The sequence below is a fragment of the Spermophilus citellus genome (genome assembly GCF_964194105.1).
Source record: "Spermophilus citellus genome assembly, chromosome: 5".
Taxonomy (NCBI): domain Eukaryota; kingdom Metazoa; phylum Chordata; class Mammalia; order Rodentia; family Sciuridae; genus Spermophilus; species Spermophilus citellus.
In genome coordinates this window covers 84,227,411-84,336,575 of record NC_138186.1, presented here as the reverse complement: position 1 = coordinate 84,336,575, position 109,165 = coordinate 84,227,411, and the positions used below count along the sequence as shown (strand labels likewise).

Here is a 109,165-nt window from a genome sequence, read left to right as displayed (position 1 = left end):
AAAAAGGTAATCCCATTTCCCTGAGATTAGGGAGGGGAGAGATTAGGGAGGAGCAAGTCCATTTTAACTATAAATTGGAGTGAGTTGGTGGAAGGCCCTAGAAAAAGAGCGGCAGCCACTCTAGCAGCAGTAGCAGCAGCGAGGGTCCTGTGTGGAGGTGCTCTTCAGTGGCAGTTCTCACTCCAGCGCCAGGACGAGTCCGGTTCGTGTTTGTCTGCAGAGATCTCTCTTATCTCACTTGCCTGCGGGAAATCGGGCTGAAGCGACTGAGTCTTCGATGGAGAGAGAAAAGGTACACTTCCGTAAACTCTTTATTGGTGGCTTAAGTTTTAAAACCACAGAAGAAAGTTTAAGAAACTACTACAAGCAATGGGGAAAAGTTACAGATTGTGTGGTTGTGAGGGATCCTGCAAGCAAAAGATCAAGAGGATTCGGTTTTGTAACCTTCTCATCCAAGGCTGAGGTTGATGCTGCCATCGCTGCAAGACCGCATTCAATTGATGGGAGAGTGGTTGAGCCAAAACCGGCTGTAGCAAGAGAGGAATCTGGAAAACCAGGGGCCCGTGTGACTGTGAGGAAGCTGTTTGTTGGCGGAATTAAAGAAGATACCGAGGAACGCCACCTCAGAGATTACTTTAAAGAATATGGAAAAATTGACACCATTGAGATAATTACCGATAGGCAGTCTGGAAAGAAAAGAGGCTTTGGTTTTGTTACTTTTGATGACCCTGATCCTGTGGACAAAATTGTATTGCAAAAATACCACACCATCAATGGTCATAATGCAGAAGTACGAAAGGCTTTGTCGAGACAAGAAATGCAAAAAGTCCAAAGTTCCAGGAGTGGAAGAGGAGGCAACTTTAGAGGAAGATCTGATGGATATGGAAGCGGACGTGGATTTGGGGATGGCTCTAATGGATCTGGAGGAGGACCTGGACGTGGCAATTTTGGAGGTAGCCCTGGTTATGGAGGAGGAAGAGGAGGCCATGGTGGTAGAGGATCTGGCTATGGAAACCGGGGTGGGGGCTATGGAGGTGGTTATGACAACTCTGGAGGAGGAAATTGTGGAAGTGGAAGTCATAATGATTTTGGAAATTGTAACCAGCAACCTTCTAAATATAGTCTATTGAAGAGTGGAAACTTGGGTAGCAGGAACATGGGGCGACCCGGTGGTAGAGGAAATTATGGTCCTGGAGGAAGTGAGGGTTCTGGTGGGAGGAGCCGATAATGAGCTTCATCCTATTTGCCTTGAGCTTCATTGTGTAAATAGGAGAGGATGAGAGCTCAAAGGTAACTGAACAGCTTCAGGTTATCGAAATAACAATGTTAAGGAAACTCTTATCTCAGTCATGCATAAATATGCAATGATATGGCAGAAGACACCAGAGCAGATGGCAGAGAGCCATTTTGAGAACAGATTAGATTATTTAATAACATTACCTTACTATGGGGGAAGGATTGTAAAAAATAATAAAAGCCTTTGAGACAGTTTCTTAGCTTTTTAATTGTTGTTACTTTCTAGCGGTTCTTTGTAAGTGTAGAAGCATTCCTTCTTTGATAATGTTAAATTTGTAAAGTATCAGGTGACGTGAAAACTTTAAGATATTAGCCAGGATCATGATGTAATAAAACATAACATTTTCCTTTAAAAAAATTAAGTGCATGTGTAGAGTTAAGAAGCTGTTGTACATTTATGACTTAATAAAATCTAAAGAAAATAAAAATAAGTTGCACGTGTGTTGGTGGTTGCTGGGGTTGTGGCTCAGAGGTAGAGTGATCACAGCATGAGGCAGAGTTTGATCCTCAAAATAGCACAAAAAAAATAAAGGTATTGTGTCCACCTATAACTAAAAAATAAATTTTAAAAAGTTGCAGTGGCCGCGGAGCAAGGGCTGTAGTTGATCACTATTATAGTACCAGTAAATAAACAAATTGCTGTTTGCTCCATGTATATGACATGTTAAAAATATTCATCACCGAGGCTGGATTTGTGGCTCAGCGGTAAAGTACTCGCCTAGCATGTGTGAGGCACCTAGTTCCATCCTCAGCACCACATGAAAATAAATAAAATAGAGGTATTTTGCCTATCTACATCTAAAAAGATATTTTAAAAATATTTTTCATGCCAGGCATGTTGGCGCTTGCCTGTAATTCCAGCAGCTCAGCAGGATGAGGCAGGAGACTGAAGCTAAAGCTGAGACTAGCCTAGCAATTTGGGGAGACTCTAAGCAACTTATTGAGACATAAAAAAAAAATTAAGAAATGAATTACAGTAGATGGGGTAGAGAGAGAAGATGGGAGGGGAAGGGAGGGGGGATAGTAGGGGATAGGAAAGGTAGCAGAATACAACAATTACTAATAGGGCATTATGTAAAATTGTGGATGTGTAACCGACGTGATTCTGCAATCTGCATTTGGGGTAAAATTGGGGGCTCATAACCCACTTCAATCTAATGTATGAAATATGATATGTCAAGAGCTTTGTAATGTTGTGAACAACCAATAAAAAAAAAAAGAAAAAAAATCTGTAGGAGAAAAAAAAAATTAAGACAGCTTAGGGGCTGTAACTCAGTAGTAAAGCACCCATGGGTCCAATGTTATTATTTACCAAAATGATAATGATATGATAATAAAATATAAGAGAAAAAGAAATTAAGTGAGGTCTACAATTACCAGAGACTCAGGGCAGGAAGCTGCATTAAAACAGATGGTTATTTCCGAGACCCTACAAGACCAATTCCCATGGAGGACTTGGCATGTGTATGACATATTTCTTTATTTCTCCCTCTTCTCCCCTGCCTTTCTTTTACAGTGCTGGGTATTGAAGTCGAGGCCTTACACATGCCAAGCAAGCACTGTACCTCAGGTAAGCTATCTTTCCCAGCGTTTTTTGTTTTTTTTTTTAAAGAGAGTGAGAGAGGAGAGAGAGAGAGAATTTTTAATATTTTTATTTTTTAGTTCTCGGCGGACACAACATCCTTGTATGTGGTGCTGACGATTGAACCCGGGCCGCACGCATGCCAGGCGAGCCTGCTACCGCTTGAGCCACATCCCCAGCCCCGCGTTTTTTTTGTTTGTTTGTTTGTTTGTTTTAATTTTTAAATTTGAGACAGGGGTCTCACTAAGTTGTTGAGGATCTAGCCAAATTGCTAAGACTGACCTTAAATTTTTTTTTTTTTAAACCAGGATTACAGGTCTGTGCCAATGCACTCTTTATTTTGAAATTGTGTCTTGCTAAATTACGCGGTCTGGTCTCAAATTTGAAATTGCTATACTCCTCTCTCAGGCTTAAGTATCTGGGTAACAGGTGTGTGTCACAGCACCTGGCTTCAGTTATTTTCCTTGTATAGGGGGATAGTACCATGGGGAAATAACTGATTAATTGCCCTCAGGTTACTTCTCTTGTGGAAGGATTAAAGCACAAGGAACTTCATTATCATGCCAATTGAAATTGGCTGATTTGGAGTTTGGCTGTTTATCCCTTTAATCCTGACTTCTGTGAAGGTCAGATAAACAGCTCAGTTTCAGTTTGGTGATCTGGAACTGTAGTGTGAGAGACTCCATTTTGATTTTTAGTCTGGTCTACAAAGGAGCTTAGTACAAAACAATGATCTCCTGTAATATTTGTCCTAACAGCACTACTCTCCCTCAAGGTGTACCAAAACCACAAAGATAAGTATGGTTGTTACCCTCATTCCAGCTGAACCATCCTTTCAAAACTTACTTCCCACAAATACCTATAAAATTTTTTCCACGAGCCAAATGGTCTGGACTTGCATTTTCCTGCCCTCCTACTGGGGTTCAAACCAGACCCTTCCTTTGGAGGCTTCTTACTCTCTTCCTGGTATAGGCAGAGCCTATACGTCCTTTAAAATCTGACCCAAGGGCTGGGGATGTGGCTCAAGTGGTAGCGCGCTTGCCTGGCATGCTTGCCGCCCGGGTTCAAACCTCAGCACCACATACAAACAAAGATGTTGTGTCTGCCAGGAACTAAAAAAATAAATATTAAAATTCTCTCTTAAAAAAAAAAAAAGATCTGACCCAAACCAGCATTACTTTTCCCAAAAATGCTGTGATGCCTGCCATGTGTTTCAAAAATAATTTAGTTGAAGAGGTGGGAGTAGTAGGATGAAATAAGACCTCCAAGAGTTAATAATACATGCATTTTGGTGGGTGGTATATGGAGAAGAGAAGATCAGGGAAGAATTATTTTCTCATTACTTCTACTTTTATGTATTTGAATTTTTCCTTATTAAAAAGTAAAGTTAAAAGTACATGTGCTGGGCTGGGGATGTGGCTCAAGCGGTGGCTCGCTCGCCTGGCATGCATGCGGCCAGGTTCCATCCTCAGCACCACATACAAACAAAGATGTTGTGTCCGCCAAAAAACTAAAAAAAGATAAATATTGAAAAATTCTCTCTCTCTCTTTAAAAAAAAAAAAAGTACAAGTGCTGGACTGGGGCTGTAGCTCAGTGGCAGAGTGCTTGCCTAGAATGTGTGAGGCACTGGGTTTGACACTTAGCACCATATAAAAATAAACAAATAAAATAAAGGCATTCTGTTCATCTACAATTAAAAAAAAAAAAAACAAGTACATGTGCCATCCGAAGTGGTGGTGCACACCTGTAATCCCAGTGGTTGGGAGGCTGAGGCAAAAGGACCAAGATTTCAAAGCCAGCCTTAGCAATTTAGCAAGGCCCTAAACAACTCAGTGAGACCCTTTCTCTTAAGTAAAATAGAAAAAGGGATGGGGATGTGGCTCAGAGGGCAAATGCTCCTGCATTCAACCCTGGTACCAAAAAAAAAAAAAAAAGTGACTGTGCCTAAATAAATATTAAGTATTTTTAAATAAAAAATAGTTGACGGGGGTTGAGGTTGTGGCTCAGCGGTAGAGCACTAGCCTAGCATGTGCGAGGCGCTGGGTTCAACCCTGAATACCACATTGAATACCACATAAAAATAAATAAAATAAATGTATTGTGTCCAACTACAACTACAAAAATAAAAAAAAAGTTGATGATGAGATACATAGTACATTGTACAATGTATATGAAAATCATTATATCCTACAATAATAATGCAAAGTTAATGTTTAAATAAAGAATTTATATCAGTGATTTTAAAAATTTAAGAGATTATATACATATACATATATAAATGCATATTACAGTTAACAACATTATATGTAAATATATAAAAATGTATGTGTATGCACTTACCAGCATTTCAAGAATTTCAAGTTAGAATCACTGTTTCATTCCCTGTGCTTGCTCAAAATGTTGTTTTGTTCTTTACTATTTCACATACTATCTTCTCTTTAATCCAGACCCATTTTGTCCTGTTACACACACGCACATACACACACACACATACATAAATGTACATTTTGAAGTCTAGCACATTCTTTAGTTAAATGAATGTAAAATCATCCTTAAAAATATAGTTTGCAGGCTGGGGCTGGGGCTCAGTGGTAGCATTTGTGAGGCTCTTCATTCGATCCTCAGCACCACATAAAAATAAAAATAAAGGCATTGTGTCTATCTACAACTAAAACATATATATATATATATATATATATATATATATATATATATTATAGTTTGCTAGCCAGACACAGTGGCGCACACCTGTAATCCTAGTGGCTGAGAGGCTGAAACAGTAGGATTGTGAGTTCAAAGCCAGCTTCAGCAAAGTCCGGGCGCTAAGCAACTCAGTGAGACCCTGTCTCTAAATACAAAATAAAGCTGGGGATGTGGCTCAGTGGTCAAGTGCCCCTAAATTCAATCCCTAGTACCCCCAAAAATAGTAAAAAAATTTATATATATAGTTTGCTGTTGGATATGGAGGCACATGCCTGTAATCCCAGTAATCCCAGAGGCTGAGACAAGAGGATCGCAAATTCGAGACTAGCCTCAACAATTTAGTGACACTCTGTCTCAAAATAAAAAATAAAAAAGGGGGCTGAGGATGTGGCTCAACTGGTAGCGCGCCCGCCTGGCGTGCGTGCAGCCCGGGTTCGATCCTCAGCACCACATACCAACAAAGATGTTGTGTCCGCCGAGAACTAAAAAATAAATATTAAAAATAAAATTTAAAAAATAAATAAATAAAATAAAAATAAAAAAGGGCTGGGGATATAGCCCAGTGGTAAGTACCCATGGGTTCAATTTCCAGAACCAAAACAAAAACACTTTACTATAGCAGTTGCTTCAGGCCAGTTTCTGGCAGAATGGAAGCTATTGCCTGTTACAGAGATGAGAATATTGAGTATTGTCTAATTTGAGTATCTTTCTGCTAATTCAAGAAGCCATGGCAGTCAGGCATGGTGACACAAGCCTGTAATCTCAGTGGCTCAGGATGTTGAGGCAGAAAGATTGCAAGTTCAAGGCCAGTCCCTAAGCAATTTAGTGAGGGACTTTTCAATGGCCCAAGCAACTTGGTGAGACCCTGTCTCAAAATAAAAAGGTTTGGGATGTGGCTCAAATGGTTAAGAACCCACAGGTTCAATCTCCTGTACCAAAAAAAAAAAAAAAAAAAAAAAAGATGCCATAGCAAAACACACTTTAATCATAAGAAATGCAATTGGGAGGTGGGGATGTAGCTCTCTGGTAGAGAGTAGTATAAGGCCTGCTCAAGACCCTGAGTTAGAGCCCGTAGTGGGGGTGGGGGGAATGCAGATTTGTATGTTAACTTGCACTAAATATGCAGGAATCTCAGAGGCCTAGAGGCAAGAATGTGTTGCTGTCTGTGCAAACCCAATGGCAAACATTCTTTTTTTTTTTTTTTAAAGAGAGAGTGAGAGAGGAGAGAGAGAGAGAATTTTTAATATTTATTTTTTAGTTCTCGGCGGACACAACATCTTTGTTGGTATGTGGTGCTGAGGATCGAACCCGGGCCGCACGCATGCCAGGCGAGCACGCTACCACTTGAGCCACATCCCCAGCCCGGCAGACATTCTTTTAATGTCTTTGGACCTTGTCCCTTCTACCTCTGTCTCCTTTTTTTTTTTTTTTTTTAATTTGTAGTTGTAGATGGACAGAATGCCTTTATTTTATTTATTTTTATATGGTGCTAAGGATAGAACCCAGTGCCTAGGCAAGCTCTCTGCCACTAAGCTACAGCCCTAGCCCTCTGTCTCTTATTCTTAAACTGCCTAAGTTTCCTAGTTGCTAGTCTTGCTTTTCTCCAAACCCTTCAACTAAAACAGCACAGTACTTTAGCAGTGCTTCTTATACTGAAGTGTGCATACAAATCATTTGGAAACTTGCTAAAATTCAGACTTGGATTCAGCAGGTCTGGGATGGATCTAAGATTTTGCCTTTCTGATAAATTCCCAGAGATTGCCCCTTGTTTCTGGTCCACAGAAAACACTTTGAGTTGAAAGCTCTGTATAGCAGGAATTAGCAGACTTTTTTCTATAAAGGGCCAGATAGTAAAAATTTAGACTTGATGGGCCATACTGTCTCTTTCCAATTGAACAATTGTGCTGTTGTAGCATGAAAGTCCACAAATGACATGTAAATGAACGGACATGACTGTCTGCATAGACCATTATGGATGAACCTTGAAAAGTGAATTTTATAGAATTTTCATGTCAGGAAATTATTCCTTTTTTATCTTTTTTTTTTTTTTTTACCTTTTTTTTTTCTTCAGTTCCAGGAATCAAATTCAGGGCCTCACACATGCTAGATTAACCACTCTACCAATGAGCTATAACACTGCCCCCCCCCCTTTTTTTTTTTTTTGGTACTGGGGATTGAACCCAGGGGTACTCTAGCAACCAGGTCATTTTTTTCCCTTTACTTTTTATTCTTTTTTTTTTTTTTTTTTATGTTCTACTGCAGGGTTTCTGTTCTCGAGACTAAAAGGCTCAGGGGTCACTCTAGTTAAACTGGGTTAACTGGGCTGCACAAAATAACCACACAAAAGACACAAATACCTTTTTCTTTGGGGTTGCTGTGACGCTGTGACGGCTCCTCTGAGCTTAAGGGTCCGCAGAAAGAGAGAGAGAGAGCATGCGCTGACCCCTTTTATTGAGGAGAAGCTATTCAAATGAGGCAAGGGGTCAGGTTTCAGGGGGCTGAGTCTATCTTCATGATGTCCACTGTCAGCAGGCTGACTGACACCTGGGTAGACCACACCCAAGGGCACAGTAAGAGGAGGGGACACACACACAAGGCACTTCCATGGAAGATTCTTCCCTAAACAGGGCAAGGGGTTATATTACAAAGGAACAGGTGAGCATAGCTTCACCCATGGGGCTGTAGCAAGACACACCCATTTCTGTGACTGAGCGCCTCAGCACCCAGCTGGGGAGTGTAACTCAGTCACCCATAAGGTTGGCCTCCCTCATTCTACTTAGTTGTATATGATGTGGAATGCATTTCAATTTATTGTACACAAATGGAGCACAACAGTTCAATTCTCTGGTTGTACATAATGTAGGGCAATCATACATATACTTAGGGTCATGATGTCCATCTCATTCCACCATCTTTCTTTACTTTAATGTCTTCTACTGTTGTGTCATTGTTAAAAAGTATCCTCCACACCAAGAATATAAAAGCTTTTATCTGGAACTTTATGGTTCTTTCCCTCCCTCTTTCTCTTTCTCTTGCAGATCTGGGAATGGTACCCAGGGCCAGGGCCTCACACATGCTAGGCATGTGCTCCACCACTGAGCTTTTGTGATAGTCTTGCCAAGCTGCCCACACTGGCCTAAAATTTATAATCCTCCTGCTTTAGCCTTCTAAGTAGCTGGGATTACAGGTATGTGCCACCATTCCCACTAAGTGAATTTTTTTAACATTTGAATTTTTTTTTTTTTAACATATTTATTTTTTAGTTTTCGGCGGACACAATATCTTTGTTTGTGGTGCTGAGGATCGAACCCGGGCCGCATGCACGCCAGGCGAGCGCGCTACCACTTGAGCCACATCCCCAGCCCCAACATTTGAATTTTTAATCACTAGCAACTCATTCAGGTATGAAAAGTTTTCAATTAGCAATAATTGCGCCTCGGATAAACCTCATTGGCTACGATACTGCCACTGTGCAAAGCTATCATTCGGGTATGAAATATGGTATAGTTTAAGCTCTATTTCTAGATGTCCATCTAGAATCTATTTATTCATGTTTTACATAATACCTTTGTTTATTGATTTGTTTATTAAATTATTTATTCATTCTAATTTGATGACAGAATCAGTTCATCTCATATTACACAAATAGAGCACCAGACCATTTTTAATACATCTTTTTATTGGTTCATTGTAGTTGTTCATAGATGGGATTTGTTGTCACACATTTGTACATATTTGTACATGCAGGCTGGGGATACAGCTCAGTTGGTAGAGTGCTTGCCTTGCATGCACAAGACCCTGGGTTCAATCTCCAGCACCAAAAACAAAAACAAAACTGTATATGCATAAAATATGACATTGTAATTTGATCAAATTCATTCCTTAGCACCCCCACCCTTTTATTTTATGTTGAGATCAGATCTGGCTAGATTGTTGAGGCTGGCCTCAAACATTTAATCCTCCTGATTTAGCCTCCTGAGTTGCTGGGATTACCGAAAGGAACCACCACACCCAGTTTCCCCTGCCTTTGAAAATATAGAAACTAACTGAGGGTGTAGTTCAGTGGTGTAGAGTGCTCACCTATTATGTACAATGTCCTGAGTACAATCTTCTGCATTGCAAGAAATAAGCAATCGAATGTATGAGAATCAGAGGGGAAAAAGAAAACCATAGGAAAGTTAAAGAAATGAAATGATGGGATTAGAATGTGTTTTTGAGAATTTGATTTTTATTTGGCTTTTATTTTCTTTGATTTTTTTTGGTGTCAGGGATTGAACACAAGGCCTTGCACATGGAACTACACCCTAGTCCCTGGGTCTTTTTTTGTTTTTGTTTTGTTTGTTGTTGATACCAGGGATTGAACTCAGGGGCACTCCACAACTGAGCCACATCCCCAGACCTATTTTTTTTTTTTTTAAGAGAGAGAGAGAGAGAGAGAGAGAGAATTTTTTAATATTTATTTTTTAGTTTTCGGCGGACACAACATAGTTGTTTGTATGTGGTGCTGAGGATCGAACCCGGGTCGCACGCATGCCAGGCGAGCGCTCTATGGCTTGAGCCACATCCCCAGCCCCCCCAGACCTATTTTGTATTTTATTTAGAGACAGAGTCTAACTAAGTTGCTTAGCACCTCGCTTTTGCTGAAAGCTGGCTTTGAACTCACGATCCTCCTATCTCAGTCTTCTGAGCCACTGGGATTATAGGTTTGTGCAACTACACCTGGCTGTTATTTTTTATTTATTTATTTTTTGAGACAGTGCCTTGCGGAAGTTGCCAAAGCTCTCTTTGAACTTGTGATCATCCTGTCTCAGCCTCCCAAATTGCTGGAATTACAGACACCACACCTAAATTTGATTCCTAACTATTTGACGTTAACTTCTTTTTTTTCTTTCCCCCACTTTTTTTTTTCCGTGTTGTTTTGTTTCTGTTGTTGCTATTTTGTGGTACCAGGGATGGAATCCAAGGCCTCACATGTCCGGTAATCAAGCAAGTGCCCTACCACTGAGTGCTAATCCTAAATTAACTTTTTGTTTACTGTATTTATTTATTTGAGATGGGATCTGGCTAAATTGCCATGCTGATCTCGAACTCCTAGGCTCAAGAGCTCCTCCCACCTCAGTCTCTTCGATGCTGGGATCACAAGTGTGTACCACTGCCACCGCCAACATGCCCAGTTATGTAAGTAAGTCACTTTCAACTTTGCAAAGAGGATTATGGTACTATAATTGTCATACATAAAATTCGACTCTGCCTATTTTAATGGTGGAAATAGGATTAAAAATGGTATGGAAGGAGGATTTGCTCAATGATTTGTATCTTAGAAACTGGATTTGGAAAGGGAGTTTGAAAGTAGAAGTGAGATTCCTTTGAGAGTGTGTGTGGGAGGGAGTGTGAACTCTCTAGTTTCTATTATAGATATAAGCAGTGGCTATTTGAAGTTTTTTTTTTCCTTGTGGTGCTGGGAATCTAAAAAAAATTTTTTAAAGTGTGGGTAAGAATGCAGCAGCTCAGTGGTAAAGCACCCCTGGGTTCAAACCCCAGGACCAGGAGAAAAAAATAATGTTTTTGCCCTAAGGTTTCCTGATCAGACAAAAGCAAGAAAACAGGAGGCCCAAGTGTAGCAGCTGTAGACTAGATCTAGCTCCTTAATTAACAAAGTCAACTGCCTGCTTCATACTTGAGTTCAGAGCTTAAGCCAGTGCACCTTTGTGATTTTTGTTCAGTGAGAAGACAGGAAGCTGCAGGGTGGGGAAAGAGGGTACAGAAACAACAAAACTGACAATAATAAAGATCAAATTAGTGAAGAAAGAGGGGGGGGGGAGAGGACCAATGAGCTTCTATCTTCAATAGAGATGAGGCGCTTCATCTCCTTCACCCTGCAGCTACCCTGGGCAAAGTAAGACAGTTGCTGAGTTCAGTCCTAGACACCCCCAACCCTCTATGACATCCTTTCCCTGAGCCACTCAGTAACTTCATATCTCAAGGGTGGAAGGATTTGAAGACTTTTAATGCCATACTGAGCTACTCATTTCTTATTCATGCTCAGACCATCCACACCAGCCCTCCTGAGGGTGAATGACCTATCTTTTATGTCTCTGGATTACTAAGGACACTGGGATACATACATTAATTAATATGGCTGAATGGTCATCTACTGCAACACTCACTGGCATGTTCACTAGGTTCTTAAATTTGTTTAACTTCTTTCATGGGAAAGAGTCAGCATATAAATAACTTAATTTTATGAATCTGGTTTTACCTAGGGTTTTGTTTTGTTTTGTTTTTCTTGTATAAATGAAGCAAATAATGAGTTTCCAAATTTACTTGTTTTTGGTTTACCTATGTATCTGTACACTTGGCAAATAAATGTAAACTATTATTCCTATCAGTTTAAACCCCTGATTAAAACTTGTTGTTTTCTTCATCTCACTGAAGTCTCACCTGACATTTATTCTTTATGTAAAAGAGTAACCAACACAATTCCAAAGAAAATTTGAGAACAAGTGTAGTCAAAGTCTACCGTGAGAAGCTTTATTAAAGATGAATTCCCAACCAGCACGGAGAACTATTTGAGTTTTTGTTTGTCTTTCCAGTACTGGGGATTGAACCCAGGAGCTCTGTAAGACTGAGCTGCATACCTAGTCTTTTTATTTTTTAAAACAAAGTCTCCCTCAATTGCCCAGGCTGGCCTCAAACTTGCAATCCTGCCTGAGCCTTCAAAGCAGCTGGGAATATAGACCTGCACCACTACTCCTGGTTAATGACAAGTATTAATGTAACTGTACCAACATAACCATCTATGGTGATGCAAATGACTAAAACTTTTTGTCTTTCTGAAAAGTTAAGGGACTTCTACTTTTAGTGCTATTTGAAATATTTAAGTGGGATCTTCACAATTCGAAGAAAATTGAGACTGTAGATTGCTAAATAATCCCCAAAGCTAAAAAATGATAGCTGTGTCTGGATTCATGATTCATTTCCCTATTACCAGACCAGCGACCCGCGTTCTCCGCAGGCGTGAGCAGCCAAGCGCAGCCGAGCGCCAACCGGCACAGCCATGGCAACCCGCCGTGCTCAGCGGCGCCTTCTCCGGGGACTGCTTTACCTTCTCCCTCTGCGCTCGGTGGACAATTATAGCTCTGTTTCAAGTACACACTGAAAAATTAACAGTCTCCTGAGCAATCAGGGAAATTATTAAGGCCACATGGCCCGGGGACTGAGTCTGGAGTGCAAGGACCCGGATTTCTTTTGCCTTTGCTGTATGCACCGGGCTGTTCCTTGCTTAAGGATTTCTTCTCTCATACAAACTTAAGGGTATAAATGATTGTAAGAGTCTTTCAAAAATGCAAAACAAATTCTCTGACTTTCCTGTGGTCTTTTAATAACTGAGAAGTCTGGGCCTGGGGGTGCAGCTCAGTGGTAGAGCACTCGCCCAGTACAGATGAGACTCCAGGTTTTTTTTTGGAAGGAGGAGGCTGAGGACAGGAGGATCACAAGTTCAAAGCCAGCTTGAGCAATTTAGTGAGGTCCTAAGCAATTTAGACCCAGTGTAAAAAAAAAAAAAAAAAAAGCATTAAGAGATTAAGAGGTTGGCTTCTTTGGGAATATGGAAAGTAGTCATTATCCAAGATCGCTTTCTAAATCCTGGAGAAGCTTTCAGCTCTGTATTATTTGCCACAGGAACAGTGAGAGGGAAGTCTGACCAGCTCAGAGATGAAAAGATGGCTTTCTCCTTACCCTGTAGGGACGTTTAAAAATAGCAGGGGAATTACAAAGAAGCATCTCAAGCCTGCAGGAGAAAGAGGCCATACAGAAATGCAGTGTGTGGTTTAAACTTACATAGCAAGAACAGGACAGTGGTTCCTTCATTCCAGCAAGTGCCATCCAGCTCCTTTCCTAATACAGAATTCACATTTGGAGAGGGTGAGAAGACAGGGTCAGCAAGAAAGGAAGAGGAGGAGGGGGGGGGGAGGGGGAGGGGGAGGGGAGGGGAGGGGGAGGGGGAGGGGCCAGAGAAACAGTTCTAATTTCTCTTTAGTATTTTCAAAAAGTACACCTACTGATGAAGATTCAAAGTAGACCCTCATCTTAAGGTGGCTCCCTTCTCATACAGAAGTGTTTTAACTTTGCTGACTGATGTAGCATTGGCAAACCTGAAAGTATAAAGTGGAGGTCCCCCATCCACCCATCCATAGCCCCACTAACTAGAGACATCTATTGTTAATATTTCACTAATATAGAAATATTAGTGATGGGCTGGGGATGTGGCTCAAGCGGTAGCGCGCTCACCTGGCATGCGTGCGGCCGGGGTTCAATCCTCAGCACCACATACCAACAAAGATGTTGTGTCCGCGGAGAACTAAAAAATAAATATTAAAAAAAATCTCTCTCTCTCTCTCTCTCTCTCTCTCTCTCTTTAAAAAAATATATTAGTGAAATTATTAGTGAAAATCACTTTCCAGTATTTTTATACTATAGAGTATAAAAGAAAAGGAAAAGAAAGAAAGAAAAATGAAAGGGGAGAGAAAGGATGAAAAACATTTAATCTGGCCTGGTGGTGCATTCCTGTAATCCCAGCGACTCATAGGGCTAAGACGGGAGGATAGAAAATTCAAAGCCAATTCAAATTGAGGCCCTAAATAAAAAAAAATAAAATAAAAGGGGCTGGTGATGTGGCTCAAGCGGTAGCGTGCTCGCCTGGCATGCGGCGGGGTGCTGGGTTCGATCTTCAGCACCACATAAAAATAAAGATGTTGTGTCCATCGAAAACTAACAAATAAATATTTTTAAAAATAAATAAATAAATAAATAAATAATAAAGGAAGGTTGGGGTTGTAGCTCAGCGGTAGAGCCATCGCCTAGCATGTGTAAGGCCCTGGGTTCAATCCCCAGCAGCACATAAAAATAAATGAATAAATTAAATAAAGGTATTGTGTCCAACTACAACTAAAAAATAAATATTACAATAAAAATTTAAAATAAATAATTTTTTAAAAATAAAATAAAGGAGGAACTGGGAATGCAGCTCAGTGGTAAATTGCCCCTGGATTAAATCTCCAGTACCTCCCTTTCCAAAAAAGAAAGAAAGTTAACATTTTTTTTTTTAAAGAGAGAGTGAGAGAGGAGAGAGAGAGAGAGAGAGAGAGAGAGAGAGAGAGAGAGGATTTTTAATATTTATTTTTTAGTTCTCGGCGGACACAACATCTTTGTTGGTATGTGGTGCTGAGGATCGAACCTGGGCAGCACACATGCCAGGCGAGCGCGCTACCGCTTGAGCCACATCCCCAGCCCAGAAAGTTAACATTTACACCACTTTAGCACTTAAGAGTTGAAAGCTTGGTGCTATCTATATAGGAAGGCCAAGAACATTCATCTATCAGAGGAGCCATCTGAAGCAATCTGGTAGGTGAAGACTAAGGAGTTATATCTATTTGCTTTTAGGATGTGATTTGTAATTCCTAAGTCCTATGATTGATAATTTCATTTCTACCCTACAAACTTTTGCTTCTCTGATAAACTGGAGTTCATGGTTGCCCTTGAACCTTATATTATCACATTTTCTAAGACCTGGGGCATTTATAAGGAATAGAGGCTATAGTAAAGACTCTTTACGCGGAGCCCGGTGGAGGGAGTGTATTCCCGGGAAGTGTGTGTAGAGTGCCGGTGAGAGTTGGGGAATAAAGAGTTGCTGTTTGAACCTACAAGGCTGTGTGGCGGCTCTGTTATTTTGTGGCCAGCCAGACTGTGGCAGTGAGTTGCAAATTGCCACCTTGGTCAGGTTTCTTCATTTCTCAAAGTCTCAGTTTCTTCATCTGTTAAATGCTTATAACATGTATCTCATTTAATATGTAAGGGCTAAATGATGTGTAATACAGTAATTTACAGTTACTGAAAGTTCTGGACTTAATGAATCCATTACAGTTTCTGTACATTCATCTTGTCTCTTATACTGAAGCTCAAGTTCCTTAAAAGTAGTGATATTCTTTTTTTATCCTGTGGGAACTTAGCACAGTAATAAAGAGGGAGGAAGCTCCAATTGGCAGTATTACTGCATATCATCATTCTCCAAGTTAACAATGAGGTTGAATTTTAATGAATGGTACTAACAAGCTGATATTAACTCACTACACTCACACAGTTGCAAAGCATGCCACACATTGAGTAATGTTTCAGTTTAAACAAACTAACAAACAAACCATTAAAAGCCGAAGCTATTTAATGAGGTTCTTGCAAAACTGTTCTTCCTGGACTGTAATAGCTTAACACTGATGAAGATAAAGTTGAAAAGTGACCAAGAAAGACAAACTGTGAATGAACTTTGGGGCAGGGGGCGAGGGGTCAAATGTCAAGTGCAGAGGATTAGATCATGTATGATCAGCATGATTTTAAAAAGAGCCATTAGGAAGGAGTAATTAGCAAGGCTGTTAATTAAGGTGCAGTTTGTAGTTCTGTCACAGAGAATAATAATTTGTTAGCCTGAGTAAGGTCTTGTTTTTTGATTAGTACTTTCACTGTTCAGACATGAGTGAGGCTTGACATTAAAGAAATGTTAAACAGGATGCGTGGCCCAGGCCTGTAATCCAAGCGGCTTGGGAGGTTGAGGCTGGAATATCATAAGTTCAAAGTCAGCATCAGAAACTTAGTGAGGCCTTAAGCAACTTAGACCCTGTCTCAAAGTAAAAAATAAAAAGGGTTGGAGATATAGCTCAGTGATTAAGTGTCCCTGAGTTCAATCCCTGGTAGGAAGGAAGGAAGGAAGGAAGGAAGGAAGGAAGGAAGGAAGGTTGGTTAAAGGAGTGAGAATATAGAGTTTGCCTAGCATGCAAGAGACCCTATGTTTGATTCTCCCAGCAACACACACACAAAAGCTGGAGACTAGCCTCAGCAATTTAGTGAGCCCCCAGCAACTTAGTGAAAATCTGTCTCAAAATAAATAAAAATAAAAAGGACAGTGGATGTAGCTAGGGGTAGAGTGCTCCTAATTCAATCTTCAGTACCCCACCCCCCAAATCGTATTGGAACTTATCCACACCCATTCATGTATTATTTCTCACTACTAAGGAACCAGGAGAAGTGAGTAATTGCAACAGACACCATACAGCCAGCAAAACCTAAGACATTTATAATCTGATCTTTATAGAAAAAAAATTGCAAATCCCTTATACTGATGGCATTAGAGGTTTAAACCAAGCTCAACAAGTAAATGAGAGTAAAATACATTATTATTATTATTATTATTATTATTATTATTATTATTATTATTATTATTTTGGTACTGGGGATTGAACCCAGGGGTGCTTTACATCTGGGCTACATCCTTAGCCCTTTTTATTTTTATTTTTTTTTATTTTGAGACAAGGTCTTGATAAATTGCTTAGGGCCTTGCTAACTTGCTGAGGCTGGCTTCAAACTTACAATTCTCCTGCCTTAGCCTCCTGAGTTACTGGGATTATAGTCATACAACGATGACTGAAAAAAGTCTTTTTTATTTACCTAGATATTTATCTTCTCTATTTTATTCCTTCCAGAAGATTTGAGGTTTCACTTGATGTTATTTCTCTTCTGCCCAAAGAACATCCTAAAGCATTTCTTTCTTTCTTTTCCTTCCTTCCTTTATGTATTTTGGTGGTATTGAGAATTTAAAAATCAGGTACATGCTAAGCAAATGTTCTACCCCTGAGCTTTGCCCACCCCCCCCCCGCCCCCCTGCCCCCAGCCCTTGTAGCATTTCCCATACAAAAATGTATCTATTTTGTCTTCTTTTTTTTCTCTCTATTTTTTTCAAGTTTTTGAAGTATGGTTGTCATATGATTAAACTGCACCTGTTTGATAAGTTTTCACATATATACACCCATTAACTATCATCACGGTCAAGATGATGAACATATTCATCTTCCCCAAAAGGCTTATCATATCTCTTTGTGATCTCTTCTATCTCCTGCCCAGCCCCCCTCCCCATCCTCTAGCAATTATTAATATCCTTCTGTCATCACAGATCAATTTGCATTTTCTAGAATTTTATATGTGTAAAGAATCATACAATTTGTATTCTGTTTGATTTTGTATGTCCTCTTCAATCAACACAGTTATTCTGAAAGTATTTATATCATCAAGTCAGTAGTTCATTCCTCTTTATTGCTAAACAGCTTTCTAGTGCATGAATAAAACATAATTTACTTATCCATTCACCTGTTGATGGATATCTGCATTGTTTCTAGTTTTTGGTGATTACAATAAAGCTGCTATAAAAATTTATAACTTAATTTTAATAATTTAAAATTCTACTATTAAGCTATACCCCAAGAGAGAGAAGAGAAATTGCATGGAAATGGAAGGAGACCCTCATTGTTATACAAAATTACATATAAGAGGATGTGAGGGGAAAAGGGAAAAAAAACAAGAGAGAGAAATGAATTACAGTAGATGGGGTAAAGAGAGAAGATGGGAGGGGAGGGGAGGGGGGATAGTAGAGGATAGGAAAGGCAGCAGAATACAACAGTCACTAATATGGCAGTATGTAAAAAAGTGGATGTGTAACCGATGTGAATCTGCAATTTGTATACGGGGTAAAAATGGGAGTTCATAATCCGCGTGAATCAAATGTATGAAATATGATATGTCAAGAGCTTTGTAATGTTTTGAACAACTAATAATAAAAAAATTAAAAAGAAAAAAAAGCTATACCCCAAGTCCTTTTTATGTTTTTTTGGGGAAAAGATTTTGCCTAGTTGCTGAGGCTGGCCTTGAACTTGCTATCCTCCTACCTCAGTCTCCTGAGCTGCTGAGATTATACAATCACTTCAATCATTGCTTCCCTGTATATAATGTGCTGTTTTTAAAAATTTCTTGAGTCAATTAGTTAATTTTGGCACAGAGAGGCAGCTTACTCTCTATTTAGCTATTCATTTAACAAATATTTATTGTACAGGTACTGTTTTAAGTACTGAGGATAGAATAATGAACAAAACACAAAATAATAATAAATAGTTTGAGAATATAAAGAACATTAAAATATGCATACTAATTTATGTAATCTTCAACCTCTCTAAAATAAGTACTATTATCCCCATTTTAGAAATGAAGAAGAGGTTAAGTAATATTTCTAAGGTCACATAGTTACTAAATGTCAGAACTGGGCTTTGAACCCAGTTAATCTGGCTGTAGTATGTGTACTTTTCCCCCTTGTGGTACTAGGGAGCAGACCCAAGAGGGCTCTATCACTGAGCTATATCCCCAGCCCCTTTTTTTTTTTTTTTAATATTTATTCTTTAGCTTTAGGTGGACACAATATCTTTTTTTTTTTTTTTAAAGAGAGAGAGAGAGAGAGAATTTATTAACATTTATTTTTTAGTTCTCGGCGGACACAACATCTTTGTATGTGGTGCTGAGGATCGAACCCGGGCCGCACGCATGCCCGGCAAGCGCGCTACCACTTGAGCCACATCCCCAGCCTCACAATATCTTTATTTTACATGTATGTGCTGAGGATTGAACCCAGTGCCTCATGCATGCTAGGCGAGGGCTCTACCACTGAGCCACAACCCCAGCCCCATATCCCCAGCCCTTTTTAATTTTTATTTTGAGATAGAGTTTCACTAAATTTCCAAGGCTGACCTTGAACCCTTGGTCCTCCTGCCTTAGCCTCCTACACAACTAGGTCTAAAGGCATGTGCCCCCATGCCCAACTGCATTTTGGGGCGGGGGGGGGGGTATGGGGCCTACCTATGTTGCCCAAGCTGGCTTTTAACTTTGGGGCTCAAGTGATCCTCCTGCCTCAGCCTCCCAAGTAGCTAGGATTATAGGTATGTGCCATCATGCCCGCTTCTAGAATATGTACTTTTAATCCCTATTGCTTTATCTAATGGAGGGAAAAAATGGAAATCTAAGGATGGGCAGGATTGATCTTTAGCTACATTAGCAATGGGCACATCCCTCAGTCATTCTATTTTACCTCAACTATAAAACCAGTTGTTTTCACTAGATGAAGAATAAAGTCTCTTGGGCTGGGGATGTGGCTCAAGCGGTAGCCCGCTCGCCTGGCATGCATGCGGCCCGGGTTGGATCCTCAGCACCACATACAAACAAAGATGTTGTGTCCACCGAAAACTAAAAAATAAATATTAAAATTCTTTCTCTTTCTCTGTCTCTCTTAAAAAAAAATAAAGGTGTTTACAACTAAAAAAAGAATAAAGTCTCTTGCAGCATGAGAGTCTATTACTCTAGAGAGCAAAGGTTGGTATAGTTATGTGGAATTAATTAAATCAAATATGGAGATAATTAAGTGCTATACAAAAAAGGATCATGGTTGGGCTGGGGATGTGGCTCAAGCGGTAGCGCGCTCGCCTGGCATGCGTGCGGCCCGGGTTCGATCCTCAGCACCACAAAGCAACAAAGATGTGTCCGCCGAGAACTAAAAAATAGATATTAAAAATTCTCTCTCTCTCTCTCCTCTCTCACTCTTTCTTTAAAAAAAAAAAAGGATCATGGTAGTTATTTTGCAGTGGATCCACAAATGGTATATATATATATATATACACACGAATTAATGGAAAAACACTGTCAATAGTCTTTTTTTTTTTTTTTTTTTTTGGTACCAGGGATAGAACCAGAGGTGCTTAACCACTAAGCTACATCCCCAGCCCTTTTTTAATACTCTATTTAGAGACAGGGTCTCACTGAGTTGCTTATAGCCTCACTAAATTGCTGAGATTGGCCTAGAATTTGTGACCTTCCTGCCTCTGAGCCACTGGAATTACAGGAGTGCGCCACCACTGTCAATAATCTTTATGTACATGATGACATTCAGATTCATTGGTCTATTTGAATGAGTCTGTTCTAAAAAAAAGAAAAGAAAAAAATGTGTCACCAGCTGGCCAGGCCAGCGGGATGAGCTGGGTTCAAAGGAGCTGACTGCAACAATAAACTGAGAAAACGGTGAAGAAATCATGCAAAACACGAACATGAGTTTCAAGGGTGGGACTGCTCAGTGACCTCAAGGGCCAGCTCCATGCTAAATAGCGCTGGAAGGAGCAAAAGAGAGAACATACCCAGAACCCCCTTATTTATTGGGGAAAAGACATTCGATAGAATATTCCACCCAAATAAGGCAAGTGGTAGGGTTTTGAAGGGTGGAGTCTTGCTTGGTGATTTCTTGTGGTCAGCAGATTGATTGATATCTTGGCAAGTCACACACGTTTCAGATGTTGTGTGGGATCACAGGCAGAGTGAGAGGAAAGGCACACTTGCATCACACAGCCCAATCAATGCGCAACGTCAGACCAGTCCCCTCTTATGCTCAAATGTAGATAGCTCACACACACAGCCCATGAATGGCTCGCAACAAAAAGGAAGACAAAACTGTAATCTCAGAGACTCAGGAGGCTGAGGCAGGAGGATCAGAACTTTGAGGCCAGCCTGGGAAACTAAAGCAGACTCTGTCTCAAAAAAAAAAAAAAAAAAAAAATTGTAAAAACAGGGCTGGGTATGTAGCTCAGTGGTGGAGTACTCGCCTGACATTGGCAAGGCCCTGAGTTTAATCTCCAGAATCACACGAAATGAAGAGAAAGAAGATGAAGATCTAAGAATTTACCTCAGTGGTTGCCCAGTTATTGAGACCTGGTTTCCCCTTCTCATTGATGATTGTGTGAAATACAGAATGATTGGGTGTTTTTTTAAAACTAAGTCTGCAAAGTTCCTTTGGCAATAGGAATGGCTTGCCAATAGACATACTGGAAACAGATGGTACTAGAAAAACAAAGATGACACAGCAACAATTCAAAAGATACTGTACTAAAAATGAAAAAAGGATAAAGGACATTTAATCTTAGAAAGTACAACGATATGACAGGATTTCAGAATCAAGGTTAACTGTCCAGTTGCCTTTTTCTTTAGTAGTGGGGATTTAACCCAGGGGTGCTTAACCACTGAGCTACATTCCCAACCGTTTTTATTTTTTATTTTGAGACAAGGTCTCCCTAAACTTCTTAAGGCCTTGCTAAATTGCTGAGGCTGACCTGGAACTTGCAATCCTCTTGCCGGAGCCTCCCAGGCCACTGGGGTTACAGGTATGTGCCACCATGCCTGACTTATTTATTACCTTTGATTTTTAAAACACTCCTAGTTAAATTTTTTTTTTTCTTTAACTGGGTATGGTGGGGCACACCTGCCTAAGGAGTGTTATAAGGAGGCTAAGGCAGGAGGGTTTTAAATTTAAGGCCAGCCTCAGCACCTTAGGTAAGACCCTATCTCAAAAGAAAAAAAGGGGCAGGTATGTAGATCAGTGGTAAAGCGTCCCTGGGTTCAAGCCTCAGTACCCATCCATCCTCCACAAAAGAAAGATCTTGAAAGTGAAGCTGAGCGGAAAATCAATAAGAAAAGAGAAAAGCAGGAATGTGAAACACAGAACTCAAAGCAAACGGTCATTATGCCAATCATTTTGGGGGGAGGATTTAACACAGGGAGGCTTAACCACTGAGACACATCCCCACTCCTTTTTATTATTTGTTTTGAGACAGACTCTCACTAAGTTGCTTTAGGGCCTTGCTAAATTGCTGAGGCTGACTTCAAATTCCCAATCCTCCTGTGTCAGCCTCCGGATCCACTGGGATTATGGGTGTGCCCCATAACCACCATACCCAGCTATGCCATTATTCTTAATAAAGAAACTTCATTTTGCCAGGTGTGGTAGTGTACACCTGTAATCTTAGTGGTTTGGGAGGTTAAGGCAGGAGGATCCCAAGTCCAAAGCCAGCCTCAACAATTTAGTGAGGCCCTAAGCAACTTAGAGGGACCCTGTCTCAAAATTTAAAAATGATCTGCAGATGTTTCTCAGTAGTTAAGTCCCCCAGGGTTCAATCCCTGGCACCAAAAAAGAAAGATGGAAACTTCATTTCTTCATTTTATATCAACACTCGGTTAATGAAGAATCTCAAATAACAAAAAAAAAAAAAAGAAAAAAGAAATAACAAGCAACCATTAAGAGTTATTAGGGCTAAGTATGTAGCTAGCTCTGTGGTATAGCATGTGTATATGTGAGGCTCTGGTTCACACCCCAGCACCAAAAAAGAAAAAATAAATAAAAGTTATTGAATGTTTACCCTAGTGCTTGGCTCTGTGTTAAGTACTTTACGTTGTTTCATTTAATCCTCAACACATGCTAAAGGGGTAGATATTTATTTACTATTATCCTCACTTTATAAATATGAAAACCGAGGCTTAGAGAGGCTAAATCACTTGTTAAACATCCTATGGCTAGTTGTGCTATAGCCAACAGGAGGGATTCCAGTTGACATTCCAGCTTCAGAGCTGTCTCATTCTTTAAGCAGTATACAATATACATCATGGTTTAAAACAAATGAAAAAGAAACAAATAATTCCCTGCAAATTATTGTTCTAACCTGGTGCAAAAAAGCAAAATAAACAAAGAAACAAAAACCATGCTCTGTACCTGAGATACTCTTCTTAAATTTCATAGTAATCTTATGGGGCAGGTATTATTGTCTTCCTTTTGTAAAGACACCAAATACTTGGCAACACTTTCAGTAAGATGTGGTGCATGCGGGACTTGGACCCAGGCCAGTGCCAGTTGGTCAACAGTGTTCCAGTGTTCTTCACAAGCTTCTTAGGGGGTTTCCATGAATACCCCAGACAGACATATGTTGCTCTCTGTTCCTGTCTGTGGAGAACAATTTCTTTCTAGGGCAATCACCCAAAGCACTCACCTCTATGGCCTCCTTCTTTGGCTGACTCCCACTGTTCCTCCCAGCAATCCTCTTTTGAGCTTTCCCTGCTGCTCTCTTCCAAGAAACCATAGGCTTACTTGATCCAATTTGCTCATACTCTCCTGCTGTCTTCTGTTTTCTTTTGGGGGGGGATGGGAGTGGGGCTTGGAATAGAACCTAGTGGTGCTTAAACACTGAGGCACATCCCCAGCCTTTTTTACTTTTTATTTTGAGACAGGGTCTCATCAAGTTGCTTAGGGCCTCACTAAGTTGCTGAGAGTGGCCTTGAGCATACACCACTGCAACCAGCCTCTGTTTCTTCCTAATATTCCCTTCTCTATCTCTCCACGGCTCTGCCACATCACGTACATCATCCAGAAGGGGCTAAGTTTGTCCCCCACTGCCAAGCTAGTTCTTGGTACATAGCACATGCCCAATAAATGTTTTTTTTTTTTTCCCCTTTTCCTGATGCTGGGGATGGAACACCCAATGCCTCACACTCTACCACTGAGCTAACCCAGTTCCTCAACAAATGTTTGTAGATTTAAAGACTGACCTCTGAAGTTCTGTACAATTACCAATGAACAAACAGACTCCATTTTGCCCTGAGACTCCATGTCATGTGAGAAATGCTTTCCCCATGGGAACACTGCACCTGTGTACCTATCAACAATTGCTTAGCATAGCATATTGGCAAGATTATTTCTTCCATTGAGCAATGTACCCTAACTGCATAGAATGTTAACGTTTGTCTAGGCGTTAGTAACCATTCTTCAAATTGTACTCAAATAGGGTTGTTTTGACCCACTTCCTCTTCTGCTTATGATTTCAGATATCATGATTTTTGTTTATGGTTATCATAGCATTAGACATTTATGATTAATGTACTGATATGCTTTACTTACCATATAAAAGGTATGCTCTAACCCCTGGAGGGGGTCGAGTAGTGTCAACTTATAGTTTGCCCTTGTCCCTCCAGCTGCTAGTCCACGTGCTGGTAAATAAAGATGGTTCTGTCTCCTGCTTTAAGACTGACTCAGTGATTTATTGCAATCTCTCCATAACCTTTTAATTTTACTTCTTGCACTTTAGAAATCTTGTTAAGGAAGTCAGTTCCTGAGCCAACATGTTTGAGTGTTGGTTCTCCATCTTCTAGTGGGTGCAGGTTTCCTGATCTAATTCCAAGGTCTTTGATCCACTTTGAATTGAGTTTTGTGCATGGTGAGAGATGGGGCGTTAAATTTCATTCTACTATATATAAATTTCCAATTTTCCCAGAGCCGTTTGTTAAAAAGGCTATCTTTTGCTGGGTACAATGGTAACTGCCTGTAATCCCAGTGGCTTGGGAGGCTAAGGCAGGAGGATCCCAAGTCCAAAGTCAGCCTCAGCAATTTAGTGAGGCCCTAAGTAACTTAGAGGGACTCTGTCTCAAAATTTAAAAATGAGGGCTGGGGATGTGGCTCAAGCGGTAGCGTGCTTGCCTGGCATGCGTACGGCCCGGGTTCAATCCTCAGCACCACCTACAAAGATGTTGTGTCCGCGGAAAACTAAAAAAATAAATAAATAAATATTTTTTAAAAATTTAAAAATGATCTGCAGATGTTTCTCAGTAGTTAAGTCCCCCAGGGTTCAATCTCTGGTACCAAAACAAACAAACAAAAAGGCTATCTTTCTCCTATGTGGTGGGTTTTTTGTTTTTATTTTTGTTTTTGTATGGGGATTGAATCCAGGAGCATTCAACCACTGAGCCACATCCCCAGCCAGCCCTATTTTATATTTTATTCAGAGACAGTGAGTGTCTCACTGAGTTGCTTAGTGCCTCACCATTAGTGAAGCTAGCCTTGAACTCTGGATCCTCCTGGGATTACAGATAAGAATTGTTATCAGATAACAATGTATGTGAGTTTGTCTGCTATTTTGTTCCATTGGTCTTCATGCCTGTTTTGGTGCCAGTACCATGCTGTTTATGTTACTATAGCTCTATAGTATAACTTGAGGACCAGTATTGTGATGCCTGCTATGCTTTTCTTGCTAAGGACTGTTTTGGCTATTCTGGTCTCTTATTTTTCCAAATGAATTTCAAAACTGCTTTTTCTAGTTTTATGAAGAAGGGTGTTGAAATTTTGGTGGGGATTGCACTGAATCTGTATAGTATTTTTGGTAGTATGGCCATTTTGACAATATTAATTCTGCCTATCAAACAATATGAGGGGTTTTTCCATCTTCTAAGGTTTTCTTCAATTTCTTTCTTTAGTGGTCTATAGCTTTCATTGTAGAGTTGCTTCACCTTTTTTTGTTAGATTGATTCCCAAGTTTTTTGGTTTGTTTGTTTGTTTTTGAGGATATTGTGAATTTGGTCATTGGAGATAAAAAAAAATGATTGATTTATGGATGTTGATCTTGTGTCCTGATACTTTGCAGAATTCATTTATGAGCTCTAGAAGTCTTCTGGTAGAGTGTTTTGGGTCTTCTAAATATAGGATCATTTCATCAGCAGAGATAATTTGCACTTTTGTGTGTGTGTGTGTGTGTGTGTGTGTGTTGCTGAGAATTGAACCCAGGGCCCAGTAATGGAAGGCAAGCACTCTACCAACTGAGCTATATATCTCCAGCCCTAATTTGTACTTTTTTTTTTTTTTCCTATTTGAATCCCTTTAATTTCCCTCTCTTGCCTGATTGTAGCACCTATTTTTAAATGTTTATAATTAACAAGATATTTATGAGTTTATTTTCTCTACTGACTCAAGTTAATGTTACAAGGCATAAAAGGCATGCATTCTCCAAATAGCCTTAGACACACTGTCTTTAATAAAGTGCCTCCATGTCTTTGCATGTCATTGCATATTAGAATTATGAGGTAGGTTCTAAGCATAAATGATGAGCAGACCCACTTCACAGATGCACACAGAGGAATCCAGAACTGGTGGCTGTCACAAGATCTATAAGTGGGAGAGGGTGGACTGAATTGTTGATTATCTAACTCTTATGCCATTGCTATTTTCTCTTCTTCTTTTTTTTTTTTTTTTAAGAGAGAGAGAGAGAATTTCTTAATATTTATTTTTTTTAGTTTTCGGCGGACACAACATCTTTGTATGTGGTGTTGAGGATCGAACCCGGGCCGCACGCATGCCAGGCGAGCGCGCTACCGCTTGAGCCACATCCCCAGCCCCGCTATTCCTATTTTCATTACAGCAGGCTACCTACAGCTGTTGGGAAGGGTGAGGACTAGCTCTCCAGTTAGATTTTCCGGGTTCATATTCTTTGTGAGGCTCTAAAAGACTCACAAGATTGCCAATATGTATTAAGTGAAAAAAGCAATGTGGTACATTGCATTTTACCATTTTATGCCAAAAAAAAAAAAAAAAAAAAAAGGAAAGGAAAAAGAAAAACTTTAAAAAAGAGTGTCTGTTTTTGCTTTTTGTGCATAAACTGCTGCATATAACTTCTCCGTCTATAAAATATGGGTAGTAGAATTACATTAAATACTATAAATATTAGGACAGCGTCTGCCATCAGAAGTGCCATTTTATTTGGCTTCTCGGTCCAAATAATTCCTTGGCTTAATCATATTCTAAAATACCCTTTAAAAATAATTTTCAATTGGCACAAGCAAGATGAAAACGTGGCAAGCCACAGCAAAATTTAAATTACTTAAAACTGCTTTAAATTACGCTCAATAGCAAAATGGTGAGCCAATATTGAAAGATGTTTGGCAAATCACAATTATATAACTCAAAGAATCATTACTGTTCACCCTTTTATCATGAAAATAACTAAAAAACTTGTTTTTTTTCTCTTAAAACACATACTGATGCTTAGTTAAAATTTAAGTTTGACACTCTAAATGATATGAGGAAGTTTAAAGAAAATATCAAGCAAAATAATGACTTTAGAGTATAACCCCCAAACATATTTGTGAGTCTCAACAATGTTACTGTTTTAACATTTAAATTAGTAAAAAACAGGGCTGGGGATGTGGCTCAAGCGGTAGCGCGCTCGCCTGGCATGCGTACGGCCTGGGTTCGAGCCTCAGCACCACATACCAACAAAGATGTTGTGTCCGCCGAGAACTAAAAAATAAATATTAAAAATTCTCTCACTCTCTCTCCTCTCTCACTCTCTCTTAAAAAAAAAAAGACTTTAAAAAATAAATTAGTAAAAAACATACTGTATCGCTGTAAAATTGTTCCGGTTATAATAAAGACAGAGGGTTTGGAGACTGAAAAAAAGTCCAATATTTGCTTCAGTCTTTTAGAGGCCAGGACCTTATGGGGAGTCCATGGCCTCCTCCAGGGCCCTTTCTTCCGCAGTTTTGGGACGGAGTCAAGTGACCTCAAGGTGGGGGCGTGTCAAGGGGCGGTCTTCCTCTTTGGCGATCTGAGCTGGCAGAACCTATCGCTCTCCGTGGAACCCGCCAGGCGCACAGGTGTTTGCGCGCTGACTCGGCTGGCTGCGCCTCCCGGGTAGCTGGCGCCCAGAAGGACCGCCAGCCCCGCCGCGTCCCCGGAGCCACAGGGCGCTGACCTACGGACCCGCCTTCCGATCCTGCTCAATCCCCCCAGGTCTCGATCGAGGGTAGCAGTGTGAGCTCGCCCCTGAGAACAAATGCAAGATAATTTGAGCTCGATGTGTCAATGTTAGGCTCTTAAGCATAATATGAATCGAGATCTTCCTTTCCCTAGGGAAAGTCCTGGCCATAATGTCAACATTAAGAGCCCCCAGAGGTGGTGCGCAGTAGGTTACTTACATATAATCAAGGACTCTTGTAATTTTATTGTTCTTTAGGGGATATTTTAAAAAAATTATAAGGTATTTATAAAGTCTATACTTTTGTATGTAGTTAAGGGGCTTGGGAAAATTTACCTACATTTTGAGAAGTTATCTCCTTAACTCTGTTGGGTTATTTTCACCATCCAAAGTAGTAAGGTTGAGGTAGTAGGAAAAACTTTGGGTTGCATTTGAATCCAGAGCTTTAGTTCTTTGTTTTATTTTTCTTTGTTTTTGCAGTATTGGGGATTGACCCAGGGCCTCACACATGCTAGGCATGTTAAGGCAAGCCAGGCAAGTATTCCAGTAGACAAGCTACATCCCCAGATCAGGAGCTGTAGTTTGTATAAATTGTGAAAACTGTTGGCAGTCATCTCTTAAAGAATTCCAACATGCCCCTGTAATCCCAGCTACTAGGGAGGCTGAGGCAGGAGGATCAAAATGCCTCAGCAATTTAGCCAGGCCCTAAGCAACTAAGTTAGACTCGGTTTCATAATAAAAAATAAAAAGGGCTGGGGGATGTAGCTCAGTGGTAAATTACCCCTGGGTTAAATCCCCAGTTACCCCTTCCCCCCAAAAATATTCCAAAAAGCACCGAATATACATATCAGTTTAAACTATAGTAGATCCATATTTTCAAACAGAATAATTCAAGTGAAAGCCCACATCTACAGTTATTATAATTTTAGGATCATATAATAGTACATTTGCAATGAATTGTGCATAGTTCAGAGATTACTTTTCCCACTTTTATTTTTCTAAATTGAAATTATCATCTTTTCTCTTTTTCCAATATCTTTTGACTTTTCATTTCTTTCTTAGATGTTAATGGTTTTTCTGGGTCCTGTGTCCAACTGTCAAATATTCAACTTCCAGTCTTTCTTTAAAATGACCATTTCTTTACATTTTCAAAAATTTACCATTCCTGTACCAGGCACGGTGGTGCATGCCTATAATCCCAGCAGCTTGGGAGGCTGAGACAGAAGGATTATAAGTGGAAAACCAGTCTCAGCAACTTGGTGAGGCCCTAAGCAACTCAAAAAACAAAAATAAAAAGTACTCAGGCTGGGTCGTGGCTCAGTGGTAGAGTGCTTGCCTAACATGCATGAGGCATTGGGTTCAATCCTCAGCACCACATAAATGTAAAATAAAGATATTGTGTCCACCTAAAAAAGTATTGAGGATGTGGCTCAATGGTTAAGTGTCCCTGGGTTCAATTCTTGGTTCAGTAAATAAATAAATAAAATAAAATAAATTTCACCATTCCTGCTAAAATATGTGCCTTAGTATTATCTCTAACAACATATAAACCAAAACCATGTGAGGTATACATTGTAAAGTAGTAATGAAAAATAATAAATCTAGTGTAGTACTCTAATCTTAATCTGAAATAACTGTATAGTTAACATTAGTGTGATCTATTAATATGTGACTGTGAAAGTCTAATGCCAAGGAGAAAAATCATTAATGAATATTTCTTTTTCTAATGAGTTTATTTCTTTTGGTACTAGGGATTAACCCCAGGGGTGTTTCACTACTGAGCCACATCTCCAAACACTTTTTATTTTTGATTTAAGGACAGGGTCTCACTAAACTGCTTAGGGCCTCACTAAGTTGCTGAGGCTGGCTTTAAACTTGCAATCCTCCTGTCTCAGCCTCTGGAGTCACTAGGATTACAGGTGTGGCCCACCATCATTGGTATTAATGAATGTTTCTAATAAATAAGAAAGCAAGGTATTTGCATTGCTCTATTGTATGTGATTGATTTTCATTAGCACTTCTTACCTTGTTGGTAACAAACAGGGATAGGATATCAAGATAAATTTTTTTTTTCACATGTATATCACTGGCTAACAGTGCTAGGAAAATTTGATGAGACAAAAGAATTTGTGAAAGGAGATGCTAGTAATAAAAACATTATAGAAAAGGCTTTTGTGGACAGAGATTTCATTATTTATATTTCTAGGAAAATTTTGGTTGGTCTAGATTTTTTGATTAAAATTATCAAAGCTGAAAATGAGACAACTAGAAAATTCTTAAAAGGAATAAAGAAATCTTTTTTTTTTTTTTTTTTTAGAAAGTTGTATCTATAAGGAGTAGTAAAACAAGATTTAGGAAGGCTAATCCAGAAGACTTTTTTTCACTTAAAAATAAAAGTGTTGGATTGTGACGAGTAACTAAAAGCTAGAACTTTTTTTTTTAAAGTATATGTATTTTTTTTTTTAGTTGTCAATGGGCCTTTATTTTATTTATTTATTTATATGTGGTGCTAAGAATTGAACCAGGGCCTTACACATGCCAGGCAAACACTCCACCAACTGAGCTATAACCCCAGTCCTTAGAACTATGTTTTACAATGAAGTAAAAGACAAACAATCATTATATAAGTTTACCTTTAATTGCTTCCCAGTTGTTTTATTTATTTGTTTGTTTGTTTGTTTATTTATTTTTGTGGTACTAGGGACTGAACCCAAGGCCTGTGCATGTTAGGCAAGCTGTCTACCAAAGAGCTACAACCACTCCCCCTCCCCAACTTTTCTTTTCATTTGAGATGGTCTTGCTAAGTTCTCCAAGCTGGCCTTGAATTTGCCATCTTCTAGTCTCAAGCGTCCTGAGTAGCTGGATTGTGCATACTCCACAGTGCTTCATTTAGAACTAGATGTGTAGTAATTTTTCAAATACTCATTAATAGGTTGGTTTATGAAGCTGAGGAGTGACTTCTAACTTGAGAGATGTAAATATCTAGTAGTTAATAAACGTTTTTTAGACTGGCATATTGGCATATCCTTGTAATCCCAGTGACTTGGAAGGGAGGCTTGAGCAGGAATATGGCAAATTGGAGGCCAGCCTCAGCAATTTAGAGAGATCTCATCTTGAAAAATAAAGTACCTACCGGTGTTGGAGCTCATCAGTAAAGAGCCTCTGGGTTTAATTCCCAGTACAAAGAAAAAAAATTTTTTTTGTTTTAGCTCAGCAGTAGAATGCTTGCCTAGCATATGTGAGGGAGGCCCTGGGTTCAATCCTCAGCACCACCCTCAAAACAAATAGACAAATGCTTTTTTCAATCCCCAGCATCAGAAAACAAAACAGCAGCAAAAAGTGTTTCTTTTCTTAAAGAAATATTTCCCAGGGCTTGCCATTCGCAAATGCCAAAGCTGAACAGCTGATGCCCACGTTTAGTCCCAGCTACTAGAGAAGCTGTGAAACAGAAGGATCACTTGAGCCCAGGAGTTGGGGGCCTGCTTGGGCAGGTCTTAAACAGAAAATCAATGACCAAAATAACTTATATGTGGGCGCGCACATACATACACACATACACACACACACACACATTCCCAAGGGCCAAATCTCATCCAATCTCATACTATATTTAATGCTAAAATGCAGATACAATCAATAGGATAGAAAAGTAGAAAATAAAGGCATTAACTTAATAGGCTAGGTCATTTTTGAAAAGCAGTGGTTTCACAGCAAGTGTTAAGAACAGAATACTGGGTGGATAAATTTGCTGATGCTGTAGATCTTAGTCTGTACGTGAGATCATGTGGAAAGACTGAATTTGATTCTTTAAAGTTTCTCATGTTTGCAATCAAATGACTGTACACTTTAAAAAATGTACCACGGGAGTAGACACACACACACACTCTCTCTCTCTTTTAGGATCTTCTTATTGCAACAAGACTAGATTTACAAGTAAAGCTAATTGTAGGATTAAAGTCTACTCTAAACTGAAATAGTGGACATCAGGAGTGCCCCGGGAGGTGAAGTACATTACAGGCTTCGATAAAAACAGCTGGTTTTGAATGGCAGAAACCAAGAAGCCAGTTAGGGAGCAGACTGATTGCGCTCAGGGCCACCGAGCTGAAAGCCCTCCAGGATTCCTGAGCCGTGAAGGCAGCCCCCAACCCTGGCCCTCCACCCCAAGTTCTTCGGGTCCAGGGACCTCGTACTCGTCTCCAGGGAGCAGGAGCACGGAAGGCGGGGGGCGGAGGAGGAGCCAGTCCCGGACCCCCGAGCTACCCGCGGGGGAAGCGGCTCTAGAGGGTTGTCCCAGGCGAGCAAGAAGGCGAGGCTGAGTACGCTGGGTGGGGGATAGCCCAATCTCCATATGACCTTTGATGTTAAGCCAGGAATGGTACAGGGAAGATTCTGGACATCCCCCCCTGACTGCCTCCTCTCTGCCCCACCCGCCGACTGAAGCGGAGAGTAATTCATACAAAAGGGGGACTCGCCTCTGCGTAAGGGAATCCCAGGGACCGTCGTTAAACTCCCATTAACCTAGATGCGAGAGAGATCGCCTCGTCCCCGCCCCCAGCCTCTGGCTCTCAGCATCAGCGGGATCGAGAGGAGCATGCGCGGGGAGCTGCGTTCGGTGAGTGGGCTGAGTGCACCTCGCCCACAGTCCCCGAGAAGTGGTGGGGGGAGGGGATGGCAATTGAACCGGTGCCTAGTGGAGGTGGCGCGGGGTAAGCTGGGAAAGTGGTGTCGTGTGCTGACTCCGCCCTTTTCCTCGAGGGTGGGGGAGAACGGTATATAAGTGCCGCAGTCGCCCTGAACGTTCTTTTTCGCAACGGGTTTGCCGCCAGAACACAGGTGAGCTCCGGGTGTGGCTTCCGCGGGCCTGGCCGCCTTGAGTGGGCTGAGGCCCTCGCGTGCTTTCTCTACCGCCATACTACTGGGCCACTTTACGAGGTTCTTACCCCGAATTTCGGGTTATTTGGGGGTTGGGAGAATTCGAGGTCTTGAGATTTTTTTTCCAAGAATCCCTTCGCCTCGTGCTTGGGTTGAGGCCTGGCTGGGGCGCCCGGGCCGCCGCGTGCGAATGCGGTCGCACCTTAGCGCCCGCCAGCTGCCCAGTTTTAGGGCTTAAGTTTCCACGTGAGTTGTTGGGGCCTTTTTGTCTGCCGAGACTGTCCTGCCGGTCCTGTGTGGGTCCGAGTCTCCACGGGCTCGTCCGGTTCTTGGTCGTGGGGCGGTGGCGGGGCCCGCCCGTCGGGCGCACATGTCCAGCCCGGCCTCGCGGAGGCGAGGCGGGGCCCTGCGAGGCGGCGGTCGTGGGCTCGGAGGAGCGGGCCGGTCGGGCCGGGTGCCCGGCCTCTGGCTCAGGTCGCCCCACCCTGGGCGGCGAGGCCGGCCCGCTCGGCACCAGTTGCGTGCGCGGAAAGATGGCCGCTCCGGCCCTGTTGCAGGGAGCTCAAAATGGAGGACGCGGCCGCCCGGGAGAGCGGGCGGGTGAGTCACCCACACAAAGGAAAAGGGCTTTTCCCTCCTTGGCCGCTGCTTCCTGTGACCCGGCGGCGTACCGGGCGCCGTCCAGGCACCTCTATTTTGTCTCCCAGCCTTTGGAACTCGGCTTCTTTCGGCTGGGGGAGGGGACTTCTGCGCGATGGAGTTTCCTCACACTTGGTGGGTGGAGACTGAAGAGTTAGGCCAGCCTGGCACTGGATGTAATTCGCCCTGGAATTTGCCCTTTTGAGTTTGGACCAAGGGTTACCCTCAACCTTCTCGGACAGTAGTTTAAAGGTGCTGTTTTTAATCCTTAAATATCATTTTAGGTGTTGTGAAAACCACCGCTAAATCAAAGCCAAAATGGGAAAGGAAAAGACTCACATCAACATCGTTGTCATTGGACACGTAGATTCGGGCAAGTCTACCACTACTGGCCATCTGATCTACAAATGTGGTGGGATCGACAAAAGAACCATTGAAAAATTTGAGAAGGAAGCTGCTGAGGCAAGTATAATAGCAAGAAGGGAAAATGTTAAAATACTATTAGAAGTGATTTAGAAGTGGAGTTAAAATTCTTTTTTTGTTCAAGTTCTTAATTGCTTAGCTCTGTTCTGACAGTGTAGAGTCAACAAAGGCTATAGATTGTAAAACGGAACCATTTGTGCAAAATAGTGGGGGCATGGAATTTCAACTTGGTTGGTTTTCCTAACTATGTAATTCTTCTAAATCATTACAGATGGGAAAGGGCTCCTTCAAGTATGCCTGGGTCTTGGATAAACTGAAAGCTGAACGTGAGCGTGGTATCACCATTGACATCTCCCTGTGGAAATTTGAAACCAGCAAGTATTATGTGACTATCATTGATGCCCCAGGACACAGAGACTTTATCAAAAACATGATTACAGGCACATCTCAGGTATGTGGGATGAAACAACTAAATGACTAAAAAACAACTAGAACTGGGGTCTTAGATTGTGTGGACAAATTTTTTGTTAACATGTGTTTTTTTTTTCCAAAGGCTGACTGTGCTGTCCTGATTGTTGCTGCTGGTGTTGGTGAGTTTGAAGCTGGTATCTCCAAGAACGGGCAGACCCGTGAGCATGCCCTTCTGGCCTACACACTGGGTGTGAAACAACTAATCGTTGGTGTTAACAAAATGGATTCCACTGAGCCACCCTACAGTCAGAAGAGATATGAGGAAATCGTCAAGGAAGTCAGCACCTACATTAAGAAAATTGGCTACAACCCTGACACAGTAGCATTTGTGCCAATTTCTGGTTGGAATGGTGACAACATGTTGGAGCCAAGTGCTAATGTAAGTGATTTTTTTTTCCAAGACATTTTTTAAAAGAAAACTTAGTGGCAAGTTGATAGTAACATTAATAGGCAATTTTGTGCTTTAGATGCCTTGGTTCAAGGGATGGAAAGTCACCCGTAAAGATGGCAGTGCCAGTGGAACCACATTGCTTGAAGCTTTAGATTGCATCCTGCCACCAACTCGTCCAACTGACAAGCCTTTGCGTCTGCCCCTCCAGGATGTCTACAAAATTGGTGGTAAGTTGGATGTTAATATAATGTCATAGCCTTAGTTTCTGATAGGCACAAATACCTTTGCCTTTTTAGGCAGAATGTATTTGATACTATGCTGTAACTTTAGGTATTGGTACTGTCCCTGTGGGCCGAGTGGAGACTGGTGTTCTCAAGCCTGGCATGGTGGTCACCTTTGCTCCAGTCAATGTCACAACTGAAGTAAAGTCTGTTGAAATGCACCATGAAGCTCTGAGTGAAGCTCTTCCTGGAGACAACGTGGGCTTCAATGTCAAGAACGTGTCTGTCAAAGATGTACGCCGTGGCAATGTTGCTGGTGACAGCAAAAATGACCCACCAATGGAAGCAGCTGGTTTCACTGCTCAGGTAACAAAGATAAAAATGTGGCATTTCTATCCTGATTAGAGCCTGAAGTCTTTTGAGATGCATTAAATTACATTATCTTCTCCCCAAGGTGATTATCCTGAACCATCCAGGCCAAATCAGTGCTGGCTATGCTCCTGTACTGGATTGTCACACAGCTCACATTGCTTGCAAGTTTGCCGAGCTGAAAGAAAAGATTGATCGCCGTTCTGGTAAGAAGCTGGAAGATGGCCCTAAATTCTTGAAATCTGGTGATGCTGCCATCGTTGACATGGTTCCAGGAAAGCCCATGTGTGTTGAGAGCTTCTCTGACTATCCTCCTCTGGGTAAGAAAGACTAAGTACAATTAGAAAAATTGCATTAGAAAACACAAATTGCTCCTTTGTGTTTCTCATGGTAATACCAAATTTCTTTTATAGGTCGTTTTGCTGTTCGTGATATGAGGCAGACGGTTGCTGTGGGTGTCATCAAAGCAGTGGACAAGAAGGCTGCTGGAGCTGGCAAGGTCACCAAGTCTGCCCAGAAAGCTCAGAAGGCTAAATGAATATTACCCCTAATACCTGCCACCCCAGTCTTAATCAGTGGTGGAAGAACAGTCTCAGAACTGTTTGTCTCAATTGGCCATTTAAGTTTAATAGTAAAAGACTGGTTAATGATAACAATGCATCGTAAAACCTTCAGAAGGAAAGGAAAATGTTTTGTGGACCATTTTGTTTTTTTTGTGTGTGTGGCAGTTTTAAGTTATTAGTTTTTAAAATCAGTACTTTTTAATGGAAACAACTTGACCAAAAATCTGTCACAGAATTTTGAGACCCATTAAAACAAAGTTTAATGAGAAACCTGTGTCTTCTTTGGTCAACATGAACTTATACAAATGTTAGGCAAGAGTTCCTCAACCTATTTGTGGTGTTGAGAATCTGTTAACTTTATAAGTATGATTAAGTTTACTGGTTGGGAATTAAGGGAAACTGGGAGGGATCTTCAAGTACCTAGTGAATATCTGGGAGGGGTGTATTGATTACAACACTTGGTTAGGGTAGAAAAATAACTTTGTAATTTACGTTAGAGGACCAAATCCTGTAATATTAAAGGCTGTTACTTCTGAAATTTTGTGTAGCTCCATTAATACTGAATAATATATCGATAATCTTTTTAAGTTTTCTATTGAAATGTGATTTACATTTGTTAGCATTGGAGTAGTTAAATGAAGATTATTAAATAGTAATAGGAAATTTTATCTAAGGAGCAAGGTTGGGTAACAGGCCAGAGACTAACAGTTCGAAGAGGCACAGTTACAAATCGAGTAGGGTGAGCTTCCTTCAATAAGGTGATAACGGGCTTGGGCAGGGTAATTGGTAATACTGGCCGTGCAAATGGTTAGGTAGGAAAAAAGCCTCTTCATTTAAATTTCTAGATTTGATCAGTTGGTAAATGTGAGCATTTGAATAGTTGAAACACTTGCCATGAACTTTTAACTGTAAACCTGTACATAGAATTTTTTAACAGTAATCCTGAATATGGAAGAGTATCTCCTAAAAGATATTCTTGGGCTGGGGATACTTAGTTGTAGAACATAAGTTTGGCATATATGAGGCCCTAAGTAATATCAGGACTGCAAAATTATGAATTGGGATTGTAAACTCCAAGCTACTGCACATGTTGGGCGACCTTTGGGCTAAATATCCCTACCCCCGAGTTCCTAGAAAGTTTTGGTTACAGCCTGGGAAGGAAGATGGACAAGATTACATAAGATATAAATTTTATAAGGCTCATCTATGTATGGCGAGTGGGTTTTGAATTCTGATTCAAAACACTCGTGTCTGGTAAACTGTCTTAGGTCAGTTAAAAGGATTATTACCCTGTTGAGGTGCCGGGACCATAAACATCCTACTACTTGTCTGGTAGAAAGGGAATAAACCCGAGTTAGAAGGTGAGTAAAATGTCAACTTGGTACAGTGGGATGGGCTTTGAACACTGAAAGTTGTCTTCAGTTTCATAGAGTTTGATTTGCCTGTTTAGATGTTTGACCAATAAATATTGACAACCAATAAAATGAGATTCATCAAGTGATGACTTCCACTCCCCAAGACAGCCACCTGGAAAATCTGCCACCATAGAGACAGGAAGGAGAGAAGAGTAAACCAGTCAGCTTTGGTTTAGCCAGTTGTATACTGAGGTTCACTTCCTCTGAAACCCTCTATGTGAATGTGTAAGATAATTACTTGGTTTGAGCACCACCTACTGGCAGTTGATAAATTGGCTTAAAGCAGTAAATGAAATTTTGGCTAGCGATAAAGTAGCATACTTTTTCTACATTAAAATATTTGAGAATAGACAAAAATTAGGTTGACCAGCTGTTTAGTAACTTCACTGAAATTTGTCCCCAGAGAATTTGGTATGATTTTAGAACATGAAATGTGAGGATGTTCTGGTTTGGAAGGATTGCCATTAAGGCACACCTCCTTTGTTTATGTAATTATTATTTTTGGCAGTACTATGGCTCTATGTGTGCTTTACCACTTTTTCCTACATGCCCTACCAACCCTTAAGTTTGATTCAATTCCCAGCACCAAAAAAAAAAAAAAAAAAAAAAAAAAAGTTTGAGACAGTTTCAGGAAAGTTGCCCAGGCTTGAACTTGATCCTTCTGCTATAGTAGGAGATCCAAAATTACTTGGGTTTTGCCAGGTCAGAACTCAAAAAAACTATTCCCACACTAATACTGCCTTATAAATATGTGCATCAGGTCTCAATTATGACCAAAGAACTCTGCTTGTTCTGCGGGACACAATTTGTTCTGAATTAACATCAGCCCAGTCTTTCTGCAAAGAACATTGACAGCTTATGTCAGAATTTAAAGCACTGAAGGGGGCTGGGTTTGGTAGTGCTGAAGGAGGTTTTTAATGTTTGTTTTTTTTTCCTTTGTCCAGCCCTTTTTAATTTATTTAGAGGTGTTAAGTGCCTTGCTAATCTGCTGAGGCTGCCTTTGAACTCATGATCCTCCTGCCTCAGCCTCCCTAGTTGCTGGGATTAGAGGCGTGCACCACTGTTCCTGACTTGTTAACATCTTAATGTTTCAAACAAGATTTTAAGGGAGTATTACTACTTTCACTGTGGTAATTCTAAAATGTTTTGTCCCTTATTCTGATTATTTGCAGCTTGAAAAACTCAAGTTCCCCACAGTTCTAGAACATTACTAAAATCAAGTTTGCCATATGCCTATAATTCCAGTGGCTTGGAAGGCTGAGGCAGGAGGACTACAAATTCAAAACTAGCCTCAGCAATTTAGTGAGGCCCTAAAGCAACTTAGAGACCCTGTCTCAAAAATTTAAAAAAGGGGCTGCAGATGTAGCTCGGGGATCAAGTGCCCTTGGGTTTAATCCCTGGTTACTGATCCCCCTCCCCCCACTAAAAAAAAAATTCCCTGTCTCAATTTTTTTTTTTTTGGCTAGGAATGTAGCTCAGTACTAAATTACTCCTGGGTTCAATTCCTAGCACGTGTGCGCGCGACACACACACACACACACAGCTAAACTCACCTTAGGTTGTTTTTGAGTATTTGATACCTAAATTTTCCTTTTATATGACAAAAATTGTAAGTTGTCCACAGCATTTGTTGTAGGAAAGCATCTCGAAGATGATCAGTTGTCAAAATAGGAGGCTAAGTTTGTGGCATTGAGATTATAGAGGCAAAAACTTTTTCACAAGCACAAAAAATATCAATTTTGCACATTATCTGGGCACTGATTTTACCCAACAAAAGCAACTGACTGCTTAAATGGTGAAGAGTTTGTGATTTTTTCAATGATTTTCTGTATGGTACAATGCCGCTGATTACTGGTGATGAGTTCTGCTCCTCACATGTTGAAAGTATAACATTAGAGAATTAGAGAGGCATGCTGAGCCAAGCATATAAAGCAGTGTTGATTTAAAAAGGGGTAACATAGACTTCTCCCAGGAGGGAGAAGGGGGCCATAGCTGGTATCCTGGTATCCCAAGAAGCGAGGCTCTTCTGCCTTTTTATAGGTGTTAGGCTTCCTTTATTCTCCTGCTCTCTTCCCCTTATCTCTCTCCTTCCTGCATACATATGTGACTAGGCCCAGAAGATGCTTGGAGGGATGGCCAAAAGATGAGAAGCAGATGGAGGGGGGAAGGGCTGGATGGAGCAGCCCAGGACACATTTAATTAATAACTTTATAGGGGGCTGGGGATGTGGCTCAAGCGGTAGCTCGCTCACCTGGCATGCATGCGGCCCGGGTTCGATCCTCAGCACCACATACCAACAAAGATGTTGTGTCCGCCGAGAACTAAAAAAAATAAATATTAAAAAAAAAAATTCTCTCTCTCTCCCCTCTCTCTTTAAAAAAAAAAAAAAAAAAAAAGGGAGGAACAATTCCTGGGACAGGTTGACCTAGCAACAGGTTTGAGCAGGGGCAAGTTATCTAGATAAGGGTGAGGGAAGGCCTCTGAAGGAATTAACATTTCAATTTCTCCATTCTCTGGATCTGACTCTTGCCTATCTGCCTAATTCTGGTTTCAGTATGTAAAAATCCTAGAGAACATTACAAATATTTTGGTTTTAGTTTCATTAAAATTATTAGCTGGGTGTGGTGGCACTTGCTGATATGCAGGAGGATCAATTGAACCCAGGAGTTTAAGGCCAGCCTGAATGAGACTCAGTTTCAAAATAAAATTATTTACATTAGTAACCTTTTCTGCTGAACTGAGCACTGAGGTGATGCCAAAGCAAGCTTCTGGCCAGAGTTATAATTCTTGAAATGGGGAACTCTTCAGAACAAGGGTCATAACCAACAACCTGTGTGTCAAAAGATGACCTTCCAGATATTTTAGATTGGTAGTATTAGTTCCTTTGTCATCATGGAAAGCTGCAGAAATAAATCACTCTGAGAATTAAACTTGCATTCTGCAGTTATAACCAGTATCCTGATGGGAGTGAACAGCATGAGTTTCTATGATGGGTAGTAGAGAGGATGCTCTCATATCAGAGAAGAGGGAGGAATAACACCCCTCACCCAGCCTTTTATTTTCCTGAAGGTTTTCTTCTTCTTTATTTTTATAGAGGAGGAAAAGTTTGAGGGCTCACAGTTTCAGAGGTCTAAGTCCACAGAAGGCTGGCTCCATTCCTCAGGGCTTCAGGTGAAGCAGAACAACATGGCAGAAGAGTGGCAGAGGGAAGCAGTTCACATCATGATCAGAAAGCAGAGACTCCACTCATCAGATACAAATATATACCTAAAGCCACACCCCCATTCCCACCTCCTCAGGCAACACCCTATCATTTCAGTTACCACTCAGTTAATCCCTATCGGGGGATTAAATCACTGATTGGGTTAAGACTCTTACAACACAATAATTTCTCCTCTGAACCTTCTTCCATTGTCTCACGTGAACTTTTGGGGGACACCTCACATCCAAAACAAAACACCTTCGTTCTAAAAGTCTCATGCCAGTTTGAGATGTTCTCAGAAATAATTTCTTCCTGAAATATTTTATCTGTTTTTTTCATAACTCTGTTCCATTCCCTTTTTACTTCGAAAACCATGTGATCTTTTACCTATCATTGTTTAGGTGGCATCAAAGTTATTTCCATAATTTGCAAGTCTCTGGGAATTTCCATGAGACTTGCAAACTAGAATTGAAGTATAACTCAAATATATTGCTCTGAGTACCAATTTAGAAGTGGAAAATGATTTAACTTTAGGAAACTGCTACCTGACTACTGAATTGTTTGTTAACTTCTTATCAAATGGGAATCTCAGAGAAACAATATATATTTTATTGTTTCCTAAAAAGCAGTTGTGCTTTAACCCAATGTTTACCACTAGTTATAAGCAAGATGAAATGAATAGAAGGAAAACTGACATCTACTTTGGACTGTTTTTAGCACTTCATGGATAGTTAAGTGTTTAGAGTTCAGTTTGTGGTCTCTATGGGAGATATGACAACAAAGAATTTTAATGTTGTAGTAATTCTGTCCCTAAGTATGCAAAAGAATACTAAAAAATTTGAATAAGCAAGAGATTCAAATTTTCCCCAATTTTTATTAAGATAGTTCTATGTACTGAATTTCTTTTTTTATACTGGAAGTTGAATGCAAGGCCTTGCATGTAAGCTCTCTACCATGAGCTACATCCCCAGCCATTTTTCTTTTTAAAAATTTATTTATTTATTTGGGGGAGGGAACCAGGGATTGAACTCAGGGGCACTTGACCACTAAGCCATATTCCCAGCCCTATTTTGTATTTTATTTAGAGACAGGGTCTTAGCACCTCACTTCTGCAGAGGCTGGATTTGAACTCTCGATCCTCCTACATCAGTGTTCCGAGACTCTGAGATTACAGGCCTGTGCCTTTTTGAGATAAGAGCTTGCTAAATTGCCCAAGAAGGCCTTGAACTTGCCATATTTTTGCCTTAGTATCCTGAATAGCTGTAATATTACAGGCATGCATGCACCACTGTACCTGCCTAAAATTCATCCTTTAAAAATATGTAGTTCTACTGGGCATGGCAATATATGCCTATAATCCCAGTGCTTTGAAAGGGTAAGGCAGGAGGATCCCAAATTTAAAGGCAGCCTCAGCATTCCAGGGAGACCCTGTCTCAAAATATAAAAAGGGGTAAAGATGTGACTCTGGTTAAACATCCTTGGGTTCAATCCTTGGTACCAAAATAAATAAATTAATAAAATAATAAAAATATATAGTTCTGTAAATTCTCATAAATGAATACAGTTAACCACAAAATACAGAAATCATGTCACCACTACAAAATTCCTATATCCATTTGTAGTCAACCCCCCATTATCAGCTCTTTGTAACCACTGATATATTTTTTGTCCTTGTAATTGTTTTACAGGGATGTCCTAAAACTGGACATCTAAGTAATATAGGCTTTGAGACTGGCTTCTTTCATTTAGTAGGATACACTTAAGATTTATCCATTTTGCATATATCAGAAATCTGTTCCTTTTTAATGGATGTATGTCAGTTTGTGTGTCTGTTTTCAGCTGAGGGACATCTGGTTTTCTTTTGGTTTGGGACAATTATGAATAAAGCTGCTATAGGTTTATGTGTAACATACATTTTCATTTTACTTGCATGAATTCCTAGAAATGGGATTGCTGGGTTGTATGGCAAATGTTATTTATCTTTATAAAAACTGCCCAATTATTTTTCCAAAGTGGTTAAACCATTTAGTAGTTAAGAGATTAATGTGTATGTGTGGTACTAGGAATTGAATCCAGGGCCTCTCACATGCCAGGCAAGTGCTCTACCACTGAACTACATGCCCCCCATCCTCTTTTTTCCCTTTTCTTTCCTTCCCTTTCTTTCTTCCTTCCTTTTTCTTCCCCCTCCCTCCCTCCTTCCTGTTTCTTTCTTTTTTGACAGGTCTTGCTTAATTGCTCAGATTGGCCTTGAGTTCTACCATCCTTCAATCTCAGCCTCCTGAGTAGCTTGGATTACAGGTGTGTGTCACAGGGCAGGCCCCGCTAAGAGATTGTTTAAAGAAGAGGAAACAATAAAACTAAATGAGTGTTACACTAAAGTTCTATAGGACAGTGAAGCAATATTTTGTTTGAAAGTACTGTGCCTACTATGTTGCCAGACACCATTCTAGGCATAGAGGATAGAGCTGTGAATAAAGTCTACACAGTTCTTGCCCTGAGTTTCTAGTTGGTAGGGGAGATAGTCAATGAATACAAGTAGGTGGTTTGAACTTGTGATGATGCTATAAAGGAAAAGAGACTCTGAGGAAGAAGAGTAAAAGGGGCATAATTTAGATTGGCCAGAGAAGGTTATTTGTCAGGAATAGCTGAGACTTGGAGAAGTCAGTACTGAAGAATGTGAAAACACTGTACTATTATATATATATAGTACTGGGCACTGAATTGAGGGGTGCTTTACTTCTGAAGCCTCCAAGTGTATTCTTGGCAAGAGTTTTACCACTGAGCTACATCTCTAGCCCTTTTTATCTTTTTTTTTTTTAGGCAGGGCCTTGCTAAATTGCCCAGGCTGGTCTCAAACTTGTGATCCTCCTATCTCAGCCTCCTGAGCTGATGGTGTGCACCACAATGCCCAGTTGGTACTTTTACTATTTTTTTTTTTTTGGAGGAGGGGTACCAGGGATTGAACCCAGGGATGCTTAACAACTGAGCCACATCGCCAGCCCTTTTTAATATTTTATTCAGAGACAGGGCCTCGCTGAGTTGCTTTAGGGCCTTGCTAAATTGCTGAGGCTGGCTTTGAAATTGCAATCCTCTTGCATTAGCCTCCTGGGTGGCTGGGATTATAGGCATCCATCATCATGCCTAGTTATACTATTTTTTAAACACATCTCATCTTAGAATACATGAGGCATTCTCTGGCCTCATGACAAACAGAATCAGAAAATTTGATTAGAAGAAAACTAAAATGTTTTAATCTATTCAAATCAACCTTGAATATATTCACTGAAATCTTTTTTCTTAAATTTCTTCTTAGATGTTTATGTCATACATTGAAGGGCACATACATCTCATTTTATCCTCACAACCACCTTTGTTGGGGGCAGGTATACCCATGGTACAGGTGTCATACTGAAGCATGGAGAGGTTAAGCATGAGGAGTTACCTTCTCCTAAAACATCGCATCAATAAATGGATTTTTCCCCTTAACAGGTAATTTTGTATTCTGGTCACTTCCAATCATTTTACCTAGGCTATTTTCTTCAAATGACTTCATTTCCTTTTCCACAGTGTCACTAACTGATATCCTTAGATCTGTGTTAAATACTTTCAGTTCCTATAGCTGTTTCTTAATCTTAGGTCACATGGCTTCTAAATTCTTCCCTTGCTGTTTTCCTTTCCAGAGTTTATAGTTTCTAATGCATTTTCACCAATATAAACATATGTAGCTGTAGATGCAATAAAATATTTGTTTTTTCAGTGCTGGGGAATGAACACAGACCTCCTGCATGCTAGGCAAGTCCTCTACCACTGAATTACATCTCCAGCCAAAGACTTTTAAGTTTAAAAAAAATTGTTATAAAAAATTCTTGGGGGCTGGGATTGGGGCTCAGCGGTAGAGCACTTGCCTAGCACTTTCGAGGCCCTGAGCCACAATAGCCACAATCTGATCCTCAGCCAGCACCACATAAAAGTAAAATAAAGATATTGTGTCCAACTACATCTAAAAAATACATATTAAAAAAAATTCTTAGTTTGAGGAATACCTAGATGTAAAAGAAATCCCAATGTATTGGATTTTTCCCATGAGAGTATATGCTATTCAGATTAGTGTTTTTCAAACATTTGATTATGATGCACAATAACAATTATTACTGCAACCCAGTCACACAAACTATTTCATTGCAGTGTGTTTTCCAAATTGCAAATACTGCCAATTATAATATAAGATGCCATCGATTATAGAACACACCATTTATTTTTTTCAACTTCTTCTATATTTAACCCCTTAAAGTGAAACAAAACATTTAAAGCACATTGAACAAAATGTTAACTTAAAAAAAAATTATTGTGGGGAATACTGTGGATTTAACCCAGGGGTACTTAACCATATGAGCCACATCCCCAAACCCCCTTCCCACCCCCCCCCTTTTTTTTTGTTGCTGGGAATTGAACCCAGGGCATTGTACATCCGAGGCAAGCACTGTACCAACTGAGCTATATTCCTAGCCCCTCCTCAACCCCTTTTTAATTTTGTATTTTGAGAGAGGCTTTTACTAAATTGTTTAAGCCTTGCTACATTGTTGAGGCTGACCTCAAACCTGCATTCCTTTTGCCTCAACCTCCGAACCACTGGGATTACAGGTGTGCATCACTGTGCTCAGCAAATGTTAATATTTGTTTGTGTATGTTCATTATATTTCTTTATACTTTTTTTTGTGTTTAAAATATTTCATATTTTAAAAGTATTAGAGATTAAAAACAAAAAGTTCTGAATTCTCATGCTTGCTATGGAATGGGGTTGGGTGGTCATCTATTCTCTTTTTTTTTGGTGGCGGGGGAGGGGCAGTCTACCAGGGATGCTTAACCACAGAACACACCCCCAGCCTTTTTGTATTTTATTTAGAGACAGGGTCTCACTGAGTTGCTTAGCGCAATGCTGTTGCTGAGGCTGGCTTTGAACTTGTGATCCTTCTATCTCAGCCTCTGGAGCTGCTGGGATTACAGGTGGGCACCACCACATCAGGCATGGGCATCTATTCTCTAAGGTACTGTGATAGTTTTCCAGGGACTGTCATGAATATGTTATCTTTTTCAATAAAAAGATTCAGACCAGGCCAGGCAAATGATGTTATCAGGGACATCACCTTTATCTCAGCTAGGACACATCAAAATAGAGGAAAATTTGTAAATATAATTTGTGTTTGAATTACTAAATAAAAATGTCAGACAATAGTATTTACACCTGTGACAAAAAAATTTCATGATCTACTAATGAACAGTAGTCTGCAGTTTGGAAAATATTGATTTGGGTCAGTTAAAGTCAAATAAAGTCTGGAGTTGTGGCTCAGTGGCAGAGTGCTTGCCTAGTAAGTGTGAGGCACTGGGTTCAATTCTCAGCACCATGTATAAGTAAATAAAACAAAGGTCCCTCTACACATGAAAAAATATTTTTAAAAAATTTTAAAAAACTCAAATGAGATTCTAGGTCAAAATAACTGCACATTTTTCCTTTGGCATGGAACATAGGGTCTCAACACCTATTCAGGCATTCAAGCAGTCCCAAAGCTTACATTTGAAAAAAAAAAATTGGTGTTGCCCATAAACTGTCACAGCCTACCTTTTGTTGGAAGATGAAATGGCTTTCTTTTAGAAATAATTTTTTTTCTTTTCTTTTTTTGAAATGCGGATTAAACCTTGGGACACTTTACCATGAGCAATACTGTGGTCTTTTTTATTTTTCATGTTGAGACAGGGTTTCGCTAAATTGTTGAGAATGGCCTCAAACTTGCAATCCTCCTGTCTTAACTTCCTACATCACTGGAATTACAGTTGTGTGCCATCAAGCCTGATTTAGACTTGAATTTTTATAACAATGTGAATTTGACTTTCTGTACAACTGAAGCTCTAGTACATCAATCAATAACACAGATTATTTATATTCTAGGTTGTTGAGCCAGCACACACTGTTAAATTAATTGCAATCTAGTTTTTGCTTTTGGCATAAAGTACTTTTTGGCATAAATGGATATTTAAGGAAGTAAGCTAGTGATTCCTACAGTTGGCTGGACATCAGAATAATTTATACAGGGGCTGGGGATGTGGCTCAAGCGGTAGCGCGCTCGCCTGGCATGCGTGCGGTCTGGGTTCGATCCTCAGCACCACATACCAACAAAAGATGTTGTGTCCGCCGAGAACTAAAAAATAAATATTAAAAAAAAAAAGAATAATTTATACAGCTTGTTAAACATAGATTCCAAGTCTTTCCCAGGCCAGTTGAATCAGAATTGTTGGGATAAAGCTTGACCATCTACTTTTTTTTTGCAAACGATTGTGAATTCTGATGTGCAACCAGGATTGAGAATCATTGCTCAAGAGTCTGCCAACCATACATTCTATTATTATTATTATTTTAAGGACTGGGAATTGAACTCAGAGGCACTGAACCATTAAGCCACATCCCCAGCCCTATTTTGTATTTTATTTATTATTTTTTTTTAATATTTATTTTTTTCAGTTTTCGGTGGACACAACATCTTTGTTTTTGTGTGATGCTGAGGATCTAACCCGGCCGCACGCATGCCAGGCGAGCGTGCTACTGCTTGAGCCACATCTCCAGCCCCTTGTATTTTATTTAGAGACAGATAGGATCTCACTGAATTGCTTAGCACCCCACTTTTGCTGAGGCTGGCCTTTTGAACTTGTGATCCTCCTGCCTCAGCTTCTAGAGCCACTGGGATTATAGGAATGTGCCATTGTGCCAAGGCCCTTTTATTTTTGAAACAGGGTCTTGCTAAATTGCCTGGTGGTCCTGGAACTTTAAATCCTCTTGCCTCTGCCCCCTGGGTAGCTGCGATTTCAGGTGTGTTCCACCACGTCTAACTGGCAGGAGCTACTTAATTACTAAGGAAGGTACAGTTCATGTGATAAATTTCTTAGATTTCAGTAATTAGAAACAATTTTTACCCAGTTCCCTTGAAATAGAGGGAACTATATTACTGCCAGGAAGTTCAGAGCTGTTAATATATAAGTGTAATTTGCCTTTTCCTAAGCTGATGTTTACTCTTGAACTGTTCTGATTTACTTCAAAATGTCTTAATTATGTTCTAAGAAAAAAGAAAGGGATAAATTACCAATAAATAAATGAAACAGGTTCAGTGGCATTAAATATATTCAATTTGTAGAAATATCAGTATCAACAATCTCCAGAACTATTCAATTTGTAAAATTGACACCGTATCCATTAAACATTAATTCCCCATTTCCTTTTCCCAAAGACCCTAGCAACTACCATTGTATTTTGTCTCTATGAACTCAACTACTCCAGGTAACTCATATAAGTGAAATCTAACTGTATGTGGGGATGAACCCCTATAATGTCAATGTCTTGATAGACTGAGGCAAGAGGATCCCTCAAAGCCAGCCTCAGCAAATTAGTGAGACCCTGTCCCAAAAATGAAAAATAAAAAAGGATAGGGATGTATGTCACTGGTTTATGCACCCCTGGATCCAATCCCTAGTACCAATTTTTTTTTTTTTTCCTGCTCCTGTTGAAATGAACTCCAGTACCAGGCTTTTCCAACTAGCAGGCAGCATGCATGGCCTGTGGTAAATACAGGAAATCACAAGTGTGACCAACTTTTGTTGGAAGCTGACTATTGTCAATAATGGGGGATTTTTATGAAGTAAATGGATTGACTAAAATTATGTTAGCTTATTTATTTATTTATTTATTTTTGTTTAAAGAATTTTTAATATTTATTTTTTAGTTTTCGGCGGACACAACATCTTTGTTGGTATGTGGTGCTGAGGATCGAACCCGGGCCGCACGCGTGCCAGGCAAGCTCGCTACAGCTTGAGCCACATCCCCCGCCCCAATAAATATTTTTTTAAAAAAATAATAATAGGGCTGGGGATGTGGCTCAAGCGGTAGCGCGCTTGCCTGGCATGCGTGCGGCCCGGGTTCGATCCTCAGCACCACATACCAACAAAGATGTTGTGTCCGCCGATACTAAAAAAAAAAAATAAATATTAAAAAAAAAATTCTCTCTCTCTCTCTCTCTCCCTCTCTCTCTCTCCTCTCTCACTCTCTTTAAAAAAAAAATAATAATAAAAAATAAAGCAAATGGCATAACCAATAACCTAAAACAAACATTTTCCATCAAATATTTTTTCAGTGAGTTAATATTGTAATGGATGTCACTACAACCCTGAAGTTCCTTTATACCTGTAGTGTCACTAGGCCCGGATTATGGCTGTCAAAGAGTTCCCAAAGCTGTTATTATATTGTTTAATTTTGCGCCACTCCCCATGGTACTGGGGATTAGACCTAGGGCCTCTCACATGCTCTACCACTGAGTTACACCCCCAGCCTTTATATTCCATTTAATAGGCATCTGTTCACTACTTTTACACCTATATTTAACTTCTTAGAAAAGTTTAAAACAGTGATTTTACTTCTGAGCTAAACAGGCAGCACAAGATATTTTTAGTGTATATATACACACAATATGGTATTGAATTAATATTGTCTCAGTAATTATAATTTTGCCCCAAAGTAGCTATAATGACTAAAATAAAACTTATAACCTTTTGAAATTATTAATCAAGGATCAAAAAGAATTCACCATTTGTAAATGATGGAGGATTGCAAATACTTTTTAATGGTTACTGATTTGCTTTGAACTTGTGATCCTCTTGCCTCAGCCTCCAAAGCCACTGGGATTACGGGTGTGTGCCACTGTGCCTAGCTAGTCTTCCTTAGCCAGGTTATCAAATAAGTTTCCACACTGTGGATGATAGGAACCAATGATGATTTCTAATCTTTCTACTTTATAGGTTTTTCATCAATGCTCAAAAACTATTACTGATGAAAATTTCCTGAAGAAATACATAAATCTTAGAAATTAACTGATTCTGGATTTTTTTTTTTTTTTTTGAGGGGGGGCGCAGTACTGGGGATTGAACTCAGGTGCACTCCACCACCAAGCCACATCCCCAGTCCTATTTTGTATTTTATTTAGAGACAGGGTCTCACTGAGTTGCTTAGTGCCTTGCTTGTACTGAGGCTGGCTTTGAACTCACAATCCTCCCATCTCAGCCTCTTGAGCCACTGGGAATATAGGTGTGCATCACCATACAAGTTTGAATATTTTATGTAGTCTCATTTTTAGCTCTAACAAATAGAGGCCTTTATTATTGCTTCCTAACCTAGTATAATTAGGCAAAAGTTTGCTAACTTTCAAAACAAGTTAAAAATAAACCTTTCATTTGGATACTTCACAGTTAAAGTCCTTATGAGCAGACAGATCTGCAAGTTGAAGTTTCTGATGCATAATTTTGTATAGTTATATGAGTAGGCTGACTGTATTATAGCTCCTGAGAGAGTGTAAACTGTTGTTGACCATTTTTCTTTTAGAAACAACAACAAAAACACAATTATAATCTCTGTCCTCTTCATAAATTAATGACAAACCCATAAAAACCTACTAAGGCTATTTTCATGGGTGTTAAAATCATTCTTATTTACTACTTATGATCTTGTATAGTTAAATTATTTACATACTCTTTAAAAGTCTTCTATGAATCGAAAGCTATAACTCTGTTTCTTGAAGTTTGTCTGTATCATGTAAGTATTCATCTGTTTGAGGCAGTTTATTCATAGCTCCCTGTCTTTGCTGAGTGGTCTTCACAAATCTGAGCAGATTGATGATAGCAGCAGGTGTCACTCCAGGTATGCGACTAGCAGCCCCAATCTAGGAAAGAAAACAAGAGAACTATAAGTTAATTATATCAAATCAAATTATCTTCCTCCTAACAGCCTTAAAGTGTAGTCTATAAAAAATTTAGGGATTGAAATGGGGTCTGGCTATGTTAAAACTCCTGGGCTGAAGTAATCCTCATACATGCCAGGCAAGCACCCTACTACTGTGTTATATCCCCAGTCCTTTTTATTTTTCATTTTTGGGATAGGGTCTCGATAATTTGCTGAGATTGGCTTTGAACTTGGGATTGTCCTGCCTCAGCATACCAAGACACTGGGATTACAGTTGTGTGCCACCATATTAGACTACAACCCTTTTTTATTATTTTACTTTGAGGCAGGGTCTTTGTTGCTCAGGATGGCCTTGAACTTGTGATCCTCTCGCCTTGGCCTCCTGAATAGTTGGGATTACATGCATATATAACTATACCTGGTAATAATCATTATCTTAATATAACTGCAAAATAACCTTGTAAAGTTAAGAAATGTGATTATTATTTGTTTTCACCTCAGAGAAGTTAAAATGATTTGTACAAGTTCACAAACTAACATGTTAGATTATCTACTTTTTCTATTCATTAAATTAAGAAAAATCTCAATAGAGTTCCTTTCTTCAAATACAGGTCCATAGTTCCTTAACTGAAATGCTGGAGGCCATAGGTTTTGGTACTAAAATGTAATATTATATATAAGGTAATATCCTCAATGGTGAATGTAGGTAACACCCTACAATTTTAGTCCCATTAATACTTTGGTAGTGTTTTTTTTTAGTTCTTCTTTTGCAGTACTGGGGATTGAATCTGTGGCCTTGCACAAGCTAGGCTAACACTACAAATGTAGCCCTTTTTATTTTATTTTGAGACAAGATCTCATTAAGATCAACAGTATATTTTTATAGACAAATGTATGACTATTCATTCTAAGTGGTGAAAAGACCAAGTAGCTTCATCTCACTTATTAAATAAGTGTGGAGCAAAATGTTTTGTTTTGTTTTGTTTTTGTACCGGAGATGAAACCCAGGGCTTCAAGTATTCCAGGCAAGTGCTCTATTATTAAGGTACACTCTGCACCTGTGGCAAACTTTTGTCAGAGCTTTTTGTATTCTGGAACTGAGACTAAGGAGCTGTAAACTCCTATGGTAAGTGCTGCCCGGTTGAACTTTCTGTGATGATGGAACTCTTTTGCAACATTTGCAGTGTAGTAATGAACTGTGCAATATGGTACAAATTAATGACATGGTTCCTGGGCTCTTGAAATGTGGCTCATAAGACTGAAGAGTTAAATTTTAAATTTAATTAAATTAACATAAATGGCCACATTTGGCTAGCGACTATCATGCTGGACACTGTAACCTATGAATACCCATAACCTAAAAATCAATGAGAAGGGAGAGTTCTAGAATTTAAAGCCCATTTATCAAGTTTCCATGAAGTCTATTGCTAAGAATACCATATTATATTGATGAAATCACTCCTCCCAGTAAAAAATAGCCCCACCCCATTTGTTTATATACATCATAGTTCAGTAAAGAGCCTTTTTATTTTGTGAACCATTATGAAAAAATATTCTGCCCAGAAAACTATGACATGCTATCAATTTTTTAAGACATAACCTAAGCTAGAGATGATAATATGTGAAAAAAAGGGGCATCTCAGATGTCTTTAAACATTTATTAGAATCCTTATACCATAACAAAGTAGCTTTTTAATTTTATTTTATTTTTAAACTTTGCTTCTGTTCTCTATTTTACACACACACACACACCCCCACCCCAGTAAAGCTGAAGCACAGGGCAGGGAAACGGCTGACTCCCCTTTCTCCTATTTGCTTCTAAGGCAACACTATGGAACTCCAAGGGAGGGATCAAGTAGTAATTTGAGAACCACTAAAACGTATTACATTTTAACATAGTAGTTTCCTTTAAGACATGCACACGCGTGCGCGCGCGCGCACACACACACACTTACACATATTTTAAAAAGATTAAAATACTAGCTCTTTATAACTTTTTCCTGTTCCACTGCTTGCTTTCTTACCGTCTGTGGGCGACTGAAATGTAGTTTCTCTCGAACTTCATGGGACAAAGACACATCCCTGAGAGTCAAATAGTCTAGGTCTTCTGGCAGCTGGAGAGCTTCTTCTTGTTGAACTTCCTTTATTTCTTGTAGCTGATGGTTCAATACTGATTCATAAGTGGCTGGGGAACAAAATTAGAATTATATTTAAAAAAAAAAAGAATTATGTTATGTACTCAGATTATACTAATAACCTACATTTATATAGCCTTTTACCTTTTGTAAAGAGCTTTTGCAGTATCATCTCATTCAATACATCACAACACTGAGAGAGAGGTGGAGCAGATGAAGAAACTGAGGCTAAGATAAAGGGAGCATCTTGTGTGCTAACAACAAAATTCTGTCTAACAGTTTAATGGATATCTTTTTATTTCAAATATGGAAAAAAATGTATTTTTATTTTTTTAGATAGATCTTTATTTTTTCATTCATTTATTTATATGCAGTGCTGAGAACTGAATCTAGTGCCTCATACATGTTAGTCAAGTGCTATCCAACTGAGCCACAACTCCAGCCCTCAAAGATGGAAAATTAAGTTAAGAAATAATTTATGCCAGTAGTGGTGGCACATGCCTGTAATCACAGTGACCAGGAAAGCTGACGCAGCACGATCACTGTTTGAAGCCAGCCTCAGCAACTTAGCAAAGCCCTAAGGAACCCTACAAGACCCTGACCCAATATAAAAATAAAAAGGGCTGGAGATGTAACTCAGTGGCAAAGTAGCCCTAGGTTCAATCCAGTACAAAAAAAGAAAGAAAAAAAAATGCTTTTCCTGTCAGTGCAAATCTTGGTTGAAGCATTTACCTCAATAGGCTATGGGTTCAAATTTTAAGTCCTAATGGTAAGATATTTTTCTACAATGGTTCTCTGAATGACCTCCATATAAAACTATAATAGATTAATTATATTTTCTTGCAATACTGAAGGGATTGAATTCAGAGTATAGCACCTGCTAGGGAAGTGCTTTATCACTGAGCTGCATCCCCAGCCTTTTAATTTTATTTTGAGACAAAGTTTCCCTAAGTTGCCCAGGCTAGCTTCAAACTTGTAAACCTCCTGAGTCAACCTCCTAAGTACCTGGGATTATGAGCCAGGTATATGCCACCATGACTGCCTCCAAAACTATAATTTTTAAAGTAGAGCTTCTTAGTTGACAACACTTAACTTATTTAGCAGAACTGGAGACTGAACCTAGGGCCATGTATACTGTGCTATATTCCTGTACTTTTTATTAAATTTTTTTTTTTTTTTGGGTACTGGGGATTGAACCCAGAGGTGCTTAGCAGTGAGTTACATCCCCAGTCCTTTTTATTTCTTTTTTTTAATATATATTTTTAATTTTTTAATATTTATTTTTCAGTTTTCGGCGGACACAACATCTTTGTATGTGGTGCTGAGGATCGAACCTGGGCCGCACGCATGCCAGGTGAGCGAGCTACCGCTTGAGCCACATCCCCAGCCCAGTCCTTTTTATTTCTAATTTTGAGACAGAATCTCAGTAAGTTGCTAAGGGCCTCTTTAAGCTGCTGAGGCTGGCCTCAAACTTGTGATCCTTCTGTCTTAGCTTGCCAAGTCATTGGGATTACAGGAATGTACCTCAGTGTCCATCCAACATTACTTCTTGTCCATTAATATGTTATTACTTGTATTGGGTCATTTGGAAAAATGATTCTAGAATTTGATGTAAATACCACACCATCATACATCATCCAGCTTTTCCTACCCTTCTTCCCATATCATCCTGTTACGTACCTTTTCTTTTTTCTTTTTCTGTACTTTTAAATTACATAATTTTCCAGGAAAAATCTATCAAAATGCAGAAGCAAATTCTCTGTATTTTTATGTTAAAAAACTTTAAAAAGAAATCCAAAGACATTGTGTCTTTCATGGTCAACAAATTAAACAAAAAAATAGGACAGCATATCATTTGTTACAATATATAGGGGCAGACTCTGAATTTCTTTTCCTGATAAAGTTTTTTTTTTTTGTCTGTTTGTTTTGTTCTGGTACTGGGGATTTAACTTGGGGGTGCTTTATCATTGAACTACATTCCTGGCCCTTTTAATTTTCTTTTTCTTAATTTGTGGCAGAGTCTTGATAAATTGGTCAAAGCCTCACTAAGTTGCTGAGGATGGCCTTGAACATATAATCCGCCTGCTTCAGCCTAAGTCACTGGGATTACACATGTATGCTACCACGTCCAGCCTTGTTTTGTTTTGGGTACCAGGGACTGAATTTAGGGGCATTAGACCACTGAGCCACACTCCAGCCCTATTGTATATTTTATTTAGAGACAGGGCCTCAGTGAGTTGCTTGGCACCTTAGTTTTGTTGAGGCTGGCTTTGAACTCATGATCCTCCTGTGTCAGCTTCCCGAGCCACTGGGATTACAGGTATACACCACTGTACCTGGCAATAGCTCTTAATTGATCTGTTGTTCATTCATAATTTGCACAAATGGAAGAGTATATAGATATCTTAAGTAACAAATTATTTTCTACCTTCTATTTTCAGTCTTTCAGCCAGTTCTCTACATTGAGTATACTTCTTCAAGGATTCTGGAACAGCCTTGGCTAGTAATTCCATGTCAACTTCCTCATATTTTAGAACATCTAGAGCTCTGCAAATATACAAAAAGATCATTAACATAAGAATCTATTATAAGAACAAGATTCCTTGGAATAATACCAAATCTCAGAATAACCAAAAAATACCTTAATTCTTTCTATGTACATTGAGCAAACGCAGCACTATCTGTAGAACAATATAACTTCAGTAGGATTTACTATTTGATTCGCCTTAAATCCTTATCATGAGAATTAAGATGTTGATAAGAGTAGCATGGTTATAATTCATTTGTCCTTCCTTTTGTGTAATAACAGAATATCTTCTAATAACAAGGGTTTCAAGAATTCTAAAGAATAAGGAAAGTGCTTCACATCTAAGCTATGCTTTACATCTAAGCTATGCTAAGTCCTAGTATCCTGTGAGTTATCTTTTTGCATGCTGGGAAGCACAAAGGAAATCTCCTGCCTTTTCTTTGTGTGGTGCTGGGTATCGAACCCAGGGCCTTATGCATGCGAGGCAAGCACTCTACCAACTGAGCTTCACCCCCAATCATGCCCCCCACTTTTTTTGGGTACTGGGGATCAAACTTAGGGGCACTTGACCATAGAGCCACCTCCCCAGCCCTATTTTGTATTTAGAGACAGGGTCTGACTGAGTTGCTTAGCGCCTCGCCATTGCTGAGGCTGGCTTTGAAGATTGTCCTTTATCAGCTTCTCTATCTGCAGGGATTACAGGCATGCACCACAGAGCCCAGTTCCTGCTTCTTGACAAAACTCCTTAAGGAAGAACAAGAAGACACTATATGTTTAAATCTCTGCAAAACAAACGGACAAAAATGATATAAGAGTTTAAAAAGTATCCTTCTAATCTGATATTTTCTTCTAATTAGTTTACACACATGACCAAAACAATATGCCTAAACACTAATGCTACAGGTAGATCAGGTGAGATTTCCATTAACTTGATTTACTAGCACTTGCTGATATCAAATTAGTGAGAGAAATTTCAGGTGCATTTAGTCTTGAGAAATACTGATGCTTCTCTGGTCAGTTTAATCACCTTTATACTGATCTTGGGCCTTCCCTTTTGGCATCACCCACCTTTAACCCTAATTTGACTCCAGATACTACCCCAAGGTGGAGCTAACTAGATCACTTCTTGCTCTATTATTTTCTTATTTCATTTACATGTGGCTTTTTTTTGGTTATAATTTGATTAAAAAGTTAAGGCCAATGGCATTTTTTTTTACAAAAATGGAACTTTTCTTTTTTCTTTTTTGGTATCAGGGATTGAACCCAGGGGTACTTAACCACTGAGCCACATTCCTAGCCCCCCCCCCCTTTTTTTTAAGAGAGATGTCTTGCTAAGTTATTTAGGGCCTTGCTAAGTTGCTAAGACTGAGTCTGAACTTGTGATTCTCCTGCCTCAGCCTCCCGAGCTGCTGGTATAACACGTGCATGCCACTGTGCCTAGCAGAAAAAGAACTTTCAAGTTAAAATTTATATGGAATCTCAAGGGCCCACATAATCAAAATAATTTTGAAAAAAGAACATGGTTGAAGGACTCATACTTTCTAATGTCAAAACATATTATAAAGGGACAGTAATCAAAACATTGTGGTACTGGTGCCAGGCATGGTGGAAACCACGTATAATCCTAGCAACTTGGGAAGCGGAGGCCGGAGAACTGCAAGTTCAAAACACCTTGAGCAATTTAGTGAGACTCTTACCAACTTTATGATATCCTGACTCAAAAAAGAAAAATAAAGTTCTGGAAACCTGTTGCACAACAATGTGAATATAGTTAACACTATTGTTCTGCACACTTAAAATGGTTAAAATCATAAATTTGCAGGGCACAATGGCACATTCCTGTAATCCCAGCAGGCTGAGGCAGGAGGATCAAAGTTCAAAGCTAGCCTTAGCAACTAAGTGAGGCCCTACGCAGCTGGTGAGACCCTGTCTCAAAAAAAGGGTTGGGCATGTGGTTCAGTGATAAGGCACCTTTGGGTTCAATCCCTGGTACCACAAAAAAAAAAAAAAAGGTATATTTTGTTTTTTGCCAAAATAGAATAAAATAAAATAAAAGGTTGACTAAAAGTGGTACATAATAAGTTCAACGTTTGCCAAGACTTTCGTTCTATTTGGTTGAGCCCTGACAATTACCCTTGGCTTACCTCATTCCTATGGTCTCAAGATTGCAGAATATCCTAATTTTGTTTGGTTCTCCACAGGCTTCACTGACCTGTATAGTTCCCATGAATTTACTGCCTTAATTCATTTTATATCTGTTTACCAATTTTGGTATTTTTATCTCTTTGAAAAAACTATTATTTGATAAATTTTGTCCACCCATAAACAATTAAATTAATTACCAAGTCAACAGAATGTCAATTCTGCCCTCCCAAGTCTTCCTAGGCCTTCTAGCCAACCATACGTATAGACAAATCTATTAGCACAATCATGTATTATTACCCTTTGCAAATACTTGATTCCTCATCTGTTTCTCAATTGGGTCTACTCTAAGACGGTCTCAGAATTCTCTCACCACAGTAAATGGTCAGTTTTGTCGTACTCTAGTAGAAGAAACAAGTCAACTCATTGCAGAGGCCTTATCAGATAAACTATAAACAAACCAACCATATAACTGAAAGCAGAAACGGTTGTCTTTTCAGAAATTATAGAACACAGGGCTGGGGTTGTGGCTCAGTGGTAGAGCACTTGCCTAGCATATGTGAGGAATTGGGTTAGATTCTCAGCACCACATATAAATAAATAAATAAATAAATAAAGGTCCATCAATAACTAATAAAAAATTAAAAACAGAAATTTGGAGCACTCTTCCTAATGAGTAACCAAAAAAAAAAAAAAGTTATCTTGGAATCTATGCAGGATGAAGCCCAAAAGCAACATCTGCAATATCCTTGACAAATCTTTCATTTATTTATTTATTTAAAAAATCTTTTTAGTTGTAGATGGACATATGGACATAATGCCTTTATTTTGTTTATTTATTTTTATGTGGTGCTGAGGATTGAACCCAGTGCCTCACACATGCTAGGCAAGTGCTCTACCACTGAGCCACAATTCCAGCCCCAATAAATCTTTTTAAAAATAACACATTTACAAGATTTTAAACTAATCTCAATCCCAAACTTCAAGACCTGCTTTGAATCATGTCTAAGCCTCAGATTCCAGAACTCTGGTACAGAAAGGATAAGTCAGCACACTGCAGAAGAATCTGAGAGAATTTTTGAGCTGCCTAACATAACGTACCTACAGTGCCAACAAAAAATGTGTATGTACATTTATGTACTTTTTCTGTTAAAAGGACTATTTGGAATCTGGTTCAGTTTTTCTGTATTTAGCACAGAGTCTGACACATGTAGTAAATAAAAAAAATGCATTTTGAATAAATTTTCTTTTTTTTTTCAGTTTTATCTAAATATTGAGAAAGTGTGTCCATTTGGGGAGGCTGAATCCTAAACTATAAATATTCCCCTGAAATCAAATATGTGAAATGTATCCTTCTGAAGGGAAAGATACCTGAGTTAAAAAAAGAAATCAACCCACTTCAATCTAATGTATGAAATATGATATGTCAAGAGCTTTGTAATGTTGTGAACAACCAATAAAAAATTAAAAAAAAAAAAAATCATTGGTTGAACTACTTAAAAAAAAATCACTTAAACAAAATGGCTACTCACATTTTTAGTTTGTTAAACATACAAAGCTGATAGTTTCCTTTTGCATTTTTATTAATTAATTAGCATTTTAGACTGTGTTGAAAATGATCTCTTTCCCATTCAGTATTCTTCAATTCACACTAATCACATTCAATCTAGGTTCCAATTATAAAATACTGAAATAGAGCAATAATTGATTTTAAAAAACGAAGTATGGTGTTAAAAATTCTTTGTCCAACTTTTCAAATAACTTAAAAAACTTAAAATTTAAACAAAAGAGAAATAGCTGAATACATTGTAAACTGCTCACACTATTACCATTTTCCAGAGCTACTAGCTAGTTCTATGGTTTAGATATGGTTTCAGTGTGTCCTCCAAAAATTCCTGTGCTGGAAGTTTGGTCCCTAGTGTTGCAGTGCTGTAGTGGTAAACCTTTTTAAGAAGAGGAACTGAAGGGGAGGTAAAGAGGTCACTGGGAGTGTTGTCCTCAGAAGAGATTAATGCTGGTCTCATAAAACTCGTTCTCATAAGAGAGAGTTGTTAAGAATAAAGGTGGGTCCTGAAGCTCTGGCTTTCAGCTTTAATGTGTGATCTTAGCACATCCAATCATCAATGTGAAACCATATACTTCCATGACACCCTCACCATAGGCCAGAAAGATAGGGCTGCCCAATCTTTCAGCTTTCAATATGGTGAAATAGATAAATCTCTTTTCTTATATAAAATATCCTACATGAGGTATTTTATTATTGTACTAAAAACTGACTAATATAGTTGGTAAGCAAATATATTACCTGCTATAGCCTGAATGTTGATGTCTCCCACAAAATTTATACTTTGGAACCTAATATGATATAGTATCACCAATGTGATATTATTAAGAGCAGAGTCAGCCCTGATGAATGGGATCAGTGCCCTTACAAAAGAGGCATTAGGGAGCTTGTTTGTCCTTCTGCCACATGAGGATGCAGCAGAAAGGTGTCATTTTATTTTCTCTTTCCACATATTTTATTGGTGCATTATAGTTGTACATAATGATGGAGTCTGCTGTTATATATTTGTATATACACACAATATAACAATATAATTTGGCCAATATCATTCCTTAGCACTTTCTCCCTCCCTTCCTGCCCCCAACCCCTTGGTCGCTTTCCTCTAGGGATCTCCCTTTGATTCTCATAAGATCCCTGCCCCCCACCTTTCATTTCTTTTTTCCTCTCTAGAGAAGATATCATTTTAGAAATAAGGAGCAAACCCTCACCAATATCAAATCTGATACCAGATACTGGAGTTACCAGCCTTTAGAACTGTGAACAATAAATTTGTTATTTATAAGTTATTCAAAGATTTTTCTTTCTTTTTTTCCTGCAGTTCTAGGGCTCAAACCCAGGGCCTCATGCACACTAGATAAGAGCTCTACCACTGAGCTATACTCCTAAGTTTTCATTTTTTAATTAATTAATTAGTTAATTATGGTGCCAGGGATTGAACCCAGGGGTGATTAACCACTGAACCATATCCCCAGCCCCTCCTACATTTTATTTTGACAGGGTCTCACTGAGTTATTTATGGCCTCACTAAATTGCTGAGGCTGGCTTTGAACTTGCAATCCTCCTGCCTCAACCTCCCAAGCCACTGGGATTACAGTCCTACACCACTGCACCAGCAAGATCTAATTTTTACAAAATCTGCTTAATATCTTATAATAGTGGAGCTAGTGCTCTGGGAAATTCCCATAAAAATGAAAGCTTGGGAACATAAGTTGGAAAAAATAAAACACCCTGATGAAATGAAAACTAAACAACAACCTATTTGTAAATAAGGAAAGAACTGGAAAGATTAGAGGTGATATAGAGCTGTGTTAAAATGGTATACCTTAAAGTTCACAAAAACTATCACAAGCAAACTAGGGGTTGAAAAGAGAAAAAATATACTGGAAACACAGATATAAGATAAATGCCGGGCTGGGATTGTGGCTCAGTGGTAGAGCACTTGTCTAGCATGTGTGAGGCACTGAGTTTGATTCTCAGCACCACATTAAATAAATAAATAAATAAAATTTTATTGTGTCCAACTACAATTAAAAAGATATAAAAAAAGATCAATGCCATTATGATTCTATAATGTGCTTCTAAGTTAAAAAGACTGTTGATTTGTGGCCCTTTGGCATCTTTTCCCACGGTAATTATACTTTTTTTTTTCTCCCAAATGGGAAAAAAACCAATGATGAGATATACAGAGTATATATTATGTAAGGTCCTTAGGAATATATCTCTGAAACAAAAATGCTCAACACATGACCTTTAGACTCAGAGTCTATATAACTAGAAATACTGCAAGGGTCTTTTCACATCCAAATAATTTATAACACTCTAATGTGTTTTATTTTTTAATTTAGAAATTTTCTTTAGTGGTGCTGGGGGATTGAATCCAGGCCCTTGTGCATGCAAGGCAAGCACTCTACCCACTGAAATATATACCCCAGTCCCCTCTTATTTGTTTTATTAAAGTGGTTTTCTTGCTATAGCTCATGGATAATGTAGGGCCACTTCAATTGCTCCAAGCCTAGAGAATAAAGTAAGTAATCATAATTTTTTCTTTGGTCCTCTAAATCTTAGGAAAATCAAAAGAATTCAATAGGGGCCACAGAGAAATTATATACAAAACAGAAGAAATAATTTAGAAACTCATATATAAACACACACATATATATATACACACACACATATTTATTTTTTGGTGCTGGGAATAGAATCCAGATCCTTAGACATGCTAAGCATGTGCTCTAGTACCAAGCGACCCCTTTAGCCATATGTATTTTTAATACTGACTAAATAGATGTTATATCTAAGGATTTTGAAAAAAAGTCACCAGCAAACTATATTCACTTAAAATGTACAAGTAGGATACCTGTAGGTAATGTCTCTCTAAAATAATGACATTTTTCTGTAAAAAGTGGTGAGAGAGGTCTATATTAAAATGCATACCTGGGGGCTGGGCATATAGCTCAGTTGGCAGAGTGCTTCCATGCATGCACAAGGCCCTAGGTTCAATCCCCAGTACCACAAAAGAAAAAAAGAAAAAAAAAGCATACCTGATGGGCAGACTTTTTACAATACTTATAGAAGCCTGTGGGATTAACTTTTTCCATTTGGAGCTTGAAAACTCAATGGATTTCAACACAGAAATGCCTTCTTTTAAAGATGACTTCATCCAGGAAGCTCTTTCATATCGTTGTTGGGACACACAGCCAGCTTCCTTATATCCTAGGGAGAAAGAGAGACTATAATGAGAGAGGTTTTAAAAAACAGTAAACTAGATTACAGTACTTAGTGAAGAGTTACCTCGAAATGTAAGCCGACTGTCAGCATTATCAGGGCGCAGTGACAAACGGAACTCCACTCGGCTGGTAAACATGCGGTACGGTTCGCAAGTGCCCAGTGTGGTAAGGTCATCAATCAGAACTCCTATGTAGCCTTCTGTTCGGCTAATAATAAAGGGTGGTTTGCGACTGACTCGAAGACTGGCGTTGATTCCAGCTATCACACCCTACAAGAGGACTGAAATGTTTAAAAGGCCATTATGAACTGAATGAAGAGCTATCCTATTCAAAACACTACTTGGAAAGAGTAGTATGGGACAGGAAGAAAGCAGGCCCCTAAAGGATATATTAGAGGTACAAAATGTGATCCACATTTAGGAACAGAATATGTATAATGTACCATTTTAGAATGCTATGGTTATTGTTTTCAGAAATATCTAATACTTAATTATTTTTTTGATCCTGGGGATTGAACCCAGCGCCCTGTGCATACGAGGCAAGCACTCCATCAGCTGAGCTATATCCCCAACCCAGAAGTGCCTAATATTTCTGAAAAGCCTGGGGTGGGGGAGGGGCTACTCTTTTTTTTTAAACTCACCTGTGAGAACTTTTTAGCCTTTCTCACTTAAAAGTAACAATTTTCCACTAATAAGGAATAATAACAATTTTCAATAAAGTTATCTTAAAAGAACTAGATTTTCTTTTTTTTAAACTCTAGAAGCAATATAATTCATCTAATCAAAACACATCAGATCTAAGAACTCAAAAAAGAATAATAACCCACAAGTGTTTTAAAAATCCTATCATATACAATAGCCATCTACACGTAACCTGAAACAAAGATAGACTTCTATAATTATGAATTGTACCTAAGATTTATATAGTTAACATGACAAAGAGAAACACCAGTTAAATAGTCCCTTTGGGTTTCCAGTAACATCTGAATAAAGCTCTTACTTGAGCTGCAGCTTCCTCATAACCAGTGGTGCCATTTATCTGTCCAGCAAAGAAGAGCCGTTGAACCAAATGACTCTCAAGGGAAGGAGTGATTTGACGAGGATCTAAGTAATCATACTGAACACCATAGCCTGTTCAAAGAATAAATGGCATAAAATAAGTAAAAACAGATGAACTGCCCTCAAAGTAGAGATATAAAGATTACTATTAAATGTCCCTCGAAAACAAAAGACTACTTAACATCTGTACATGTTGCGTTTCATTCTCTGAAGCTCTAATTAACAATGAGAGCAGCAAAGACCTCCTCACTAATAGCTAAAGCAATGCTGAGTAAACACTGAATGGTGGCTGTAGCCCTCTTACCTGGCTGAATCATTTTAGCTTTCTCTAGGCCTCTGATGCATGTAATCATTTTCTCTTGTAACTCAGCTGGTAGCGTCACAGATAAACCTTGAGGATAGATGAGGTCAGAATCCATTCCTTCAGGTTCTAACCAAACCTGATGCAGACGATTCGGAAAACGCAAAACCTTTGATTCAATGGAGGGACAGTATCTAGAAATTATATATATATAATAAAATGAACATAAAAGTGGTGACATCATTCCTTAAAGTAATTGAGCACTGATGTTTTGTCCTTACCGGGGTCCTCTTGTAGTTTCCTTAACATGACTATTAAGGTGAAGGTTCTCAAGCACAATCTTATCCACTTTTGGGTTGGTGTGAGTCAAATAACATGGCAGCTGATCTTCTGGCTAAAAAACAATAACCAGAATACTGTTTTATTTCTCTACTAGTTTGCCTCTTATCCAAATAAATTCTACTTGATATTTACTCACTTTAAGCATTAAATTTATTAAATTTATGCATGACGCCCAGTATTACTTATAAAGTATTCTTGCCCAAAATGAATAAATAACCCAAAAGATAAACCGAAATCTAGGCAAACTTCTAGATCTAACTACCAGTTTATAGGAAAGACAGAAGCAGCAGAGGGATACAATCAGATACATCAAGAAGATGGGAGCTTCTAGAGAGCAAATTTTTTCTGTACATAAATGTTATAAAGAAAACAGGGAGGGGCTGGGGCTGTAGCTCAGTGGTAAAGCACTTTCCTTGCATGTGTGAGCTGCTGGGTTTGATCCCCAGCACCACATAAAAATAAAGATACCGTGTATTCATCTACAACTAAAAAAAAGAAAATAAGGAAGTAATTATAAAACATCCTAGGCTGGGGTTGTGGCTCAGTGGTAGATTGCTTGCCTTGCACATGTGAAGCACTGGGTTTGATTCTCAGCACCACATAAAAATAAATAATACAATAAAGACATTGGGTCCATCTATAACTAAAAAAATTTTAAAAAAATAAAATAAAACATCCTTCAATGCATGTGTGGACCTGGTTCAAATAAAATAACTGTAAAAATTATTTCAGAGGCTGGGTATAGTGGTACATGCTATAATCATACCAACTTGGGAGGCAGGAAGATCATTAGTTCGAGGCCAACCTGGGCAATTTAGTGATAACCTGTCTCAAAATTTAAAAAATAGCCAGGCATGGTGGAGCATGCCTGCAAACCCAGTGGCTAGGGAGGCTGATACAAGAGCTAGCCTCAGGAAAAGTGAGGTGCTAAGCAACTCAGTGAGACCCTGTCTTGAAGTAAAATACAAAATAGAGCTGGGGGTGTGGCTCAGTGGCTGAGTATCCCACCCAAATTCAATCCCTGGCATCCCCCTACACCTCTCATTTTTTTTTTTTTTTTTTAATAAAAGGGGCTGGGGATACACATTCTAAGAAAGTATATATTGTACTTTACCAAAGCAAAAATATAAAAAGTGACTTGGTTAAAATAATAGAATATTTGAAGCCACTCATCAGGACATCACCAAAAACTGGGACAATCAATTGTTAATCCTCAATTCCAAACTCACAATATACATTTTTGTAGGGGAGGCAGTACTGGGTATTGAACCTAGGGCCTACTATATGCTAAGCAAGAGCTCTTCCCCTGAGATACATTGCCATCCCTTTTAAAATATTTTAGCCAGAGATGGTGGCACTTGGTTGTAACACCAGCAATCTGGGAGGCTGAGGCAGGGGGATCAGAAATTTGAGGCCATGTATAACTAATTAAAACAAATAAAAAATTAAAAAAAAAAAAAGAAAAGAAAAAGATGGGGCTGGGGATGTGGCTCAAGTGGTAGCGCGCTTGCCTGGCATGCGTGAGGCCCAGGTTCGATCCTCAGCACCACATATAAACAAAAATGTTGTGTCCGCCGAAAACCAAAAATAAATATTAAAATTCTCTCTCTCTCTCTCTCTTAAAAAAAAAAGAAAAAGAAAAAAAGAAAAAAAAAAAAGAAAAAGAAAAGTTTGAGGCCAACCTGAGCAACTTAGCAAGGTCCTATGCAATTTTGCAAGACCTTGTCTCAATATAAAAAAATAAAAAGGGCTGGGGTAAAGTGCCCTGGGGTTCAATCTTAGTACCAATAAATAAATAAACAGATAAATATTGATATTGAGGGATTAAACGCAGGGGCACTTTGTCACTGAGCCACATCCCCAGCCCTTTTTATTTTGAGACAAGGTCTTATTAAATTGCTTAGGAACTGGCTAACTTGCTAAGGTGTGGCATGGGAACTTGTAATCCTCCTGTCTGAGGCTCCAAGTTGCTGGGATTACATGTGTGTATAACTGCACCCAGTTAAAAAGTTTATTTTGAGACAAGGTATTACTAAATTGCAAACAGTGGCCCAAAACATGCAATCCTCCTAATCCAGCCTCCCGAATAGCTGAGATTACAGGCATATACCACCTCAAACAGCTTACTTTTTTCCAAAACTCAAAAGATAAGCAAAAGCAGCCTGGGGGCTGGATGTGTGGCTCAAGCAGTAGCGCGCTCGCCTGGCATGCGTGCGGCCCGGGTTCGATCCTCAGCACCACATACCAACAAAGATGCTGTGTCCGCCGAGAACTAAAAAATAAATATTAAAAATTCTCTCTCTCTCTCTCTCTCCTCTCACTCTCTCTTTAAAAGAAAAAAAGCAGCCTGTATTCTTCAAAAATGTCAGTTTCATAAAGATTGGCGAACTGGTCACATTGAAGAGATTATAGAGAGAAATGACAATTAAAAACAATGCATGATCCTAGATTGGAAAAAATAAAAAGGTCACTGGACTATATTGGAAAAATCATCAAAATTTGACTATGGATTTTATATTAGATAGCAGTACTGTATCAGTGTTAAAAAAAATCCTCATATTTCAAAATTACACTGAGGTTATAAAAGGATGTTTTTTGTGTTTAGTTCAGATATGAACTGAAGTAGAGGCCAAGGCTCATAATCTCTGTAACTTAATCTCAAATGTTCTCTAGGAGGAAAATATATGTGTATATTACTGTCTTATACATTAAATATGTGCATTAATATCTACATGTCTACCTCTATACGTACTGAGATTAATATAGCAAAATATTCCCAATGGGCAACTTTAATGATTTATAAGAGTTTGTTATAATCATCTTACTATTTTTCTGTAAGTCTGAAATTGCTTCAAAAAGTTTAATTTACAAAATATGTAAAGTTATAGAAGTAATAAAATTAAAAATTTACAGGGAAATACCAGTTAGCCAAATTAGCTAATACTTTTAAAAATTGCTTCTTTATTCCTAAAAATAACCACTAGCTTTTGAGAGATGCCAGTGATTCTTCAACAGATTTGTGTTTTCTGCTTTTCATACAGTAGTGATAGCACCCGCGATAGATGACTCATGCTATTGACACTTTGTGCAACAGTAACGTGTGTATGAGCAACTTTCTTGAGAAACAGAAATCAAAGACCTGAGTTTTCACTAACTGGAATTTATTCTTTACTTTATTGTTGCAAAATAAAAAGCATCATAAAAATAAATAAATAAATAAATAAATAAATAAATAAGATTCCTTCTTTATACCGTAAATAATAGTGATGCAAATTGTTGTCAAAAAAGAAAATAAGTTAGTATACCTCCTGCTGCAAATAGACAATATCAATTAAGTGAAATTTTCATAAATCATCTTACCTTAATCCACACTGCCTTGTTGACAAAGCTGAATGGGATAGATGGATTATCTGGTGTCTGCTTATTTAGAATACTGAAATTAATGGTCTCTTTGGCAATTCGGGGTGGAGTCCCAGTCTTTAACCTTCCCATCACAAAACCCAACTTCTCTAGAGTCTGAGCCAACCCTATAGAAGGCTGATCCCCCAAACGTCCTGCTGGATGCATCTCCAATCCAATTACAATCATGCCTCTCAGAAATGTTCCAGTAGTCAGAATCACACTCTCTGCATATACTATGCTTCCATCCACTAAATGACAGAAAAGAAAGAGTAAAATTGTTTTTGAATTACCACAGATCAAATGGAATGTGATTATTTTACATTGGAACTACAGAAAAAATTTCTCAATTTAGACACTTGAGAATTATGTGTGTATGTGTGTGTGTGTGGTGCTAGGGTTTGAACCCAGAACCTCACAAATGTTAGCAAGTACTCTACCAATGAGCAACACCCTCAGTCCTTTTTACTTTTTATTTTGAGACAGGGTGTCGCTTTGTTGAATAGCTTGGCCTAGAACTTGCATTCCTCCTGCCTCAGCCTTTTGAGTCATTGGGATTACAGGTGTGCACCACTGCAACTAGTTTTTTTAATATTTGCTTTTCTTCTGTTTCTTTTCCAAGTTTTATTAAGGTATGATTAATAAATAAAAAACTACATATTTAATGTGTACAACATGGTGTTTTATGCTATGTCTGTGTCACCACTCCCATGATCAAGCTAATTAATATACTTACTACCTCAGAGTTACAAATTTTTGAGTGTGTGGTAAGATCATTTAAAATCCAGTCCCTTAGAAAATTTTATGTATAAAATATAGTATTATTAATTATAGTTATCATGTATTGGACATTAGATCTCTATAGAATATTTATCTTTTTTTTTTTTTTTTTTAAAAGACTGTCTGGCCATGTTGTCCCCAGGCTGGCCTTGAACTTTGATCCTCTACCTCAACCTCTTAAGTAACTGGGAAGACAGGCAAGTGCCACCACACCTAGATTTAACTTATTATTTTTTAATATTTTAGTTGTTGATGGGTCTTTCTTTCCTTCTCTCCTCCTCTTCCTTTCCTTTCCCTTCCCCTTCCTCCCTTTCTCTCTTTTGATGTGGTGCTCAGAATTGAATCCAGTGCCTCACACATGATAGGCAAGCACTCTACCACTGAGCTACAACCCCAACTTATTTTTAACGTCCCCTAAGCAGGGTGCATTATTCCTGAAGCCATTTTAATACCAGGTTGCGATCTGGTAGGGAAACCACAATGTGTTATCCCAACTCATACGTTCCTAAAACCAACCTCAGCAACTTAGCAAAACCCTGTCTCAAAAAAAAAAAAAAAAAAAAAAAAAAAGGGTTGGGTATGGCTCAGTGGTTAAAAACCCTGGGTTTAATCCCTGGTACCAAAAAAAACAAAACCCGAACAAACAACAACAACAAAACCCCCAAAGAAATTAGTTGGAAGAATGGTAACTGACTTAGTAGAGGGAAGAGAGCTATAATTCAAGCAGCTGATAGAAGATACCAGTAAGAATGAACTAATTGCCTTGCAAAGGCTCAGAAATTGCAGAACTGAGAATGAGAACTTAAGAATGTAGTAATAATGCTGGAGGCTAAAATAAAAAATAGTTTCAAATCTACACACTGAAGATTTGTCTCCAGATTTATCTTTCAGGAAATGAGACTTAAGCTAATCAGGAGTTATTTTATGTTAATTTAGACAGTATAAAGAAAAACTGTATTAGCCGGGCGCTAATACCACAAAGACAAAACCCCTGTATTGTTAGGCCTATAAAATATAGACAAAAATAATATATATAAAAATTAAATAACAGGAGTACAAATGACTTAAGGTAGATTGTTCTATAATAATACAAGTAATCATTAAATCCAGAGGAGAAAGGAAGTGGGGGTAAGAAAAGGAAATAAATGAAAGGATATAAAGCTAATTTAGTAATTATTCACAGAGAGAATTCAGTAAACACTAATTGAAAAAGAAATTTATGCAAAATATGTAAAACCATAGTTACTGGGATAAGGATACAGCTCAGTGATAGAACACTTGCCTAGCATGCCTAAGACCCTGGATTCTATCCCTGGCACCACAAAGGAAAAAAATAAATCATAGTAATTAATGTAATCCCTATAACAAACAAAACCACAAATTTTAGAAACAATATAGTCTTCAAAAGCAAAACAAATATAGATCAAGTGAAAAAAAAAATTGGTTTGAAAAATACACCAGATGAACCTTATAGCTTAGAAATTAAAAAAACCAAGAAAAAGTTATGCCACAAATATAATGTATATAATGTAGATAATAGTCTATTTTATCATTTACTACCATAAAATTATATATATATATATATATATATATATATATATATATATATAATAAAAAGTTAAAATTTATCCAAACATACCCACACACAGATGGGGGTACAGTTCATGGGTAGAGTTCTTGCCTGGCATGTGTAAGGCTCTGGGTTCAACTGCTAGCAACACACACACACACACACACACACACACACACACACAAACCTTTACACAGCATACACAGCATCATTCTTAGTAAAGAGAAATGTAAACAAAGATGCCGTATTAAATCATAATTGAGAAAAATTAATTTTTAGCTACCTCCTATTGCTATTTATTGAAGTGAACTTGGTGAGGCTAATCAATTCACATGAGTAGTTCATCTTTTTAGTAATTGTATATGGCAATAAAAAGTGATCTCTCGTAGTTCTCTATTTTTCACCATATGCAAAATATATGTAACAGAAAAAATACGTGTGTATGTGTTAATAACTGCTTACTTATTGGTAAAGCTTTTGGTTAATAGTTACCAATAAAACTTTGAAAGTCCAAAGTTATTTGAGAATTTTTGACTGCTTAGGAGTTAGAAAGGGTTGTTCAAGGGTCAACTGTGTATAAGCAGACAAAAAGACCACACAAGGGCTGGGGTTGTGGCTCAGTGGTAGAGCACTCGAGTAGCACATGCAAGGCCCTGGGTTTGATCCTCAACACCATGTAAAAATAAACAAATAAAATAAAGGTATTGTGTCCAACTACAACTTAAAAAAAAAAAAAAACACACACAGGAAACTAATAGCAGCAGATGCTCTTGAGATAGAGAACTAGTTGGCTAGCCAGGCATGGTAGCACATGCTTGTAATCCTAGCAGCTCAGGAGGTTAAAGCAGAAGAATCAGATGTTCAGACAGCCTCAGCAACTTAGCAAGGCCCTAAGAAACTCAGGGAGACCCTTCCCAAAATAAAAAATAAAAAGGGCTACAGATGCATTCAGTGATAAAGCGCCTTTGGTTTAATCCCCAGTACTGCCAAAATAAAATAAAATAAAATAAAAAAGAAAATGACAAAAAAATGAAAATAGAATATATTAAATGAAACCCCCAGAGAACCAATAGAAAAAGAAAAAAAAAAAAAAAACAGAGAAGAAATACCCCAACAAGGGCATAGATTTATAGATTAAAAGGAAACACTAAGTACCCCTATCACAATGAATAAACAGAGTACACTGAGGGACAACATCTTTAAATATCAGAACACCAGAGACAAATAAGACACTAAAGCTTTCAGAGAGAGAAAAAAGACCTACACATGAAAAAAATTTAAATCAATATAGCATTGAGCTTCTCAATAAGCAAAACCAGAAGCTAGAAGACAGTGGTGCCAGATTGTCAAAACTCTGAAGAGAGGGCTGGGGTTGTAGATCAGTGGTAGAGAGCTTGCCTAGCACATGTGAGGCATTGGATTTGAGTCTCAGCACCAAATAAAAAAAAAAACAAATCAAATAAACTTATCAAACAAACAAAAAAACTCGAAAAAAGGGCTAACCTTGAATTCTCTACTAGCCCCAAATTAAGAGTCATACCTGAGAGAAGAATAACATATTTTTTTTTTTTAAAGAGAGAGAGACAGAGAGAGAGAGAATTTTAATATTTTATTTTTCTTAGTTTTCGGCAGACACAACATCTTTGTTTGTATGTGGTGCTGAGGATCGAACCCGGGCCGCACGCATGCCAGGTGAGCCGCTACCGCTTGAGCCACATCCCCAGCCCAGAATAACATATTTTTAGAATATATAAAGACAAAAAAAATTACCTCCCATGCATCTTTTCTTAGCAAGCTCCTAGAAGATGTGCTCCAGTAAAAATGAGGTAGTAAGGAAGAGACAGGAGCTCTAAGAAACAAGGGATATAACAGCAAAGTAGTGAAAGGAAGTCTCAAAATATATCTGTGCAGGCCTCAGGAGCAATAGTCCTGATTATAGAAAAGAGGGTTCAGGGGCTAAAGAAATTGATTTCTCTGGGAGGGAAGCATCAAAAAAGAAAATTAGAATGGGAAGATTACTTGATATTTAAGTATTAACAAAATGATATTTGGACATGATAGTTCATGCTTATAATCCCAGATTCTTGAGGGGATGAAATAATAAGATCACTTGAATCTGAGGTCAGCCTGGGCCACACAGTGAGTGAGACCCTGTCTTGGAAAACAACCAAGAAAAGAAAGAGGAAAAAAAAAAAAAAAAAAAAAAGAGGAGGAAGAAACATAAAGGAAGGTAAACAATACTATGCCATTTGGGTAGTGAAAAATATTTAAATAATCACAACAGTGTAAATACCATTTATTTATCAAAAATTGTGGCATAACTGGAGCTATGAGGAGTGGTAGAATTCATGCATGCGCAGTGTGCATAATACCCTGGTTTAATCCTCAGCACCAAAAAAAGAGAAGAACAAAAGGATTGGTATATAGTTTAGTGGCAAAGTGCCCCTCAGTTCAATCCTTGGTACCAAAAAGAAAAAGAAAAATATCAAAAGAAAATAAATATGGGTGTATATATACCAGAAGTGACCAAAAAAAAAAAAAAAAAAAAAAGTTGAAGTAGCTCTCTCTAGGGAGGGAGGTAGTGGTTTTCATTACTTTTCCAAACTAAAGAATTGTATATATATATATATTTGAGAGAGAGAGAGAGAGAGAGAGAAATTTTTTTAATATTTATTTTTTAGTTTTCGGTGGACACAACATCTTTGTTTGTATGTAGTGCTGAGGATCGAACCCAGGCCGCACGCATGCCAGGCAAGCGCGCTACTGCTTGAGCCACATCCCCAGCCCCAAGAATTATGTTTAATTAAAAAAAAAAAAAAAAGAAAAAAGAAAAACCAGGAGAAAAAAGACAATTAAGCAGGCTATGAAGTTCTATGCTAACATAGCATTTGAACTTGACTGAGCTTCATTATGTTCAAAATTAAAAGAGAAATACGATCATTTATGTAGTTTTTTAAATCGAAACAGAGAAAACACAACAATGAAACATTTCCATATTTTGCTCTATAATAAAGTTCTCACATGGAGTTTGATACAATGTTATTACCATCTCTAACTAGTACAATACCTACTCAAAACAACACCACTGACACGGCATTTCCCAGCATGTTCAGGTTCTGGTTCCTCAAGAATAAGATCTTCTACAGCTCCCTCCCGAACAGTAAGCTGTGGTGTGTTTAGGATTTCTTTCTGTAAAAAGAGAATGCCAATTGAAACACAGTGGTTAAATAATCATTGTACTTTTTCCTGTTTTCATGTTCTATTCTTACCTGCATGTTTTGTTTATAGAGTTTCCTATCAATTTGAGCTCTCAGTCCCCAAACAGCTGGTCCCTTACGCCGGTTTAAAACTTTGTAATGCACACCAGACTGGTCACAGATTCGAGAACACAGGCCATCCAAGGCATCTACTTCCCTCATTAAATGCCCCTTTCCAATGCCACCAAAGGAAGGATTACAGGACATCTGACCTAAACAGAACAAACAAAACACACATGAGAACCTTGCATATAGTGAGTGTTTAATAAGGACATGTTCATATAGGTGACTAAATCACCTTACACTCACACACACACAAAGAAAATCTGAAACATGCTATAAAGAAAATTCCTAAGTCCCAATGGGATGCAACAGTTGTCTAGGGTATCCACAAAAACAAACAACTACCTGAACTTTTTTTTAAATCTTTTTCTTTGATACACATTTTTACTGTTTCATTAGGTTGTCTTTTCCAATAAAACATGGAATCTCATAAAATCTTCCTAAATCAAGCACACTTTTAAGAAGTTCCATGGCACTGGCTCATTGTTATCATCAATTACGTCTCATAAATGCCATCTACTGCTTTCCTTTTATTTCTTAGAAACAATTAAATCATAAGTAGAGACCATATCTTATGCCTTCCCTTTAAATCTACTCAGTCTTATTTGGAAGTCTAAACGTATATGATTACCTCAAAGATTTTTATGGGAAGTTCAGGGATGGGAAAGTTTCACAACATCTGTACATCAATTGGAGTCACCATTAAGCTTTCAAAATTTTTTAATGGTCTCTGTGGGGCGGCTGAATAGTGCTGTGGTTAGGAGCATTTTGAGTGTGTCTAGGAGAAATATGTTAAAGAGATCTGGCTCAATTTCTAGATCTACCACTTATTAGCAATGTGATTTTGGCAAGATACCTATTTTTCTATACTTCTGCTTTCCTACTGTAAAAACAGGAATGATAGTGGTAGTAGACCATTTTCCTATGAAATAGAATTATAATTTTGTTTAGGTAACTCCTCTCCCAATCATCCATGAGACTCTGTGCTCAGGGAATATGACCCATCTGAGTTTAGGAGTAAGTCTTTATTAGTATAATCATGGCAATACCTGCTTTGCCAGATAAAGGGCAATAAGTCATGAAGTGGGAGCTGTTCAGGTCTCTAGGAAAGGGCTATCTCTTTCTCTTTTCTTTCCTTTTTCCTGCAGTAATGGGGATCAGACTCAGAGCCTCACGCAAGCTAAACATACCTAATTTCTACTACTGAGCTACACCCCTAGCCCCCACCCCTCTTTGAAGACATAAAAAGGGGGAAAAATACCCTTCTAAAAGTTGTCAGTGTGGTGCCAGGCATGATGGCACATGCTGGTAATCCCAGGGGCTTGAGAAGCTGAGGGAGGAGGATCACAAGTTCAAAGTCAGCCTCAGGAACTTAGCAAGACCCTATCTAAGAATAAAAAAATAAAAAGGGCTGGGAATGTAGCTTAATGATTAAGCACCCTTGGGTTCAATCCCTGTTACCCTCCACCCCCTCAATATAGATATGACTATATCTAAATGTGATATCTGGAACTATTTGGCAGCCATTTTGTAACCATGAGGACAGCTATCCTGAAGACGAGCCAGATGTGGTGTAATGGAGAAAAAGAAAAAATTTGAATCCTTGGACATTTTTGGTTTGCTAAATTAACAACCTTAGAGGTAATCAATGTGCAAACTTGTTAAATAACAAAGCTTCCCCCCCCCCCTTTTTTTGGTACCAGGGATTGAACTCCCTGAGGCTCATCCTCAACCTTAGTTTTGTATTGTATTTATAGACAGGGTCTCATTTAGTTGCTTAGCACTTTGTTTTTGCTGAGGCTGGCTCTGAACTGTCCATCCTCCTGCCTCAGCCTCTGGAGCCACTGGGATTACAGGCGTGCGCTACCACACCCAGCACAAATTCTTCTTTTTACCCAATCAACTGAAAAAGGATTTTGCTACTTTCAAAATAAGAAAATGTATACAATACATTTAACACAGTGTCTACTGCAGATTAAGCAATAACAATTTACTAATTTTATTTCTCAGATCAGTGTAAAATATTCTTAGCCTATCATTCTTCACTTTAAAAAAAATTTACATAATTTCACTGAGATTTTTTTTTTTTTTTTTTTTGGTGGGGCTGGAGGTTAAATCCAGGGATGTGTTCAAGCTAAGCATGTGTTCTACTAATGAGCTACATCCCCAGCCCTTATATTGAATTTTTTTACAATTATTTTTACTCTAAGATAATTTTCATTACCAGTTACATTAAAGAATCCTCTATACTGACCATTTTCTCAAAATGTATACAAATATTTACAATTTATGCCCTTATATGAACATTAGAAAGGTGTTACACACACTTTGCATAAAATTAATAAGCACAGTGAACATTTTTCATAGTATTGAGTTTATGTATAAGCAACCAATTTGCCAGGCACATAATCCTAGCTACTCTGGAGGTTGAGGAAGATTGTAAATTTCCAGGCCAACCTCGGCAATTTGGGGAGACCCTACTCAAAATAAAAGAAAAAGGGCTGGAGTATAACTCAGTGGTAGAGCACTTGCCTATTGTGTCGTGGGTTTGATCCCCAGTACTGCCAGGTAGATAAATAAATTGCAATCAATTTGTACCCCCAAGTGCTCAAGTCAATATATTATTTCACATTAAAATGTTTAATATTTTATTATACAAACATGAAAATCAAAAACTAGAGAGAATAATTAATTCCCAGTTATCAATTCAGATGCAATCTTACACCATTTACCACTGTACTCCCCCCTACTCCCAGACAACATATTAACTGTATATATATCAGACAAGCACTTTTTGCTTAGAATAAACAAAATACACATACAAAAATAATTTAATCACACACAAAATTCTGAACTGTTTGCTAATGAATTAGTAACTAAAATAAAAACTAGAAATATGGAAAGATATTGTGAAGCTTTTTATCCCCTATTACTCTGTACCACTTTCAAGCAATAATCTTCCCAGCTTTAGAAAAGACACATTTTAGATACTTTTAGATCAGAATCCAGTGGTTTACCTGTGAGATTCTGCTTGGAAAACATAAATTTTATTAAATATAAATAAAACTGGTGAATGGAAACGTTACTTTCTAGCTCTCCACTGTTACCATTATTCCATGTTGTTTTATATCCACTCAGCTTCACACATTTAAATTACATGTTTGGCTCCGAGAACATTGAAGTTGTGGTCTCTGTTTTAGATATTGTTACTTATCAGAATGAGAGCTTTTAACTCTTATTATACACAATTTAATTTTGTTGTTGTTGTACTAGGGATTGAACCCAGGGGCACTTCAGTACTGAGCCACATCCCCACCTTTTTTATTTTTTTCTTTGAAGACAGGGTCTTACTAAAGTTGCTTTAAAAAATGCAAACAACATTAGAATGTACAATAATCAAAGTAAAATCTTTTTGGAAATCATATAGCCTCTTCTCCCCTAAAAGAATCCCTGTGAAAGGTGTATATTTCTCCAGTTATGAGTAGAGTAATAATTTCTAAAAAGTATTTTAGCATATACAAAATATGGGATTCGTTCACAATTTTATTTACTATTATATTTGCAGTATTGGTGGTTGAACCCGGACCTTGCATATGCTAGGCAAGCACTCCCTCACTGAGCCAAATCCCCAGCCCTTTTTATTTTCTATTTTGAGACTGAGCCTCACTAAATTGCCCAAGCTGACCTCAAACCTGCCTCAGTCTTCTGAGTAGGTGGGATTAAATTCACAACTTTTACAAAAACAGTAAATATTTCAATTACTCCTCATTCCTAAGCAAAAGGCAGGAGGAAAGGCATAGGCACGCATAATTTATAAGATGATGTTTCAGCAAGCATCTAGCATGATGCTAGAATAGTAGTCCTGTTGTAAAAGATGGCCTGACCATCCAATACCCGTTACGAGGGGAGAGGGTAGTAGTGTTCAGGTCCTAAGCGCAAAACTGAGAAATACACATCCATTAGAAATACATGATGCAGTAAATAGTATTGTTATCCAAAGGGCTTCATAAAATTTCAATAAAAAATTAACTGTTCTTTAATAAACGATTGTGAATAATGTCAGTCCACCCTTGATCTGAAGTAACAAAGACAGGAGAGGATAAACTCAACAATGAACTAAGAAGCTGCCGTCAATATTTCTGAAGTTTCTCCTTTCCTGGACGCACCACGCTCTCCCTCTCTCCATCATCCCCGCAAATGAATACTTTGGTCAACAGCAACACTCTGCGGGTCCGAAGAATAGGTTAATACAGAGTTCTAGGGCAGGCCAGCGTGATCCCTGTGACACATTAATAAAAGCTAATACCGCCGGGCGCGGTAGGGCACGCCACAATCCCAGCGGCTCAGTAGGTTGAGGCAGTAGTGATCGCAAGCGCACAGTCTCTGCAATTTAGCCAAGCCCTTAAGCCACTTTTGCAAGATTCTATCTCAAAATAAGAAATAAAACGGCCGGGTATGTGGCTCAGCAATTAAGCACCTCTCGGTTCAATCTCTCATACAAAAAAAAAAAAAAAAAAAAGCTAAAACCACAGAAGTTGGGATTCTCAATAGCTTTGGGAGAAGAGAGAGCTCGCCCACGGGGGGTGTGGAGAGAAGCGGGTATTGACTACTGCGTCCTACGCCAGGCTCCACACCACTCACGCTCCTCACCTATCGTGTCCACGCGGTGCGTGAGAAGTAGGGTCCGGGAGCCGCACCGAGCGGCAGCAGCGGCTGCCTCGGTCCCAGCATGTCCTCCACCTATAACTACCACATCGAAGTGGGGGGAAGGCGCGGCGCTGTCTCGGCTTAACCCGGCAAACGGAAGGTGTTGTTTGGTGAGAGAAGTTGCGACCCTGTGGCCACAGCGCCAGAAGGAGAACATGCTGAGAGAAGACCACAAAAATCCAGACTTTCAAGCAAACACGAGCGAGACGCAAAAAAATCTAGGGGACAGACAATCTACAGGGCGCAGCCATCTTCCCTCTGACGTCATGACGTAGCACTCTACGTCCAGCGTCACCACTGACTGGCTGTTTGGCGCGATTGTAAGATCGGAGACTCTGCCTAATGACGTACGTGACCTAGCGGGTGGGTGCATTCTTTTCCCGTCAACTCCAGTCTTTACGATTACTTACAGCTCTGAGTTGGGGGTTCCCACGGAAGTTCGTGTTTTGGCTCTTCCGGGAGTTGCAGTCATTATTACTAGATGGCCACCCTCGGACAATAAATATGATCGGTTTGACTTACCATCTTCTTTGAATTTTCTGGTACATTATCGTCTTGACTTCAGTTTGTCTATAAAAACTAGAGTCTGAAAATACGAATAGATTCGAAAGAAGTTCAAATATATTGACGGATGAAAGACTCATAGTGGCCTATTAGTGGATTAAATGGTTGGAGACTAAATGTCCTGCTTATGAAATGTAATTTTTTGGGAGTGGTGGGATGGGCCATACCGAGAATTCAACACGGGCACTTGACCACTGAGCCACATCTCCAGCCCTATTTTGTATTTTAAGAGACAGGGTCACACTGAGTTGCTTAGCGCTTCCCCGTGGCTGAGGCTGGCTTAAGACATAAGAGCCCCTGGAGTTACAGTCCTGCTCCTTGGTACCCGGCTTGAAATGTAATATTCTTAAAAATCTTCCTCAGATAGGAAATTTGACTAGGTAGAGAAGCAATCCATGTTGCAGTTTTACTGCTCTGATTATTAAAATTATCAAATATAACGCCAGGCACGGTGGCTCATGCCTGTATCCCAGCTGATCCTGAGGCTGAGGCAGGATTCAGCTCAATCTAGCAAAAGTCTTAACAACAATAACAAAAACCAACTTCATTCCCCAGTACCAGGAAAAAAACTCTCAAATATATCGTTTTGTTATCTTATTGAAAATAAACATTATTTATGTGCAATTTAAACCTTATAGAAATACAAAAGAGTGTAAAGTTAAATGTCACTTTATTTTGAGGGTGGTAATGAGGATTGAACCCAGAGACACTTTAGCACTGAGCAACATCTCTAGTCCTTTTTATTTTTTTCTATTGGAGCAGGGTCTCACTAAGTTGCTGAGGGTTTCTCTATGTTGCCAAGGCTGGACTGGAACTTGAGATCCTTCTGCCTCAGCCTCCTGAGTTGCTGGGATTACAGGCATGGGCCACAGGCACCCACCTTAAAACTTGAAGAGCTAAAGAACCCATAACTTGCCTGACACCTGCAATCCCAGAGACTCCTGAGGCAGGAGGATTGCAAATTAGAGGCCAGCCTGGGCAATTTAGCAAGACCCTGTCTCAGAAATAAAAAGGGCTGGGGATGTAACTCAGTGGTGAAGTGCCCTTGGGTTCAATTCTCAGTAGCACTCACCTCCTCACACAGAATAAAGATGTAAAAATCAAATAAATAAAATATATACACATAAACTAATTTCATGGATTTTCTTACTAGATAAAATCCAAGCTCCACATCAAGACTCAACTAAAAAGTCATTCCCACTGTGATTTGGACACCAGTTTCTGTGGCAAGATTGAGCAAAGAAAGTTTTCCTGGGCTGGGGTTGTGGCTCAGTGGTAAGGTGCTTGCCTAGCATGCATGAAGTACTGGGTTCGATTCTCAGCACCACATACAAATAAATAAAGTAAAGGTCCATTAACAACTAAGAATATTTAAAAAAAGAAAGAAAGTTTTCCTTTTTTTCCCTGGAGTTTTCCTCTTTTGACAGACCAGCAGTAGAATTATTATTTGATCTGGTCTGGTGAATTGTGGCTTGCACATTTTTGGTTGAGCAAACACTAATGGACTGTAGAGGATTTTAGAGATTGTTGGAAGAGAGCTTTAAACTGGTGGTGAAATCATTTACAGGATTCCATGAAAGCAGCCCTTCCCCATGGGTTCCACCTTCTGGGTTTGGAGTCTGGGCAACATGGGAAGTTGGGCCTTGTTCCAGCCTGGGTCATGGCATTGGAGGTGTTCATCTCTTCTGGGAAAGTAGGAACAGGCTGTAGGATTACACTGGGTGGGGGCACTCTGACACTGCCACCTCCTATGATGACTAACCACCTGCTCCAGATCTCCTTTTTTTCATCTCTAGAGGATACATGGCTGCCTCCTTTTTTTTTTTTTTTTTTTTTTTGAAAGGGAGTGTCTTGCTAAGTCACAGGAGGCCTGGTTAAGTTGCTAAAGCTGGCTTGGAACTTGCTATCCATCTTCCTCAGCCTCCCTAGTCACTGGGGTTACTGGCCTGTACCACAGTACCTGGTACTGCCTTCTTGTTAGTTTTTGTGGGGATCACTTTGGTCAATAGGTAACTTAAACGGGCTTGATCCACAGGGATCCCATGGTGGGACTTGGAGAGAGGAGAGGGAAGCAGAAAAAAAGAAAGAGGAAAGAAGGAGAGAAAAGAAAAGAAATCAAGGCATTTTTGTCCATTGTCAGATAAAGGGATAAACACAATGTGATATGTATATACAATGAAATATTATTCAGCCATAAAAAGGAAGCATATTCTCATATATCCTACAATATGGAATAATTTTAAGAGAAATACTGTATGATTCCACTGACTTAAAGTACTAAGGGTAGTAAAATCACAGAAAGAGTGGTGTTTTCCAAGAATTTGGGGGAGGGGGAGTTGTTTAAGATTACAGAATTTCAGTCTTTCAAGACAGAATTGGACTCAGATGGATTCCAACTGGATATGGATTGATAGAGATGGTTCACAATGATGTAAATCTACTTGCTACTGAGTTGTACACTTAAAAATGGTTAAGACAGTTTTTACAAAGTAATCAAGGCTTTCTAAACCCAGAAGTTTCCTGTCTAAAATGTATTTCTGTAAAGGAGGAAGCTTGGTTTTGTAAATAGATATTTGAAAGCCTACACTGAGATACTCTGGAATCACAATAGCAGAAGCAGTCTGGATGGTTTAAAAATATTTATTTTAGTTGTAGATGGATACATACCTTTATTTTATTTATTTTTATGTGGTGCTGAGGATCAAACCCAGTGCCTCACACGTGAGGCACAACCCCAGTCACTGGGCCCCAACCCAGCCTGGAGGTTGTTTTGATGGGCTTTAGAGAGTCTGAGGTGGAGATGTAGTTCAGTGATACAGCATTTGCCCAAGCAGGTGCCAGCCCTGGGTTAAACCTCATATAAAATCAACCAATCAATCAAAAAAGCCAGGACTTGTGGGTAGAAACTTTAAGATTTTGTATGCTTAAAAAAAAAAAAAAGTTGGGCTGGGGCTGTAGCTCAGTGGTAGAGTGCCTGAATCACACATGTGAGGCACTGTGTTCTATCCTCAGCACCACATAAAATAATAATAATAATAAAGATAGCACGTTCATCTACAACTAAAGAGTATGTCGTAAAGCGAAGTCAAATAAAAGTGAAATACTTCAATCCTTATTCTATCTTGTAAAGTTTGAATATTTTCTATTTCCCATTAAAAATAACAAGATACTCCTATTTAAACTTACATTAAAAAAGTTTCTCTGTCAACTTAAAATGTTAAAAAAATATGCAGTTTTTCAAAATAGTTTTAAACTGTGTGCCAGCAAAAGTGTTTGGTCATCAAAGTCCTTGAGGAAGTTACCTGTGTTCCCTAAGCCTTTGGCACTGCCTGCGCTTGCCAGGCGACCTGGCGATGGAGAGCCCGCCACTTCCCGGCGGGGGCGTGGCTCCGCGTGACCTCCCGGTGTGGTTTTCCTTCCAGTGCCAGCTTCCAGGCCGCAGACGCTGCGTTCGCGCCACATTTTTAAGTTTCATTTCTACCAGTCATTGCAAGTTCCTCCTTCCGTGGCCTTTTCCCGAAGTCGACTCTTCTTTCAAGCCACAGAGAGCACCAGCCATGGACCCCGGACGCAGAAAGGCGACTCAGATAACTTCGAAAGCCGGAGCTGCCACCCGCAAAGTTTCGGAGCCGGGTACGAGGGTAGCCCTGACCCAGCCTTGCGAATCTCCCGCTGCTTCCCGGGCCGCTCGACCCGTGGGAAAGGGCGGCCCTGTCCGGGAGTCCCAATCCTTGCAGACCCAGAGCGCTCGGGATTCCCAGGAGAAGCTGCTGGAACGTGCTCCCGGAGCCCGATCGAAAAAGCCATCTCTGCGCGCGAAGGGTGCGCCGCCCTCGGGTTTTAGTAGCGCGGACCGAGCCGAGTCGCGCACGGTTCCAGCCCCGGCAATGGAGCTTCCTCCGGCCCTGGGGCCGCCCCTTCCCAGGGCAGGGTCTCGCCGCGAGGGAGGCGCGCGTTCGGCTCGGGAACAGAGACCCCAGCCTGAACCCACGGAAGTGCCTTGCTCCGTCCCGCCGCTCCGGGCCCCGAGTCTGGGAGGGAAGGAAGGGGCGCCTGGCGGCTGGAAGCCCCGGGCTGTGCTGGAGAAGTTGAGGCTCAGGCGCCAGGAAATCTCAGCCGCAGCCGAGGTGGTGAACAAGGTCGTAGATCACCTGCTTCGGAGATTGCAGGACTTCGATTCCGAGTTCAAAGGTGTCGAGTTGCTGCGCACTGGGAGCTACTACGAGCGCGTGAAGGTGAGCTACACAGCTTTCGGGGTGCGACTTCCTCACCCGTTTCCCCAGTCTCGTATTCCCCACTTCCCCTGACTCGGGATCCCTTACTTCTCTTCGGAGGTAACTCAGACTCTTCGGTGGTTAGTGACACAGCTCTAATTAGAAACACAAGTAATTGTCAGTTCATTTATTCATCTCTACATTCCCATGCAACCCACAGATACTGATTGCCAGCTACTCTCAAGACACTGCTTTGAAGGAATTCAAATTTATAGATTAATTCATGCCAACAGATACATACTGAGTTCCATGTGTGGTTGGTGTTGATCTGAGGTCCCAAGTCAAATTCCGACTTGAATCATTTGAAGTTGTCTGAAAATTCCCACCGAATTAACTTAAGAAACATTTTCCTATGAGGTGGAAAAATATCTTCAGTCTTCCCTCATCCCTACAGACTCCCACTCCAAGCAACCCCTCCCTCTCTTTTCAATTTTATTTCATTGCCGCTTCAGGGGATTGAACCCAAGGCCTCGTGCCTCTTTCCAAAATCTTGTACAGATGTTGTGGAAAGCTCATAGTGAGTGATATTTTTTTAAAATTAAGAAAAAATGTTCTACATCTACTAGAAAGCATAATTTCTAAACACATATCTGATATAATTGCTTTTAAGTGTGTGTTCCACAACTCCATTTGTTCGTGGATAGTTGAGTTACTAGAGTAACATGTTGCTATAAATTGAAGGTTTGGGAGCAAGCTCCTGCCAGAAGTTTGTTTCCTGACCAGTGTCAGATTCCTTTGATTGTGTTTTTGGTCTGGCTAGTAAGTGTTCTCTCTCTCTCTCTCTCTCTCTCTCTCTCTCTCTCTCTCTCCTGACCAGTGTCAGATTCCTTTGATTGTGTTTTTGGTCTGGCTAGTAAGTGTTCTCTCTCTCTCTCTCTCTCTCTCTCTCTCTCTCTCTCGCGCGCGCGCGCGCGCGCGCGCTCTCGCTCTCTCTTTTAATATTTTTAGTTGTAGATGGACATAATACCTTTGTTTTATTTATTTATTTTTATGCTAGACAAGCACTCTACCACTGAGCTACAGCCCCAGCCCCTATGTATCTCCTTGAACTCAGTAAAATCATGTACAGAAATAGAGATAATATATGTTCATTAAGTAATCATAATTTATTTTAAAGTTATATATTAACTTTATGCAACTGATGTTCTCTTCCAGTAGGTGGATGATTATAAAAGCTAGATTTACAGTTTTAGGATTTTAAACTCTTTCCTTTCCTCTTTGGTGTTTTTATAAAAAGCACACAAGAAAGAACAGGTTAATATTATGCATATTTTATTTCTAAGGCTTAACACAAGCATTTCATGGCAATGAATAAATAAATGGGCTCCAGAAGAAAGGATGGGAGCCTCGGGCTGTGCTGGAGAAGTTGAGGCTTAGGCGCCAGGATCTTTCAGGATCCATACTCATCTTTGAATATCTCCCTAAAGACACTCAAATTTTTTTAAAAAATTATTCTTAGTTATACATGACAGTAGAATATATTTTGGCAGAATATACATACATAAAGTGTAACTGTCTATTGGGTTTTCACTCTTGTGGTCATACATGGTGTGGAGTTATCCTGATTGTGTATACAAATACAAGGCTAGGAAAGTTATGACCAATTAATTCTACTGTCTGTCCTATTCTCCTCCCCTCTCCCTTCCCTTTGTTTCCCTTTGTCTAGTCTAGTCTATTTCTATTATTCCTTCCCCAATCTCCCTCATTTTGGGTAAGCATCCACAAATCAGAGAGAACATTCAGCCTTTGGTGTTTGGGGATTGACTTATTGCACTTAGTATGATACTCTCCACTTCCATCCATTTACTGGCGAATGCCATAATTTCATTCTTCTTTATGGCTGAGTAATATTCCATCATATATATATTATATATATCTCACATTTTCTTTATCCATTCTTCTGTTGAAGGACACATAGGTTGTTTTCTTAGCTTGGCTATTGTGAATTGAGCTGCTATAAACATCACTGTAGTGTGCTATTTTTAAGTCCTTTGGGTTTAGATCAAAGTATGGGATAACTGGGTCAAATGGTGGTTCCATTGCAAGTTTTCTAAGGAACCTCCATACTGCTTTCCATAGTGGCTGCACCAATTTGCGGTTCTACCAACAATGTATGAGTACACCCTTTTCCCCACATCTTTGCCAACATTTACTGTTCCTTGTATTCTTCTTCTACTTTTTTTTTAAAAAGCCTGTATCTTTTTTTTTTTTTAAGAGAGAGAGGAGAGAGAGAGAATTTTTTAATATTTATTTTTTAGTTTTCGGCGGACACAACATCTTTGTTTGTATGTGGTGCTGAGGATCAAACCCGGGCTGCACACATGCCAGGCGAGCGCGCTACCGCTTGAGCCACATCCCCAGCCCTGTTCCTTGTATTCTTTATGACTGCCATTCTGACTGGAGTACGATGGGATCTTAAGTGTCGTTTCAATTTGCATTTCTTTAATTGCTAGAGATGTTGAATTTTTTTTCATATATTTGTTGACCATTCGTGTTTCTTCTTCTGTGAAGTGCTTGTTTATTTCCTTTCCCCAATTATTGATTGGGTTATTTATTTTTCTGCTGTTAAGTTTTTTGAGTTCTCTGTGTATTCTGCAAATTAATGCTTTATCTGAAGATACTCAAAACTTAAACTATTTGAGAAGGAATTAAATAATGGAAAGTTATATCATGTTCACGTTTCCTTAGATTGATCTATAGATTCAGTACAATCTCAGTCAAAATCCACTCACTGTTCTGTTTAAATTGACAACCTAATTAAAAGATTTATATGGAAATGCAAAGGACTTAGTATGCAAGGCAACCGAAAGGAGAAAATGTTGGAGGATTTACCTTCTAAAGAGTACAAGTTACTACAGTCAAAACTATCCTAATTAAACAGGTGTTAATTGGTGCAATTATAAACAGAAAGCCAATTGAAAAGAAAGTCCAGAAATAGACCTACACATGTAATTGAATATAGCACACAAAATATACATCAAGGAATTCGATAGGGAAAAGAGTGACCTTTCAAAAAGTGGTTCTGGGTCAGTTGGATATCCAAATGGGACATCCATGAACATTGACCCCTATTGCACATCACACACTAGAATTAATTTGAAATGTAACATAGACCTAAAAGTGAAAAATAAAGACAATAAAGCTTTTAAAAGAAAGCATAGAAAATATCTTCTTAGCTGTGGGATGTGAAGATATTTCTTAAACAGGACACTAAGGCTGCTACCCATAAATGATAAATATTTTGGACTTCATTAGAATTAAAGAACTTCTCATCAAAAAGACCACTGAGAAAGTGAAAACTCAAGTCACAACTGGGAAGAAGATATTTATAATACATATATTTGACAAAGGATTTATACAAATGAACAAAAAAAGATTAACCAGGCTGGGCATGGTGGCTTATGCCTATAATCTCCAGCAATTTAGGAGGCTGAGACAGTAGGATCTCAAGTTCAAGGTCAGTCTCAGCAACTTGGTGAGGGCCTGAGCAACTTAGCAAGACTCTGTCTCCAAAGGGGGGGGGGGGAATCGGTGGGGGTGGAGGGGTAGGGCCCACTGGGAATGTAGCTCAGTGGTAAAGCACCCCATACCAAAAAAAAAAAAAAACAAAAAAAAAAAAGATAAATCAATTTAAAATTGGCAAACGAGTTGAACAGATAGGTTAGTATACAAATAGCAATAAACGTGAAAGGTATATAGCATCAGTAATTGTTAGGAAAATGCAAATTAAAGCCATAATGATGGTTAAAATTAAAAACAACTGCAACAACAAAAACTTGACAATTCCAGTGTTGGAGAATATATGGGGGAAACAGAAATTCTCTTAACACTGATGGGAGGGGATTTTGGTACTACCTCTTTAGAAAATTGGTAATTTCTTCTGAAATTAAAGTAATGTCTACTCTCTGGTCCAACAGTTTCACTCCTGGGCATACATTCAGTAGAAACGAGTGTCATGTCCACAAAAGATATATAAGAGAATGCTCAGAAAAGTATTATTTGTAATAGTTAAAAACTGGATTGGCTGGGAGTGTAGCTCAATGGTAGAGCACTTGCCTAGCAGGTGACAGGCCCTGGATTTGATCCCTAACACCAAAACAAAAGTGAAAATGACCCAAATATCTGTCAAAAGAATGAGTGAACATATTTGATATTACTTCAACGGAATAATATATGGAGTGAAAAAAACCAAATTACCAATAAACACAACAAAACATTGAATTTCACAATGTTGAATGAAATCAGATTTGGAAGGGTACATATTGTTTTATTCCTTTCTTATGACTTTCCCAAGGAGGTAAAGTCATAAGAAAGGAATCATATAGAATGTACCCTTCTAGAAGTCAGAATAACCCTTGGTGGAAAGTAACTGATAGGAAGTAGGAATGAGGAGGGAAGGTTTGTAGTGCTGGGGATAGACATAGGCAAGTTAGAATGCTTCGAAGCTCAGGATTCTTTTTCTTGAATATATCCTCCTTGGTTTGTTGTAACCCTTTAGTTAATTTGTAGAGTTCTGAAAAAGCTGAATTTTATGATTTCTGCCTGTGTTCTTATGGAAGAGCAGATTTGGGGAGGCTCTTCACCATGCCTATTCATGTCCTCACAGTATATCTCAGCTTTGGCTGCCCATGACAAAATACCATGGACTGGATGGCTTAAACAACAGAAATATAAATGTCTCACAGTTCTAGACACTGAAAGTCTGAGATCGGCATGCTGGCCTGGTCAGGTTCCAGTGGGGACCTTCTTAATGCTGTGCAGATGGTAGTCTCCATGCATGTGCATATGTGTGCATGTGATCTTCCTCTGAAGAGGCCACCAATTCTGTCAGGTTTAGGGCCCCACTCTTATGACTTTATTTAACCTTAATTACTTCCTAAAAGTCCTATTTTTAAATAGAGTCACATTCAGGGTTCGGGCTCCAACATATGGATTTTGTGAGTCCATTACATAATATATCTCATTTTGGACCAGCCACATTTCATGTGATTAATAGACATGTTGGTTACTTGATTTTGTGTGTGTTTGTGTGTGCAGGAGACTGAACCCAGTGGTGCTCTACAATTGAGAAACATCCCCATGCCTTTTCATTTTTTTAATTTTAGTATCGCTAAGTTGCCAGGATGGCCTCTAACTAGTGATCCTCTGGCCTCAGCCTCCTGAGTAGCTGGGATTATAGGCATGTGCCACCAGGTCTGACATGGTTACTCTGTTCTGTATTGAACAGTACAGTCTAATCACAGTACTTAAAACTAAAGACATGAGCTACATTAATACTTGTGATATTTTTAATAAAGGAAAATATTTATTATGATTGCTGTAATTATTGTTATAAGGATGAAAAAGAAGATTCTTTGAGGCTCCTGCAAATACTGTAGTTCATAGGTAGTGCATGACCTGGAGCTCACACTCATTTGATGGCTGGCAGCCATAGAGACAGCCCTTGCTTAGGTGGCCAGGAGGAAGTTATACACATTTTTGAGAACACTGTGACAGGAGGGTGGCTGCAGTGTCTATCTTATGGTATAAAAGGTAGCACATTAAAGGTTTGTAATTTTATTAAGCTTAAAACTAAAAAACCTCACCTGGTATAGATTCCAAAAGCTTACATTTAAAATTATTTTAATTATAAAAATAATGCTTTCTTATGATAAAAAAAAGAAAAAAGAAAAAATTGAGAGTAGAACCTACATACTAAAACCAGTAATACTCTTCCATCTATCGACAGCTTCAGTAGTCCCACTCCCAAAGGGCATAAATATTAAAAATCTTGCTTTTCAAAGTAGGATTCCAAGTGGAAATTTCAAGAAAAAAAATTGCATTTACTTGGAACATATTCACAAGTATACATTTCAGTTCTATTTTTACTATTTCTTAGATTTCTGCACCTAATGAATTTGATGTCATGTTTAAACTGGAAGTCCCCAGAATTCAGCTAGAAGAATATTGTGATAGTGGTGCTCATTACTTTGTGAAGTTCAAAAGAAATCCCAAAGGAAATCCTCTGAAGCACTTTGTAGAAGAGGAAATATTGTCAGCTTCTAAGATGCTGTTAAAGTTTAGGAAAATCATTAAAGATGAAATTAAAAATATCAAAGGTAAGATTTTTGGCTTTTGATTCTTAAAGGTCTAATGCTACTCAGAAATTACCTTCTCCTGACTGTTTTTTTTTTTAACTTCTCTGCCACAGACTGTTGATTACTACTTCCTTCTAGAAACAGCTTCTTTACCATTGGTTTTCATTTGATGCATCTTCTTGGTATTCTTCTTAAATGTTGACTGGCTCTCTTTTGGTTTCCATTGAGTACTTACTAAACTGCTGCCTGTGTCACTGGATAAATGTGCTTGAGTAAAATTGGTGGGATCCCCTTTTGAAGCTCATAATCTAGTAGAGCCACAGTATAAATAACATAACACTGAATTGCAGTGAGTGATCTGAGGTGTGTACTGGAGTGGAGCATGACCTGGAGGCTGCAAAGAACCTGGCCACCTCAAGGAACAAAATGTGTGAACAAGGGGAGGAGTGACAGGCAGGGGCAACATTCAGGAAAGACTTGACAATCCTGGAAAAGGATTTAGATGTTACTCTGTTTTCATTGAGAATCCAGGTTTTAATCAAGGAGTAATGATTGACTTTGTATCTTTAAAAGTTTACTCGGGGGCTAGGGTTGTGGCTCAGGTGTAGAGCACTTGCCTCGTACGTGTGATGCCCTGGGTTCAATCCTTAGCACCACGTAAAAGACATACACACACACACACACACACACACACACACACACATACATACATATATACAAAAAATAAAGTTAAAAAAAGTTTACTCAGGCTTCCATGGAGACATATAAGAAGGCAAATAGGAAAATGTTTTAATACTTGAAGTAGCTTAGATGAATAGGCATTGGGTGCTAGGGATGGAGAAAAGGAAGCAGATCCAAACTGTGGCAGTACTTGCATCTAGATTAATTGTAGGGGGTGAGAGAGGACTAAATTAAGATGGTTCCCAGGTTTCTAGATCGTACCTTTTTCTAGGACCAGAAGAACTGAGGAAGAACATTTTGTTGGTTAGCTTTCTGGTATTATAATAATACCTGAGAGTATCAGTTTATAAAGATTAAGATTTATTTGAGCTTCAGTCCCTGTTGCTTTGGGTCTGTAGTGGTACAATGTGGCAGGAACATGAGGTAGAGCAAAACCAGTCACTTCCTGCCCAGGAAGTAAAAAAAAGATAAAGAGAAAGGTAGCAGGGTCCCACAGTCCACCTGAAGGGGATGGCCCAGTGACTTAAAGACCATCCACAAGGCTCCACCACCTAAAGTTTTCACCACCTCCAAGTAGTGCCACCCTGAACCTTTACCACATGGATCTTTAGGGGATCCTTAAGATTCAAACTATAGGGCCTAGGGATATAGCTCAGTTGGTAGAGTGCTTGCCTTGCATGCACAAGGCCCTGGATTTGATCCCCAGCAACCCCCCCCCAAAAAAAAAAGATCCAAACTACAAGCATTTGCACAATGGTGCACACTATGATTCCAGCGACTCAGGAAGGCTAAAGCAGGACCACCAACAGCCACCTTTCCAGTGCCTATATCTGATTGGGCACTTAGAGCTCATGATGTCTAAAGTGAATTTCATATTGGCCTGATTTTTCTTCCCCCTGCTTTTTGTTTTGGGGAATGGAATCAACATCAGCCCTTTCTCAGGCCAAAATCTAGGATAGAATCCTGGGCTCCTACTTTCATCCGCACCTCACACACTCAGTGTATCTACCATCTAGTTCTGTTGATTTAAACCTCTTTATTCTATTTATTTAGAGGTGGGATCTCATTACTTACTCAGGCTACTCTCAAAAAACATTCTTTTGAGGGAGGCTGGGGGTCAAACCCAGGGCTTTGCACATGCTAGGTGAGCTTTCTACCACTGCTCTATATCCCAGCCCTGATTTGAACCTCTTTAATTGCTCTCATTTCTACTCCCCTTCTTTTTTTTTTTTAATGAGAGAGGAGAGAGAGAGAGAGGGAGAGAGGGAGAGAATTTTTAATATTTATTTTTTAGTTCTCGGCGGACACAACATCTTTGTTTGTATGTGGTGCTGAGGATCGAACCTGGGCCGCTTGCATGCCAGGCGAGCGCGCTACCGCTTGAGCCACATCCCCAGCCCTCTACTCCCCTTCTTGATGCTCACTGCTCTGTGCCTGGCTATTGGCGTGGTCTGCTCTCAGGTCTCTCTCTTCCCTGCCACTCACATGTCTCCTTTTCAGGCTTCCTTACAAACTGGTATCCACAATTCTAAATGAAAATTCAATTACAACACTCCCAAATCCCAAGTCTTTAGGGGCCCCTCCTCATATGTGCTAGACAGAATCTTGATAACACCTACCAAACATAGGTATTAATAAATATGGGTTAAATGAGTAAAACACCCTGCCTCGTGGGGTAATTTTATGTTTTAGAACTAATGTTCATCTTATACTTAGATCTTCAATTACAATTATATCACTTTGCCCAATTTTTCCAGGGAAAATTGGATCAATAAGCCTTTTCTTTCCTTCTATATTTTTAAACAGATATAGACATCACTATGGAGAAGAAAAAACCAGGGAGTCCTGCTGTAACACTTGTTATTAGAAAATCTGAAGAAATATTTGTGGATATAATTCTGGCTTTGGAATCAAAAAGTAGCTGGCCTGCTAACACACAGAAAGGTTTGCCCATCAATAACTGGCTTGGAGCAAAAGTTAGGACCAATCTAAGACGACAGCCATTTTACCTCGTACCCAAGCATGCAAAAAAAGGAAACAGTTTTCAAGGTATTTTAAATGTGAAGTTAAACATGAACTCATAAAGGAGTTGGAAATGTCTTCTGGTGGGACAGTAGAAGACCCACAGACAACTAATGCTGTTGGCATTGCAAGAGCCATTAGGATAAATAGGTTACAAGACGAGAGTGAGAGAAAGAACTGAAAAGGCGTAGTTATAGTCGTATTATTAAGCAGTTGTAGTAAGCTTCATTTGAACCTTTTTTTAAAAAGTGTTTATTCTTAAGTTTTGGGTGGATACAATATCTTTATTTTACATTTATATGGTGCTGAGGATCGAACCCAGTGCTTCGTGCATGCTGGGCGAGCACTCTACCACTGAGTCACAACCCCAGCCCCTTGAACCTTTTTTTTAAAAAATAGACTAATGTAAGTATTCTTAGACTAGGCTAAGCCATCATATTCACTTGGAGCTATTAAATGCATTTTGAATTTATGATATTTTCTGTTTACAATGGGTTTTCTGGACATCATCTCATCATAAGTCAAGGAGCATCTGTATTTACATGAATTATTTGGGATTTTTCTGTATGGAGATTTGTCTCTTCAGTTTTTTTATTTATTTATCAGGATGGACAAGGGGATATTTGTTTCATACTTTGGGATATAATATAATAATACTTTAGTTTGTTGCTTAGAGTGTTCCAGCTTTAGCCATGAGGAGCTCTTTTAGTTAACTTCTGGGTCCTTTTGACATAATCCCCTCACTCTTTTTTGCACACTTCTTCACTTTCTAGCACTATGAGATCCAGGCTTATCTTGTATATGGCCTGCTTCTGTCCTGGAACCCAAGGACATCTGGATATTTTTATTGGAGAATGTGGTAGAAACCAAGATCTGGGTGATAGGTGTGCTTATCACTACTAGGGTGTCATCCCCCTCACTTGGTGAAGCAAGGAAACATGTGCACACTAACCCTTGTATTTATACATATCTATAAATATCTCTATGTGTAGCCCCCTGTATTGTTAAGTTATACATGAAGTCATACTGATATCTGAACTATAATCCATTGCTACATGGATCTTTCTGTCCTTCTCTGTTATCTATAACCTCTCGTTCTGACATTGAAAACACTGGCCCACACCATGAGCCATTCAATTATTTAATTCTTTGATTCTAATATACAGATATACTTGTTTCAGAATTGTGAAACAATTCTCCTATGGGAAACAGTTATGATTACAGTATAGAGCTTGTGTAGTGCCTTTTGCCTTTAGTCTTAGACTCTGAGTTAATTTATAAAGAAGAGCATCTTTTTCCCCAGGTTGTTTCATATATCTAATATAATTAGAGTTTCTTTCTTTATAATTAGAGCACACCCTGAATTATGTTATTACCTATCCTGACATCCTAAGTGGTTTTTTGTTTTGTTTTGTTGTTGTTGTTCATCTAGAAACTGAATACATGGGTACTTTACTACTGAGCTACATCCTCAGTGTAAAGTACCCCCTTTTTAAAAAGATTTGAGACAGGGCTGGGGATATGGCTCAAGCGGTAGCGCGCTGGCCTGGCATGCGTGCGGCCCGGGTTCGATCCTCAGCACCACATACAAAACAAAAAGATGTTGTGTCTAACGAGAACTAAAAAATAAATATTAAAAATAAATTCATTCTCTCTCTCTCTCTCTCTCTTTCTCTCTCTCTCTCTCTCTCTCTCTCTCTCTCTCTCTCTCTCTCTCTCCCCTCTCTTAAAAAAAAAAAAGATTTGAGACAGAGTCTCTTTAAGTTGCTTAGGGACTTGCTAAATTGCTGAGGCTGACCACAAACTTGAGATCCTCCTGCCTTAGTCTCCTGAGTTACAAGTATGTACCATGGTGCTCAGCTGTCAAGTGCTTTTTAAAAAAATTTGCATACATTTGGGTTGACTCTGTGTTGAGTCAATACACAGCACAAATTTTGACAAATACATTGGATATATATTGGCCCCTCTATAATAGTTTTACTTTCCCTAAAAAGTCCTGTGCTTCATCATTTCCACCCTTCCCCTTCCAAACCCCTGGCGACCACTGATCTGTTTACTGTTTTGCAAGGAGCACATATGACTGAATGTTTAGGTAGCTATGCCTGCACTATTTTGTTCCATTAACATCTTGGCTGGGGTATAGCTTAATGGTAGAGCACCAGGTCTTAGCTTTGACACTTATCACCACAAAAAAGGAGAGAAAAAACTTTGATCTATCCTTGCACTAGTACCATTTTGTCATACATAATATAGCTTTATAATTGACCTTAATATCTGGTAGGGAAAGTTCTACAAATTTGTTCTTCAGTGGTATTTTAGATATTATTGACCCTTGGCATTTTCATGTATACATTGGAATCAGCTTATCAAGTTCCCCACAAAAACAATTCTTGGAATTTTGATTAAGATAACATTATATGTGTAGATAAAATTGTCAAGACTTGATATATTAAAAATAATGAATCTTTGGTCATGTGAACAAGTGCATGTCTCCATTTATTTGAATTTCCTCAAGTGCTTCTTTTTTTGGTGGTACTGGACATCAAACTGAGGACCTCATACCTACTAGGTGTGAAGACTCTACCACTAAGTCACACCCCTAGCCCTTTTTATTTTGTTTTTAAGACAAAGTCTCACTAAATTGCCCAGGATGGCCTTGAACTTGCCAACATCCTGCCTCAGCCTCTGAAGTAGCTGGGATTTCAGGGGTGCACCACCACACTTGCTACCTCTAATACTTCTTAATTGAAGTATTGAGTTTTCTCTACAAAAATGTTTTTTTTTTTTTTTTGTTAGAGTTACTCATAGGCAATTGATCTATTTAAAGCTTTTTTTCTTTATTAGAGATGGTCTTGCTCAGTTGCTTAGGGCCTTGCTAAGTTGCTGGGCCTGACTTTGAACTTTTGATCCTCCTCCCTCAGCTTCCTGAGCTGCTGGGATTATAGGCATGCACCACCATGTCCAGCTATGATGGTAATTCTTAAATAAATTCTGTAAATTTATTTATACCTTCTTATATTTTTATATGTACAGTTGTATCATTTACCAATAATGATAGTTTGTTTCTCTCTTTCCAGTAGTATAACCCTGTTTTTCCTTCCATTTTTGTGTTTTCTGGGACATCCATGTTGAACAGAAATAGGGATAGCAGGCCAGGAATGGTGATACACCCCTATAATTCCAGTTCCTCAGGGGGCTAAGGCTGGAGAATTGCAAATTTGAGGCCAACCTGGGCAACTTAGGGTTAGGGTTAGGGTTAGGGTTACTGTGACAAAAGCATTAGAGATGTGGCTTAGTGCTTGGCTAGTGTGTACAAGGCTCTGGTTCCATACCCAGTACCGGGGGGAGAAATAGCAGACATCCTTGCCTTTATTCTGACTTCAAGGGGAAACCTTCAAATTTTGACCTCATTTTATCATGTTGCTCTAGTTTTCTAAAATCTCCTTTTTATTAGATCAAGCTCTCAGCTAAACTCAAATTGCTGAGAAGTATTTTTTTGTTTTAAATGATGAACGAATATAGAATTTTATTAGCTATATTTTCTGCATCTCCTGAGAGGATGATGTGATGTTTCTCCTCTATTCTGTTAATATGATAGATTTTATCTATTGATTTTTCTAATTATAAACCAGTCATGCATTACTGATATAAAAATAACTAGGTACCAGAATGATTAGAGTTTAAGAAAGCAAGCCAGTGGCACACATCTGTAACCTCAGCGGCTTGGGAGGCTAAGGCAGGAGGATTACAAGTACAAAGCCAGCCTTAGTAACTTAGTGAGACAAACAACTTGACAAGACACTGTCTTAAAATTTAAAAAAAAATTTTAAAAGGGTTGAGGATGTTGCTCAGTGGTTAGGCACCCCTGGGTTCAATTCTCCTGTACCAAAAAGTAATTAAATAAAAGAGCAAGCCATGGTAAGACTCAGGGAACGTCATTCTACTCTTACACAAACTCTCACAAAGAATAGAAAGAAAATATTTCCCAATTTATTTTATATTAATACCCAGACTTGCAAGGATGATACAAAAAACTGAATCAGTTGATTCAAATTACTATTGAAACAAAATATTAACAAAACTGAATTTGGCATTATATCAATAAGCAATACATCTTACCTTGGCATTAAGTCCCTACTTCTTCCTGGACTCTCCCACTTTTTTCCCATTTAGGTTGATTTCTTTGCTTCACTGCCTTTATTTTAATGTATAATTAAATTATATGTTTGTTCACTTCTTTTGGTCTGTCCTTCTCTAGATTTTTTCAGAATAATATCTTAATAGAGAAACACTTAAATATCATGTTGTCTAGATTTGAATTCTCTTGATAAAGTGCTTTTCTGTTTTTCTTTTTGAAATTAAGAAGAGACATGGCGGCTCTCTTTCTCTCACATTGAAAAAGACATTTTGAACAACCATGGACAATCTAAAACATGTTGTGAAACTGATGGAGTTAAATGTTGCAGGTAATTTCCTTATTTTGTTAAATGGCAGATTGTATGTGATATGTTTAGTTTTTTGTTGACTCTGTAGCTCACATCTAAAAATGATCATTGAGTTGGGGGCCAGGGAAGGGCTTGGTGACCTGGGGAAAGTGTGAGCATATTAATGCCATGTAATGGGAGGAGGCAGAGGGTTACTCTTATTGGATACTAGTGCTTGCTTTGGAATGGTTTGACTGCATTGAAAGCTAGGAACTGACTGGTCAAACTTGAAATCATGCTAAATAGATAGTTATTTCTCTTTAGCATACACACCATAAAAAACTGAGATGGAAAAACAATTGTTTATGTGAGTTTCTAAAGCTGACCAGTTAAAGGTCATAAATGAGAAAACCTCAAATGATGAATGGCCAACATTCAGGCACAGAGGTTCTTTAAAGCCTTATATGCAGACTTTGAAGCAAGCATTCGGGAAAGTATATTGTTGACGTGGCTAAGTAATTTTATAATATTAAGTTTTGTCACCTCCTAAATAATTGAATAAATATTTATAAATATTTACAATCAGGGGCTGGGGTTGTGGCTCAGTGGTAGAGCGCCCGCCTCGCATGTGTGAGACCCTGGGTTCGATCCTCAGCACCACATAAAAATAAATAAACAAAATAAAGATAAATATTTACAATCCAGCAAAATAAAATAATTTTATAAAAATCAAAACAAAAGTTTTATAGATACCGAAGGAATAGAAGAGTCATATAAATATCTGTCAGTTCTACATAGTTGAATTAATTCTGTGTGTGTGTGTGTGTGTGTGTGTGTGTGTGTTTTACTGGAGATTGAACTTTAGAACCTTGTACATGCCAGGCAAATGCTCTACCACTGAGCCACATCCTCAGCCCCAGTTGAATTAACAATGATAGAAGAAAATGTCTAAGCTAGGATTGGAAAAGAGAGAAGAAATATGTGCGTTTGAAACTTCGAAACATATATTTGACTCTTTTTTTTTTTTTAAAGAGAGAGAGTGAGAGAGAGGGGGACAGAGAGAGAGAGAGATAATTTTTTTTAAAATATTTATTTATTTTTTCTTAGTTCTCGGCGGACACAACATCTTTGTTTGTATGTGGTGCTGAGGATCGAACCCGGGCCGCACGCACGCCAGGCGAGCGCGCTACCGCTTGAGCCACATCCCCAGCCCATTTGACTCTTTTTTTGGCAAAGCATATATTTGAAAATATAATCAGGCTTAGGTGACTATATTATATTTAATTATATTACTATATCTTTACTGTTTAAATGGGTTTTTTTCTGTAAGATTCTGAGGTCCTTTGTGAAATAAACAAGTTGTATATAAGTAAAAGTAAATGGCTTTCTTTTTTATTTGACAGGAAAGATTGTTTAAAACTAATGAAATACCTTTTGGAACAGCTGAAAAAAAAGTTTGAAGACCGAAAAGAACTGGATAAATTCTGCTCTTATCATGTGAAAACTGCCTTCCTGCATGTATGTACCAAGGATCCACAGGATAGTCAGTGGCACCCCAAAAATCTAGTAGTCTGCTTTGATAACTGTGTGGCATTCTTTCTTGAGTGTCTTAGGGCAGAACAACTGGAGCATTATTTTATTCCTGTAGTCAATCTATTCTCTCGAAACCACATTGACAAAATAAGTAAAGAATTTTTGTGCAAACAAATTGAATATGAAAGAAACAATGGATTTCCAATTTTTAATGAATTTTGAAATTTTATTTTAAGAAAAAAATAAGAATCAAAGTGACTATAGTAATTGGGATTGCCCAACAATGATTGACTAGAATGAATGTAATTAATTATTCATTCTCAGTTTGTCATAAATGACCCTAATATAAAGGGTTGTAGATAAAGTGTGAAGGATTGACAATCCTAGAAAAGAGATTAGATAAGAAATGAAAAGCAAAACAAGTATTTAAAGTCTAACGGCTTTACCAGACTAGGCACTGTGGTACATACTTATAATGCCAGCTACTTAGGAGACTGAGGCAGGAGGAGCACAGGAGTTCAGGGCCATCCTGGGCAACTTGGGAGACCTTGTCTCAAATAATAAATAAATAATAAAATTAAATGAAGAAATAAAAACTTTATCAGATTGGAAAGTGGAAAAGGAATAAAATATATATCATCCACAATTAAATTCATCAAGCACTTATTGAATACCAGTTCTTACCTAGCATAGGTATGTGGAAGTTTGTGAGAAACAGTGGTAAAAATGATTTTTGCTTCCATAAAATTGGTAGGCTTTGTTCAACTTAAAATATTTTGGGGACTTTGGGGATGTGGTTTTTACCTTGTGTGCAGGAGGCCCTGAGTTTGATCCCCATCACCACACACAAAAATACGTGTGTGTGTGTGTGTGTGTGTGTGTGTGTGTGCGCACATTACTATATTTGGAAGCAATGTCTGGTCTGGTCCTATATGCTAGGATAAGAAAGAAGAAAATGAAAAACTAAGTTTTATTTTGTCTCTATATATCTCAGTACATAACCATATAGGAAAATGTAGGATATTTCACTACATGTGACCAAGTATATAAAACTTATTTTCTTTTATTTATTTTTATTTTCAGTAATACTTTTCTGTGTTTCTGGAAGGGTTATACATATATTACCAAACTCAGAGAAAGGGGTGTGGGGCAAAACATATATTCAAGTAGCACTCAACCTAGAGGCACTGATGTTTAACTTTTTCTGTTGGTACATTTTACACATTATCTGGTTTATCTTTTTCTCATTGTTTTGTAGTTCTTTGTGTTTTGGATACTTATCCTTTGCTGTTTATGTATATAACTTCTTCTATATGTGGGTTGTCTCCCATCTTTTTTCTTATCTTTTAGTAAACAAGGCTTTAAACTTTTGTGTAGTTGAATTTATCAGTTGTGTTTATGGTTTGTGCTTTATACTTAACAACCTACTGTGTTTGAACGTACTAAGAGAAATGGCAAACAAGCAAAAAAATTCAAGCTATATTTAACATCATAAAAAATGTACAGAAAAAAAGAAAAGTATATGTGGCCCTGGGTTCAATCTCCAGTACACATACACAAACACAAAAGAGAAAGAAGGAGAAAGGAAAAAAAATCATAGTCTGATTTGAGAATATTGTTGAGTTTCAATTATTTGCAAAATTGTCATATGACAATTGACTATTCATCTTCTACTGACTATATTAACCTTCTCCACATTATGATTATCATTATATGGGGAAGATAGGACAGCTGGCTGAGTGCTTGTAAGGTGATAATGTGGTAGATGGACAACAGATTGTATTAGTTTCCTGTTGTTGTGTAACACGTTACCACAAGCTTAGTGGCTTAAAACAATGTATATTCATTATTTCAAAGTTTCTATGGGTCAGGATTCTGGGTGTGACTCTGCTCAGGGTCTCATGAAGCTATAATTAGGGTACTAGCTGGGACTGTGGCAGCATCTGAGACAGGAGAAAGAGCCACTCATGTTGGCAGAATTTGTAGGACTGAGGGCTTTAATTTCTGCTGTCAGCTGCAGGTTGCCCATGTTCCTTACCACCTGAGCCTCTCAACATAGGAAGTCCATGATAGTAACTTAATTCTTCAAAGCTGTCATCTAACTAAATTTTCTATTATCTTACCCCTTCTTTGTAGTTTCCAACTTTTTTTGTCATTCTGTACTGCAATATGGATTCTTTTCTATCTTCCAGTTCTTAGTTATTCTTTGCCTGGCATGGTGGCACATGCCTGTAATCAGTAGGCTGAGGTAGGAGGATCCCAAGTTCAAGGCCAGCCTGGACATCTTAGCAAGACTGTCTCAAAATAAAATATAAAGAGAGCTAGGGATAAAATTTAGTCGTTAAGTAGGCCTGAGTTCAATCCCTGGTCCAAAAAATAATAATTAATAAAGAAATGATTCATAAATTTTAATTGGCCTGTCATTTTGGGCAGCATGATGAAACTTGTGTCATCCTGCTCTGTCCTGGGCCATCCTACTCCATCCTGCATGGGACATGAATCATCCCTTTGTCTAGAATATCTATGTGATATATGCCATCCCTCCAATAGTCATATAGCTTTCTTAGTTATCACATCAATTGTAATGTTATCAATACTTGTGTTTAAGTAACCCTCATTTTATTTAATAATGATTATAAAGTGCAAGAATAGTGATGCTGGTAATTTGGACACACAAAAGCGAAGCTGTGAAGTGTTTTTTTGTTTTGTTTTTTTGGTCCTGGGGACTGAACTTGGGCATTCAACCACTGAGCCATATCCCCGGCCCTATTTTGTATTTTACTTAGAGACAGGGTTTCACCAAGTTGCTTGCTTAGTGCCTTGCCATTACTAAGGCTGGCTTTGAACTTGCAATCTTCCTGCCTCCAGCCTCCCAAGCCACTGGGATTACAAGCATGTCCCACCCTGCCTGGCTATGAAATGCTATTTTAAGCCTAAAGGTCTCTATGAGAAAAGAGAAAAATTATACATGGAGGTTGCTAAGATCTACAGTAAGAACAAATCATCTGTGAAATTGTCATGAAAAAAATCATGCTGGCTTTGCTGTTGCACCTAAAAATGCAAAGGTATGGCCTCAGTGCATAATAAGTGATTAGTTAAGATGGGAAAGACATTAAATTGTGATGGAGAGACAGGATGGAAGATGGCGGCGGGAAGTGAGTAAGCCGCTCCGTGCTCCGCGCCGCCGCGTCTGAAAAGATGAGGTAAAGATCATTAAAGGAGATCTGTCGACAAAAACCCAGCACCATGTCAAGAAAGGGGCCTAGGTGGAGTGAATCCGCCACGACTCCAGCCAAGGTGGAGTGAGTCCATCACGACTTCAGCGCAAGCAGTAAGGCTGCAGCCCCAGCTGCCCGGCTCCCTCGGCCCCTTCTCCTTCTCCTCTCCGCCTTTCCGCTTTGCTTCTCCCCAGCTGTCTCTCCTCCCAAGCTCAGTCCCTAAATCTAGATCTCAATTTCTTTCCCCCACCCCGCCCGCTCTCCCGCGTGTCCGGTACCCGGCCCCCGTGGCCCCGAGGCGCTGCCTCCCCTTCCCCAGCCCGCACCCCCTCCCCGGGGGGCCCGAAGGCCGCTGCCGCTGCCGCCGCCTCCCGCAGAACACCATAGAGCAGACTCTTCACCGCGTGAGTGAGCTGCCGAGTTAAATGAAACAGCTGATAAGATGAGTGACAATTTAAAATCTAAGTGATCCGAGAACACACACTGAGCCCTGATCGGCTGAATTCAAGCTCCCGTTCACCTGCTTCCCGCAGACAAACAGCTGTGACTCAGCATTAATCCATCCGGCTGAAACAACTGGTCAGCCCTTCTCATCCTACGGAGGTAAATGCCTACCGAGCCTTCATAAGTAGTGGCCACAGGTTTGAAACGGGGCTTGGGAGAGACAGTAAGGACCCACCCGTTGCATTGGTCGCCCGGCAAAGGGAAACGAACTGTCGCCATTTGCAAGAGACACCACTATGGCAGAGAACTGATGTCATCAGACTGCGGCGGAGGAGATAACGTCATTGAAACCTGCGGCTACAGGTGTGTAATCCCCTAGCCTTCCCTCTCCACACATCGGGGAAACCTTAAGGGCCCCTCCCAGCTCTCCCGTAAGGGCCCCTCCCAGCTCTCCCGTGAGTGCTACAGCCAGCCCGAGGGAATCAGAGGTGGTGCGGGACCCGCGGCGTGGGACTACCGCTCCCACCAGGGCTGACTGCTGAGGTCTCTTGCACCAGCTACGGGGGAGTGGCTACCGGAGGGCAAGTAAAATTCGCTGAGGATTCTCAGCCCCAAGCTCTACAAACTTAGGGTCTGAGGGAATGGCAAACTGGAAGAGTGTGCCCAGTCGTTCATGAAAACAGGGCTCCCAGGAGCAGCAGACCTGGTGTGTAGCCAGTATTGTGGTGAGAGGGGCCTGGCTAGAGGAAAAGTGGGAAGTGACTAGACACAAGAGGAGGCCCTAGACACTCAGGATTGGAGACTCGCCCAGTCTGGGAGGAGCTGCTGCACAGTGATTGGTTCCCGCGTATTGACAGGAGAAACTTGACCTGGTGGGCACAGCGCCACCTACTGGAAGAGAAGTTAATCAAACTCTAAGACTGCATTTATTAGGTTTTTTTTTTCTTTTTTCTTTTCTCTTTTTTTTTGATTTGGGTTTTTCTTTCATTTTCATTTTTCTTGTTGTTTTTTTAATTATTTTTTACAAATTTTTTTTAATTTTTTTCTTCTAATTTTAATTTTAATTTTTTAAAATTATTATTTTTTTAAATTTTTTTCTTTTTTTAGTTCCTGTTTTTTTCTTCTTTTGTCTTTTCATTTTTCTTATCCCCCCTTCCTTGAATTCTACCTGCCTACTCTCATTCTCTTTAGTGACTTCTTCCCTTCCCTTCTAATACCTTTCCTCCCAAGCATCAAATTAATTTATAGGAGTAAACAGTAACTCAGCAGTCAAACAGAACAAGAAGTAACATGAGCAGCTTCAAAAAACAAGGAAGAAAAGGAGTACAAACAATGCAGGACAGCCTAAATATTCAGGAGGACCTAGAGTCATCAGAAAAATGGTCATATAAAGAACTCAAGGAACACCTTAGACAGATGGAATGGAACCTTAAAGAGGATACAAGACAGCAAATTCAAGCAGCGAAAGAACACATTGAGAATGAATTACATAAACAGATAAAAGAAGAAGTTAAGCATCTTTATCAGGAGATAGAGATTATAAAAAATAATCAAACAATAATTCTAGAGATGAAGGAAACGATAAACCAAATTAAAAACTCAATTGAGAGTATCACTAACAGAGTGGAGCAAGTAGAAGCCAGAACGTCAGATAATGAAGACAAAATATATCATCTTGAAAAGAGTCTAGCCAACTCAGAAAGGCTGGTAAAAAAATCACGAGAGAAACATCCAAGAGTTATGGGATAACATAAAAAAAAAACAAACTTACGAGTCATCGGGATAGAAGAAGGTACAGAGATTCAAACCAAGGGAATGAGTAAATTGAAGATGCATACAGGACACCGAGCACACAAAATCACAGTAGACCAACGCCAAGACACATTGTTATGAATATATCCAATATACAGAACAAAGAGAAAATATTAAAAGCTACAAGAGAAAGGAGACAGATTACATTCAGGGGTAAACCAATAAGGTTAACAATGGATTTTTCATCACAGACACTGAAAGCAAGAAGGTCATGGAACAATGTATTTCAAACACTGAAAGACAATGGATGCCAACCAAGAATTCTGTATCCAGCAAAATTAAGCTTCAGGTATGACAACGAAATAAAAATCTTTCATGATAAACAAAAGTTAAAAGAATTTGCAGCCAGAAAACCAGCATTGCAAAGCATTTTGAGCAAAACACTACACGAGGAAGAAATGAAAAACAATAACCAAAACCATCAGTGGGAAGTGCCTCAGTAAAGACAGAGGGCGAGGGGAAAGATAATCATGGAGAAACAAACTAAATTTTTTAAAAAAAGGATAAACAATCAAACATGGATGGAAGTTCAAACCATATATCAATAGTAACTCTGAATGTTAATGGCTTAAACTCTCCAATAAAGCGACATAGGCTGGTATCATGGATTAAAAAAAACAAATCCAACAATATGCTGCCTCCAGGAGACACATCTGATTGGAAAAGACATACACAGGCTGAAGGTGAAAGGATGGGAAAAAATATACCACGCACACGGTCCTCGTAAGCAAGCAGGGGTGGCCATCCTCATATCGAATAAAATCGACTTCAAGACTAAGTTAATCAAAAGGGATAAAGAAGGTCATTATATACTGTTAAAAGGAACCATTCACCAACAAGACATAACAATTATCAATATTTATGCACCAAATAATGGTGCTGCGACATTCATAAACAAATTCTCCTCAAGTTCAAGAATCAAATAGACCACAACACAATAATCATGGGTGACTTCAACACACCTCTCTCACCATTGGACAGATCCTCCAAACAAAAGTTGAATAAAGAAACTATTGACCTCAATATCACTATCAATAACCTAGACTTAACTGACATATATAGAATATATCAACCATCATCAAATGGATATACTTTTTTCTCAGCAGCACATGGATCCTTCTCAAAAATAGACCATATATTATGCCATGGGGCAACCCTCAGTAAATATAAAGGGGTGGAGATAATACCATGCATTTTATCTGATCATAATGGAATGAAACTGGAAATCAATGATAAAAGAAGGAAGGAAAAATCCTACATCACATGGAAAATGAACAATATGTTACTGAATGATCAATGGGTTACAGAAGACATAAAGGAGGAAATCAAAAAATTCTTAGAGATAAATGAAAATACAGACACAACATATCGGAATCTATGGGACACAATGAAAGCAGTTTTAAGAGGAAAATTCATCGCCTGGTGGTCATTCCTCAAAAAAAGAAAAAACCAACAAATAAATGAGCTCACACTTCATCTCAAAGCCCTAGAAAAGGAAGAGCAAAACAACAGCAAATGTAGCAGAAGACAAGAAATAATTAAAATCAGAGCGGAAATCAATGAAATTGAAACAAAAGAAACTATTGAGAAAATTAACAAAACTAAAAGTTGATTCTTCGAAAAAATAAATAAGATCGACAGACCTTTAGCCATGCTAACGAAGAGAAGAAGAGAGAGAACTCAGATTACTAACATACGGGATGAAAAAGGCAATATCACAACAGATGCTACAGAAATACAGAAGACAATTAGAAGTTATTTTGAAAACCTATATTCCAATAAAATAGAAGATAGTGAAGACATCGATAAATTTCTTAAGTCATATGATTTGCCCAGACTGAGTCAGGAGGATACACACAATGTGAACAGACCAATATCAATGGATGAAATTGAAGAAGCCATCAAAAGACTACCAACCAAGAAAAGCCCAGGACCGGATGGGTATACAGCGGAGTTTTACAAAACCTTTAAAGAAGAATTAATACCAATACTTTTCAAGTTATTTCAGGAAATAGAAAAAGAGGGAGCTCTTCCAAATTCATTCTATGAGGCCAACATCACCCTGATTCCGAAACCAGACAAAGACACCTCAAAGAAAGAAAACTACAGACCAATATCTCTAATTAACCTAGATGCAAAAATCCTCAATAAAATTCTGGCGAATCAAATACAAAAACATATCAGAAAACTTGTGCACCATGATCAAGTAGGATTCATCCCTGGGATGCAAGGATGGTTCAACATACGGAAATCAATAAATGTTATTCACCACATCAATAGACTTAAAGATAAGAACCATATGATATCTCGATAGATGCAGAGAAAGCATTCGACAAAGTACAGCATCCCTTTATGTTCAAAACATTAGAAAAACTAGGGATAACAGGAACTTACCTCAACATTGTAAAAGCTATATATGCTAAGCCTCAGGCTAGCATCATTCTGAATAGACAAAAGTTGAAGGCATTCCCTCTAAAATCCGGAACAAGACAGGGATGCCCTCTCTCACCACTTCTGTTCAACATAGTTCTCGAAACACTGGCCAGAGCAATTAGACAGACGAAAGAAATTAAAGGCATAAAAATTGGAAAAGAAGAACTTAAATTATCACTATTTGCAGATGACATGATTCTATACCTAGAAGACCCAAAAGGGTCTACAAAGAAACTACTAGAACTAATAAATGAATTCAGCAAAGTGGCAGGATATAAAATCAACACACATAAATCAAAGGCATTTCTGTATATCAGTGACAAAACTTCTGAAACGGAAATGAGGAAAAACACTCCATTCACAATATCCTCAAAAAAAAAATAAAATACTTGGGAATCAACCTAACAAAAGAGGTGAAAGACTTATACAATGAAAACTACAGAACCCTAAAGAGAGAAGTAGAAGAAGATCTTAGAAGATGGAAAAATATACCCTGTTCATGAATAGGCAGAACTAACATCATCAAAATGGCGATATTACCAAAAGTTCTCTATAGGTTTAATGCAATGCCAATCAAAATCCCAACGGCATTTCTTGTAGAAATAGATAAAGCAATCATGAAATTCATATGGAAAAATAAAAGACCCAGAATAGCAAAAGCAATTCTAAGCAGGAAGTGTGAATCAGGCGGTATAGCGATACCAGATTTCAAACTATATTACAGAGCAATAGTGACAAAAACAGCATGGTACTGCTACCAAAACAGGCGGGTGGACCAATGGTATAGAATAGAGGACACAGAGACTAATCCACAAAGTTACAACTATCTTATATTTGATAAAGGGGCTAAAAGCATGCAATGGAGGAAGGATAGCATCTTCAACAAATGGTGTTGGGAAAACTGGAAATCCATATGCAACAAAATGAAACTGAATCCCTTTCTCTCGCCATGCACAAAAGTTAACTCAAAATGGATCAAGGAGCTTGATATCAAATCAGAGACTCTGCGTCTGATAGAAGAAAAAGTTGGCTCCGATCTACAGATTGTGGGGTCGGGCTCCAAATTCCTTAATAGGACACCCATAGCACAAGAGTTAATAACAAGAATCAACAAATGGGACTTAATTAAACTTAAAAGTTTTTTCTCAGCAAGAGAAACAATAAGAGAGGTAAATAGGGAGCCTATATCCTGGGAACAAATTTTTACTCCTCACACTTCAGATAGAGCCCTAATATCCAGAGTATACAAAGAACTCAAAAAATTAGACAGTAAGATAACAAATAACCCAATCAACAAATGGGCCAAGGACCTGAACAGACACTTCTCAGAGGAGGATATACAATCAATCAACAAGTACATGAAAAAATGCTCACCATCTCTAGCAGTCAGAGAAATGCAAATAAAAACCACCCTAAGATACCATCTCACTCCAGTAAGATTGGCAGCCACTATGAAGTCAAACAACAACAAGTGCTGGCGAGGATGTGGAGAAAAGGGTACACTTGTACATTGCTGGTGGGACTGCAAATTGGTGCGGCCAATTTGGAAAGCAGTTTGGAGATTCCTGGGAAAGATGGGAATGGAACCACCATTTGACCCTGCTATTGCCCTTCTCGGACTATTCCCTGAAGACCTTAAAAGAGCATGCTACAGGGATACTGCCACATCGATGTTCATAGCAGCACAATTCACAATTGCTAGACTGTGGAACCAACCCAGATGCCCTTCAATAGATGAATGGATAAAAAAAATGTGGCATCTATACACAATGGAGTACTATGCAGCAATAAAAAATGACAAAATCATAGAATTTGCAGGGAAATGGATGGTACTAGAGCAGATTATGCTTAGTGAAGCTAGCCAATCCCTAAAAAACAAATACCAAATGTCTTCTTTGATATAATGAGAGCAACTATGAACAGAGCAGGGAGGAAGAGTAGGAAGAAAAGAGTAACATTAAACAGAGACATGAGGTGGGAGGGAAAGGGAGAGAAAAGGGCAATTGCATGGAAATGAAGGGAGACCCTCATTGCTATACAAAATTACATATAAGAGGTTGTGAGGGGAATGGGAAGATAAACAAGGACAGAAATGAATTACAGTAGATGGGGTAGAGAGAGAAGATGGGAGGGGAGGGGAGGGGGGAGAGTAGGGGATAGGAAAGGTAGCAGAATACAACAATTACTAATAGGGCATTATGTAAAATTGTGGATGTGTAACCGACGTGATTCTGCAATCTGCATTTGGGGTAAAATTGGGGGTTCATAACCCACTTGAATCTAATGTATGAAATATGATATGTCAAGAGCTTTGTAATGTTGTGAACAACCAATAAAAAAAAATTGTGATGGAAAGCAGGAACAGAAAATGTGTTTCAAATGATAGCAACATTTATAACAGAAAGCATTATTCCTATAAAATGACCTCAGTAAAGGACCCCTGAAACAAGCAGCACCAAGCTATTTACTACAAGGAAAGGGTTATTAGATAGATTCAGGAATAGATTTGGACTGAAAAATAATTACTGGAGAGGCTGAATCTGTCAGTAAAGAAAATGCTGCCACATTTCAGACAGCGTTGAAGTTGATCAAGAAGAAAGGAAACCATCCCAAACAAGTCTTTAGTAGTACTATTTCTTGTTATTGTTGCTCATCTCTTCTTGTGCCTATGATTAAACTTAATCACAGGTATATATAGGGTTCAGTATTATTTAGTTGTAGTTACCTGAGGGTCTTTGGATGCATCCCCTTCAAATAAGTGGTACATGCAAATGCCAAAATTCAAAGGATATGTAAGCACAATGAAAGTATCAATTCCAATTATTATTCAGCCACTCATTTATCCAGAGGCAATTACCATTACCTTCTTGTATCACATTCTGAGGATATGCTTATATTTTACGGAGTTAAATTAACATTCTTCACTTTAGCTTTATAGAATGAATTGGAAAACTCAACTTTTAAAAATTTTGTTAAAAATTGATTCCAGGGTTTCTTTACCACTAAGCTACACCTCCAGTCCTTTTTATTTTTTGCTAAGTTGCTGAAGCTGACCTCAAACTTGCAATCCTCATGTCTCAGCCTCCTGAGTAGCTGGGGTTAACAGCGTGCACCACCATGCCTGGGAGAAACTCATCTTTTTGAATGTTCTATCTAGGACATAGGAATTTATCCTCTTATTGAAGGTCCTTGATTGCCTTTCATGTTTGTTTTGTCTTGATTCAGTTAAACTTCCTCAGTAAATTGTGGTAATTAAGAAATCACCAAATGATCGATTCGAAGAATTTTCATATTTGTTGGCAATAATTATGCTCAGTGTTCTTATCATTTGATGCTTTTAAGCCCCCAATTCCTAGACTTAACCAGAAACTTGTGTACTTGATCAGTCTTACTGAAGAATCACTTATTATGGGGCTGAGGTTGTGGCTCAGTGGTACAGCACTCCCCTACCATGGATGAGGCACTGGGTTTGATCCTCAGCCCCACATAAAAATTATTAAAGAGATTGTGTCCACGTACAATTAAAAAAAATTTTTTAAAAATCAGCTGTTTTCACTAATTTGTCTCCTAAGTTATTCATTTGTTAATTTTATTTCCTTTTCTCTTAAGTTCTTGTTAATCTTACTGTTAACACCAGGAAACTCATGACTTGAATGAATAATTTGTAATGAAGGCCTAAACTAATGATACACAAATATAATTATAAATGCACAAATTCTAGAAATTAATAAATATATATTAACTTATGTATGGAGGAAAAGATAACATAAAAGTATAAGGGAAAAATATAATTAATGTGATCAAGGAATGTTTATGGAAATGCCATTTGGTTTTCTGGGATGTTAACATACATCGGTGGGCTAAAATAAAGATAACAGGTTGTTTCATATTTTTGGTCTCAAACAATTCATTTGCTTGATTCATATTTCCAAATAAGTAAAGTATAATCATTTAAGAAAAGCATATGTGCCAAGCATGGTGGAGCAAGCCTGGAAGACGGAGGCAGGAGGATCTCAAGTTCAAAGGCAGCCACAGCAACTTAGAAAGGTCCAGAGCAACTTAGCAAGACGTTGTCTCAAAATTAAAATATAAAAAGGGCTGGGTATGTGACAATGCTTAAGCACCCCTGGGTTTAATCCTTAGTACCAAAAAGAAAAGGAAAAAAAACCCACACAAATAAAATACTACTTACAAATACAAAATTAAGGTACTACACAGAGAGACAAAGTTCAACTTGTCCTTTTTATCACAGAAATTAACATTTATTTTGTTAACAGTTATCTTTTTTACTGTCATAACATGTGAACAAGAACTCTTTAAAGACTGACCTTACAACATTACAGAGAATTTTTTAAAGTCTTTTTAATAAAAATATTTTAAATAAAGGAAAACCTTCTGCATCATCCTTTATAAATATCCATGAAAAAAATTTCAACTCAAGTTT

The 109,165-nt window shown here is 38.8% G+C and overlaps 4 protein-coding genes across 5 annotated transcripts; 3 read left to right on the top strand and 1 right to left on the bottom strand.

The window, feature by feature from the left end:
• The first annotated feature begins 171 nt into the window (after positions 1-171).
• Positions 172-1,305, top strand: LOC308649820 (heterogeneous nuclear ribonucleoproteins A2/B1-like). The gene has a single exon (XM_081295662.1). It carries the CDS (start codon positions 278-280, stop codon positions 1,226-1,228), a length of 951 nt encoding a protein of 316 aa, XP_081151788.1. The 5' UTR covers positions 172-277; the 3' UTR covers positions 1,229-1,305.
• Positions 1,306-32,552: 31,247 nt separating this feature from the next.
• EEF1A1 (eukaryotic translation elongation factor 1 alpha 1) lies at positions 32,553-36,048 on the top strand. The gene is made up of 8 exons (XM_081294043.1): positions 32,553-32,662; positions 33,625-33,802; positions 34,035-34,214; positions 34,317-34,613; positions 34,702-34,852; positions 34,956-35,212; positions 35,301-35,535; positions 35,629-36,048. Exons 2-8 carry the CDS (start codon positions 33,659-33,661, stop codon positions 35,751-35,753), a joined length of 1,389 nt encoding a protein of 462 aa, XP_081150169.1. The 5' UTR covers positions 32,553-32,662; positions 33,625-33,658; the 3' UTR covers positions 35,754-36,048.
• A 12,441-nt stretch (positions 36,049-48,489) lies between these two features.
• On the bottom strand, positions 48,490-77,519 carry MTO1 (mitochondrial tRNA translation optimization 1). Of its 2 annotated transcripts, XM_081296700.1 has the most exons (13): positions 77,183-77,519; positions 72,482-72,681; positions 72,284-72,401; positions 66,824-67,113; positions 63,403-63,515; positions 63,125-63,315; positions 62,762-62,892; positions 61,827-62,031; positions 61,577-61,748; positions 54,731-54,849; positions 52,192-52,352; positions 49,958-50,147; positions 48,490-49,181 (listed from the first exon to the last, which is right to left on the bottom strand). In XM_081296700.1, the coding sequence occupies exons 1-12, from the start codon at positions 77,394-77,396 to the stop codon at positions 49,986-49,988; spliced, it is 2,076 nt and encodes a 691-aa protein (XP_081152826.1). In that variant the 5' UTR covers positions 77,397-77,519; the 3' UTR covers positions 48,490-49,181; positions 49,958-49,985. The 2 variants fall into 2 exon arrangements, with proteins under 2 accessions (XP_081152826.1, XP_081152825.1); XM_081296699.1 differs by lacking the exon at positions 48,490-49,181 and having other exon boundaries at positions 49,207-50,147.
• A 3,728-nt stretch (positions 77,520-81,247) lies between these two features.
• Positions 81,248-97,036, top strand: CGAS (cyclic GMP-AMP synthase; the record flags this gene model as incomplete). Its single annotated transcript, XM_081295074.1, has 5 exons — positions 81,248-82,038; positions 87,956-88,175; positions 90,642-90,884; positions 95,221-95,323; positions 96,685-97,036. Exons 1-5 carry the CDS (start codon positions 81,361-81,363, stop codon positions 97,034-97,036), a joined length of 1,596 nt encoding a protein of 531 aa, XP_081151200.1. The 5' UTR covers positions 81,248-81,360.
• Between the last annotated feature and the right edge of the window lie 12,129 nt (positions 97,037-109,165).

What these genes read in the sequence shown, in the direction of transcription:
- LOC308649820 (XM_081295662.1), top strand. Translation starts at nt 278, where the DNA reads ATGGAGAGAGAAAAGGTACACTTCCGTAAACTCTTTATTGGTGGCTTA.
- EEF1A1 (XM_081294043.1), top strand. Translation starts at nt 33,659, where the DNA reads ATGGGAAAGGAAAAGACTCACATCAACATCGTTGTCATTGGACACGTA. An exon ending in TTGAGAAGGAAGCTGCTGAG is followed by an intron (nt 33,803 to 34,034) that starts GCAAGTATAATA and finishes AAATCATTACAG; the next exon opens with ATGGGAAAGGGCTCCTTCAA. An exon ending in CTCTGACTATCCTCCTCTGG is followed by an intron (nt 35,536 to 35,628) that starts GTAAGAAAGACT and finishes TTTCTTTTATAG; the next exon opens with GTCGTTTTGCTGTTCGTGAT.
- MTO1 (XM_081296700.1), bottom strand. Translation starts at nt 77,396, where the DNA reads ATGTTCTCCTTCTGGCGCTGTGGCCACAGGGTCGCAACTTCTCTCACC. An exon ending in ACAAGGCAGTGTGGATTAAG is followed by an intron (nt 63,516 to 66,823) that starts GTAAGATGATTT and finishes ATTGTTTTTTAG; the next exon opens with CCAGAAGATCAGCTGCCATG. An exon ending in ATGAGGAAGCTGCAGCTCAA is followed by an intron (nt 62,032 to 62,761) that starts GTAAGAGCTTTA and finishes GTCCTCTTGTAG; the next exon opens with GGTGTGATAGCTGGAATCAA.